Source organism: Oreochromis niloticus, linkage group LG9 (assembly GCF_001858045.2).
Source record: "Oreochromis niloticus isolate F11D_XX linkage group LG9, O_niloticus_UMD_NMBU, whole genome shotgun sequence".
Lineage (NCBI taxonomy): Eukaryota > Metazoa > Chordata > Actinopteri > Cichliformes > Cichlidae > Oreochromis > Oreochromis niloticus.
In genome coordinates this window covers 31,959,433-32,103,611 of record NC_031974.2, presented here as the reverse complement: position 1 = coordinate 32,103,611, position 144,179 = coordinate 31,959,433, and the positions used below count along the sequence as shown (strand labels likewise).

Here is a 144,179-nt window from a genome sequence, read left to right as displayed (position 1 = left end):
TTTTTCACTGCAACATTCTGTCATTGTCCTCAGCTGTTTTAAGGTGAGTCACTGACTGTTGTCATGAATCATCCCTGCTTGCCCACACAGAGAACACACACACACATACAGTATGCACTCATCAACACTGGATGTTGAAGTTTCAGGGCCAGTTGTTTTAAAGTCAGCACTGTTCTCTGTGTGCTTATTATTGTGCTATCTTGTTAGGCTGTCCTCCCTCTAGTTTTGCCAGCATTCAATCAGAAAGTAAGGTCCCAATCTTCAGTCTTGCAGGGCATAATTATCATAGCCACTGTAACAATCAGTTCCAGATACAGTTGCTGAGAATATGTTAGGCAGTGTGTCAGTGTGTGTGGGTGTGAGGTGATCACACTGAAGAAGCGAATGATGCTTTTGTGGTACAATTTTCATTTTTTAAAATTATTTATTTTATCTTGCATTAAAAATGACCCCATAGTACGGTATATTTGACTTTCATTTCATTAAGAAGCCTCTAATTGACATGTGTAGATAATCATTCACTTCTCAAAACAACATATTCATTTTTAAGTGACCATAGTAATACCAAAAGGAGGAAATCACTTGTTACGAGCCACAAAGGTGTTAACATTTTATTCATGTTTGTGCCATCTTGGGTCGTGATGAGCGAGGGCTGGCTTTTACAGTGAAACTGCATGCAGCATATCCCAAATGATCCATCTTTCTGACACCCAGTTCACAATCCCTGCACACTTGAACATGCACACTGTCTTGTTTACTGACAGTACATTTATTAAAATGCAGTCACCTTCGGTGGGTACCTGATGAAGGTCAACAGAACCAGAATGTTATCATTTAATAAATGCATAAGCAGTGGTGATTTGTGTGGAAATTGCATTTAATTGTTTTTGTGAAATCTTTCTGACACGTAAAAGGACCAAAATGTACAAAATGGGCTGAATGCTTAATTCAGTATGACATGAAATGAGTGACTGAGCCCATGAACTCTTCATTACAGAGTCAAGGCCAAGGGCTGTTGTTGATATTTTCCTTTGATAGGCATTTAAAAGAATAGATATTTAGGACACTACAGTGTTTGTGTTTGCATTATCTTGGATTTTAATTATAAAAATTCATATCAAAAGATCATAATCATAAGCAAAATGTGTTTCATATAAGACATGCACCTGACTTGCTTAAGTTTAAGGTGATTTTGAAAGTGGCATAGTTGCTGGTGCCGGACAGGCTGTGCTGTATTTCAGAAACTGCTGATTTACTGGAAATTTCCAACATAACCATCTTTAGGATTTTCATAAAAAAGTCAGAAAATCAGAAAATATATAGTGAGAGATCAGTGGATGATGATGGTGGTTTAATTGTGTGAGGAATATTTTCTCAGCCTGCTTTGTATCAGTTGTGCATCATTTAAACAACACAGACTACCTGAGTATTGTTACTGGTACCCATCTTCTGATCACTGCTTTTAGCAGGATAACGCACCGTGTCACAAAGCTGACGTCACTAGAACATGTCAGTATAGACCACAGCAAGAATGTTCTGTGTTCATATCCACCATCAGGTCTTGTTGAGTTTGCATGTTTTCTGAGTGCCTGTGTGGATTCTCTGTGTGTTCTCTGTAAAGCCTAACCTCTGGGTTCCACTGTAATCACAACATCAACAATTTTTCTTTCATCTCATGTTTTGTTTTGTCATCTCTTTCTTAGATAAGTCTTACACTGGATGGATGAAAATGATGTGCACTAGCTTGTTTCACTAAAGTGAAAGTGAGCAGAAATTATGAACATAATTTGTGAAAGACACGTTATAGTCATACAAATGATTATTGGGTGTCACTCGTGGGATTTAGCCGTAAAACAACAATTTTACCAACGACTGAACAATGGTAGTGCACAACGATTGTGCAGAAGTTGGTTGGGCATCCTGTGTTGATTTGACATGTAACATAGTTGTAGTAGTTTAAGTCATAATTAACCTTTAATCTTTTTGTGATTAAACTGCTTCTCACTGGAGGTCATTAGCAGATATTTTTCTTCTGTTTCCAAATTGTCTATTTTTGTTTCTCATTTGCTACGACTGCAATTTTTTTAATTTGTCAATAACTTGAAAGGCGCATGCCTGTGGCGAAGGCTGTTCAGCAACTCATACTGCATACCCTAACAAAACCAAGACCATAAACTAATAAAAACAAAGTTATTCACTAATTAGTTATCTTTGAATAAATTAAAATATTATACAGTACTTGTTAATTACAAAGGCTAATTGTGTTAGGTTATGGTGGTGGATAGCAGAGTTGGCTGGTCAGTGCAGGCATTAGCTAACAAATCAAGTGAGAGCTATTTATATTTAAGAAAAAATGTTTTTCTGTGTTGAACGTATGTGTTAGTTGTTAGCTAGCAACCTTGGCTGCTGGATCTGTAGGTCCCTGTTGCTAGGCTTAGATTAGAGCAATGATATGAATCTATTTCCATCTTTTTAAAAATGAATTAATGAATTCAAAAATTGGTGCCGCTCTAGTCAGATTAGTGACAAGAGATCAAAGGCTGCAAAGTTGAGGTAAGGGCTATCACTGAAAAGAACTTTTCTTACCACTGCTTGATACATGGTTGCATCATTTTATCCTTTTTTTCCCTTTTGTTGGGAAGGTGGATTAAATATATAATAAGATACAGGAGAGTCTTGCTATCATACATAAGTTTAAACCTTAATGGAGGAGCCCTTATTTTGCCCTGTCTGTCCCCATGGATACCATGATGAAAGTCTGTACTGGAATGGGAGTTTAATCTATGACATTGCGATGATTGTTATAGGTCGTGTAGTTCTTTTATTTTGAGTGATTAAGTTATTATTTTTTTAACATTAAAGCGAATCTTGCCTGGAGTGCATCTTTAACTTTTTGCCTCATCTGCTGAATCCTTGTCTTTAATGGACAGCAGGGGAGGCTGTGTGCTTATCCTGTACAAACGACAGTCTTCCATCTGTTTATCTGAAGCTGTGATAGATGGGCTGTGGAAATTTCCTCCCCCTTGTGTAGCTGCAATCAGTCTCCCCATCACTACTGATAACACAGCTTGCCAAAAACACAAGCTCACAGTGGCAGCAGGTCTTCACAACAAACTGGGTTAATGATTCAGGAGGACTGCCTGTCACCCTCTGGACTCACAGAGGTCCAGCCTTGTATTTGTCTGTCTATCACAAGAATTTTATTCTCTACCCCATTAGTGTGCTGGCCAAAAAGAAGAGAAATGGAAGTTTGTTAACACTGTGCTGGAACATGGACACGTGCTTAATGGCTTCTAAAACTGGGAGGAATAAAAGTCAGCCTGAACTGTATAATGGTGAATTAAGATCTCCTCTCTTACACTGGTAGAGTTAAATGTGATGGAACGTTTGTCTGGGTAAAAGCCAAGTTCAAAACCCAGGAACAGACGGATCAAAATGTGGCAGAAAGATTGTTTTCTGTGCTTTTTATGCAATGCAGTGGCAGTTAGACTGCAGTCTTTCCTTTGCCCCTAGAGGTATTTAGATTTAAACAGTTGCAGTTGTCATAGTTAGATCAGTACAGTTATACATACATGTATAAATACAGTAGCACTGAATCATGAGACTCGTCTTCTGCGGCAAGCATCCATCTCCTATATCAAGTCATAGGTTAAAATTGTTGTGAACATGCTGCATGTACAGAAGTCAACAAACGGCAGTGGTCATTTTTAGAATTTACATTGAAAAGTGTAAGGTTACATTTTTGGCTTCATGAATTTTGTCTGTTTGATATATTCACTAAGTTTGCATTTTCTTTCTTGTATATGGTGAAACCTATCCGACTTTTGTTGTCTGGATTCATTATTTTATTTCATTTCTCTTATTTTACTTAACCAGTGTTGGCCTGATTAATCATACAGTGGATGGATGGATTATATAGACAAAAGCTGATTTTGCTGAATACTGCCAATGTACTATTTTGTTTTATTTTTCAGTGTAACTTTATCTACTGTTCCATTTCAGACTTAACTTCTTCAGATGAGCCCAACAAGACAGTTTTTCTCCCCCGTGGGCCCCAAAAAACATTTGGTTAATAAACGTTCTTGTTTTCTTCTACATGCTGCTTCATATTATTTCATTAAGCACACACCAAGCCAAAAGCCTTAAGCTTACAACCCAAAACTAACAAAAAATATAGCGGGCTTGCTGAAATTTACCACAGTGAGACAGGTAATTAGTATTAACTATGCAATTGTGTCACAATTTTCACGCTGCTATTAATTACCTCATCACTTTCATTGGCTGGGAGAAACATAATGCCTAAATTTGTCCCCCTAACTTTGCTGAGGAGATTATTTATCATCATGGGTTGTAATTATACCTGGGGCTCAGCGCATTCAAATGGATTTGCTGTGGTGCTGATAGCATAAATGTTTGATGAGATGTTCTCATTGATGTGTGACTGGCTCTGCACTATTGCCAGAGAGAGGCTAACAGGTTCCCTTCATCCCTGATAGTGTTTGCTTCAATCACATCTGATAAGATCACCGACTTGAGGAGAGGGTTTTCACAATGTACTGAGCTCACACAAATATCTCATTTGTCAAAGGTCAGTGGTGTGAAAGATGTCTCGAGCAGTTGCTGTCTGCAAACCTTCATTCATTTAAACAAGCCTCCACGGTCATTAATGTGCAATTCTAAAAACAAGGGACTGTGTCCTGGGGTTTGTCTCAAACAAGTCAATTTTATTTATAAAGTTTTAACCAAATTTTACTATGGGTACCACAAACAGGACAAATTTTTAAAAAAAGGAAAAAAAAGAGCATCATTGCCTGTTTCAGGGCCATGCTTCAAGTGTCTGCATCAAGCAGCGATAGTGAAATTGCTTATTAGCAGAACAGAGAGCCTTTAGATTTAATACGCAAGCCACTCTTCCAAATACACTGGCTTCCCTGCTATCAGACCCATAAACAGTTTTTGATGAGCATCTGTTCAGCCCAGCTAATTAACTGTTTAGGAAGCTTTTATTGTGCTTACAGAAGGCTAACATCAGGTTAAGTTGCTCTCTTTTGCTACTTGGAAAAGCGTGGAGTACCTCCCATCTTACACAACCACAGGCTGACTTGTAAATAAATATAAAGTGCAGTATACTGCAAAAACTAAATAAACGAATTAGCTAAGACGAAAAAAAAAACATGTTAGATGTGGTTTTTTTAAGCTTAGACAGGACTGGAGATTTGTGTAAAAGAAAATTAGACAAACTCAAAGTCTTGTCTAGACTTTGAGTTTCAAGAACTGGGTGCATAATTTGACTGAAATTCTCAGCTGCCCACATGGAAAAGCCAGATGTTTCTGCAGAAAAAAATTTGTTTGAGTTATCTGTTAACAACAACAAGTGTATGTTTGGATGAGTAAAGGTGAGGCTTTTAAACCCAAGAACAGGCACCAACTGTCAAGCAGGGTGTTAGCATTATGTTCTGGGGCTGTTTTGGTGCCAGTGGTGTTGGTATATTGCACAAAGTGGATGCAGAATGTACTGTACAAGTTATTACAGAGAAATCTGACACCGGTGTTCTCATAATCTCATGTTATTGAAATTAAATTATTAGGTATTATTTCTGAAAGTGAAAAGTGAAGAGGCAAAACAGAACAGACTGCATGGTGGTGAGTACTGGGCCCGATGACCAGGGTGGGACAACGTGGAAATTGGTTTGGGGTGTTTCCACCCACCCCTCCCCCAGCATCGTCCCCCCTGCTGCAATCTCCCTCATCTTCAGGGACTGCCTGTCTTTCATCTCAGGACTTCACATCTCTCAGCTCCCAGCCATCACACCCACCCCGGCTTCTGTGGACTCCAACATACATCCCCCTCCCCCAAAATCCCCTCTCTCCATCTCAGCACTTCAAGTGAGGAATGAGCTTCGCAAGATCAAGGTGCGGAAGGCTGCAGGTCCAGATGGCATCAGCTCTAGACCTCCTGTGTGGTACCGGTACCAAAGACCTCCCATCCCAAGGACCTCAGCAGCTACAGGCCAGTAGCCCTGACATCACATCTGATGAAGACCCTCGAGAGGTTGGTTCTAAACCGCTGCAGTTTGCTTACCAGCCTGGCATCGGGGTGGAGGATGCCATCATCTACCTCCTGCATCGAGCTCTGACTCACCTGGAGAAGCCTGGAAGCACTGTGAGGATCATGTTCTTTGACTTCTCCGGTGCTTTCAACTAGAGATGGACCGATCCGATATTACGTATCGGTATCGGTCCGATACTGACGTAAATTACTGGATCGGATATCGGAGAGAAATAAAAAATTTAATCCGATCCATTAAATATCAAAAAAGCACCTCAAAAAACTTGCGACATGGCGTAACTCGGCTCATAACCGTAACACGTCAGAGCAGTATGCGTCACGTGATAGAGCAGCTGTGTGTATTTGTAGCCTTGCTAGCAATCCGGTGTTCTGGGAATTCATCCTACCTGACAAACCATCCTACCCGTTGTTTCTACGCATGCGCACAACACGAAATTAAGTGCCAAACCATCCTACCTTTGTGAATGTGACCTACAAGCATACTTTAACTGCTAAAATTAAGTGGCAAATCATCTTACCTTTGTTAATAAGAGCTAGAAACATACTCTAATGGGCAAAGTTAAGTGGCAAACCGTCATACCTATTTACGTTTTGCTGGAATTACTCTGTGACAGCAGAAATGTGGATAAACTACTTACGGTAGGACATTTTGCCAAAGTAGGATGGTTTGTTAGAACACCGGCATTTCATCTCCGAGGAAGTTATCCCAGAGAGAAGTAAAGCAAGTGTGTAAGTTCATCTCTGAATGTTTGTAAAGCATTCCCACGTTAAGCTTAACAACCGATATATGGAGCGACTGCCTCTCTCTCCCTCCCTCTCCTGCTGCTACTTTAATCATGAAACTTATTAATGATCAGCTGATCGGCTTTTCTGTCGCGAGTCCATCTCTCTTCTTTGTTTTTGGCCCACTTTGCACCAGAAAGAGGAAACCAGCGGCTGGACAACAGCAGCACGTTTAAGCTTGATAAGCTGTTGTTAGAATTTATTTAATATTACTTTCTGCACCAGGATCCTTTTCTACGTAGCTGACGGCTGGTAACTGTGCAGGGGCGGATCTAGCAAGGTTTAGCCAGGGGGGCCGATAGGGCATTAACAGGGAAAAGGGGGCACAAAGACATACTTTTCTTTCTTATTCTCATTTAAAATGTCCAGCTTTAATAAATAATTATCCAAATGTTACACCCAAAGTTTTTTAATCTGATGTAAAATGTATAGAAGTCCATTACTGTATATAGTAACTATTAAGTCTAATATACCCTAGTAAGCTATAGTACTTTTTCCTTTGGGAAGGTACCATCTGTGCAGTCTGCAATTCTGTTGAAGAAAGATGTTGAATCTATTTAATTATCCTTGTAAAATAATTTATTTCTGTGCATTTTTTTTCACACTGCATCAAATTAAAGTTGATTAGGTCGATTAAGCATCACGAGGTGGAGGGTGGGGGGTGGTTCCCTATATTTTTTGGTACCACTTTACAATAAGACTCCCCTTATAGATGCTAATATATAGTTTATAGCTATATTATTAATTAGTCTGTAAATGCTTTATAAACCATTATTAATGGTTTATTATGCATTAGTTAAGGGTGAGAAAGAGAAAAATCTGACCGGTTTCTTGCCAAATAGTGAGCCAAATGTGTTCACCTATATATTTCATCTAGAGTTGCTATATTAAACATTTCAGACTAAGTTACTATCCTGTAAGCACAATCAGCATTTGTAAACATATTTTTTATCATATAAAATTGAACTTTATAAATGCATTATAAATATCCACAACTACCAATCAGAGCTTTGTTGTAAAGTGTAAAGCATAGCACCATTTATTAATGACTACTAAACATTTATAAATGACAAAAGAGAGCCTTGTTGTAAAGTTTAAAGCATGTCAACATTTATTTATGATCAACAAACATTGCTAAGTATTACTGGGTATTACTATAATAGTATAATACCTATATACTTCAGTGTGTCTGTTTGTGCCCCTTTGGCTTGACCTTCCAGAGCGCTCCACTGGCTGATAGGAGGGGCTTTCCTTAATAAAGTTAACTGTGATTGGATGTTTGTATAAGCTCCTCTGCGTTTAAATTAAATTTGTTTTCCCTCCCTTTGGCAGCAGAAAATATTTTTTTTAGCATGAATCCAGCGGGTAGATCTACATAACAAAGTCGGAGATACATTATAACAGGTGAGACAATCCTCTTTTTTGCGTGGGACTATTTTTGATTATAGGGCTTGTTTTATATAGCATGTGAAGTTCTTTAACTCTGAACCGATTTGCACTAGAGGTGATAATAAAATAAATTACTCCTTTTTTCCACCAGAATGTCTTTGGGAATGAGATTGCGCGCCAGAATAGAAGGAAAACAAACTAAATATAAGGCACTAAGGCTCATTAAATGGCTGCAGAAGAAACACCTGCTAAAAAAGAAGCTTAGATGTCCTGTTTGTCACCATGAGATGAAAATGATTTCCGTGGTGAAGAAAGACCAATATATGTGGTATGTATAATGCATGATAATGTAGTGCATGTAGTAAATATAACAAAATATTTCTTTTCAATTAATTATCTTTTCAATTAATGTTCTTGGTTAAGGGTCCATTTCTTTACTTAACTCAGTGGTTCCCAAAGTGTGGGGCCCGCCCCCTAGGGGGGGCGCAGAGCCATTGCAGGGGGGCGCGGGATGAAAAGAAAAAAAAAAAGAAAAGAAAGCTTGGACACTGCTAGCATAATGGACAGGTTTTTGACGGGGCTCCCACACAAACGCAAAGCAGGAGATGAAGCATCGCCAAATATGTTTCCAAACCAACTTCCTTCCAAGCCAAAGACTAGAAAATATGGTGAAGCATATCTTCCCTTTGGCTTCACCTGCACAAGTGCCAAGGTAGGTCTCCCCTGCAAAATTAGTTTCCCTGCGTCGGGAGCAGCGCTGGGCTCTCCAAATCACGGACAAACAGGATCCCACATTCTTGATTTTTAGTTCACAAACACTTCTTGTAATAACTAACTACTCCTGACATTTTGGACATGTTAGCTCTTTATGCAGTAAAGTTACAGCGGGATACAAATAATATCAGGCTGATCCTGCCGTAATTTGTCCCCCCGGTTCAAATCACGGACAAACAGTATCCCACAGCTGTTTATGTGTTTAAACCCATTTTGCACAGAGAGGCATTTTTTGAAAAATGTATTGACAGCAATGTTGAAAATTATTACACAGGAAAAAATAACTACACGTAAAATAATCACACCGTGACGCCTCTGCCTTTCTAAATGGAGGGACAGTAACTGCGTGTGTGTATGTAAGTATGTAAAACCTGCAGATAGTCAGATTAACAGTAACAGTATTTTGTCTCTATCTGCCATTCTGCAATTCATCTCATGTAAACAATAACGTGGCGCACAGCGTGACGTGAAAAGAGGCACATACCTTTGACGTTGCGTGACGAACTCTGTAATCCTCGTCCACACGTAAACGCAAAAAAGGAGTTTTAAATAATCTCCGTTTTCGGTGAATCGCAACGCCGTTTACGTGTTGACGAAAAGCCCAAACGCATAGAAACAGCTGAGTTTTCAAAAATACCCGTGTAGGTGTGGACGTAGCGTAAAAGAGTTAGTAGTATATTTTATTACTACCTGTAATTTATTGCCGTTTACTTGTATTTGCTTAATTGTTTACTAAATGTTTGAGGTGTGAAATAAACCGCAATGGAGTTTGTGCGGGGGGGGGGGCGCGAACATTTTTCTTGTGAAAAAGGGGGGGCCTGGCAAAAAAAGTTTGGGAACCACTGACTTAATTCATTGGTACGTTCTCAGGTGCTGCAAAAGAGCAAGTCATAGGAAAGTTTCCAGAACAATTAGAACTGGCTCCCTCTTTGAGAAATCAAAAACATCTCTTTTCAGTTGGATGAAGTTCATTTACAGGTATATGTAGATGTAGACATTAATAGCAATGCACCTTTCATAATTGAACACCAATACAAGACTCATGAAATAAAATTAGGGCCTCAGTAAGTAATAATTGTCTCAATTTCTATCACAGATTTTCACAAGGGCTCAGGCTCAGACAAATAGATATGATCGATGATGAAGTGGCTGGCAGCTCCAGAACACTAAGTAGCATGGCAAGACACATTCGACATGTTTGTATACGTGCAATTAAAAGACAGAATAAACAATGGACACCATCTTGGTGGTGACAGAGAGTTTGTGGTTATAGATGAAAGCTGTCTCCGTCATCAGCGAAAGGTTGGTAAACTCTCAGACAGGTTTGTTAGAATCAATGCAGATCTGAATGTGTCCTCTAAACATGGAAACCTTTACCATAAGTAAAAAAAAAATAGTTTTCAATGTAGTAACTATATTATTAGTGCAACAAATAAAAAAAAAAAACAGTTAATAAATATATATTTACTATAATACTTACTTGAATATTTTAACATTTGAGTAAGAATTAAAATATTTAAACAAAAACATACTTTTAATCCCAAAAGGAAATTAAAATACAGAAAACAGGTATTCAACCAACATCTTTGCCATCCTGTTAGGTAGTGAAGTTAAAATCCAATTTACTTTAATAACAGGATTATGACTAAAATTTTAAGAAGCAACCATCTTTTTGAATGTTTCTTTGTAGATATTCTGTTTAATTTTATTCTTTTTGTTTTCAGTATGCACGTGGACGCTTTGGAAATGCATGGAAAAGGAAGAAATGGGTATTTGGACTGATGGGAATTAAAGACAAAAGGTGAAGGCTTGTGTTAAAACTTGTTGAAAAACGATCAAGGCGCCACCTTGTTCCTCTGATCAGACAGCATGTTAAGTTGGGTAGTGCCATTATCAGTGATGAGTGGAGAGCCTACAAGAATGTTTTGACAAACATAGGTTACAGACATTACACTGTAAATCACAGCAGGTGGTTTGTAGATCCTCAATCTGGCAGTCATACACAGCATATCGAAAGGGCTTGGATGACCATCAAAGGACATGTCCGTAGACTAAGAGGAAATCGCACTGAGAAGTTGCTGGAGGAACACCTGATGGTTCTTGAGTGGTCATCTTGGCTTGGTTCGCGACACCCTGATGGACTGCTGGGACGCTTATTTAAGGACATACAAAAAATATATCCAGTTTGAACCAGTCTGGCATGAACTTTTTTTGGAGTGGGTGACTGTTTGGTGTTTTAAAAAACACATTTAATGTTACATGTGTTACTCTTACAATACATTGCCATTTTTGACAGTAGTTAAATGTTATTTCAAGCACTGATTGTAATTTAGGTCTAAGTGTTATAAATGGTGAGATTATACATTTAAGACTCACTTTTGGCATTTATAAATGTTTATTAGTCCTTAATAAATGTTGACATGCTTTAAACTTTACAACAAGGCTCTCTTTTGTCATTTTTTTAAATGTTTAGTAGTGTATAATAAATGGTGTCATGCTTTACACTTTACAATAAGGCTCCCATTGATAGTTGTGGATATTTATAATGCATTTATGAAGTACAATTTTGTATGATAAAAAATATGTTTACAAATGCTGATTGTGCTTACAGGATAGTAACTTAGTCTGAAATGTTTAATATAGCAACTCTAGATGAAATATATAGGTGAACACATTTGGCTCACTATTTGGCAAGAAACCAGTCAGGTTTTTCTCTTTCTCACCCTTAACTAATGCATAATAAACCATTAATAATCATTTATAAAGCATTTACAGACTAATTAATAATATAGCTATAAACTATTTATTAGCCATCTATAAGGGGAGTCTTATTGTAAAGTGGTACCTTTTTTTTGCTGAGAGTTTTAGAACCCTATTAGTTAGGTTGCTTATTCTTTAAAATACCAGAATAGGGAGGATGGAGCAGGTTTAAGTTTATTAAATTGATCAGTGTTGCTGAACTATGGAATATTTTGGGTGCAGTGTATTTTTTGCATACAGGTATAACAGAATACCTTTAGTGTTTGTTTGTTTTTTTAACTTGAGTATGAACTTATACAAAAAGCAGCAAGATATTAAAAAAAACAGTTTTATTGATTAAAAAACACACTATATCGGATTCATATCGGTATCGGCAGATATCCAAATTTATGATATCAGTATCGGTATCGGACATAAAGAAGTGGTATCGTGCCATCTCTACTTTCAACACCATCCAGCCACGACTTCTGAGGGACAAGCTGGAGCTATCGGGAGTGGACCACCACATGTCCCAGTGGATACTGGACTACCCCACAGAACGCCCACAGTATGTGAGGTCACAGGGCTGTGTCTCTGATACACTGGTCTGCAGTACGGGGGCCCCACAGGGAACTGTGCTGGCACCGTTCCTCTTCACCCTCTACACTGCAGACTTCTCCATCAACTCCCCACGCTGCCACCTACAGAAGTTCTCTGACGACTCTGCCATAGTCGGCCTCATCACAGGTGAGGATGACTCAGAGTACAGACAGTGGACTCTGGACTTTGTGGACTGGTGCCAGCAGAACCACCTGCTGATCAACGCCGGGAAAATCATGGAGTTGGTGGTGGACTTCTGGAGACGCAGACCCACCACACTGACACCGGTGAACATCCAGGGAGTGGACATTGAGATAGTGGACTCTTATAGGTACCTGGGTGTTCACCTGAATAATAAACTGGACTGGAGCCACAACACTGATGCTCTTTACAGGAAGGGTCAGAGCAGACTCTACCTGCTGAGGCGGCTGAGGTCATTTGGAGTACAGGGAGCACTTTTAAAGACCTTCTATGACTCTGTGGTGGCATCTGTCATTTTTTACAGTGTTGTATGTTGGAGCAGCAGTTTATCGGCAGCTGAGAGGAAGAGGTTGGATAAACTCATCAGGAAGGCCAGCTCTGTTCTGGGATGCACCCTGGACCCAGTGCAGGTGGTGGGAGACAGAAGGACTCTGGCCAAAGTAACATCTCTGATGGACAGAGTCTCCCACCCCATGCATGGAAATGTTGCTGAACTGCAGAGCTCCTTCAGTGACAGACTGCTGCATCCTAGATGCATGAAGGACCGTTTCTGCAGGTCCTTCCTCCCTGCAGCTGTCAGACTGTACAATCAGAACTGCTCCCAACAAACATAGATGTTTACATCAGCGCTGTAACTTGCACTATTTTATCAACCGATTCACACTACAACCAGGGTTTGCCTCTTAACTTCATTTAATTTTATTTAATTTAATAACGGTACAGTACTCTGTTTTGGTAACCATTTGAAGTGATCTGGTGTCCCATGTTTATTGTGTTTAGTTTCACTTCCCATGTGGCATCAATATGTTTATTCTAATCAGCTGTTTCCCCATGTAAAAGTGCATGTAAAAGTTCACTGATGTATGCTGGTGCTTGTCCACAAAGAGCTCTAAAAGTCAGAACTACAATCAAGAGCAACTGCAGCTGGATCACAGTAACAGTGTGAAATGTAAGTATTTGGAAGACTGGAAGTTTTGCTGTGACACAATGAAAATGAACTTGGCAGTATTTCTTAAGTGATAAAAACAAGAGCAAACCAGAGATTTGACATTAATATTCAGTCAAGTGTTACCCCAAAGTACCTGGTAGAAGATCTGACACAAATCTGTAGGAGATAGATTGGGGCTTAAGACATATGCAACTGAAAATCATTTGCATAGCAGTGATAGCAAATGTATTTAAAGGGGCTCAAAATGTGCTGCAGAGGAAGCACCATAAAAAGAGAAGTGGAAGAGGACCTACACTTGGAAGCAGCCACAGAAAAGGATTATTCAGATAAATATGATGTGAACCATTTCAAAGCAGACCCAGATACACCCACCAAGCATTTCAGCCTACTGAGCATCATGCGATGGTCAACAGCATCAAAAACAGAGGTAAGGTCCTACAAAGGTCAGCAGAACAAAACATTCTCCTGCATCACTTTGCATCAAAATGTCACTGGAGACTCTGAGAAGAGCTGCTTCCTGTGCTCTGTGAAAGCCAGATTTAAATTGATCAAGAACGCTGTATTTGTCCAAGACAGCATGGAACTGCTTAGCCACAACCTTTCTAAAATCTTGGCGAAAAACAATAGTTCTGAGATTGAGATGGCTGCTAAAAAGAGAAGGGTCAAGCTTTTTTCTTTGGGTGGATGACAGCATTAAACCATGCAGGGACTTGACCAGAGACCACCAAGGTGTTTATTATAGCGACCAATAGACTGAAAGACATCTTTGAACAGAGATGCAGGTAAATTTTAGAGAGAGCAAGGGGTGGCTTTCATTTCATTTTCATTTAAAATTAAGATAATTAACTAATTTGACCTGCTCAGATAAATAACTGCAAAAGCTTCTAAAGTAACAGAGTTGGATCAGGAAAAGATATTTCCTGATCAGTGCTGGTGAAGAAATATTATTTCTCACATTAGTGATTTTGTCTACCAAGAAAGAAAGAAAAAAGGAAAAGGATCACTGTCATGGTGAACAAATAAGCCCAGCCACTACCAATCAGATGCTTTCCAGATGATACTGCATGGTGGATAAAAACCTGATCATATTTTTGCTTCAATTTTCAGAAGATCCCCAACACAGCTGTCAGAAATGCAGCCAGAAATCATGACAGAGCCTACACCGTATTTATAGATGGTTGTAAAAACTCAATCTTGTACCTTTCTTCTGATCGTGAATATGGACGAAAGCTTGAAAAGAAATGTCAAATTTAGACTGCTCAATCTATAAGACTGCTTGCCAGTGACTTTCAGTCCAGTTAATGTGTAATTTGGCACAGCTCGGCCTTTTCAGTCCTTTTCTCTTTCTTATAAATGGCTTATTGATAGCCCCCCTTCTCTTAAGCAGGGGACCTTTGAGATGCTGCAAGATTTCAATCATCGTGTCATAGTGTGTTACCAGTGGTGTTCTTGGTGACTGTGGTCCCAACTGCCTTCAGATCACTGCAAAGCTCCTCCCATGTAGTTCTGGCTGATTGTCCACCTTTTCCATGATCGTCCTCACTCCATGAGGCCATACACTGTTACTTCAGACTGCAGTTGTTCAGCAGCATTACTTGAAGGAAGTGAAAGATACCTAAAAATAGGGCTGTAAACAGGTAGTCCTTTAATAGCAATGTCTGCGACTGTCACTTGAACTGAGAATACAAAGATTCGTTCCTGTAACTTATGCAAGAACCGCCATTCTTAGCTAAATACGACAGAAACTCTTTTACAATGAAGACTTGAAAGATGAACAAACACATAAATGAGATTTAAGGATGCCCTTCACATTGAAGAAGAATAGGGAAAAGAGAATCTCGACATTTTCCTCAGACAGCATGTAATGTGAGAACAGTTATGAACACATACAGGCTAAATTTGAGGCTAACAGTCTGCTTCTATTGGCTACAATATTAGCCCACCTGTGCACTGCACAGATGATGATGAAAACTAGGAAAACAATTATTTCTGACAGGGACAGATAGGAAAGCAGGAGTAGTTAGTCAAGTTAAACAAGCATGGCAAATAGTAAAGATTCAGTTAGTTTATATAACCTGGCAGTTACTGCCCATGAAAACTGTTTTTGTGTGTGCTGATAGGTCAAGGCAGAAGATTTATCAGAAATATGTGAGAGATGTTTTCATAGGATATGCACTGGGGTCTTTACTATGAAGTATCTTCAACATACTCGGGATATAGGCAGTCACAAACATGGACAGCTCTACTAATTATATTTATAATTGCACATTCTACTATAACTTAACTGCTTAACATCCTCCAGCTTGCTAGTGAGGCACTTGCTGTAGTCCTATGAATAGGTTGCCGTTTAGCCACATGTTAAACAAGAAAGCTTTAAGAAAGCAGAAGATGACGCTTTTTACAAATCATGTCTCTCGCATACATTTTTGCCCTCCAGATTCCAAATAGGTGAAAATTCCATTTAAAGGGAAAAAGGCTGCCTAGCAACATGATTGTTTACACACAATTTGACATGAAGGCTGCTGTAACATGAGTCAGAGCTAGTTAGATGTGATTTATAAATAAATACAGAGTCAGAGTGTGTGACTGAACGCAGAGAGAACCAGCAAGTGGAGTTGCTGGCAGAGCAGCGGGAGAAACAAAGCTGGACTGAACAGAGGCTGCAGAATGTGGAGACGTAATCTGAGCAAAAAAAGAGTGAAATCCAGAGTAGAAGGACATTAAACCCTGAGAGCTCTAAGTCATCATCAGCGATGAACCCAAACCTCACATTTCAGAGACTAGCTGTGACAAAGTGGGTGAGAACTCCATTTGCCCAGAGTTAAAGCTTGCTATTCTTAGTTAACATTCTTGTTTTGATTTAGCCATACCTCATTTTTATTCTGCAGTTTGCAAACATTTATTATCCTGGGTTTGTTTACGTATTGAACTTTTACAGATTAATATAAAATCTTGGTTTAAATCAACTTTCAAAAGTTTGTTAGGTTAACATTTTGTTTATTCCAACTGGGAGTTTGTCTAGTTTACTTGGTTTGAACTCACCTGACTTACCTCTGTTCAAGGAGCAAAAGGAGGAAGTGCTGCTTTCCTTCCTGTATTTATAGCTTCCTGTTTAATTCTGATGTCACAGGAAGGGACCAGGTGAAGAGGGGCGAGAATTGGTGTAATTTAATAAAGTCAATTTTAGGACTGAATTTGTTTGAGAGATAAGTACTGATGTAACATGTATTGTGTACACCTTAGTGTGTTTTATTGCTAGTAAAGAGTAGCACCATAAATTTATGAGAATGGTAATGTTTGTCTTATCTCCTCTGGATAAAATAATAATAATGTCCTCCTATATTGTTTGGATAGCTTGAGTATTTAAGCAGAAGAACTCAGGTGTTCAAGAGGAGAGGACCGGGTCAGTGTAGCAGAGTGCACTTGACATTAATTTTTATTGGCTTGAGTTCAATTATGTTAATTTGTACCAGGTTAACTTTGGAGATGAGTTTTTTTTAATTTTTGTAAATATTTTTGGTCACAGTGATGGTAAATGGTGCTACACTGGACAGCATCTGTCTCCTGCCCTTCTTTAGGCCACCTTTGGCCAAGCTGTCCCACTAGCAAAAAGTATTTTTAGTACAAGAAATGTAAAAAAATTAAAATGTGTTTACAAATACAGCAAAGTAATGATTCTGGTTTTGGGGGTTAGTTTAAAAAAAAAAAATCTCAAAAGTAACATGTTAAGAGCAGGTTATGCGTGTCTTGATAAACCTGAAAAACTCAGCACTAAGTCTGCAGTTAACTTACGAAGCCCTAAATCCTGCTTCACAGCATGAAACATGAAGCTTTTCCAGCTTCTCTAACTGGCTTACTTGTCCTGTAGAATCAAGTATTAGTGCAATGTGCATGGTGAACACAGCAGGTATCGCTGTAGTAATGTTGGCAACAAATAGCCAGTATTCAAAAACATTGTATTGAGAAGAAAGATGGACTGGAATAGATCAGGTTTGCAAAACCTTTTCCTGCTGTGTTCATTTTATATATAGATGTATTGCTTCAAACACACATGAGCTTGTTTCCTTTATAATTATGAAGACCCAGATGATCACTTATCAGTGACTGCTTTGTATCATTACAACATATCTGAGGAAACCTTCACTAAATAAAAGCTTCCTGTTGCTAAGCTCAACTCATGTTTGTCACATGCTGCTGATTCCTTATGTGATCTGAGCAGTTTTGTAATCCAATAGCAGAGCCTTTTTAAATTTCCACAAACATGCTCTGGCACTACAGTAGTCATTCACAGTACATGGTAATGCCAGGAACTTTTAATCTGTCTCTGTCGACTCACTGCTATGAGTCAGTGGTGTTACTGGGTGGAATGACAGGTGTGGAGTTGCTCAGTTAAAGACGAGTTAGCTAATCCAGCAGTGAAGGTGGTAAGGTGGAAGACTTTAAATCAAAACCTGAATGTCAGATTGTAGTCTGGGTATCTGTGAAACACAGTTCAAAAAGAAGCAGCTACGAGGAGGACAACATAAAGCTGCTGTAATTTTAGATTAAAAATGAGTCGTATGCATTTTTCCTTTTTCAGTGGAAAATGAAAATATCCAAAGGCTTGTATTGCAGTGTTGTCAAATAGCATTTGCCCTCTTCACAATTTCTCATGTTTTTTGCATATTTGTCACACTTATGTTTCACATCATCATCATCCTTTAATTTAATATTAGACAACAATAACTGAGTTGAATACAAAATCCAATTTTCATTATTTCATTATATCTTTAGTCATTCAGAGGGAGATTTGTTTGTCATGGTTCCGTCAGTTATGATAAGTTGTCTAGCTCCTGAAGCAGCAAAGCAGCCTCAGCCCATCTCACTGCCAGCGCCATGTTTGACTCTTGGTAAAATCTTCTTTTTATGAAACGATGTGTTAGTGTTACGCCAGATACAACAGGGCACTCATCTGTTTTATTGGCAAATGTGAGACTTTGTATTGTTTTTGGTCAGCAGTGGTTCCCTGCCTTGGAACTCTCCCATGGATGCCATTTTTGCCCACTTTTTTCTTATGACTTTTTGTAATTACCTTTTCACAAAGTTGGTTTGGATATTTTTTCCCTTTAATAAATGAAATCATCAATTAAAAACTGCATATTGTGTGCACTCAATAATCTTATTTTATGTCTCTAACAAAAAGAAAGAAATAAAGAAAAAGTGTTTGAGTTAAAGTTACATAGCTTTGATAGACTTTAGAGCAAATCTTAATTATTGTCTATCATTATTATCTTAATAATCATTTTTGGCTCAAACGTAAAACTAAATTTAAAAAAAAAAGGTTATCAGTATTCCTCTTACCTAAATCAGCAAGAAAGTGGTAAAATGAACTGATGTTGACCCTTGTTGATGATGATTTTGACTGAAACCAAAGAGAGAATAAATAAACTAATCAGTGAGTTATACTAACTTACTTTACTTTCATATTCAATTCAATTCAATTCAATCCATCCATCTTCTTCTGCTTATCCGGGGCCAGGTCAGCTTAGGCAGCAGCCTAAGCAGAGAAGCCTGGACCTCCCTCTCCCCGACCACCTCCTCCAGCTTGTCCGGGGAACACCAAGGCGTTCCCAGGCCAGCCGAGAAATATAATCTCTCCAGCGTGTCCTGGGTCTGCCCCGGGGCCTCCTCCCGGTGGGACATGCCCGGAACACCTCACCCAGGAGGCGTCCTTGTCAGATGCCCGAACCACCTCAACTGGCTCCTTTCGATGTGGAGGAGCAGCGGCTCTACTCTGAGCCCCTCAATTCAATTCAATTCAATTCAGTTTTATTTATACAGCGCCAAATTACAACAGCAGTCGCCTCAAGGTGCTTTATATTGTAAGGAAGACCCTGCAATTCATATGTTTGTTTTAAAGGTTTTTTTAATATTTCATCTTTCAATATCAGCATTACTGTTAACTCCAATATATGCACAACGCAACACTTAACTAAAAACTACAGTGTGATGAAAATGGCTGACACTCAAGGACATTTGGGTGTGTCAAAAATAATTATTTACTACATCATGGGGTGTAGTATCCCAGTTTCAACTGTAAAACTTCACAGATTTCATGCCAGTAATTTAGAGTAAAATACAAACAAACCATCAAATTATTATTTGCTCATACTAAGACTGAAAAGGCTTGAAAAGGTACATTTTAGATAGAATTTCAATGGTCATATGACCATGTGATATTAATACCTGTCAAAATGAATTATACTACATGAAAGGTCTCCTTTTAACCTACATGTTGGTACCAGACTAATGACAGTTATGGAGAGTCTGGTGTATAGTGGTGTGTCTGTTTGAAACTACCAAGTGTTCCTTGAAAAACAAGTTTTAACTTCCTGGTTAAGCAAAGGTTTAATGAATACATACAAGTGTTAAATTTGTGATTCTTTTTACTCATGGTACATGAAAATACATCTTCTCTGTTTGAAAAAGCTAACATACGCTTTGATTACATGTTAAAAGTGTGTTTTGTGGTTTTCAGTTTGATTGGACGGTGTGACCTGGCACTGCTGCCATGAGGGATTTTCATCTCAAACAGATTTCCCCCGGCCTCGAGCAGCCAACAAAATAACAGCAAACGCGGGTGTCAAAACAACATGGGGAATTACAGTTTTACAGTTTAAGGTTTCACATGATGACTAAAGCCAATCACAAGTCAAATCCCTTGTTCCTTGCTGGCTGTAACATTGCTTTTGCAGCTTACCCTGACCTTTGACCTGCTTTTAGAGCAGAACAAGAAATATTTTTTTGTATTCTCCCACAGGGACACATAAAATACATTAAATTTGTTGGCTTTCATCTTGTATTACACACACAGAGTCTCAGCTCAAGTATCCAGTTCTTTCATGAATGACATTCTTCCTGCATCAAAGCTAAAGACACAATAAAGGCCCATGTCATAGACCCCTTAAGTACTGAAGCTGCGTCATTACTCTCTCATCATGCTGTTTCAGGAAGAATGTTGCACTTTGGTTGTAAGTGTAAGGTTGATGATGATAAGGAGTGAGAATCATCCCGCTTGAAAAAAGATTAGCATAATGAAGCACAAAATAAGCACCAAAGGTAAATGTATTCCCACCTTAATACACTGAGTCCTAAAAATGAAATTCTAAAGAAGCTAAACTGCTTTTTAGTTATACGTTTGGGGAAACACATTTGATCATCAACATGAGGTGTTAGAACTCAACATACTGACAAAGTACAATCACTTCATCACTGGGCCTTATAAAGTGATGAAAAGGGCCAAAACATATTGTTTATGCACACAAATATACCTACATATACATGTACTCAGTGGTTAAAATGGATGGGAGTGACATTTGTAGCCTCCATTTACAAACTGTACAGCATTTGTGGTGCAGATTTCCAGTTGTTCTCAGGGAACTTCAGCATCTGGCTAGCTCAACAGAAAAAAAAGAAAACAAAAGGATTAATGCTTTTTTAATTGTCAGGTAATTTTAAATGCAACTTTCAAATGTCTTAACAAATATCAGCAAACACACAAACTTATTAGGCAAGTGCAGTTTATCACACAGTGTGTTGCTGCTTTATTTCCCAAGGAGAGAAAAGAGATAACTTCACTGTCAGAAAGACAGGACAGGAGGGAGAAGAGAGATTATCAGTGACATCTGATAAACCTGAGATAAAAAGCTTACATGTAATGTCCTATTTTTTTTTTTAAAAATCAGCTATCGAATCTGTATATGATGTGAAATTATGTTTTTTCATATTATGAAATGTCCTGCAAAAAAGAGTGAGGAATTTTCACACTAAACAGGTGTGCAGTAAAGCGCTGTGTCCGACTGGTGCACAGTGGCTGTGCTGTTCATGGTCAGAGTTAGGTTACATAAAATGTAGCACATTATTCTATTATTATATTAATATATCAGGAGATCCTTTGCACACAAAAAAATGTTCTTACAAAGAACAACTTTGTTCTTTCCTATTTTAATTTACTGTTTAAATAATGAATGCCTGAACCTTTGCCACATCTGACCAGCAGACAGATCTGTATGGCTTTCATCCTGAACACTCGAGTTCAACTTTTAGGTAGAATGTTTATTAAAGTTAGGATACAACAGCAATGGACTTGGATGGTATCAAGTACCAGTCTGGTATCAGTGTTTTCACTGTGAGGAAACAACTTTGAATCATTCTTTTACGTGTGGTGCAAGACCAGGTCTGAATTAAACGTCGTATCATGGATCCAAGAATAAAAACTAACTGGATTGATTCATTTACTTATTTAAGTAAACAATAAGTGTTATAAACCTGGCAGCTTTGCCCAAGGGATGGACTCAAACGCAGACTCACCGGTAACTATTTTATTCGACTGGGAAACTAAACACACACGCAAGGAAGGAATTAGGGGATTAGGGGAAGGAAATAACTGATGTGACAAGACGGCGACTGGTACTGGATTTGCGGAGAGGAGTGTGGTGATAAGGAACGAAGGAACAAGGGAGGGTCTGCAAGGAGACGGAGAAACTGTTATTGTCACATGGTAGGAGCAACTGACTGAAGGGAGTTTGCTGGTGAGTTTTGCTGTCCTTACTTTGCAGGTCCAGTTTTAGAGAGTCCTGAGGAGGGGAGGTACATGGGAGTCAGCTCACAGCCAGAGAATGTGAGGTGCAGTGGCAGGCCGGAGGGCAGGCAACCAGGTAGGAGAAGCAGCCACAGATCACCAGGGCGGAGGAAGATAAGTTCACTCCTGATGGTTCAATTTATGGAAACATCAGCCTCTGCACACAGGGAGAAAAGGGTTACTCAAGGAAAAGGCAATTAGTTTAGCTACATGAAAGAGTGGCCTAGTTACCGGTGGATGGCACACAACGGACTGGCAAGGCATGGCAGACTGCTCTGGGTTTAAGAAGCCCCCCTGCTGATTGCATGTACACGAGGCCCGGGTGAGGTGTAGGAGGCCCCACCCAAAAAGGGTGGACAGGACATCGACAGCCACAGATGGCAAACAGCCCGGACACTCCCACCGACCATGACAATAAGTGGCTATAGGACCTTATGTAGATTAAAAAAAGAAAATTAATTTCACCTCAGTGTCAGACTCTGGACAGCACACTGCTGTCCTCTGGATTCACCAGGTTCCTCATTCTCTGCTTTCAGCATACAGTAAGTAAATGTCCTCACAGCTTGCATTTAGAGAGGAGCAAAGAGAGTGAAGAATATTGATGGTGTTGACGATAACATATGATGACACTGTAAGTGTAGTAAAAACTTCTCAACAAATGTTAAATTGCATAATGAGAGGGAGAGCCATAGAGAAGGAGGCTGACAGAGAAAGTGTCACTATGGGGAATTTGAATCATGTAAACTCTTGACCACGGTTTGTTGTTAGGTCAAAAACTATTGGAAAACATACAAAAGTAAAACTGTTGACATCGCAGCAGTGCTAGCAACTGCTGTAGTAAAACTGAATTACACAGGTTGACCCACAGATGAGTTTGTTATCACAATGACCTGCTAATTGGCTAGCATGAAGAATCATGAAGAATTATTTGATTTCAGAGTCAGATCTTCCACTCGGTCTTGTGCAAAAGCTCCTCTTGAGGCTTCAGATCTGTCCATCACAAATGAATGTGTAATGTGATGGTACATAGGTGTTTCTTTCATGCGTTCATGCTATTAACTTAGTGAGTGAGCCTACCCTGGATAAATGTAAAACTTCAAATGGCCATCATTGACAAAATGCACTTAATGTGTTACCAAACATGACGTTAACCTCCTGGGACCTGGCGTCCAAATATGGGGACATCGCATTTTGGGTCATCTAGACCACAATACTAAATTTTGCTCTTTCAAATGAGCCGTATCGCTCAAGGGGCACAATTGTTGTTTCTCATTTTGTTTTTGTGCGGCTGTGTTCAGACACCAAAGAAAGAGTTTTGCACATCATTACTCAATTCCCAAATAGCAAAGAGAAATTAAAAATGCCATGAAAGAGTTTGGGACTTAGGACTTAAAGACGTGACTGAGCCTATACAGCTGAGGATAGTCACTTCACCAGTGCACTGTATTAAGGGACTGTTGTCCATGCAAGTTCAAGTTGATAATGGATTATCTGGAGGAAGCTGCTTTTGAGTTTGAATATTAAATTGTGGACGTCATCAGAATGGTGAGCTGCTGTGTTGTAAAATGACAAAACTATAATCTTTATGCAATTTTTTTACACAGTAAATGGATGGTTCTTATTTAGTGCTTTTCTACTCTGTCTGAGCACTTAAAGCACTTTACATACATTCACACAAACAGTGTCTATCTAACCTAATGTTTAAATGAAGAACCATTGTTTTTTATACATTTTACTACATTGCAAATATCAGAAAAATTGTACCACATTAGGTAAAAGTGATTAAAACCTCATTAGGAAGAGACATATCCTACTCAAACTCATCTGGCATCTGGTGTTGTCTTTGATATTAACCTGTGTGGTGTTTAAAGAGCATTATAAGGGCTTCACAATAAAGGTTGTGTGAGTCTAGTTGGGGGAATTGTGCTTTCTGTCTAACATTCACACACATTCATACTCTGATGGATGCATCGCAGAGGAACTTGGGGTTAGTATCTTTACCAAAGATAGTTTTGCATGCAGACTGGAGCAGACGGGGATTGAACCACCAACCTTCTTAGTAGGTGACCTGCTCTTCCACCTGAGCTACAGCCCCCCCATACATGAGCACATACACACTGATTCTGAACACAGATTTAGAGAGTGCTTTAAGAATGAACAAGTCAGATTACACACAGACTGAGACATAAATTAGTACAGTTGTAGCGTCTTGATTTACAACTAATTCTGCTGCTGTTTCACTCAATGCATGGTGTTAAAAGGTTACTGGGAGCTTTTGGGTCTTATTGGTATGCTCACAGTTCTCCACAATCAGATATTATTACCATGAAACCTTGGGAGGCAAGATCACAAGAGATGAGACAGTTTGGTAGAAAGCATTATTATTGTGGCAGTCACATTAATGAACATTGCTGAATGCAAAGGCAATTAATTACTGCTTGCATCATCACCCTGGAAAAAGTGTTTAATTATTTTTTGATGCACTCTGTTGCACTCAGTGAGCCTTGTGGAGTGTGCTCAGGCTGCAAAATGGATCCTGGCAGGGAACCAGCTAAACTGTGGTTTCACTGCCTAATGGCTATTGTACTGGCAGTGCAGATGGCGTTTCTTGACAGAGGAGATGCACTGAGGACTGCTACAGCAGAGGTGACACCTCTTCATTTTAAAGTTGCTGTTTTTTTCATGTTAATAATGAATATCTACACAGCAGTTCAATGTCAAGCCACAAGAAAATGGTACACTGTCTACACTGCTGAAAGTGAAAAAACAAAAGTCCTTTAAATAATAAAGTATAATAAAGTACAGTGTATTTTATGCAGAATAGGGTCATTCATCCGAGTCCCCTTTACTACCCAGAGGATACAAAATCACAGCCTGTGAATGGCTTTATTTATTGCTTTAATTGTTGTGGTATTGTGTCTGCGTATTTTATTCTGTTTCAATTCCTGTGTGCAGGTGTATGCAAGGGCACAGCTCTCCCAACTACTGTGCACATTTTTGTGTTGTTTTTCTTTATGCTTTTTCACTCCCTCGTCCTGCAATGCACTGATCACTTTCAGTCCCCAGGAACTGATAGAATGGTTTAGGACCAAAATACATCAGTGACCTCCTGACCCAGTATGAACCTTCCAGATCCCTCAGGTCATCTGGATTCGGTCTTTTATCAGTTCCCAGAGTCAGAACCAGACACGGAGAAGCTGCATTCAGCTTTTATGCTCCATATCTCTGGAACAAACTCCCAGAAAGCCTCAGATCAGCTGAAACTCTCAGTTTATTGAAATCCAGGTTGAAGACTCACCTAATCTCAGCTGCATTTGAATAAAGCACCAAATCTGCACTTTTAAGCTTAAATTTCAAAACTTACATTTTAACTACTGATTTTATCTACTGTTCTAATTTTTGATTTTATATACTGTTTTGTTTGTTTGAATCAATTTTAAATCATGCTTTTTATTTGTTTTTGTTTTTAATGTCTCTGTAAAGCACTTTGAATCACCTTGCTGTTGAATTGCGCTATATACATAAACTTGCCTTGCCTAGACACTGGCCTCAGCATGAACCTGGACTTTAATTTGGATCGGACAGTATCCCAACTGAGATTGCAAGACCACCGGCCGCTCCGTGAGTTAAAGTCGGGAACGACAAGTGACGTAGGCGTCACAGGGAGAGGAAACAAAAGCGGGACGCAGAGCTGGCTATCGCGCCCAGTTATGAAAACAACAACACAAACCCTGCTTCCATCCATCTTGCTCACCAACGCCAGAGCCCTTGCAAAAAAAAAAAAAAGAAGAAGAAAACAGAGGAGCTACAATCAGAGATTTACTACAAATGTCTAGTCGGGAGATTTGTCTACCAATTGTAGACATGCCTCAGTGGAGTTACCGGGCCAGGATGCATCACTATTTTCCTCCTCTGACAGGTGAACTGAAAGGAATTGGACTACTGGGAAGCGGTTTTCTACAAGACTCAGTTCTCGATTCCCATCCCTACCAGCAATTGATGTCATTCTCACACCTGCAGCCAATTTGGAATCACCAATTAACCCTGGGAAGGGGGAAAACATGCTGGTTCCACACTGCACCACTGTGCTGCCCCCAGTGGTCCATTTAGGATTTAAAACATGGGGTTTTTTGTTGCATTTTTGGTTTCTTTTTGTTGGGTTTTTGGGGAATATATATATCCACAGACACACCAGCAAGCGGTTGGCTATAACATTTCAAGCACTGTTGATCTTTTTCTGGTGACTAACATACTGCAGATTTAGACTTTTGATGAAACAACTGCTACTCTTTCTTTAATTTAGTAAGAAATGATGCAAAACCATGAAAAGGGAAACACAAGGACTGAAAAAGATAACTAAGATCGTGTGCTTTGTGTTAAACCCTTTGAATCTAGTGTGGTGTTATGATTAGTTTGCTCATAACCCAACAAAAAATTTGATCAAACATTCTATATCAAAGCAGAGGGTCACAAATGCAGATTTCCACGTGACTGTTTGGAAGAGGCTTCCCTGTTTTCACAGCAGGGCTCCCAGATTTTTATCTGGAAAGAATTTCTTAGATCTTATTTCATGAAATATATTTTCTATTACATGGTTGTAAATGATTTTCCTGGAGGAGTTTTACAGCACAGTTAATGAACTGTCACGCTATGAACTGAAAATGGAATGAGTGGAACTTTTTCCCCCTTGTTTTAATTAAATTTAAATTAAGTAATTTCCTAAACAATGACTCAAAAAGCTCAAGAAAATAGGCAGCCAAAAAGACAGCAGCAAACTATAACCCAGTATCATTTATTAGAGCGTACTCTGCATTATACTTTACTTTGTTGCTTTTATTACACTGAACATCAAATGTTTTGAAACTTGAACTTTGTTCTGAAAGTCTTATCAAGTGAACTAACTGTGAGCTGCATTAGAAACTTTGCCCTCAAAAAGCAGATGTCGAGTTTCTTCTCTGTTCACTCGGTGATACAGCGGACTTCTCAGCCATAGCTGGAAATCAGATAACATTGTGAGCTCTCTCTGCTTAGATGACTTTGGCATGACAGACAGCAGAATCCTTGAGTGGTAACTAGTTGTTGCTTCACACTGGGGAGAGTGGTGGAGTACAGCCGACCACTGCATTGACTTCGCTGCTGTATACTCACTCTCAGCTTAAAAAAAGAACCAATTTTCTGACGGTTCAAACTATTTGAAATAGAACCGGCGATGCATCCCAGACACGAGATGTTTATTTCATGTCCGGACCTTCATTTCCTCAAAAACCTCTGCCACACAACCCAAACAAAGCAAATCATTATTTTGATATCATTAATGTATTATTTTTTATTAAATAATAAGTAATGGATTTTTGCATATTTTTGTTTTGTTAAGAAATCAGAGCTTAGCGTGTAGTATGTAAGCTGATACTGTGTACTTTGCACATTTTCTATTTTTACACATAATTCTGCCTCACTCTGCTTCTGTACTGATTTAAGTAGCCTTTGAGTCAGCAAAACATAGATCAAGAGGTGCTGTACATCACAGCGTACAGTGATAAAAGTGCCTTCAGTATATTGAGGCTATTTAACAGAATTTTTTTTACAAACCTTTTTGCAAATTGCACTCTAATAATATACTTAGGTGGTGGATTTGATAAAAAAAACAATCAAAATTACAAAATGTTTATTTATTTAAAATTTAAAAAACTGTTTAATATATAACAGTGGTTTGTGCCTTATTAATAAATGCATGGTTTGTATGTTTTCTGTTTCTAACACAATAAATGGTTACAGAATTGCTTGTAATCTTTTCCATTTAGTTTCCTTTAAGACACTCAAACTTTTAGAAAAACCGACATACCTGCCTCAGTTATTAATAATTTTACTTTTGATATTCAAACACAGTAGCCCTGTTAGTAGCTGTGGCTATTCATCATTATTTTGGTGTCATTTCAGACCTTACATGAGACAAAATCAAATTAATCTAAGAGTAACAACAGATATTCAAGTGCTTAATCGACACAAAGAGTGTTGGAGCTGTGTAGTTAAGGATATATGACTTCCACACCAAACACCAAGGTTTCCATGATGAGCTTTGATAAAGACTAATTGAGTCTGAGAGTGGGAGACCTCGAATTCATGGCAAATCCAGTGGGTTCAGTTTTGTAATGATGATGTTAGCACATTGTGTTGCTTTAATAGAACACCTGTTATGAGCTTTTTTTTCTGACAGTAAACAAACGTGAATTATAATCTCTGTAGCATGGAGTCTCAACAGGTGTATACTAATGTATTGTCTCGCACACAGTGAGTAAACACACCAGCAAAGCAGATGGGAGTAGAAACATTTTAGCCAAAGCAACAAACAACCTGTGTGCTGAAGTGCTGCTAATCAGGCTTCCCCATATACTACACTGCCAACAGAATCTTTACACTACATTTAAACACAAATAAGCTTGGAAACAGAGTGTTTTCAATTTTACAAATGAATCTGAGGTTTTTTCATCATTTCATGTTTTTTTCAACATCATGTGTCTGATTTAGATGAATAAAATTTTTCTGTTAGTAGGTCTAATTTTACAGATACAATTATGTGACATAGTTTTTACAGGACTGCAGAGCTGTGAAAACTAAGCAATCAAATGCAGCAAGTGTAACCACATTTATAAAAGCTGATGTGTGGCCAGTTTGCAGATCTGTAGCATTTAGGTGTCTTAACAGAAAGCCACAATCTTCCCAGGATTGGACATTTCAGCAAATTCCACTTAAGCGCAGACTGTGCAATGTTTAGAGAAACTAAACTAAAAGACACAGCAGCTCTACAGAGATTGAAGAGTGAAAAAGTAGGCTTGTTTGGAAAGGTTGCCAGAAGAAAACTTCTTCACTCTAAAAAAATCATGGGAGCATGCCTTAGATTTGCAAAGTTCCAGCAAGTCACAATACAGTGTTCTTTTTTCAGACAAGATCAAAATGGAGATGTCTGGCCCTGATGCACAATGCCAGTATTGGCAAAAACCAAACACAGCATAGCACAAACACCTCATAACAACTGCAAAGCACAGAGGTGGAGGGGTGAGGATTTGAGTGTGTTTTGGAGCCAAATGACCTGGACATCTTGCAGTCACAGAGTTAAATGTGAATTCTTCTGTACACCAAAGATTTCTAAAGCCAAATGTGGGGCCATCTGTCCAATAGCCAAAGGCTGGCTGCAATTGGGTCATGCAACAGGACAATGATCCAAAGCACCAGAGCAAATCTACAAGACACTGGGAATAAAAGGAAATGAATAAAAGGAAAATGGGCTAGTCAAAGGCCAGACCTCAACCTAATGATTACCTGCAAACCTCAATAAACTGAGGCAATACTGTAAAGAAGAACGGGCCAAAATACCTCCACAAAGATGTGATGGACTGATAATGTCAAACAGAAAAAATATTAATTACTGCTGCTAAAGGTACTGAACCACGAGCTGTACTTAACATGCCTGTATCTGTTTATTTGTTTTGGTCTGCTGTTGTTTCAAGCATTTTCTGTCACATCAGAATAACGTGGTCAGACAAACCTCTAAAAATAAGTCTAAAAAATGTACCCAGCGTTTTACAGTGAATTGCCATGAAGGATTTTGCCCTGTGACCTCTTACAGATGATCCATTAAAAACAGCACTGAGTTTAACCATCAGCAATCTCTCTGTTAATTATAAAAACATTTAACATTAATGAATAATTTTATCAATGATTTGTGACAAAGGCTCATAATCAGCACAGGATAAAATAACTTACAAAGCTGGATGAGTAATACCTGATTTCATAACATTTTTCTGATGTTTTCATATTAACATCTCTGCTGAATAACTCAGAAATCTCCAGTGATTGTAGATATTATCTGAAGATACTTATTAATAATATCTTTTTTGGCTTTGTATGTATGTTCTGTAGCTAAGAAAATCATTTCTGGCCTTTAGCTGGACTTGGTAATATTGTTGTTGTTGCTTTATTTTTGCTGCTTTCTGCTATTTTATAGTTTTTCTATAACCTTGCAATGATTAACTTTCTTGGTGAGGTACTCTGAAAATGCAATTTAAAATATAAAGGACCCTCCAAGTCAAATGAATGTTGTATAAATATAATTAAAATAAAAATGTTAAAATTATAGAATTGAATATATATATATATATATATATACATATATATATATATATATATATATATATATATATATATATATACATATATATATATATATGTATATATATATATATATTAGGTAGAAACTTGAGCACAGTTATAAAACCATGATAAATGTTCTTGATTGCTTCATAGGGCATCTAAACACACAGTGCATATATGAAACATACAGTACAGAATGTAATCAACTAGATTTTCTAAATTCAACTTTTCACTATAACAGTATAAACACTCACCTCAGCTCCGGGTTATGAATCGCTAAATGGGAGAAAAAAATCCAACACAACACCAACAACTGAAAAGAAATACATGAGTAAATATTCCTCTGAGACATTTTGTGTAAAATAAATCTTCGTAGTTAATCGTCTAACAACATATAACAAAACATATTGTGTACTATGTTATGAGAATGAATTGACTGGCATTTATATAACAGCACTCTGCTGTGTACAATAGTATACTTAAGGAGCAAAACATTGCTGGAATCACTGGACGACCCGAATCTGTGGCCAATAAATGGAACGCCATATCCAGAAAGAACTTGTATTTCATTTGGTTCAGGAAGTTTAGCAGGTCATCTACTAATGGAAGGATCGGCTGTTCAATCACTGCCTCCTGCAGTCCAGGTGCATCCATTAGAGGTGACTGTGTGAGCGTAATTGTTATAAAAATCACTTAAAGGCACAGAACAAGAATTGTGTGATTTGTTTAATGTGAACTTCAAGTTGAGCTTCGAGTATGTCTTGCATGCCCCGTGTCACAAGCTGAAAAAGAAATATTATCTGCGTTCAAATTGTAGACCAGAAACATTCAACATGCTGCCCTGGGATCTGGGATCTTTTAATAAAGCATGTTGCTGTTCCTGATGAGAAGATGTTGGAAACAACACTGTGAGTTATACAAATCCACTGAAAATATTTCTAGAAGTGTAAAATGTAAAAGTAAATATTATATACCATTTGATAAACGAAGAGGTGTTTATGAGGGTTATAGAGCTAGTTATGCACCCATTTGGTGGTTACATGTTTACATATCTGAATGTTTACACGTGCACTTTCAAAACAGTAACAAGTATGTGTTAAATCTACCTAGTTAGATTCCCTGCATTTATCCGAGTATAGAATTTCCTGGCTTCTGATTGGCCAGTGAAGTATCATGAGGGCTGTACAGGAAGTGTTTTGTTGTTGTTGAGGTGTGCAGAGAGTAAAGGTAACATCCACATAGCGAACCTTCACGTTACGTAAGTAAAGTGTAAGATTTTAAATACAATAATTTAAATCATTGTCCGTGTTTCATAGTTGTTTTGTGCTCTGTTCAGTAATCTCATTACTTTTTAGTAAGACAGCAATGTAATGTGTTATTGTATTATATTCTGTAATAACATTGCAGTTACAGTTATGTTGTTACTTGCATTACAAAGATTCTTCAGTTACCTGCAGAACAAAATAATTCATGCAGCACCAAATCACAACAACAATTGCCTCAAGGCGCTTTATATTGTAAGGTAGACCCTACAACAATATGTACAGAGAAAAACCCAACAATCATATGACCCCCTATAATCAAGCACTTTGGCGACAGTGGAAAGGAAAAACTCCCTTTTAACAGGACGAAACCTCCGGCAGAACCAGGCTCAGGGAGGGGCGGGGCCATCTGCAGCAACCGGTTGAGGTGAGAGAAGGAAGACAGGATAAAGACATGCTGTGGAAGAAGAATAAAATAAAATAAATTAAAATAAAATAAAATAAATAAAGATCAAACATACTTTTTTTTTCTTTTCCTGCACTAAAAACTGCTTATTTCACATGTGCAGGGATGAGGAATATGGCAGAACAGTCTATACAACTTTTGCGGAGTGGAAATGCGGGCGTTTCTTTTTTCATTGCACGAAAGAATAAGATCAGGATGGTAAAGTGCAACCTGGGCCCATGACAGAAACAATGGCATTATACTGTTAACACTGCATCAGGTCTTTTCAAGCATCTGCACAGACAGCATGATACAAAGCTAGAGAAGAACCCAGAGTGATGTTATAACTGAGTGCATGCTGAGCCCAGCAGCCTGATCTTCAACAGGTAACAAAGGCAGTGATGAGCAGTGAGGCTTACAGCACTGTACCCTCCATTTCTACTTTGAAGTCTGTGAAGTCTTTTTGGGGCTGCTTTTTTTTAACGTTTCTTTCTGTTGTTGGTTTTGTGTTCATACCCAAGAGTACAAAAAAGATCATGTGTGTATCCTGATTACGATATGGATTTGTGTAGGCTAATTGTGTGGGACTATAGCCTCAGCTTTATATGTTTTAAGGCATTATTTTCGCGTCACAAGGGCAACACAGTTAGTTTCAAATGTACTACATGTAAAGGTTTGATGTTTTTGTAGTTCTGCAGCAATCTGTAACGCACATGTAATGTGTCTATTTTTTTGCTGCTTCCGCACGCTCCATATCAAGCGGCAACAAGTCGTTCTTGTTCTGCAGTGATACATGGACATGTTTGTGCTCTTCGTCTTTACAAAGGAAGGAATTCCGTGTAAATGTGAGTGAAAATAATCAGGCCTCACTGTTAAGACTGTTTCAAACAAATGGCCAAACATCTGTATTGCTGTGATTGTCAGGATGTCGGAGGAACATTGGGAGAGCAGCAGCCTTTGACGTATCATCTGTAATGTCTTGATTCATTTTTAACTAATATAAGAAACAGGTTTTACCGATTGAGAATTTCGACTCGTGGGAAAAATACCAAGGTGACTGAGAAAAAACTGTAGCACACTGTGAATAGGCAACTATTGCTTACTGAATTCTGACTTTATGCCAGTCGACCTATAGACACCTGTCCTCCTCCCCAAAGGATGACTGATCTCCATTCGCGTTATGAGCAGACATTAGTGGTGCCACGATATGTACGCACTGCATCAAAGGCCAAAATGTTCTCACTCTGTCCGGGAGACTAATAGCATATTCCAGCAGAATCTCTTTTAGCTTAATGACTCGGGACATGTTATGCTTGCCCTGCCCTGACCCACCTCCAAACTGTCATCTTTCTTATTTGCTCATTTGTGAAGCTACAATATTTAGACGAACTCCTGACTGCGTAAGCGCACCAGATTTGGACACACCCACATTAAATACGCACTCTTGTGCATGTTAGACAAACTTTAAGGTTCTCTTTCACAAAACTGAAGTTTTGTGAATAAGTAGGACATTTAAAAATCTGTATTCGCATCATTTGGGCATCATTTGCAAAAATGTCCAAATAAAATAAGCTCGTTAAGAAGTAGTAACTGTAAAGCAAACGCTCGGTGCTGCTTTTGTTTAAATTAAGCGGTCAAGGTGACAGGAAAAAGGGCCGGATGAGGACTAGATTTGCAGAGGTGTGGGGAGAGTGTGGATGCCACAGTGATCCACTAGACTGACGTCTCTCCGGTAGCGCAGAAGAAGACCGCAACACGGTTATTTCACAGACTTCAGTGCAACCAGGCAGTCGACAGTCTCTCCCGCAGAGAGGCATAGAGAGAGAGAAGGAAGGAGAAAAAAAAGAACTTCGGCAACGACAAGCTGTAGCTTTCCAGCATGTTCAGCCTTCTGAAATCTCCGTTTAAACACACTCGCCCAGCAACTGTTTGATTTTGCTGGTGTGCAGGATTTTTCCCCCCTCTTCGCCCCCTTGGAAAGATTCGTCTTTTTTCTTTCCTCCTCCGGCTGATGTAAAAAGAAAAACGAGCCCCTTGATCTTGGAATGATGTGGACCTCACACGATACTGTTGGATTTGTTTTCTTAACCGGATTTTGCGTTCAATTCGGATTTTCTTTTGAAGGTAAGGACGGCATATTTTCTTAACCAAAAGGGGGAAAAACAATGTTGGCGTGCGAGCGCGATCGTGTCTGGCTTTGCTGCCCTGCACTGGTGGGAGAAAGTGTTAAAAGTGCGCAGCTTTGCTGGCGGAAAACGGGAAAAAGAGGCTGTTGTGAAGGGATTTTTTAAGTGACTGGGGGAAAAAGAAAGGGAAAGCGATCTCAGAATGAATGTTTCTCCTGAAGCCGATGACGAAAAAAAAATGCAACTGGTGATTGTTTCAGATCAAGTCGTTTCACGTCGCGTTCAGAAGAGAAGGGGGGGCTCCTTCCCCCTCTTCGCCCCCTTGCATTTCTTTCACGGCGACGCTTGATGGGGAGATAAAACTTGTCTTAAAGGCTGCCTTTCATGAGAAGCTTTCAGCACCGCGGACAGCTGCAGCTGCCTGCGTCTGTCCGCGCTCCTGAAAAGCCGACGCTCCGGATTCCGTGTGGCTGCTTCGTGTCGCTCGCCACTTTCAAACTGCATCGGTGCGGGCTCTCTCACGCTCGCCTTTGGCCACATCGGCGCTACAAAGCTCTAAACAGTTTAAACGGGAGTTTGTCGGAAAGGACGTAACGACGGTTTGGTTTAAAAGTTTACAAATGTCATGTCGTCACCGCTCCACAGAAGGCTGCAGCCCCTCCAAACCAAACTCTTTTATCAATCTGTGCTTTTAAAAAACCAAAAAAACAAACAAACAAAAAAAAAAAAACCGTGGACTGAATCACACTCAGGCAAACACCACGAAGCTTAGCTGGAATTTTTAACGCGTTTTCAATCAGCTCCACTGAGGCTACAAAGATACACGCATGTATAATAGGAAAGGTTTTTTTTGGAGGGGGGGGTATGGATGCTCCAATTTAGTTTGTGAATAATGTAGCAGGCGTGCGTTACGTAAATTCCAGATGAAGACGGGTCATTATATGTGACGGTGGTGATGGTGGTGGTGGTGCTGGGGAGTAGGGGGGCCTCTCTAATTAAAAACAAGAAGGCACCTTTCGTCAAACGTGTGCTTCAGTAACGCAGCTGCTGCAGCCATCAGCGAGCAGGAGACTCGAGTGATTCTGTGCGTGCAGACGACGCACAAACTAGCCTCATCATTATTACCCCCGCCTCACCCCCCTCCTCCCCTCCTTCTCTCCTCCGCAGGTCGGTTCACGGACCTGCCCTCCAACATGACCGTCAAAGAGGGTCAAAACATAGAAATGGCGTGCGCGTTCCAAAGCGGAACCGCCTCCGTGTATTTGGAGATCCAGTGGTGGTTCGTGAAAGCGCCGGAGCCGAGTGACAGCGAGGAGGACATCGATGCTCAAGAGGTACAAGGGAATCTCTCCCTCTCTCTCTACAGCTCTCTCGGCGTGTGCCCTTTCCCTATCAAGAGCTGTGCGAGGTTTGCTTGGAGCACACCCACTCATGAAGGAAATAAGGGCATCCGGTTTGTATCCCTAGCTATTCCGCACAAGCACCTTATGTTATCAAACCTCGTGCCTCTGTAGCCGCCAGAACATTAATGCCAGAACTTTTGGGGTATTTTTTTTCTTTTCTGGAACTTTTTGTTACCTTCAACCCCCCACCCCCAGCTGCTTCCCCGAAGTGGTCAAAACTTTATTGATAGCTGAATGCCAGCTGAGATTCGATCTAAACTTTTCTCATTTCCATAACTTTTCAATCCGTAGCTCTAAGTTTAGTTTGACTTTCCCCTGAAACAGTTAAAAAAAAAAGCCCTCCACACTCCAAGCAGGAAGCAGCCCCATCAAGAAGAAAAATAAGAGCATTAATCAAAGAAAAGTGTGGAGGGTGGGAAAGGGAAAAAATTAGCTCGTTCTGGATATTAATTACATGATAAATGAAGTAAATGAGCCCGACTATTCATGGATGGATAAAAAGTGGCTGAATCAATACAGCCAAAGCATATTCCTGCACGCTGCCTCATTTAACAGTGCATTGGAGGCACTTTGGCATTTTGTTATGTATTGCTGCTGCATTACTGCTGGTTATGACAGCAAATAATGATCAGCTGCTTAGTGGATGAGAGTGTTTACTGCATTCAAATGGATGGAAATGACTTGCTTCCATATTGTGTGGCGAGGAGCTGCGTTTCGTGAAGTGCAAGGGCTGTTGTATTGTCATGACAGACATCAAACGGTGATCTGTACATTTCTGTGACAAAGGGGAAGCAAGAGATGTGTGTGACAGGAGGTAGCTGGATATCCATGTGGCTTTAATTATTGTTCCATTGTTGCCCGGCTCTCATAACAGCGTCGGCCAGGCTTTGATGTGGGTTTGATCCCACATGACTCTTGGATGTTGGGTTGAAGTGGCCTATTGATGCAGACATCACATTGTTACCCATATTTCTTATCAGGGATGGCTGTTTGAATGAAAGCTGCTGCGTGTGTGTGTTTGGCCTGCAGTGTTTCACTTTGAATGGTAGTGTGTGTGTGTGAGAGAGAGAGTAATAGAGAAAGAAGTCACTTGGTCTCCTGGAAATTTAGAGGAAATGAACACAATGTCTTAGAATGCAAATGTTTATGGAAATCCAAGCTGCATGCATGAAAAGTAAGACTCGGATGTTTGAAAGGATGATATGAAAAGACTTGAGAAGACAGACAGCAGCTCAGTGCTGAAATAGTGCAGAGGAAGCATAGGTGGGCGGACACTTTATTTTCAACTCTTAACGACCCAGGTTTAATTCTTATCCGCACAATTATTCTACTGTGAGGTTTTATTTTTTTAATGCAAATATGCAGTTATTGCCTGTGGCTTTTATTGTGTGACAAGTTTTACAATAGTGGTAAAGAATGGAAAGAAATTGGAAATAAAAGAAGCATGGACATATACACAGAAACACACTATATGAACTACACTTCTTGTTTTTTGAACTAAGGTGTCTTCAGTCTGTTTGTAAATGTAGACTGCATTTTGAGGTGCTGGATTATACAGACCTGTGTATAGGCACTGAATTTGAGGCTGGGGCTGTAGTAGATTGCCACCATTGTAACAATTCAGTTTGTAAAATTTCTTCCATCCTAAAGGATTCACAATTGAGGGTATTGTTGCAAAGTGGAAGTGTTTCCGAACCACCGCAGTTCAGCCACAAAGTGTCAGGCCACGTAACTTAGAAGAACGTATGTGGTTCCAGGCAGGAAACCGGCATCCTAAATACATTAGTTTAAAACATGTGCAGAATGTAACAAATGCACTGCTTCTTAGTGATTGTTTTACATGTTAACATATGAGACTGGGCTGGTTATTGTTCCACCATGGTCCAATGCTGTTTGAATGTCATTTTCTATCATTGTAACATTGTGGAGCTTCCTGTAGGATCAGTGTTGGGTTCCTTCATAGAAAAAATAAATAATGCATTTTTTAACTTAGATATTGGATAGGTAACTCATTACACTGTTAGTTACATTACTTTAGCATTACTCTGCAACAGTCTGTCATGTCGTACCATTACAACCGTCTTCAAAAGAGTGACTCATATTTTAGTGTTTGAGCTTTTATGCTATATTTAAATGTGTGGTTTCAGTTAGCAGATGCATCTCTTCCTAGATACTCTATCATGTAAAACAACTAACATTATTAACAATTTTATAATACTTCAGTCATTCTAGAGATAAAAGAAAAAAATTGTATGACTTTGTGTGTGTGAAAGTAGGTGTGTTACCCAGAGGCAACACTGCAGAGGGATAGTATCGACTATTCCTACAAATATACATTCAGTGAATAAGTAGAAAGTGGATTCCGGCTGACATGTAGACACTGAAAAATGTAACACACATCCACAAATTTATTTAATATTTAATAGTAAAACTCAGTTCTTCTGAAGCATTCCCAGGTCCGGTCAAGTCAGTAAGGAAAGGAGTTTTTAGCCTGCATCAGATCTAACGTTTGCCATATGCAGCAGGATTTGGTAATGGGTATTTATTGTAAAGCACTAGAATTAACTTCTAACAAAATGCTAAATCAGATCATTTGCGTACCCACATAAGCACAGTTTTCTCTATTTTTGCTGTTGTTGTTGTTGAAATATAAGTTAAACTTAAACATGTCAGCAGCATTAAATTAAGTGCCATCTATAACCAACACATTATTCAGTTCAATTCTATTTTATTTTAGCACCAAAATCATAACAACAGTTGACTCAAGGTGCTATATATTGCACTTGTGGATACAGAGATTCTATATGCACAAGTTCTGTCTAAGTGGTGCATTGCTCCACCGATCGCCAGACCTCGTTTTTTTCAGCAGTGCTCACAATAGTGGCTCCTCTGCACTGCAGTATGAGTCCAAGAAACTGGACAGTTCGATTGAATGAGTGACTAGCGGCAGGATCTCCAACCATTGCACCATGTCTGGTGGTGATTTTGAGGAGCTTTTTCTCAGGCCGACTGGACAGGGAGCACATGTGGCCCTAGCAGCTCTGAAACACCACCAAGGACAAACTGTCTACTGTGGTCTGGGATGAAGCAAGACACATGAAGGAAAAACCTTTATTAGAATTCTGCAGTCTAATGAAGAGTCACTGGTGACCCATCTAAGGTCAGGTTTTGACTAATGCCCACCTCTTTTTGATGCAATTTTCAGCCCATTATCACCCACAGTGTTTAGCACTTGGTTTTAAATGGATAAATAACTTTTGTTTTATTAAAATTCATTCATCCATTTTCCTTCCCACTGTCGCCAAAGTGCTTGCTCATAGGGGGTCATATGATTGTTGGGTTTTTCTCTGTATTTATTATTGTGCGATCTACTGTACAATATAAAGCGCCTTGAGGCGTCTTTTGTTGTGATTTGGCGCTATATAAATAAAATTGAATTGAATTGAATTGAATTGAATATGCCAAACCCAACCCTAATCACAGAATGGTCACTGTTGAGGTGGTTATTAAATAATGTACCAAAAGCACTGAACTCCAAGGCGCCCTGAGAATATTTGGTCTTCTTGAGATACCTGTACCAAGGCCAGCCTGTGTCTGTTAATAGAACCCACCCAGCTGCCATTTTAAAAGGTGGTAGAGTGATGCACTCAGTGAAGAGGCCACCTAGTACTACTAGGACTAAAGTGCATCATTTGTGTAACATCATATTTTGCAGAGTTGCAGGCTGAGAATTTTTAGAACACATTCACAAACCGAGTGACTCATCTTTATTAGGATGTTATTCATTGGCTCGTGTATATTTTTGATATGCAGTAAAAATATCTGTTTGTGCTTTGACTTTTTCTGATCTTTCTCTGACCCTGTGATGGGGACCTGGGGTCTTATTGTATTTCAAATTTTCCCAAGTGTCGCGGAAGCACAGAGCCCACGGTTGTTCATTTTGGCCTCGCAGTTGCTGAGCTGTGACAGAGTGCAGCTGCTTTTTCAGGTGAAAATTTAAAGAAAAATAGCCCAGGGGTTTTGATGGTTTATTATTGGGAAAAAATGGTTTATAAGCTGTGAGCTCTGATTGCGCTGAAGACTAAACTTGTTTGGAGTTTTACATGTTTTAAAACTGGTCTTTCGCTTGATTTTGTTGGTGAGAAAGTGGCAGTATGGAGATATTATTTTAATATTTTAAATGGATTCAAAACATTTCTGACTCTTAAAAATTGTATCCATGCACAGAGTCTCAGCTGATATACATGTAGCAAAAATCTACAATTGTGTCAACTGGACTCACATCACTGCAGATGAAATAATGATCTGTCACAGAGCTTCTTCCTGTCTTCTCTGTTTGTTAAACAGGGCATGTGCATTTTTTGGTGAGATAACCACTTCAAAGCTCTGGTTAAGGTTTGTTTAGATTCGTGTTTGACTAGGGTTTAGTAAAGACTATTACATACAGTTAACTGTTTGAAAAGCAAGGACAGATTGTGGTTTGGTTTAAAAGAGATCAGTGTTGACTGTCAGATGAAACAGGATGAAATGGTGCATTTGATGGGGACTATTTTCAGCATTAATCCGCATTTGCTGCTCCACTGGTTATTTCTGACAGAGACTTCTCAGTTAGAACATTTATCTACTTGCAGGTTTTTAGCACCGTGATTAAGATAAGAAAAAATAAACTATGCTCAATTTGTTGCCATTTTCACTTATCAGCTTTTGGAATAACAAAAAAATAATATTAATGAAGCGTCTGTGCTCAATGCTTTTCCAAAATTCCCCGAGCCTACCTTGGACATGGATTAGACTAAAGAAAGGAAAACAAACATGTCAATAGAGAGAGCTGTTTGGCTTCAGCTTCCACAACAAGTACTAAATGATTCTCCTCTCAGATTATAAATGACAAGCTGCCAGTTCATAATTATGCACAAACACAGACAGACAGAAACAAAATATTCACACCTCCATGACAAAGAGGAGTCGTGCTGCTGACGGGATTCGCTACACTTGTGATGTTGTTGATTCAACTCAGACAGTAAAGACACACAGAGAGGAGGAGAGCGATCGCAGAGCATGAGTGGGAGCTAAACATTTGCTGTTACGGAACAGGAGCAGATTGCTGTGGAAACACGGGGTCATCAGTCTATACGACACTTTGGCTGCAGTTCTCTAACTGCAGCTGTCTCGCCTGTCATTTTATCTATGATTATGCAGCATTGTTTTCGGAATGTTGGATTATAATCCAAAAGGACTAAAGTGTACCTCTCAAAGAATATAATATGCTGCACATTTATGTGAATGGATATGCGGATGCAAGCTTTTAAGCTAAGAGCAGAGGAAAGTAGTTTACTGGTGGTCTTGTGAAGCACTTCTGCCATTTAAAAAGACCAAAGTGCCGCACCAGTGAATTTTTTATTTCAATTTCCAATGCAGGGTACATTTTCCAAATCAGCTCTCCAAGATGGCCATAATGAGCTGGAGAGGACTGGCGTGAGAGTTGTAGTGCATCATGCAGATTTGTCTTCATAGTTCCATTGCTGTGCTTTTCATGAATCCAGCTGAACAACTGCTTTATTTGTAGAGTCTGAGGCTGTTCTTGAGTTCCCACCAGTTAGTCTCATTAAGACATTAAAACTACATCGCTTTGTTCTACAGGTGCCATTAAAATGCCCCTGACCTGGAGGATAAAGGAACACTGTTCCACTGTGTTTGGCAGTATTGAAAGATTGAAACGTTTTAGGAAGAAGTCACTGTGGCGTGAAAGCATACACTATATGGACAAAAGTACTGGACTTTGTTTCTCATCCATTTTTAATCCATTATCACTGGGACCACTTTAGAGTTTTTTGCTCTTCACTGGGATTTCCACATCTGCTGTCTTCTGTTTTTTATTAATTATCGGTACATTTGGTTGGCTGACCATTTATTAGTGTGTAATCATACATTGCCATTAAACCTAATTGTGTTTTACATATGTAGACCCTACAATAATAGGGAGAAGCCCCCAACAATCACACGACCCCATTTGAGCAAGCACTTGGTGACAGTGAGAAGGAAAAACTCCCTTTAAGCAGGAAGAAGCAGCAGAATAGAGAGAGAGGCAGCCATCTACCACGACCTGAGCGATGACAGGACAAAAACATGCTGTCAAAGGGAGCCAGAGTTTAATAATATCTAATGATTAAATGCAGAGGGGTGTGTAACCACACAGGGTTAGTGCTAGAAACAATCAGTGCATCATGGGAAGCCCCCAGCAGCCTAACTAAAGGAGGATTCAGGATCACCTGATCCAGCCCTAACTATATGCTTTATCAAAAAGGAACGTTTGAAGCCTAATCTTGAAAGTAGACAGGATGTCTGTCCTCTGAATCCAAACTGAGAGCTCGTTCCACAGAAGACGAGACATGTACGCTGACGGCTCTGCCTAAGAGCGAAGCGCTTTATTGAAGTACTATGAGGTCTTTAAGAAAAGATGGGGCCTGATTATTCAAGACCTTGTTTGTGAGGAGAAGAATTTTAAATTTGATACTGGATTTAATATGATGATGAGAAACCAGTATGGGAGAAGTATACGCTCTCTTTTTAGTCCCTGTCAGGACTCTTCCTGCAGCATTTTTGATCAACTGAAGGTTTTTAGGGAGCTTTTAGGACATCCTGATAACACATTACAGTGGTCCAGCCTGGAAGTAACAAATGCATCAAAATCACTCAGAGACAGGATGTTTCTAATTTTTTAGGTATTGTGGAAATGTAAGAAAAAGTCCTACATATTTGTTTAGTGCATGCACTGTAATAAAAAAAAATGACTCTCCTGTGACGGGTCCTTTTAGTTACAATTTTTTACAGCGTCTTGAGTTTGGCGAGATAGATCTGCTTCATTTGGTTCATTAAATTAAATGACCAATTGTGCTGTGCGATACTGCAGATGTTGGTATCAACACAGACTAACTAACACAGTTTAGTTAACACAGTTTTCTTATATGTAGATACTGTGGTTTTTTTAGAGACCTGGGATGTAAATGTGCCTCTCTTTATCGGACTTTTGGTCAGCTTCTGTTGTTTAAATGTGCTATAGGCTATAAAGAATTAACGAGGCAATATTTTTCAAAAAAAAGTATATAACACAGTTCAGTGGGATGCAGTGGAGTTAGGTTAACTGGTGATTCTCTGTTAGGTCTGCGATAGACTGTCCAGGGTATACCCACCCTAAGACAGCTGAGATAGGCTCCAACCCCCCAATACTATTTGCGCTAGTATCGATCCAATACTGATACCAGTGTTGATATCGATACTATTGATAATAGGATCAACTTGCACACCTCAAATGACCAAAATGTAGCATCATGGTATCAGTTCAACCTCTTTATATTCAAGAGGTTGTTAGTAATATGCAGCTAGGGTTTTTTTTTTTAATATCCACCACTTTATGTAGATTTTTTCACCCATCTGCCAATCTCTGTCACGGTCCTGAGTCTATTGACTCTGTGTTTTTGTTTTGATTAAGAGTGTCTTATGTTTCGGATTAATTCTTGCTAAGATTTGCTTGTTCTTAGGTTTTGGTTTCTGTTTAGTGTCTAGTCTGTGTCTCTGTGCCTGCCCTGGTCCCACGTCTCCTGTCTAAGTTATCCCTGTCCTTGTGTTCCCTCTGTACTGTGTCAGTATCACGATATGAGTCTGTGTCTGTAAGTTCAGTTAGTGTACTTCCTGTTTTACTTTGAAGGTCCATGTCTGTATTCTGTGTTGCTTCCCGTGTCTCGTCCTGCCCAATTAGTCCCAGCTGTGTTTCCTTTCTGTCTCCCATTTCCTGATTACCCCGCTGTGTATTTTAGTCCTCTGTCATCCCATGCTTGTTGTCGTGTCGTACCCTCTCCATGCTGTGTTTTCACCTCCGTGGTATGGTAGTTTTCTAGTTCTCTGTTCACAGCTTAGCTTTCTAGTTTCTCCAGTTTCCTTGGTAAAGCTGAGTGTTTTGGTTTCTCTGTATTCATGAAGAGTTCTTCCAGCAATAAAAGCTGCGTTTTAGTTTAACTTTCCTTTTCCGAGTCCTGCATTGGGTCCCATCTCCTGCCTGTCAAACAGCACACCTTGACAAGATCTGTAAGACCCAAAAGCTTGTTTAGTGTTTTCTAAATTACAACTAGCAATTTGATGAATGTCGATATTTCAATTAATATTTAATACCTAAATATAATTCATAACATTATAAAACAATCCAACAAATGTGAATAAGTGTGCAGGCTTTGTTTTACTTTTTCCAGATTTCTGACTTCAGGCAGTCATTGCTCACAGAGGATTTGAATTATCAAAATCAAATCAAATCAAATTAAATCACTTTTATTGTCACGTCACATGTGCAGGTACAGTGGTACAGTACATTTGAGTGAAATTCTTGTGTGCGAGCTTCACAAGCAACAGAGTTGTGCAAAAATACAATAACGTAAAACAAGCAAAATATAAAAATGGCTAATCTAAAAGTAATAAATATATGTACAATATATAAAGGTATATACATTACTGAACGTGTGTACTAAATATGTTTTTCTACGTGTGTGTGTGTGTGTATATAGTGTGTATATACATGTTTTACAAATGAAATAAAGTAAACAATAAAATAAGATATATAAAATATACAGAGGTTGGTATGTGCAAAACAGTGGTATTTATGTACAGTATGGAGTGCATAATGTTGAACTGTTAAACTACTGAAAACAATATTTGTATTTCTAATTATTTTGGTTTGACCAATTACTTTTGAGCCTCTGGAAATGGAAGCACTATGTATAAATGGTTAATGCAATATTTTGTTAAACCCCTTAAATTAAAGCTGAAGGTCTACACTTAAATTACATTTTGATTGCTTCATTTCAAGTCCATTGTTAAGGCGCAAATTTAGAATATTGGATCCTTGTCTGAAAACTGACTGGAAAGGCTGCTGCTTTGACCTTCCTCATAGATGTACAAAGCCTACCTGAAGGTTATGTCACGCATGATGGACAGGGCCTCATTTCCATGCATTTGAATGTAAAAAATACATTAGCGAATTTTTTTAGTTTTAAACCCTGAATCCCTCTTATTCTGAAGAGGTGGATATAAATCTTTTCAGGCTTTGATCTCTTCTTTTTATCCAGCTAATCCGCCCACTGTTGTTTGCCATAAGATCAATTTATTGAGTAAATCTTTACCACCCCGTCCACTGGTAATTCTATTTGGCGTGGGATTATGTTTGGATAAAAGAGAGGGAAAGGGAGAAAAGCTGAGTTTTATCTGTGGAGGTAACTGTTCCGATCATTTCAGCCACTGCTCTGCTCAGTTATGTATTATTCCCGCAGAGGTTGGGAATAAATGCATAAAAATAAAAGCAGCTTAGAATCAATGTAATTCTGTGTGTGTGGGGGGACAAACATCTTTGTATATCTGGAATATCAGAAAGGCCACACCTTGACAGTATGAATTTCAAAGCTGAAGTAAAGGTTTAGAGAAAAAATCGGAGATGATGCTGGAGACTTGGCGCAGATGTGTGCTGTTTAAAAATTTATACTGCATTTCATTACTCAAATACTGCCTGGAGTGCATGAATGGCAAGACCGCTCCTGGATTCAAACCTAGATCTACCTGAAACACATCACAGCACTGTGATGTGTTTCTAAAAGCAAGATGATTTTTTTTAAGAAAAAAAAAGGAGGTGGACATGATACGAGGTCACCCTCAGCCGCCAGAGAAAATAGAGATCAGCTGAAGCCTGGGGTAAGAATACAAACGACCGTTATATAAAGCATCCACCTGCGCACTTTGACCAAAATGCACTCAAACCACTGCGAGCTTTACCTCTCTTAACAAGTGAGTTTATAAATCCACTGGGTGTAACAGCAAGGAAGCATAAAATCCATTGGCAGCCATGCTCTTTGAGTGACCTTACTGTCTGCCTGCCCGCCTCTCCATCACAGCCTGACTGCAGCTTATGCAGCCTCCTCCTCCACTCAAGCTGAGATAACTGCACCCGGAGTCAATACCATGCACCAGGTATAGTCTGCTAACTGCTCTCCTCAGCCATTCTGGCCCCTGCCATTCCCGCACACGCCTGTAATGATCTGCAGTGGTTTGTAAACAGCGAACATGAGTTCTCCACAGGAGCCTGTTGTTTGTGTGTGAACATGCACGAACACATGAAAGAGCTCGCTGCTTTTTTATTCCACCTGTGGACTGTCAAGCAATCCACTGACAGGCTCAGCTGCAGCAGTGGAAGAAAACTGGGCTTTTGAAATCACTGGAATTCACTGCAGAAACGACCCAGGGCTGTTTCCAGTATTGATAAAGGGGGTGGCAGGAGGCAGTTGTAGGTGGGGTGAGTGTCTGTGTGTGTCTATTTGTGTACCGGTTTTTCCTATCTTTGTGGGGACCAACAGCCCAACGAGTTTGAAGCCTTTTTTCAGACTCAAAATGTGGTTTAGGGTAAGGATTGGGGGGGGGGGGGGTCGTACAGTATGAATGGGCATTTGGTGACAGTGGGAATGAAGAACACCCAAGACATTTATGTTCTGCTTCTACTTGCACAAATTTATACATTTCTGTGTGAATAAACTGCTTCAATCCACTTTATGGATGCAGTTTGCTAAGAAAGCTAGTGTTAGCTGATGACTTCATCTTGATGCATTCTCAATCATCCAGGTAAGTAAATCTCCAAAAGTTGATTCTGGTCATCTGGACGTAGCGTTTTCAGTGGGAGAAACGTTTCGTCACTCATCCAAGTGACTTCTTCAGTCTCAGCTGACTGCAGGTTTCCCCAACCTTATAAACAGTACATTTGCATAATGAATGAAACCAGCCCACTGAAGGGACTGAAGCTGATGACTTGTATTATTGTAGGGTCTACCTTACAATATAAAGCACCTTGAGGTGCTTGCTGTTGGGATTTGGCGTTATATAAATAAAAGTGAATTGACTTAATTGGTGTGTAAACCTCTTCTGATTTCTGGCTCCAGAAAAATTAACATGGTGTGAGCAAGAATGCTAATACTAAGGCTTCAAGATGTAAAGTCCAAAACCATTGGGCAAGTTTATAGTTTAAAGCATCAAATGTGAGGTAAGAGAGCCAACAAAATGAGATGAGCAAATAAATGTATTTCATTTTAGAATGATAGATGTATGATAAATCAAATCACTGAGGCTAATATAAAGCGTGAGAATGTATTTGTTTGCATCTATAATTGCCTCAAGAGCCTTCAGTCTATAATGTTACATTATTTAATATTATGCAGGGAGAAGAACAGTCTGCCCCCCCCCCCGACCACAAAATATTGTACATCATTAAACTAATAAGACAAAAATATTTTTCAGAAAATTTGTCCAAAACAATGCTAATCAATGAATGTTCATATTAAATTCAAGTGACTTAATACAATTGACATGTTTTCTTCAACTTTAACTTTGTTACTGTCAGGCCAATTTTAAGCATTTCTGCTTAGATATTATGAAATGAAAATTATGAAATGAAATAATTTGATTTCTCAAAAAAGACATAAATCATATACGATTTGTTTCATCCTCCTGAACGTCAGTTTTACTAAACAGATACATCTGAACATTTAACTGAAATGACAGTTGTCCTTTCTTCATGGAGTCAAAATTCATTTTTTTGAGTTTTTTTTATAATATTGAAAGGATGAAAAAAATAAGATCTAAAATGAGAGATTGATCCAAAATACTCCTTTAGGCTCTGAAGCTCAGGTGTATCTGTTTGACTGACAGCTGACAAGGGCATGGAGAGACAGTGTGAAGGATGCTACACTGAGAAATTCCACTCGCAAGGTAAGCAGCAGGGCTGAAGGATATGTGTGATAACTGGTTTAAGCTGTAAATAAACATTGTTACAACAGAGCAGCTAATTAGCCATGGTAACATGTTTGCTAATGTGGTATTTTTGCCAAGTCCCCTGAGAACTTGTTGTTAAAACTCTGTGACTGTTGTTCAGATTTGTGCTGATATCTGAAGGCAAGTGTGTCTGTCAGTCTTCCCACAACAGAACATGAATAAGTCCTGCTCTAGAGGTCTTTATGTACTGGCTCCTGCTCAGTTTATGCACCTAGAGCTCTTGGGTCCAGGGCTTATTATATTTGCTTATTTAAAAGCAAATTATTTTTTTCCCCAAAATACTGTGTGAGCTTTAATCCTGGTGTTTTTATGCAAATGTATTTGAAGCTCAATAAGCCTGTACTGCATGTGTGCTTTCAAATATGTACAAATCTGATTTAAATGGTTGTTACCATCTATGTGTAACAGACAAAAACCAAGTTAATTTGGAGGAATTCAGTAATATATTAAAAAACTGTTTAGTCAGAATTTGTGTGTATTGATCAAGTCCTTTATGTGAGTGTATGAAAGCATGTGCATGTGAGTGTGGGAGTACTTTTTATAGAGTGTGTGTTGCTATGGTTAGACTATATGTAATGATAATGGTTTCTTTCATGTTTACTTATCTCCAGTCAGTGCTTCTATAGACCTGGATACGTTTTTTTGGTACTGCTGTGAACTGGTTAATATATTTGTAGCATTACTCCAAACTTCAATATTTCTAAGTTGTTTTCTTAATATTTGTCTTTTATGAATTCTAGTGTAAAGGGAACAGACAGTGGACTTGAGTTAGCACACACTGAGTACACTGATGTACATGTAAGTCAGGGGCGACTCTATGTTCAGACCTTTAGGGGGGCTCAGCTCCCATCATAATGTCATGCATCCAGTGCCTTGTAATTAATATTAATGGAATATGCTGTTTGCAGATGTAATCAACGCTTTTCACATTTGCAATCCTCAATTCAACTGGATAAAAATGACAATGATACATTTAAAAGCAACCTAATTAATTTGATGACCTATTGTAGTGTCTGAGAATATTTCAGAGTGAATAATCAGAGATTTTAATCTAGTCCACCTGTTTTAGGGTGGAGCCTTTAGTTATCAAACCCGAGGCAAAGTGTCAGACATTAATTAAATCCAACTTATTTTCAATTCAGTTTTATTTATACAGCGCCAAATCAAAACAACAGTCGCCTCATGGCGCTGTATATTGTAAGGTAGACCCTACAATAATACATACAGAGAAAAACCCAACAATCATATGACCCCCTATGAGCAAGCACTTTGGCGACAGTGGGAAGGAAAAACTCCCTTTTAACAGGAAGAAACCTCCAGCAGAACCAGGCTCGGGGAGGGGCAGGGGCCATCTGCTGCGACCGGTTGGGGTGAGAGAAGGAAAACAGGATAAAGACATGCTGTGGAAGAGAGACAGAGATTAATAACAGATATGATTCGATGCAGAGAGGTCTATTAACACATAGTGAGTGAAGAAGGTGACTGAAAAGGAAAAACTCAATGCATCATGGGAATCCCCGGCAGCCTACGTCTATAGGGGCGATCGTGGCTCAAGAGTTGGGAGTTCGCCTTGTAATCGGAAGGTTGCCAGTTTGAGCACCGGCTTGGACAGTCTCGGTCGTTGTGTCCTTGGGCAAGACACTTCACCCGTTGCCTACTGGTGGTGGTCAGAGGGCCCGGTGGCGCCAGTGTCCGGCAGCCTCGCCTCTGTCAGTGCGCCCCAGGGTGGCTGTGGCTACAATGTAGCTTGCCATCACCAGTGTGTGAATGTGTGTGTGAATGGGTGAATGACTGGATATGTAAAGCGCTTTGGGGTCCTTAGGGACTAGTAAAAGCGCTATATAAATACAGGCCATTTACCATTTACCATTGCAGCATAACTAAGGGAGGATTCAGGGTCACCTGGTCCAGCCCTAACTATATGCTTTAGCAAAAAGGAAAGTTTTAAGCCTAATCTTGAAAGTAGAGATAGTGTCTGTCTCCCGAATCCAAACTGGAAGCTGGTTCCACAGAAGAGGGGCCTGAAAACTGAAGGCTCTGCCTCCCATTCTACTTTTAAATACTCTAGGAACAACAAGTAGGCCTGCAGTGTGAGAGCGAAGTGCTCTAATAGGGTGATATGGTACTACAAGGTCATTAAGATAAGATGGGGCCTGATTATTTAAGACCTTGTATGTGAGGAGCAGGATTTTGAATTCAATTCTGGATTTAACAGGAAGCCAATGAAGGGAAGCCAAAACAGGAGAAATCTGCTCTCTCTTTCTAGTCCCTGTCAGGACTCTTGCTGCAGCATTTTGGATCAGCTGAAGGCTTTTCAGGGAGTTTTTAGAACATCCTGATAATAAAGAATTACAGTAGTCCAGCCTGGAAGTAATAAATGCATGAACTAGTTTTTCAGCGTCACTCTGAGACAGGATATTTCTAACTTTAGAGATGTTGCACAAATGGAAGAAAGCAGTCTTACATATTTGTTTAATATGTGCGTTGAAGGACATGTCCTGGTCAAAAATGACTCCAAGGTTCCTCACAATGTTACTGGAGGCCAAGGTAATCCCATCCAGAGTAAGAATCTGCTTAGATACCATATTTCTAAGATTTTCAGGGCCGAGTACAATAACCTCAGTTTTATCTGAATTAAGAAGCAGAAAGTTAGCGGCCATCCAGATCTTTATGTCTTTAAGACATTCCTGCAGTTTAACTAATTGGTGTGTGTTACCTGGCTTCATGGACAGATAGAGTTGGGTGTCATCTGCATAGCAGGGAAAATGTATGCTATGTCTTCTAATGATACTGCCTAAGGGAAGCATGTATAATGTAAACAGAATTGGTCCTAGCACTGAACCCTGTGGAACACCATAGTTGACCTTAGTGTGTGAAGAGGACTCTCCATTTACATGTACAAATTGGAGTCTATTAGATAGATATGATACAAACCACTGCAGTGCAGTACCTGTAATACCTACAGCATGTTCTAATTGCTCTCCATAGACTTGTAAACGAAGCAAACAGGTAATCAATTTGTTTAATATTAAAGTTTTTGAATTCATACCAACCCTCCCTTTATTATGCAGACTAAGCACAGAGCATCATGTTAACCAGTTTCACAAGTGCAGAATAGATTTTTAGTCTGTCACATGAAGGTAGTGGCAGCCATCCTGTTTGAGCTGATTAGAGTGGTATGAACCCTGTAAAATGCTGCCATTGATATCAATATGCTCTATTTGGTCTACTGGCATTATTTAAGTTTGCTACTGGAAAGCATGCAAAGCATCTGTGAACTACATAAAAAATAACTTTTGTTTTTCCGGCTAACTTCACTATCTTCACTACTTGTACAATCTCTCTATTTCTCCATCTCTCTCCATCCTCCTCACTCAACTAGACACTAGAAAATGACTAAAGTATAATTTTAAAATAATTATTATAACAGCAAGTGGGGGATCCACAATTGACAACAGGACAACACTGCCTAATTATGTGAAATCATCATCAATCAATGTGGATAAAACAGAAGCTACAGTTTTATAATTTTTGATAAATGTAAATGTTACGCTGAATAAAAGGAATAAACTGATCCGTAGCAGTTTATAGCAATATTTCAACTGAATATAGGCTGCTGCTGGACATAGATGGGTAACATCATTTTGACTTCCTGTCACCTGGATCTGGACCTGTAATGCAAACAACAACTGAAGCCAAGTTTCATCAGAATACCAATAGAAATTTTTAACAAACTAAAATAATAAAGTACAACAGCTGCTTGGCTGACAACTCACAATGTATTTAGAGAACCAATAAAAATAAGGAGACACTTTATAAGTCACAGCAATGTCCCCGCATTATCGAAACAGTTTGAAACTCGAAACTTTTACTGTATTTCAGTTAAAGTGTGTTTTAAACCTGCATCAAAGATGTTTGTCATAAAATTACCTCCAAGTCTTCTTTCCACCGCAGCAGCAGGAGTCTATTATTGATGACAAGCCACGCCTCTGTGTGAGCACACTGTAACATCATGACATCAACAAGACTGGACATAAAACCTGTTTTCATCCTGTACTGTCACCAATAGAAAAGTTAGGAAAATATAACATTTGAAGATAATTCCAGGAAATTATGCTACAATTATTAATACTATTAATAGCTATTTTTAGGCGTGCTCTGATAAAATTTGGGGGCACTCGAGCACCCCCAAAAGGGTCTAAACTCGCCAAAGATGTAAGTATATGTGATTGTTACTGTTTATGTGAAGTTTTTCCATCATTTTTAATTCTAATAGACAACACAGAGTGACTCACATATCATACTTGTACAGTTTGGGATGGGGTAGAACTCCTCACAGTTTTTTTACTTTTATTAAAGGGTCCATTTTAACCCAAACTAATTAAGTTTTTTCCCTACTCTAACCAAATATTTTTGTGGCTAAATTTGAACAAAACACAGTGAAAATTCTTAATTAATTGACCTTAATTCTTAAAAGTAATTGGACAGAATAATCAAACATCTTATGTTTTTACCACAGCATCTGCCATCCTGCAAGAGCTCAGCTATTTTATACCAATCCTTACTAATATATTTCAGGGATGTATCCAATTCTACAGGGAGTGCAGAATTATTAGGCAAGTTGTATTTTTGAGGAATAATTTTATTATTGAACAACAACCATGTTCTCAATGAACCCAAAAAACTCATTAATATCAAAGCTGAATGTTTTTGGAAGTAGTTTTTAGTTTGTTTTTAGTTTTAGCTATTTTAGGGGGATATCTGTGTGTGCAGGTGACTATTACTGTGCATAATTATTAGGCAACTTAACAAAAAACAAATATATACCCATTTCAATGATTTATTTTTACCAGTGAAACCAATATAACATCTCCACATTCACAAATATACATTTCTGACATTCAAAAACAAAACAAAAACAAATCAGCGACCAATATAGCCACCTTTCTTTGCAAGGACACTCAAAAGCCTGCCATCCATGGATTCTCTCAGTGTTTTGATCTGTTCACCATCAACATTGCGTGCAGCAGCAACCACAGCCTCCCAGACACTGTTCAGAGAGGTGTACTGTTTTCCCTCCTTGTAAATCTCACATTTGATGATGGACCACAGGTTCTCAATGGGGTTCAGATCAGGTGAACAAGGAGGCCATGTCATTAGTTTTTCTTCTTTTATACCCTTTCTTGCCAGCCACGCTGTGGAGTACTTGGACGCGTGTGATGGAGCATTGTCCTGCATGAAAATCATGTTTTTCTTGAAGGATGCAGACTTCTTCCTGTACCACTGCTTGAAGAAGGTGTCTTCCAGAAACTGGCAGTAGGACTGGGAGTTGAGCTTGACTCCATCCTCAACCCGAAAAGGCCCCACAAGCTCATCTTTGATGATACCAGCCCAAACCAGTACTCCACCTCCACCTTGCTGGCGTCTGAGTGGGACTGGAGCTCTCTGCCCTTTACCAATCCAGCCACGGGCCCATCCATCTGGCCCATCAAGACTCACTCTCATTTCATCAGTCCATAAAACCTTAGAAAAATCAGTCTTGAGATATTTCTTGGCCCAGTCTTGACGTTTCAGCTTGTGTGTCTTGTTCAGTGGTGGTCGTCTTTCAGCCTTTCTTACCTTGGCCATGTCTCTGAGTATTGCACACCTTGTGCTTTTGGGCACTCCAGTGATGTTGCAGCTCTGAAATATGGCCAAACTGGTGGCAAGTGGCATCTTGGCAGCTGCACGCTTGACTTTTCTCAGTTCATGGGCAGTTATTTTGCGCCTTGGTTTTTCCACACGCTTCTTGCGACCCTGTTGACTATTTTGAATGAAACGCTTGATTGTTCGATGATCACGCTTCAGAAGCTTTGCAATTTTAAGACTGCTGCATCCCTCTGCAAGATATCTCACTATTTTTGACTTTTCTGAGCCTGTCAAGTTCTTCTTTTGACCCATTTTGCCAAAGGAAAGGAAGTTGCCTAATAATTATGCACACCTGATATAGGGTGTTGATGTCATTAGACCACACCCCTTCTCATTACAGAGATGCACATCACCTCCATCCATCCATTCGCTTCCGCTTATCCTTTTCAGGGTCACGGGGGGCGCTGGAGCCTATCCCAGCTGTCATAGGGCGAGAGGCGGGGTACACCCTGGACAGGTCGCCAGTCTGTCGCAGGGCCAACACACAGGGACAGACAACCATTCACACCTAGTGACAATTTCGATTATCCAATTAACCTATCCCCACAAGCTGCATGTCTTTGGACGGTGGGAGGAAGCCGGAGTACCCGGAGGGAACCCACGCATACACGGGGAGAACATGCAAACTCCACACAGAAAGCCTGATGGTGGAATTGAACTCAGGACCTTCTCGCTGTGCGGCAACAGTGCTGACCACCGTGCCACCGTGCTGCCCTGCACATCACCTAATATGCTTAATTGGTAGTAGGCTTTCGAGCCTATACAGCTTGGAGTAAGACAACATGCATGAAGAGGATGATGTGGACAAAATACTCATTTACCTAATAATTCTGCACTCCCTGTACAGCTGTGTCAATGCACATGTTAAAGTCAGATGGAAGTCATGCTGCAGTGATAATAAATATCTGTTGCTGCGTCATTTTATTTGTTTTTTCACCTGCAGGTTACCTTTGGCTCCAAAGCACTAGTATTAAGGCCTTTTGAAGAAGAGAATGATGCCAGTGGTACAGCTCCAAAACCGCTGGCTTTTACCTAAAACTGTTTCTCCAGTTTCAGATAAAAGCCAGGATTCTTACAAATTAACAATAACTGTACAGCACGCTACACAGCTTCTGGGCAATATGATTTATATGACTAAGCTAAGTGCAGAGTGGAGTTTATTTTTGGTTCTCTAACAAGCTGTTGCCCACATGACTCTATGTGTTACATTATATTATGGATTACATTTTAATGGCAGTAATCGTGTAATGGAACAAATGACTTTGAAAAGAAACATTATCCAACACATAATGTATACACTGCTGTTTTCTACACATAGACTTAACTTGAAGGGGTTACTCAGGTTCATGACCACCCACTGGGACTCATTTCAGCTGTCCTAGAAACAATGCCAATCTCAATACATTTAGTAGTAAACCATTCTCTCATTCTTATTTTGAAATCCCGGTCTCTGCTAACCAGAAAACCTGGGTCCTTCCTTACTGGCCAGCTGTTGAGATGTCTTGAAAGTGTCTTGCCTCACAGTTGGACAGGCTTCTGCTCTACTATCTTTGGCTGCAGCTGGTGACAGTTGTCTGACTGGTTATGAGCTGGAGGACCACTCTAACCAGAATACTTATTAGATGGTGAACTGGCTCATGTGCTCACTCGGGCTGCAGAGCAGCAGAATTACAACCAGCCGCAGTTAAAATTTATGATGTTCGAGTCCTTCCATTGGCCTTGCTGAAGATGGAGATGGCTATTGCATCATTACTTTTTGTCACAAAAATACATATTATTTATTTAAGAACGTGCTTGAGTATATAACTGTGGCAGAAACTGTGCTGTATCATGAAAACAAAGTACACATTCCAGAATTCATGAACGAGAGAAAAAAATGTTCAAAGCAGAAGCTTTGAAATATGGGAAAAGGCATTTGCTGCAGGGTGTATGCATTATAGTAAGTTCAGCAAACTTAAGTATTCAAGTCCTAAATCACACCGGTTTAAGAAATAGTGTAATTCTCTGCCTTTGAAATGAAAACCACGGTGGCTGTTGCAGTTTTATGATGTACAATTCTGAAAACACACAGACTTGTGTACATTCAGCAGAGCCCCAAACTAAGCTTAATATACACTGTTAGCTCCTCTTCCTACATCACGGTGGTGAAGCAGCAACAGCTTGCATCAGTGAAGCATTAAGTCCCAGCTTTGCAAGTCTACGCTGTTCATGTCATACAATCTGGCCAATATACAGGGCCGTTCAGAGACACACGGGACAGTAAATGAGGATTTGTTTTGCATGCACGTATGAATCTCGCCCAGATATTTCCCCAGAGGCTTCCTGTATCCTTATTGCATCACACCTCCCATATGTTTTTTCCATCTGCCCATCCCTTTTATCCCTCCCTCCATCATCTCACTGCCGCGCAGCAAATGAATAGACTCAACATGGCTGAAGCCACCCTGGCTGTAACAACAGAGCCATTTAAAGTTCCACATCAGGGTTTTCCTGTCACGTTGGAAAGTAGAATTTTAAGGAGAGTGACACAGCTGGCAGAAGCAGAAAAACCCTACTTTACTGGTTAACCTTATTTACTGGTTCAAATGTGCATCTGTGATATGTCTGCATTTTCTGAATAGTTATCACTCATTTTGCCATTCCTAAGCAAAGACAATCACATCTTCATGAGAGACCAGGGCCTAATAAGACAACTGCAGGGCTGGAGAAATGCCAAAATAATTCAAACGGCCAAATTATAAGGGACAGCCGTTAAAATCTTTAAAAGAGCAAAAAATCTGCTCTGTCACCTTCACATTTCAAAACGCATCATGTTTATACTCCGACAGTCCAATGAGTCACTCCATCCCTTTGATTTTCCAAGAAGAGAAAAGCAGACAGGTATCTGAATCTGATTTATCGATATGGAGGAGTAGAGCTGTGGATTTTTTTCCCTTTGAGATATTGCTGAGTTGCTGACAGAGCTCCTATCATTCTCTTTGACACCAGAACAGTCAGTCATATTCCCTATCACTCACTCACAATCCCATCATGAAAGAATAAATGCCCACTAAGGAGAAAACCTTGGCCTAGCTTTTATTCTGTATTTGCTTTGCATGGTATTCATCATTTATCAAATTTTAATGTGATTTTAATTGTTTGATTATTCTCCATGTAATGAAAGAGCCTGAATGTTCAGTCATTCATTTTTGCAGTGTTCCACTGCAGTATGGCACATGTACAGGTCCATACATGTTTGGACAATGACACAGTTTTGTTATTTTGCCTCTGATGTTTTTTTAAAAACTGCTGTGGTGATGTAAAAGCAAACTGGCACACTTGAAGCTTAAGCTAGTGTAATAGCTTTAGTATGCCATTTAACATATTGTTGCTACCAATTTCTGACACTCACCGGTCCACAGCCCCCTTCCGTCCACTGAATTTGTCTTAGAGTCCTCTTTATGGTTCCCATTTGCCTGTGGGATTCCCAGGTAGCTGAACTTAGTGCCTGCAATTTTGCCCTCTGTAGTTAGTCAATTCTAACTACATTCCCTCTCTTTTTTACCACCTGACTGCACTTCTGCGGTCCAAATGATGTTGTTCCTGTAGATCCTAGGTGTGTGGATCAGTGAGTTGCTGTCTCATTGACTGTACCTATACAACAAGGTGGCTAACGATTGTGCCATTCCGTAGGTGGTACCCATACCCAGTCTTGTCAATGATCTTACTGATGGGGCCTAAGCAGAACAGCAGTGGGACCAAAGCATATCCTTGGCAAATCTGCACTTGATGGTGACCTGTGCTAATGGCCTCTAGTGTTGTTTGCCAGATCCCCAATGAATTCTTGATGAAGGAGTCCCTTTGACCTTCTATGGTTGTAGACATTCCAGGATCCATGTATAAGGATCCTGGAATGCCATAGGCTTTGTTGTAGTCAATCCAGGTGGTGCACAGGTTAGTCAGCCTGGTTTTACAATCTCAAGCAACTGCTCTCTGGCCCTCTGGTGTTCCTTACAATTCGTGTGCCCTGCTCATGTATTGAGCCACGTGCCTGTTCATCTTAGTTTCTATGATCGGGAGTTGGATGGGTCAGGACTGTCCACTCTTTGGTTAGCCATTCTGGGTGCATCTCATCAATTAGCAGCTGGTTCATTTGTCCACAAATTACCATCATGTAAAACTGTGTAAATCATGGTAAATTAGATCCTGATTTTTATGCATTTTATTTTCCAAATGTACTGATAGGCACTAATAATGTCCAATGACCCAGTGGATCTTTTGTCTGTCTCACCTACATTAGCAATACAAATGCATAACTTCCTGGGGAAGATTTGCTAGATAACAGTTTCGGACATCCCCCCCCCCAAAAAAAAAGAAAAAAGAAAGAGCTTCTTGGATAAAAGTGAGGCTGCTGCACTAATTAGTGGCTAGGAAAGGAAACGACAATGATGATTCTTTGGGTTAGAAGTGTTCTGTTGTTGTTGGTTTTGTTTTTATTGTTGTTATTTATGTCTTCAAAACAACAACAACTCTTAATTCCAACCACTTAGCCTTTGGTTTAGCTACTTCTTATTGATTCACAAACAAAAAGTAAAAGTCTATGCAATGCACATCAATCACCACTCCCCTGTCTGTACATTCGCTGCAGCTAATACAGAGTATTTACCAACAGCTTCCCCTTAATCCACCATATTCCTTTTGGTGCTTTAATCAGCAGCAGATAATGACCAGTGATGACAGAAAAAAGGGCTTATCTACATCACAGTGGGACCGGAAATTAAACATGGATTAGGTAGATGGTTTATCCTTGCTGTTTGATAGGAGAGGCAGATTATAATACATGCCTAATGATGGAGGTTTTAAGGTTGGCTGTAACTTTAACATCATGGAAATCAGCTTTTATACACTGACGTTTTTTTAGTGTTGATCTGAATGCATGAGCTCCGCTTTCTGTCTTTTATTGCCAATATGGGAGTCATGATTATATTGAAAATAGGACCTGCTCCTGCTACTTGATCACATGCACATATTCATTCCAAAAGTTCATTGCTTCTCTTTTACATTGGTTTTAGCTCCACCTTAACAACCTTTAGATCTTTTTCCTTTTCAATAGCAATAATTATGAAGAATGTTTGAAAAATACTTGTCCCGTGTTGCAAGTGTGTAATCAGAACATCCAGAGCTACACACATTCTGTTCTTTTTGATCTGACACAGACTTGTTATTTCCCATCTGAAGGGTGACATTACATTTGTTCTTATCGTACACAAGGGTGGAGAATCCAGAGTCAGACACATGGTCGTCAACAGCAATCAGACTTTATTGCTTTTTGTGTCAGGGGGGATATGGGGATGGTGGGAGATGGCATGTGCCGTTTTCTAACAGCAGCCACTGATAATTCAATCAGGCGATCCTTTGCTGTCACTGGTCTTCTTGACCTCTCTGTTCCACTGTCACCAAAAGGATACTGAATTCATTTGGTGTCACAACAGCAGTTGTCAGACACAGAGAAGTACTTTTTCCAATTGAATCTGACGTTTTTCTAAATGCCGTCAGATGATGCCTTTGATGTCAGCCCTATTGGAGTGCTGTGCTGGAAACATTGCCAGATTGCAGGCCTTTATTTGCTCTGGCTCCCCATTTTTGCTATATAACAGAAAATGTTTATATGCAGAATGTGTTCTTCAACATGGCCACAGTCAATTTGGTTAAGAATATGACCTATTAATAATAATGCAGTCTTATGGTGAAGATTTTTTTTTAGTATGTATTTTATTGACAGCGAAATTCCAGCTGTACATAGTGGGAAAGCTTAGCTGCAGCCATTTTTCCACAAATATACACAGCGTCAAATATACACTAAGTAATTAATTACTTTTGAAAATAAGTAATCAGTAAAGTAATGGTATTAGTTTTTTGGGGAAGTAATCAGTAATTAGTTACTGATTACTTTTTTCAAGTAACTTGACCAACACTGGTTACTACTTCAAAAAAGTAACTCAGTTAAGCAAACAACAAAGATTTTTGCAGCTATTTATTTTTTTTAAATGCAGCCAAGGCGTTTTTAAATAAACATTTCAAACTATTTACAGAACAATCAGCTGTTCTGCATCAAATCTGATGCCACACAAATTATTTGTGCCACTCCAAAAAATAATTTCTGTCCACTATGAGATAAAGGAGAACAACAGCCTGATACCTGCAGGCCTGACAACAGGAGATGTATCACTGCTGTAACACCTGTAACATTCAGCAGCCGCCTCATTGTTCTGACACACCAACAAAACTATTGACTACACTACACACTAACTACACATTAACTACACAAGATTTGCGCTAAACGTTTCAAATCTCACATCTCAGAACACCGCCGTCACTCCTAAAACTTCCCCCCGTTTCTTAACAACTAGATGCCACGTTGCCATATCATTTTTTGATTGGTCGACACGGTACTTTTTTCGACCAATAGGAAAGGGTGGGGGTTTTTGGTTTTGTTTTTGCTCACAGGCGGAGAGTGCTTTCAAGCGTTTTCCTTATAAAACGCAGTTTTTACCGTTTCTTCCCGCAGTAAATATAAACAACGATAGTATTCAGGAAGAAAACCAAACATTGCAGATATTTTTATCATAACTCTGGTTTTACGTGGCCGATCAACACAATTTAAAAACTGGTATAAAGTCCACACTTTGTCCGTCAATTGTTCCGTCTGTCCTGCTCACATCTCCAGTGGTTGTACACGTTGTCATTAATGTGGCTTCACTGCACATCAGCCACGCCGCTTTGCCAGCTAAAACACCGGTGTCGGCACATAAGGACGCTGTCATAGCCTGTCAGCGACGTTGATTGGCTGCGTATATACGAATGTGAATCGCATTATTGGCTGGACTATAGGATAAGGTGGCATCGTTCTAATCCCACACAGGAGCAGCCAGTCACTCACTGACTAACACTGCAAAACAGAATTGTTAAAGTTTTAATTTAATTTCAATTCAGGTTAGATTTTTTTTGTGCACAACGCAGATTTTCTGCGCTCAGAGACCGTGCCAGCAGTGCGCAATTGCGCACGTGCGCAGCTTAGAGGGAACATTGGTTTCCACACCACTGAAGTCGTTTTACCTCTCTTTTCAACCAACGGCATTCTTTCTTCAGCAGCCATTATCCTCTCCTCTCCAAATAACTTCTGCTTAGCTTTCCAAGCTTTCCGAGCTTCCCTCGGGTCCTCTTAATTGTTGTGACGCGTGTTTGAAACGCAGAGAGGGGCGCTCGATTTGCCACACGGAGCAGCGCGAGAGTAAAGCACGAGGGAGGTGCTAATAATCGGCTCAGTCATTTTTAATGATCGTTGAAAACCCAGATCGTAATCGAGATTAAAATTCGATTAATTGAGCAGCCCTAATTTAAATAAACTAAAGATTCACATTAGCAACACAGCCTTGCAACACTGCCATCCGTTCCTCCTGACACAGATGCTGTCTTGCCAAAAGTATTCACTCACCTATCCAAATCATTGAATTCAGGTGTTCCAAACACTTCCATGGCCACATGTGCGTTTTAATCGAGCATCTAAGGCATGCACACTGCTTCTACAAACAGTAAATTCAAGTGTGGTACTGCGATAGGATGAAACCTGTCCAGCAGGTCGAGTTGAAAGTGGAAACAGTGGACACACCCACACACACATGTATATATATATATATATATATGTATGAGGAAGACAGTATTGCTTTACGTTTTACTCTAGATCATAATGGTAGCAGCTTATTGCCAAAGGAAAAGAGGAGGATGATTTGTTTCAGCTTACAGGACTCATGGCCCATAATGCTTTCCCCGAGGAGCTTAGATCTAATGTAGTGGACATTTATTGGCCATCATGATTAATTTCTCTAATGGCTCAGAGTCCCCTTATTCACCTACCTTCACTGAGATTTAGATAATTACATGCCAACTGCCAGATTTTAGATTTCCTACTCTATTGTTCCTTATTTAGTAGAAAGATTACTTTTAACCCTTTACATTCCACCTATACCTTTTGAACATAAGGGGAAATGATATATCTTAACTAAAATGGCTATGTCATCTGAATTACAATGAGTAGACAGGTATAAACAAAGTCTTGGCAGTAAGCCTGCTGTTAAAGGTTTTAGGATAAAGATTTAAATTTTTTCCCAAATCCAAGCTAACATTTACATAATTATCTTTGGCTTTATCTAGACAAGTTTGAGACAGTGGAGCCATAGAAAGTATCTAACAATACCCACCACAAAGACGTTTTTTTTTTCTTCACATGTGCCTCAGTGACTCAGTGGAACCTTTAGAGATACCATAAATAGTGCAAAGTCATTTCTAATGACTAACAGAAGTAGAGCTGGATTAACCCAATGGGGGGGCTGGGACTCTTGGCCTCAATTGATCATCTGGTTTTCTTCCCCTCTGTGTGAATTGTAGGAGTGTAACTGAACAGGAATACATTACTGAGATAATGTGCTCTGAAAAGTATTCAGTTTTCTGCCCGATTCACATTCTTCTTCTTCTTCTTCTTCTTCTTATTATTATTATTATTATTATTATTATTATTATTTTTATTGTTGTTGTTGTTGTTGTTGTTATTTTTATCATAATCTCCCACTCATGCCCTTGGGGGTGGCATGTGTGTGTTCTTGGGTCCTTAAGGAGAGGCCTGGGAGTTCTGCACAGTATCGTAGCTGTTCCTAGGACTGCACTATTAAACACAGAGGTGTCTGATGTTGTGCCTGGATTCTGCTGGAGCAACTCTCCTTGTTTTGGGATTGCTGCTTCTATTCCCATTGGAGCCACTTTGGACTTTACGTTCTACACTTTACTATTTTCTTGTGCTAATTCTTCACGAAGCTGTCGGCTGGGATTTCCAGATCTTTCACTGTTCCAGTTTTCTGTTTCTTGTCAGGCGCCACGATGTTTAGTTGATAGTGGTTGGTGGGTGTGTAATCATATATCGCTGATTCACCTAACTGTTCCTATTTCAGGTGTAAGTTCCCAGGTGGAAATGTTATGACAGAAAAACAGAAAAAAAAACTTTGTGGGCAAAACTTGTTTCGTGAGTTAAAATCTTCCAGTTTCTGAAACTATGAGTATCCCTTAGCATAATTTTTTACAAAACACAAACCTGAACGTTATGTAAAAACAGAACAAAGTGAAGTGAAAAACACAAAGCTCCCCACATGAATATGAACTGCAGGCTGGTGATTGGCATGTCTGCAACCTACAGTACCTCCTTATCCATGCTTTGTCACTCTTTCAAGTAAGAGAATTTGCAATTCAATATTGTGTCTAATATTTCCAAGTCTGGTACCTCACAGCTCCAGAGTACACCTTTCGCAATATGTCAGTGACATCAGTGGATTTGGAAAATTTCTGCCAGGAAGGAAAACACGATTTACAAGCCACATGTAAACTGCAAGGATAAAGCCATATCTTTGATCAAAAACGTGCACAGAGTCACTGGTTTAATCCAATTAGTTATGTTTATGTGGTGCACGTAGTTTTCCAACATTTCTGTGCATGTGTCATTGAACTTAACTAAATAATTTGATATGTTCTGGCCTCAAATCAAAAGCAGAAAGAAGAAATCTAATCACGACCACTTTACAACCAAATAAAATGTCAATCAAATGTTTTAATAAAAAAAAAACAAAGACACAATTCTTTTTTTTTCATGCGTCACAGTTTTTTAAACAACAGCTGGTCAACTTAAACCAATGATTTTAGACATCTTTTAGACATTTAGGCAATTGTAAATTTGCTCAGTTGGTAAATGGGAATAACTAAGTAATTGAAATTAGATTGTATTCATGTCTTTGTAATTGGCTGAAAAAACCTTCAACCTTTCACATTTCAGCCAAATTATACTTGCTTATGAGATGTAACCCAGAAATCATGGACATCTGGCTTCCAGGTGTCCATGTAAATTACAGGTTTAACCTTAGAACTGTAATTAAAATGCAGCTTTAAGATTACACAAATAACTGTGACAAATTTCACATTTTAAAATATTGCCATGTGGACCAAAGCTGTGAACTCTGTCATCCCTGGAGCCGCTATATGAACCTTTCCACAATACTTCTCATTCTCTGCCAAAGGATAAACTAAACCTTTCAAAATGTATCCAAATGTAGTTGGAACCGTCAGATTCAATGTGTCTTAAAAATGTTCCTATGAAATTTCTGCTCATTCTCATGGCATAATTAAATGATCTCATCTTCCTCAAGCTTTGAATGGCATGAGGACTAAAACAAAATTGGTTCTTAGGATTGCACATCAGTAAACACTCAACATCACTCTGTATTGTCACTTGTGTGAGGTGTCTCTTGAAGAAAGGAGACAATAGACCATCATGCTATCAATGTGGCAGGATGGAACGTTTTGCATGTCAAGCAGGGCGTAACTGGAGCTTTCATCAGGGATGCTTTTTAAGCTCACAATGCTCACGTGTGCGGTGATGCTGGCAGCTGCAGGACCTGATACACTTCATTAGAGCAACCAAGTGACAGCTGAGTGACAAAAACATGTAGGAACTCTGCATTAAGTATTGCTTCCTGAGGCAGCATCCTCATCAGTCATTCCTGTCGATCTGCAAGCATTAGGCTTACCGACAGCTCTGACGCCTTACTGTGTTGATGGACTGCTGAGACAAAGCAGCACAGGTGAGGCGAGATGAACATGTGTGCCTGGTATTCGTAATTTTACATTTGATACACTTGTTCACATGTCTGAGAAAGCTATTTTCCCATCAACAAGCATGAATTTATGCATATTGTTTCCCAGTGGGTGAAGTGATACTGGATTTTGTCCTTCATTTCAGTGAATAAATAGTGTAGAACTTGCAGAGGGATTCGATGGGATATTCTTACAACATTTACATAAAATACCTCTTAAAATAGATACGACAGGAGATATTAACAATTTAGGAAAGTAACTGCAGAAAAAAAAATGCCCAGACTTAGTATGTCAAATTTGACCATCTCTACGACATATTCAGGCACTGCTGGGCCTTTGTCGAGCATCTGCGGCTGATTGCCGCCTTCGGCTTTGGCAGCATGTTTGGAATTGTCTGTTGGCTGTAGTCACCCCTCATCAGTGGTCATTTTGGCAACCCATCATGTTGAATCAGCAACAGCTGTCCTACTGGCTTTTCAGCACAGACAATTTACAGATTTGTGTAATTTCAGAGGAAAAATGTGAGCAACATGTTACACAGAGCTCTGTTTAATCACCGTCAACAGCACTGAGCTTTTTTTTACTTCAATTTAAGTTTTTTTTTAGCTGTGCCAGACCTACATAGTGAGGTGTGAGGCAAAGCCACTTTGGTTCAGGTATAAAAACTGGATAGATTGAATCCTAATGACTTCTTGATTCCCTTTACAATGTGGCTGACATTTTCAGCATGAAATATGTCAGGGGCTTATCACTCTTCTTTAAGAGATCATTTTAATTTGAATAGGATGCCACGTATGCTGATAAACTATAGTCAACATTAAATTTTATAACCTGTACTTACATTTGAGGTGGAAGGTGGCGTTTCCTGTTTGTGTCAATTACTTATGGTGATGTCTTGTCAAATAAATGTTAGCCTTTTCTTAATAATGCCCTGGTTAACTGTAACGTTTGATTCAAGCTTTAGGATAAACTTTGGCCCATATCCCGACAACATATGACAACTACAAATGGAACACATCTCACCACCATGATTACATCCTGCATGTGGGTCAAACAAAAGTAGTAGATGTGGGCCAGTGCAGGACAAGAATAACTTTGCTATCTTGGGACTAATGTGTGAAGGTATTCTTCTCTGGTAGCATACAGGGCCAAAAAACCTCACCAAAAAAGGTGAGAGACAAATGGATAATCTATTTGCTTTAAGTTATCTCACATGTATGTATCGTCATGTATCTATGAGTAAAATGAGCTCACATCATTTCAGTTGTGGCTGTGCACAGCCACTTCAGTTAGTTACTTTTTAAGTCACTATAAAAGAAATAATGCCCTCAAGACAAGGAGTTACTTTTTTAGGCATAGTGTAGATTGCTTTATCTCCACTCAGGTTCAGACAAAAAAACTGTTCTTGTAGCATGTTCCAGTGGAACTTCTAAGAAAAGACACAACAATGTTGGTTCCAAGGCTGCAGTTAAAGGTGGTTTGTGCCTGCAGTGCCTTTAGTGGTGACTCAAACAAAATTTGATTCTGGATGCTAATTTTGGTGACTGCTGAATGTGGTATGTGAAACAAATGCAAATGAATAACATAACATCACATTCGGAGGAGGATGATGAATATGAAAATCAAAATAAATGGGATTTATAATAAAATAAAATAAAAATATAGCTGTTTTGTTGCTGTATGTGTGACGATGTTTGTGCAAAGGCAGAGACTGTATACACTACAGTCATAGTAGTAGAGAGAGAGGAGTAAGTTTTATTGATTTTCCTGTATTTCTTTGAGTTAAACCCTCACTATATTCCAAAACACCAAAATTAAAATTGCAGTCCTGAAATATTTAATTGCATTACTTTACAGGTATCAAGGGTATCCATCCATCTTCTTCCCCTTATCCAGTTCAGTCACAGAGGCGGGGCTAACACAGAGAGAAGTTAGAATCACCAATAAACCTAACTCCTCTAAGGGAATGTCTTTGGACTGTTAAAGCAAGCCGGAGAACCCAGAGAGAACTGGACAGAGCACGTAGACTCTGTGCAGAAAGCTGGTGGATTTGAATGCAGGACCTATGACACAACAGTCCTAACCACAATGCCACCATGCTACCCGGTATCATAGGTAATATTTATTTATTAAAATGGTGTCACTGAAGTTTTGTAAAGGGAAAAACTTCAGATATAGTATATATGTATATATAGAAAGAGTATAAGGTTTGAGACCATAGTATAGAAATATAGAATATAGAAAACATCAAGAAAACTATATTTAGTAGCTTTTTACATTAAGATTATTGCATTAATATTAACATTGTCTTTTTTTTTTTGTCCTACCAGTGCACAGACCATTTTCCCTATATATACAGCAATTGCCTGGCTTTCACAATGCGACCCATTCTAAATGAATGTGCAGCTGTTAAAATAAAATAAGGATTCATTAGTCCTTTGATGACCATGTCAAATGTCCCAATTAAAAATCTTTTTAGTGATTCTCTTTTCAGACATCTTCACAAGTCTGTTCCAGAGCTGAGAGACGTGACATTTATATCTGATTTATGTCTCCACTAATGGCCAAAACCGAAGTCAATTTATGGACTTGTGAAAAAGATCAATAATGCAGAGTGTAACAACTTAACTTGGTCACAGTACTCCGAGTCACAAGAGGCACAGTGAGACACAGGACACACTTAACATACAATATGTTCATCACAGATCTCAGGGCTCTAACATAAGATTTATGCAAAACTCTGACAGTTGTCGTGTGCTTGAGCATCATCGAGCCCAGAGATATACTCTTCAGTATATGCTTGTGGTATTAAAGCAATACACCCTTTTTTAAAAACGAGGTTTCTCGTTTGTGTTTGTCATGATTCTCTGATGATCTCCATCACAGCACCTTACTGCTGCAGTGTTTAGTATTCAGATGATTTTTTTTTCAGCAAAATAAAATAATAAAAAATAGTAAAATGTGAGAGCTTAGTGATATCTTGTTAGGAAAACTAATTATTAAGAATTAATGATGTAATAAAACAGCTTATACCAAAATTTGTTTGACTTATACTCAATGACTGAAGGGTTCTTTTAGTCTTATTTAAAAACACACTATAGATGGAAGTAATTTAATAAAAGATATGACAAATACAACCCTTATATGCTGTATTGTCATGTATTTCTCTCTCTCTCTCTCTCTCTCTCTCTCTCACACACACACGCACACACACACACACACACTTGTCACCTCTCTCAGCAAGAAGGTCCTGGGTGGACTTTGCATATTATCCCCATGTCTCTGTGGGTTTTCTCTTCATCCCACAGTCCAGAGACATTCATAGGGTTTCAAGTAACTGGTGACTCTAAATTCCTCATGAGTTTGAATGGTTGTGTGTCTCTATATCAGGGATGTCCAACTCCAGGCCTCGAGGGCCGGTGTCCTGCAGGTTTTAGATGTGTCCTTGATCCATCACAGCTGATTGAAATGGCTAAATGACCTCCTCAACATGTCCTGAAGTTCTCCAGAGGCCTGGCAATGAACTAATCATGTGATTCAGGTGTGCTGACCCAGGGTGAGATCTAAAACCTGCAGGACACCGGCCCTCAAGGCCTGGAGTTGCCTGCCCTGCTCTATATTTTAACCCTGTGACAGATTAGCGACCTGTAAACTGCATTACACGCTGAGGCAGCTGGAGTAAGCTCCAGGGCATCTTTGACCCTGAACTGGATAAGTGGAAGAAAATGGACATTTATGTTTGCGTGTGGTGATATATACTGTTCACTGTTAGATGATTCTGATTATCCGGGGAAGATTTTCAAAGAAAATTTCTTTGAATTTCTAAGCAGCACTGGAACAGCTGCTTAGAAATTCAACACAATGAACTAAAAGTTTGAACTTTCCTACATTAGTACCAGAATACATGAAATCTCTAAGGAAATTAGTAGGAAATGATGAGTCTTCAAAAAAAGGGTTTTCATATTGTTTTCTAACAACCCCTCTCCCTCTGCTAGAAACAACATCTTGGTGGAAAAAACTGAGACCTATAAACTGGTAATTAGCCTAAAAATGAGACAGATTTTAACTGTGGAAAGTAGAATATGCGAAACCACCACATCCTCAGAAAGAATGACCTGAATGTCCTAAATAGAGGTTAGTTCTTTGGTTGGTTGGCTGAGTGTATCATAGCCCCAAGTGCTGCAAAAAAGGGAGAGAATGCAATTTCAAAAGATTTATTTGGGATAATTTTAATCTCGCTGTAGCTACACTGGTCAATGAAGCAAAGTATTATGTGTCAAAAAGAACAAATGCAGCCAAAAATCATTTTACCTGGGATACCTTGGAGGATTAAAAGAGCCCGAGAACATTAAAGAGTGTGATTAGATGAAAGCACTGTCAGTCCTGATGTTCGGCTGACATTGATGGGGTGAATTCCAGCAGCAGACGACTGCTGCTGACAGACAGGGAGACAGAACAAGAAGAGGCAGGTAATGATGGAAAAAGTAAGAAAATACGAGACGGGATTATTTCAGACGGAAAGAATTTTGGAAAAAAGAAGAGTAAAATGGCTGAATATGGGAAAGGTCTGTGTATTATGTGTGATAGTGCGCTACTGTACCCACTCCACTGCAGATAGTTAAAGATGGATGCGAGAGAAAATGTCTGTGTGGGTGTGTTTGTGCACCATGCCACAGGAAGAGGGAGAAGCGGAGAAATGGGACTCGACTAGGCCTCCTATATCCAGGGATAATAGAGCTGTCACAGTGTTTTGACTCAGGGCATTGATTCTGCCTTTAATTGCTTTAGGCCTCCACTGGCTGGATAGCAGTCTGAGGATATTAAATGCAATGTATTGTTGCACTAGAACAGTTATGACACTGATCACACACTGATATGTACTCATGTGTTGTCAGTGCCAATAATCCTTTTATCGATTGGGGCTGCCACCAAACAATTACAGCGATTGTGTTGTGGCATAACTCAGGCGGGGTAGCGCTCTGTTTCCATCCAGCATGGGTATTTTATTGAGTTAGATTAATGATTTCCTCAGTTTTTTATTTATTTTTTTAAAGAAGTGTTCCACAGTTTCAAATCATTTTTGTTCAGGCTTCTCTTAGGAAGAGAAACGCCAAGAACTTCACTCTGTTTTGACACGGCATGTTTAACCCCAGACCTTTGACTGGTAAAGGGAGAGAGTTGGCTGATACAATGGCAAGGAGGAAGGTAGATGTATTGTATGTGCAGGAGACACGATGGAAGGGAAGCAGGGCATTGGGAGTGGATTAAAGTTGTTCTACCATCATGTAGATAGGAATAGCAATGGAGTAGGGGTGATCTTAAAGGAAGAGAATATGACAACATTGTGAAATGAACAGAGTATAACACAGGATTATGAGTTTGAAGCTGGAAATCGAAGGGGCGATGTTGAATGTTGTGAGTGTGTGCGCCTCACGTGTTGTCAGTTTAAAGGAAAAGAGGAATCCTGAAGTAAGTTGGATGAACTGGTAGAGAGTGTCCACAGGGGAAAAGAGACTTAAGTGGACATGTAGGTGAAGGTGATCAGGAAGTGTTGGGTAGGTGTTATGGAAAGAAATACAGGAAGACATACTTTAAGGAGAGTGTAATGGGAGGCTGTAGCTAAGCTGCATGGGGCTCTGTAGGAGGACTTTGGGCATCGAGAAGAGGAAGCGAGTGAGGGCAGTGGCATTTATTAAGTGGCGAAGTTGAAGAAGGGAGAATGTTGCACAAAGCTGGAAAAGGAGTTCAGATTAGACGTTGATTTGTAGAGACAGGCTGACAGGTGACATCAGGCAGAAGTCTCCATGGACCACGATGTTTGCAAATAACACTGTGCCTGGAGAGGCTGGAGCCTGGAGAGGTGGAGATACGCACTGGAGAGACGAGGAATGAAAGTCAGTGTAAGCAAGATTGAATACAGGAGTATTAATTAGAGGGAAAAGATAGTGGTGACACTAGTGAGCTGGGGTCAACCATCCAAAGCAACAGATGCACAAGGTGAAGGAGTGTGAAGGTCCAGTAGGGTTGAGTGGAGACAAGTGTCAGGAGGTGATTTCTGACAGAAGGATGGCAGCAAGAGTGAAAGGGAAAGACATTAATTTGTGGACATAAGTAATTGTGACAATATAAAAAATTAATAATGTTTCGTGTTTTCACATTTTCCTGCATAAAGAGTCCAGAATCAGTTCAGGAGATGAGGCTTTAAGCTGAGGAGGATGAGGTGGGTCACTGTAGTTAAGATGTCGGGCCAACACAGCGCCCGATCCTGTGTTTTTTTTAATAGATTAATTCTAAGGTTACGAGAATGCATCATTTTTCTGCAGGATATAATTACACACTAATTGATGTATATTTATGAGTACAGCACGTTTTTTAAATTAAATAACCTTATTAAGCTAATGTCTTTCTCTCACCCTAACTTTCCTTTTTATCACGGGCAAACCCAGGCAATTATTAACTATGACAGTGACATATAACAAAATTGTCAAATAAAACAATTTCTATAATATCATCTCTGTTAGTTTGAAAGATTTGCTGCAATAACCCTATACAATCACCACCGTTGTGGGAAAACCTAGCAGCAGGACATGCTGTAGCTGGTGTAGATGTTAAGTTAGAATTTTCTGATAAAAGATGTTAAAAGAAGAAAAAAGAGACAATTTTCTCCCTGATTCCATGCTTAGACATCTCTGTAGAGGATGCACAGAGATGAAAATGATATTGATCGTCTCATCTGACTCTGGGTAAGATGGAAATCAATGCACATTTCCCAAAATGTCAGACTGTTTATTTTAAAGCTGCAGTATAGCCATGCCTCATTTTAGTGGCCCCAAATGACAGCAGGAGATAGCAGCTGGTGTTTTAAAAGTTCTGATGGATTTTATTTCCCAGAACCGCTGTGAGGTTATTAAGTGTCCTTTTCTCATATAGTGTCCGCCGGCACCAGAGTTTATTTTATCTATTCCTGATAAATCCATTGTGTGCTAGCTGGTGGGCTAGAACACTTTAGGTTTTAAAAACTAGCCCTTTCTTCTGTGTTGTTGTCGTTCTTTTCAGGACCAAAATGAAGAGATAAATGCTCTTTTTGATTTTCACAGTGGTCTTGATTGTTGCCAGATGTATAAATAATGATGTAAATGCAATGAGTAACGACATCATCTTTCTTTTTTTGCTCAGCATCTGACTTCATTGCGATATATTTGTAATAGCAGCTTTCTTTCTTGGTTGCTTTCTTATGTTGACTGCACAAGATGGAAGCAGCTGTTTATTATGATGATGATTTTCTGTTACCTATGTTTACCTGAATCCAGTGATAGGCTGGAGGCCTTTTTGTAATTGCTCTCTTTAATCAGATTATTAGATTAAACTGCTCTATATACCTTTCATTGTACAATGTGTTTTAGCTATTTGTTAGTTTATATTTTAGGGGTGCCACAAAATTACACAGTGATACTTCAAGAAAATGTGTGATAATGATATTTCTGATAATATAGAAAAAATCACACTTAAGAATATTTTATTGAGGCTTAAAAATTGCAGCATTTATGAGTGTAAGTAAATAAAGTGCATTTTCATTTTCTTTTACAGTGACGTACTACCTAATTTTGAGAATGACTGCATGGAGGTGCCAGCCACAGTGTAATGCAATAGTAATGACACAGCATAAGGCAAATAGTCACAAATATAACCTAAGTAATGTTTTTCTCTGGAAATTTTACAATATAATAACTAAAATAACTTCACCGTATAACTCTTCAGGAGCCTGCACAATATTGTAATGTAGTAAAAGTGAAAAATATGTTTTACCTGTGATGTTATATCTTCAATTGAGCTTTTTAATCAGCTGCTTAAATCCCTGTTTTTCCACTTTGTGGCTGCATGAGTATTTTTCCATCCACTGTTTGCTCTTCCTGTCACATTTAATGCAGCTAGCAAATGCAGCTGGTGAATGCTCCAGCTATGCATGGTTGGTAGCAGCACATCACCAGCTGCTAGTATCTCTTCCTTCAGAGATGAGTTGTGCTTGGCCTGAGCCATGAAACACTGCCAGACTGGAAGAAGGTATTATGGACTGATGGATCAAAATTTGAACTCTCCAGTTCATCACGCAGGATCTTTGTACGCCGTCAAGTAGGCGGAAGGATGGTTCCACAGTGTGTGGCATCAACTGTCAAACATGGAGGAGGAACTGTGATGGTCTGGGGCTGTTTGCTGGATCCAGGTTCGGTGACTTGTACAGAGTGAGAGGCTCCCTGAACCAAAACGGCTACCACAGCATTCTGCAGCACCATGCAATACCCTCTGATATGTGTCTAGTTGGTCAGGGGTTCATCCTACAGCAAGATAATGACCCAAAACACAAGTCCAAGCTATGTCAGGACTACCTCAGAAAAAAGAACAAGATGGTAAGCTTGAAAACATGGAGTGTCCAGCACAGTCTCCAGATAATAAACCCCATCGAGCTGGTTTGGACAGAAGAGTGAAAGCAAAGCAACCTACAGGTGCCACATTTATGGGAACTTCTGCAACAGATATGGGAAGAACTTTATGAAGAATATTTGATTTCCATTGTAGAAAGAATGCAACGGGTGTGTTCAGCTGTTATGCCTGCCAAAGGTGGCTACTTTGATGAGTCAAAAGCGTAGAATACATTTTGGGTTATAAAATGATTCCATGATTTCTTTTTTAACTCCAATTGCTTATGTGTAGTATGCTTTAACTCTAATTGCAATGAGACATTAAACTACATAATTTTCAGTTTTAAAAAGATGGAAAAATTGGGGAGTTCTGAAACTTTTGACCTGTGGTGTAAACTATATTACCAGAATGTTGTTTGCAATGGACAAAATGACAGATAGGCCTGGCTGTGGACTGTGACATTTGCAGATGACATTATGATCTATAGTGAGAGTAGGGAGCAGGTGGAACAACGGCTGGAGGAGGTATATACTGGAGAGAAGAAGTGAAAGTAAGACAGGATACATGTGTGAATGAGAGGGAGGCAGGTGTAATAGTGAGGAGGAGAGGAAGTAAAGGTAGATGAGTTTAAGTACCTGGGCTTGACCATCCAAAGCAATGAACAGTGCACAATAGAGGTGAAGAAGAGAGTGCAGGAAGAGTGGAGTGGGCGGAGATGAGTGTCAGGTGATTTGTGCTGGAAGGATAAAGGCAAGAGTGAAAGGGAAGGTTTACAAGATGGCAGACGATACCTACTATGATGTATGGTTTGGAGACAGTGACAGTGACAAAAAGGCGGGAGGATGAGCTGGAGGTGGGGGAGTTGAAAATGTTCCGATTTCCTTTGGGAATGCTCTGAATGGAGAAGATACATCAGAGAGGAAGCTTGTTGAGGAGTTTGAAGACAAAGTTAAAAGGCAACAATGAGATGGTTTGCAGATGTGCAGAGGTGGTAGTGGATATATCAAAAGACTCATGGAGGTAGTGAAGAAGGACATGCAGAGCATTAGTACAGCCAGGGAGGATGCTACAGACAGGGTGAGATGGAAGCAGCTGAAAGAAGATGTTTTTCACTATATCACAGAAATGTAAAAAAACAGAAAGGGAAAAGTGCATGAAAAACAAAGTTTATCCCCCTGCCAAAACTGAGGCAGAGAGCTGGGCTCAACAATATATTGTCTGGTTCCCAGGTTTGCACGAGGCCTCAATATACCTCAAACGCATCAAAACTAAGCTTTTAGTCAAAAGAAATTCTGGGTTTATTTCTTTCTTTAAAGTACTGTTCAAGTTTGTTTTCTTATCTCTGACCTCAGGAATGAAGAATATGGTTTATATTGGCATGAAATTCCAGACAATGAACCAAAACTAAGTATAAGCTGCACAGAGCTGCAGAGCCAGCTGGCTGTTGAATTCAAAATATCACCAGTCCATTTCTTTAAAGCCAGAATTAAAGATTTCCATTAATGAATCTTTAATTTAAAATAAACAAACGTTTCTCAGTGGGTCAAAGTTACCTCAAGTTCTCTTGTTAAAATGCCATCATTTCTATATCTGTTTTAATTCCAGCTCACAGGAATGTGCTCATTTAAAACCCACCTCATCCTGTGGAGCTGCTTCATCACCTGAGACTTCACATTCATTCCACTCTAACTCCTTACAGCTAATTTAAAATGGCCACTTTAATCTTGAGTCATCCTGTGGGTTTTTGTGTGAATTACTTCCGAAGTCTGATTTCTTTTTTCTTTTTCCCTTTTGTCCTTGTTGTCCTTTTTGTTTTGTCTGAAACTGTAATGTTACAATGGCACCTGGAATAACTGCCTGCAGACACGGAGAGAATAGAAAGAACAGGCTTGCCCTCGGTGTGGACACGTATAGTGGAGTTGTCACAAGCTTGTACAACAGTTGGATTAACATTTAGGCAATTTTCCACAGAGTGCTCGAGATGATTAAGCAGCTGCACTTTTACATTCGGGGCCCAAAAATTACATTTCCAATGATGCTTTAAGTATTATCTGTGTTCTTGACTCACACAACCGTGGATGTGATGCCACAATACCGACATGTGTGTTTCCAAGGTGCTGCTGCAGAGCGGGATGTGATGGCAAATTACCCAAACTACATGACACTGCTTTCTGCATCTACGCAGAGAAAATTGAAGGAATAATTCAGCACAATAAGTTAATGCAATCATGTCCTCCAGACCTTGTTTATTCAAAATGAATGAATCGTGGCTTGCTTATAGAAATTGAATCCTCCCACACTGCAGATATTCTATTGAGAGGGTTCTATCAGTCTTGGGTCAATGACAGTCTGAAGGCCAGTACAGAGTTTGAAGTCAGAAAGGAAGACATTCTTTACATCACAAATCGTGTGTGTGTTTGTGTATGTGTGCTTGGAGTGGAAAGGGGCTGCTGCAGGAAAGACTGATTCAATATTCTCAGGTAGAAGCAGACAGAAAGCACTTTGGGAGAGTAAAGAAAGTCATTTCGAACTGTCAATCAAAGAGAATCACTGACATCTGCCTGAAGATGGAGGTATCAATCATGGAGAGTGCACCACCGTTTATTTTGGTAATGCAGTGACATTAGACCCAAACCAAGGACTGGTTAGAGCAGATAACTTATAGGAACGGTGACTGAGGCTCGTTGCAGACTGTGAACCAAATCGCTCTAAAATTTTCAGACTGGAACTGATGCTACATCTACGAGCTTAACTGGTTCCTGCTTTTTGTTATCCAGACGTTGCCATCAAGACTGAGAAAAAACAACAAACACTAAATTATTTATTGCTCTTAGACAGTTCTATTGCATTGCAGTGTGCCCTCAGCTTCTCCAGATTTGATGTCTGGCATTTTATATTAACACGCATGTCTTACTGCTTTTAATCATATTTGATGAGGCAATCATCTATGAAAATCATGGTCAAACACAGGCCCATGTCCTAAAAACGAAGCTCCTGTACAGGCGATTGGAGAGATATTTTCTAGAGCTCTGGCAGAATATTAAGATATTTGTTTGGAAGCGTTTGCCCCTGTTTGCCTTTCTCTCTTGCAGCAACTGTATGCCATCTATCACTTCTAACCATTTTGCTCAGACTCTAGCTTAGAGTGAAAAATACTAAGGTTTTAAGTACTAAGTTTTTGCACTATGCATCTTTTTCTCAGAGTCATCGTATCACAGCAGTTATGTTTAACTTAATGCCACAGCCATAAAATCTGAGCCTAGGTATGTGTGTTGTCTGTGGATTAACATCAAATCTCTAAGAAGGTTATGAGAGCCTTAGTATTTTCTCCCAAATTACACATAAATGCGAGTCCATTCCTCCATCCATCTCTTTCACATTTATTCTCTCACAGTTGGTTTTAATGCTTTTTCTTTTCAATGAACCAGTTTAACAGTGGGACTGGTTGAAATCTGAACAGAAGCTTTTAATGTCATAAACTTTGTGAAAGTGTCAGGGTTTAGTGATGCAAATGGGAAAAAAAGCTTTATTGAGTATAAAAAATAATAACAGAGGTTCTGCACAAAACTGGCAGGAGAACCTGGGAACCATGCACGGAAGGAAACTCACCCAAACTGAAGAAACTAAACTGACTCAAGGACAGAAACAGGAGAGGAGAGGGAAAATGAAGCAGAATATGAGCTACAGGAAAACATGTAGACATGTGACCGTGAACAACAGACAGTCTGACAAAGAAACTGATGAAGAAATTACTATAAATTCATTGGGAATTGATTACAAGATCAGACAGGGCAGGGAGTCGAACACAGATGAGAAAAGGTAAAGACAGTTAGGGTGGGGAAAATGATAGAGAGTAAAATTAGAATAAAACACAACAGAAAACTAAATTGCAAAGTAAAACAGAAAATAACCCAAAAAAATACAAATAACACTGAGATATCAGGCCACACAAAACACAAAGACAGAGAGAAGAAGACACGGGAGAGAAAAAAGGCACAACATAGAAACCACTATTGGTCACTTTAGACCAGGATGTCCTGCAGGTTTTAGATGTGTCCTTGATCCAACACAGCTAATTTAAATGGCTAAATTACCTCCTCAACATGTCCTGAAGTCCTCCGGAGACCTGGTAATGACCTAATTGTTTGAGTCAGGTGTGCAGACCCTGGGTGAGATCTAAAACCTGCAGGACACCGGCCCTCGAGGCCTGGAGTTGTACACCCCTGCTTTAGACCAATAAAGCATTATATAAATTTCTGTCTATTTCCATATTTGATAATCCATTTTAAATCAGATATAAAGGAATGGATTTTTTCACTGGCAGACTTGTGAAAGAATCAAATGTTGATCATAGGTGAATTTTTCTTTTTAGGCAACCAAGAATTTCAAGTTGCCAAGAACACATATTTTTCCATATGTGCATCCTCTGAGAACAAGCATAGTCTGCATTTTCTAAAAAACAAAAAGCAAAAAACATAACCATAAATTAAATAAACATAATGTAGTGTACAGTATCCAGGGGAATGGTGTGGTCTGATTCTTCATGTAGAGGCTGTGAAAATCCACAGCACATTCATGGAGCTCTGGCCTGTCTTTGTTGAGATAATGAGCTTGATGAAATGTTGGACAGGCCAACAAAAATGAAAAATGGAGCTATCAGATTAGTTTAAAAAAAGTTTCTTGTTAATTTAATTGAGAAATTAAGAAAAAATGAATTGTTTAACAGTGTTTAACATACGCCTCTCGGTAAGTCATGGATAAATGATTACGGCATAATGCAGGACCCCATGGATATTGTGGTTCCCAATTCCCAAACAAATTAACAACTAATAAAATTAGCAGAAAACAACTGGCACGCGATGAGTGTAGTCTGCGTTCTTGATCAGCGTCTCCTCCAATCGGCTCCTGAGAGCACCTTAACCCAGTGAGAAAAGAGGCAAATGTGGTTTTTGTCACACGATTTCATTACAGCGGGGTCGAAGCCTGAGCCCGGACAGTTGAGTAACTTTGGGGTTTCATTGAAAAAAAGAAAGAGAAGAGACATACTGTCACTTATGTGCAAAGCTGCTCCAAGTGGAGTAATCAACTCACTACACTCAAGGACAGTTAGACCACTGTGAGTGCAGAATTTCCTTCTTCACATGTGTGTTTGTTTTGGATGTTTTGAGTGAGATCATTCTTTAAAGCTGGCTGCTCAACCTGATGGATGACCTCCTCCTCCATTAAAGAGCTTTAATTTTTTTGGCAGTATAGTCACATTTGAACAAAATTATTTTCTTCAACGACACAATCTACAGTGGAAGAGATAAATGAAACGTATATAACAATTTGCATCAGTCTTATGGCATTTATCTAATACCTTTATTAGAACAGAAGGGAAATGTGCTTATGTGAAGCTTCGCTCTGCTGCATTTAAGGAATTACGTGCTTCCAGAAGCCCAATATTTACCTCATTATTTCTCACATTTTCCACATTTGTTCTACTTCACATCAGCAGTCCCGACAACAGCAGACACTGCCTTCACATACTGGTACCAAATGAGTAATTAGCCACATAATTATGTGTGTATGTGCTTGAGAAGTCCAATATAATGGTAAATAAGTTCCATTTTATAATTCTCAAGATATCAGTGCACAACATCAGCCAGCTAATAAACATAAATCAGCATTATTTCTTTAATAAAATAGATCATTTTCGATGCGTCTGTTTGGATTCATTGTATTTTGAGAATAAAGGTCACTTTAAATCGATTTATTAATCCATTAAAAACTCAGAAGTACAGCTGAGGCGCAAAAGAAAATCAGTAAAATAGTCTGAAAATTGAAGGCACACTGTATACAATAGAAATGACTATGACTGTCAAAGTTTTAAAAGACGATTGAGATTAAAATCTGCTGCCACTGTCTTTTTTCACTTGAGTGTTAATTATCAGGTTATCAAGTTAAGAACATTTCCATCACTCATAATATTTAATTTTTTAATCCAAAGGGGAAGTGGTGTGAGGGGTATATTTTAACCGAAACCTAGACCTAGTAGTTGGTTAACCTAACCAATCACTGAATTAGACACTAAAAATTGAGTGCAACCCAGGGATAGTAAAAAGGCAGAGATACAAACATTGCTCTGCTAGATTACAACTCACAACCTATGCTACTGCCACTCCTCCTTTTTGTTTAAAAGGGTAACTTTATATTTCTGTTACAACCATTGGCATGAAAAGACGCCCTTTGCGTAAGATGAGATGACAGTGGATTTTGGAAATGCTCATTATGCGTCGATAAGCACTGCACCTACAGTACATGCAGCCAATGGTGACTTCCTAATCACAAAGTAACTATGTTTTAAAGCATCCTTCTGCTTTGTAATTTACCTCACTCTGTGAAACCACAATTTACTGATTATTTTTATTCAGTAGGACCTTAAAAATTTAGCCCACAAACTTATCAGGAAATACCAGAGAGTATACCGATATATATCTATGCAATCAAACTTATTTTTATACCCAGTGAGTAGCCAGTTGCTGGCTACTAAAAAAAAGTACAATTTTCAGACACTTCCAAACTGTCAAAGTCCTTGGTTAAAGAAAGGGGCTACAAATGTAAAGTATATTAGAGGTACATAGGAGACCATACACTATAGACACAGATGGCCTCAGTGTGAATGTAAAGCTTTGGCCCATGGGCCCAAACTGCAACATACAATGGTAAATTTGTATTTTTCTTGCATACATTTTGATTGATTGATGGCACTGACCAGAAATCCCTACAGCAGATTCTGTAGTAATCAGATGTTCATGTTCATTTTACCTCAGCAGAGGCAAAAAAGTTAAGAGGAAAATTCAGGTTGATTGTGGTGTCAAAAGGATTCCTAGGGGAGGTCGCTAAAATGATTATGATTTATCTTCTGGGGTCTATAAAAAGCCACAGCACTTGAATTTACTGAGATGTAAGATGAGAGAATAGATGGAAAGATTTTTTGCTCTGGACCAAATTTTGTACAAGCCACTAATTGAAGCCTTTTCACACTCAGTACGGGGCATTGTCATATTCCGGCTACAGTTGCATCATTAAAATCACACATTTCCAATCATAACTGCAAACATCTGCAATCCAGTCATTTATCTCTCGCCGTCAGTGCCCACAAGGCTCAGCTGGCTGCTTAGTGCGCTTACCTCAAGAAACAGATGAAGATACTAATGCCTGCTGCTGAGAGAATTGAAGAAATTGTCAAAGGTTGCTCCTCAGATTAAAACCCCATCCATTAACCATGAGTAACATGCAATTAAACCTCACAGATTGAATGGCCGTATGTCAGCTTGATGGCTGTGTGATTTGTGGGTCTAGAGTGGAAAGGCAGGACTGAGTGAAAGCTTTAATACTGGCGGTATGACTGTGTCCTCTGATTTATGAAAATGTTTTACAAATAATGTCTTAATATTGTAATATAAGCTTGATATACTTTATCCCGGGAGTTAATTTCTTGCATGAGAAGTCAAGCCCAGTTTTTGCTGTTTCACGCTTTTAAAGGAACATGACATCTAAGTGAAACTTCTCCCCTTCTGTGCCTTCATTTCTTCCTTTTAACTTTTGGGAAATTTTTTGATAACTATTTCATTACTTACTGAAGCCAGGCATCTGAACTTCAAAGCTGATATGGATTCATGGCAAAGTATTCTGAAGAGAGTCTCTCTTGCAAACTTTTTTATCTGCGTAAAGAGGTCTATTGCTTATAAAATCAAAGCACCGGTGAAGCCCAGCATCTCAATAATGCAGGACTCACATTTTCCATGACTGTTTTACTGGGGGAAAAGTGAAACAGTTTGATTTCAAACTTGAGGCCAGTTGTTAAATAACGCTGATTTAAAACACAGTTGGTGTTATCAATTCACATCTGCTGTGACTGACAAAAACACCACCCCTCTATCCACTTCCCCATCCCCCTGTGTTTATCGTCACTCTGTTTTGCATCATAATTAACCTTGTCACTGTATAGAGAATCCATTAATACTCCTGATGGGGAAATAACAGCATGTATGATTGATGGGTTAATTCATTTCTGTGAAGTAAGATCATATCTTACATGCTTATTATACTCTGCATGAGTTACAGCTATTTAATCATTATAACAATTTTTCATGATAAAAATGTGAACTGTCTACCAAAATATTATTATTTTACAGAAATGGAATGACACAAAACAACATACTGATGTTCAGGATGTCTGAAGGTTTGGGATCAGTTTGTAGCTTGCATTTACCCGCCAGACCCCTTAGACTAGAAGATAGAATAATCCTTTAATCGTCCCACAAGGGGAAATTTGGTTGTAACAGCAGCAAACAAAGCACATATATACAAACAGAACTGGACACAGAACAGAAACACACACAATTTTTATAGAAAAAAGAAATAGCACTTTAGTCTAAGACGGCTCACTTCTAATTCCAGAGGGTGGAGTGCTAATGCTAGGAAGCTGCATTCATAACACAAGCACAAACTCAAATACAAATAAAAAGATTCGATTCCCCAAATTTGGCTGACTTTGGCTGTCAACTATGTTGACAATGACACAACCAGTGGTTTTGATCTTATGGCCACAGAGGAACCACAGAGGACATCATTTTGACGCCCTGGCAATGAGTGCAGCCGTGTGGGGGAATCATAGCTGAAGGTTTGAAGTCCAGGAGAACAAATCCGAGCAAATAATCACAATAGGGTTGCACTATTCCAGTAACTCTCAGATCTACCCTGGCTCATCACAACCAAAAACCTTTAGCCTCTCATAAACATCTACGTATCTGTCTTGCTGAATCTGACTTTATTATATATAATTTTTTTAATTAATTTGGCTGTTTGTTTACACTCTGGAGTACTGATTCTTCACAGCTACAGTTCTGTGATGTTAACACATTGGTGAAGCTATGTACTCCATTAATAGTGGATGGTTGCTGTTAGGTAAAACTGAAGATGTAGACTATTTTGTGAGGTGCAAAAATGTGTTTGCATGGATTTTTGGGGTGCACTTAAACACAGATTTTCAGACTTTTATTTTTTTTTTCAATGCTAAGCTCAAGGCTTGAGGAGAAAATCAAAACTCAGTACCAAAAGAAATGAAACAAAATAAAACCCCCTTCAGACGCCTCTGTGTTCCTCATAATGAGCAACTATGCAGTTAACACCAGAGAGCCATCCTCAGATTTAAAGCCGACACTTTAATCACAGCTCTGGTCCTCACACAAACCCATGATGAAGTGTGTCCTTCTTTGTGTTTTTATTGATTTTGTTTTTTATTTTTCCATGATTTTCTTGATTTGCTGCTCCATTTCAGTTCTTCTACATGCTGTTAAGAGGTTAGTATGGGAAAGAGGTTCTTTATTCTAAATATCTTCTTGTGCCAACAGTACTACTATGGTTCATCAGGGGACCTGCAGAACAATTATTATGTCAATTTTAAAGAAGTGACAACATGAAACAATAAATGGGGAACCTATGAGACCGGTCTGTACAGCTGACAAGTTTAAGCAGGCCAGAATCAAAAAGGAACCTAAGATAATCTGAACAGCTCCAAAATGTCTAGCCTGACACAACCGATGGTTTGTTACACAGAACTGTCAGAGAACTTATTTTTGGAAACTGATAAAAGAGAAGGCACTTTTAGAATTTTTTTGACAGGTGACTGGATCAACCATCTGTCTGTCATCATCATCACAGGCTGAAACATGTCCATAGCTGCCGACCATGGGCATGGGCCTCATGGGACACTGACTGGTCTGACAAACTGTTTGACCGAAGGCGCAGAGCTTGAAGCCTCCAAAGGTTAAAAAAAAAACAGAGAAAAAAAAGACAGTAATTCTGTCATTATAACATTAGATGTTGACATGCAGACAGGATGTCTGCAACAATACTGTCAGATCCACCTGATCTGATTAGACCAATATGACCTAGTCTGAGTTAGATCTCAGGTCAGGTACATTAAGTATAAGATTAAAATTCACATGGTCATTCAGCGGTCTATTAAATAAGTTTATTTTCCCAAAAGGAGAGTGGGTCATGTCTGCATATGCAAAAACAAGCTGAATTATCTTCAAATAGTGTCTAGTAAATTATGTTTTAATACCTTCAGCTAAGATGCTGCAGTTAAAACACTGACAACAGACCATACAAGACCTGTGTCCGTCCACTGTTGGAAAGCTTCCTCAGAGAACAGGAAGTATTTGAATGAATACAGATGAACGAATAGAAACAAATACAGAAAAGCAGGATGAATGTGAGAAACTACCTTTTCCAGATTTTTTATGTAAATGATACACGCTTTCACTCTCTTTTCCCTTTGAAATCTTTTTGCTATGAAGCACCAGACTTCGGGCTGGCTGCTACACATGGGCATGCTGTGTGTGCTGTGCTGTGGTTTTGAATGAATAGTGAAACGCTTAGCTCTTTTGGGCACTGAAAACTGCCTTTTGCAGCTTACGTTGTGAAGTTGTGGTGAATGGTTTGGTTTTACTTTTCAGAGACATAAATATTTGGATTAAAATGTGCCAGCAGTTGATCCTCATTTCTCTCTGGTTACTGTCAGACATCAGGTGTTTCATCAGGGATGTTGACCCTAAACTACTTTGTGAACAGCAGTTTTGAAGGGGTGTAGAAAGATTGCTTGCCTGAAATAAAAATGGCTTACTCATACCTCTCAAAAATATTGGAATAAAGTCTGCTGCGATGTGTCAAGCAGTGCTTAAGTTAGAAGTCAATTCAGTTTACATATTGAACAGAATATGTTTTGAACTGTCTTTAATCTACACATTTACTGTACTCAGACCACACAGACACCTTTAATCTTCCACTTGTTATATTCTTTTTCATATTTTGCCTCTAGTTTATTTTCAGTGTGACCCAAACAATCGTCTGCTCTGCCCATATAAGGATTAGCAATTTTCTCACCCACATAAATATAGTGAACTAGTTCACTATTCATGGTTTTGAGATGTTTTCATTGAAGTTAATTTTTGAGATGCTTGTTGTATTTAGTAAGAAATCTGTGAGAAACAGAATAATCCAGGTCCTACTGCTATGAAAATGACCTTGGTAGATTGCAAGTGCTAGTATATTGGTTTTCTGGGCCAAAACTCATAAAATGGACCGTGACAAAGTGGAAAACTGTTCTGTGGTCAGACAAATAAAAAAAAAAGCAAAATTACCTATTGCATTGCGTTAAAATACTTTTCTCTGTTTTATTGTGAGTAAAACGTGGGTTTATGAGATGTGCAAATCACTGAGTTTTTTCAAATTGGGGTTATACTTATTGTAAAGCTGGTATGTAAGCAGCCAAGCAACACAGTTAAAAACATGTATGAAGCTGATTGTCAGGTCAGACTCAGCAGAACTCTGATTTAGTCTTGACCACTGCTCACTGCTGTGAAAAAATATTTGATGTTCTGAAACTGTGACAAATATACAAGAAAATTAGAAACCAGGACATTTTTATTTTAGACAAAGATGACCCCAGTATCTTTGTCTAAAAACTCGTTCCACATAGCTGGCAAAAAGTCGGACTTGTTTCCGGTGGGTTTTGGAGTCCTCCAAGGCTGCCATATGTCACCGATTCCGCTTATAATTTTTATGGACAGAATCTAGCCATAGCCAAGTGGTGAAAGCTTTCCGTTTGGGTGATCTGAGAATCTCATCTGCTTTTTGCAGACGATGTGGTTCGGTTGGCTTCACCAGGTGACAGCCTGATGAGTCCATGGCCCTCAGTCGGAAAAGGGTGGAGTGCCCACTCCAGGTCAGGGAGGGTCAGTTTAAGTATCTCCAGGTCTTGTTCACAAGTGAGGGGAGAAGGGAGAAGGAGATGGACAGAGGGATTGGTGCTGAGCACTGGATACTGTACTGGTCCGCTGTGGTGAAGAAAGAGCTCAGCGTAAAAGCTCTTAATTTACCAGTCGGTCTACATCCCCACCCTCACCTATGGTCACGAGGTGATCACGAGATCACGGATACAAGCTGCGGAAATTAGCTTTCTCCGAAGGGTGGCGGGCCTCTTCCTTGGAGATAGCATGAGGAGCCTGGCCATCCGGGAGGGGCTCAGAGTAGAACTGCTGTTCCTCCACATTGAAAGGAGGCATTTGAGGTGGTTCACAGATTTGGCTAGGATGTCTCTTGATAGCCTTGTGGGTGAGGTGTTCTGGGCACGTCCCACCGGCAGGAGGCCACGGGACAGACTCAGGACATGCTGGGGAGATTATATCTCTTGGCTGGCCTGGGAAGAATTCACTGTTCCATCAGTTACCGCATCCAGGACCTGAAGTAGCAAAGCAACCTGAGGCCATCACATTACCTCCACCATGTTTGACTGTTGGTATGATGTTCTATTTATCAAATGCTGTGTTAGTTTAATGCTAGACATAGTGGGAATAAAATCTTTCTTTGACTCATGTCCTTGCACACATGATTACAATTCATGGAAACTAGGGAATTTTTCTCATTTAAATATGCTCCTTTGTTAGCCTATCGCAACCATTAAGCAATAAACAGCAAAGAATTCAGCGTGGTTTTCATTAATTAATCTGCCATTAAATTTTGCAGTAGTATCCAAACTGCTAAAACATGGGAGCATTTTCAGAAACTGTATTTGTTGCGATGCAGGCAACAATAAGAGGCTAAATAAATAAATAAATGATTGTGCTACTTGCCCTTAGTAATGGTACACAGGTACACTGCTGTTCAAGCTCATGAAGAAAAAGATCTTTCCATGTGTGCTATTTATTTATCCATTTTTTTAATTCTCATCATATTTTTTCCATAGACCGTTTTCCCATCAGTAAGGCAAATTTCAACTTCCAGTGAGAGTCATAATAACATATAAGAAGCCAAAAAGGGTTTAATCTGTCAATGTGTTTTTCTCTCTCCATGGTACTGAGAATAATTTGCCATTCACAAAGCTTTTTTGATAATCTGGCTTTACATGTTTTAACTTGCTCACTGTAAAAGTAGTGACTGCCAAATTTTGCCACATTTGTTCTCTGCTGACACAGTGTGCTGCTTATTGTCATTCATTTTGATACAACTTGGCTTGCGGGGCTGCGCCTATAATTGTGATCTAGTTTATTTCAAAGACCTTTTTCATGTTCTGCCTCCATTATTGTACCAACCTCATGGCGCTTCTTTAACAGTCTCGCACCATTACTGTAAGCAGACTACAGTCATCTCTAGTGCTTTGAAGCCAGACTGCCGTTCTCCTGAAGTCTTATGGGGTGCACATCAAATCTTTTCAATGTTTTTTGCACTGATTATGAATCTACCCTGAACACATCAATACATTTTGACCATATTGTGTTACCGTCACCTGTAGGTCTGAAATAAAACGAGTCTTTAAAAGTATTTTTTTTCCAAGACTGTTAACATATTATAATGTATCTGTCAAAGACAAAAGAGAAGTTGATTGCATTGCTATTGGCATCAAGCTTTAATGAGTTAAACCAAGGGTGTCAAACATAAGCCCCTCCCCACACACACCCATTGCCATTCATGCAAAATTAAGGTAATTAAATAAAATATAAACAATTAAATTACAAAAATTTCCAGTTTTTCAGCTACCTACTCTAGAAATAACAGTTTTTTTTCCTGTGAATCAACAAAAACTTTCAGGCCCATATAAGATCAAAGTAGCCGGTATTTGGCTTACGATGTAAAATGACTGACATCTCTGGGTTAAACACTGGTGGGCTGGACCTGGAACAAGATGGGGTTGCCTATTAGTTGAGGCTATATAGACTGACTGTTTTTTTCAAGGTTAAATGTGATTCTCAGTGTGGACACAGATAAATATAAATGTCCAAAGGCATTGCTCGTTGTTGTAGCTGAGCTTTAAAAATTACAATTAAGGGATGTCCTGAAATGTCACCTCTCGGCTCTCATTAGGATTCCCATTGGGGGTGGTAAGTACTTTGTCATTCTGTTAGCCGTCAACTTGAATTGGCATTTCACTCAGTGTCTCTTACTCCATTCAGTATGCTTCAGAAGCTGCCTTTGCCTTGGTCCCCTCATTCCCAGCTGTGCCATTTCACCTTTTTGTCTCTCTGGAAATGGATTAGCCAGCCACTACAAAAATTAAACTGCCAAATCAATTAGCGCTGCTCGAAGGTGCCGATTCATTTTCATGCTTGTTCATCACGCCCTTTTCTATGCTTGTCTGTTTACATCCTTGGATTATTGGTTTCCATGTGCCAGCCTACAAAGGTAAGCATTTAGAACAGGGGTCCCCAATCTCAGTCCACGAGGGCCGGTGTCCCTGCAGGTTTTAGATCTCACCCTGGGTCAACACACCTGAATCACATGATTAGCTCATTACCAGGCCTCTGGAGAACTTCAAGACATGTTGAGAAGGTAATTTATCCATTTAAATCAGCTGTGATGGATCAAGGACACATCTAAAACCTGCAGGGACACCGGCCCTCGTGGACTGAGATTGGGGACCCCTGATTTAGAAGAAGGGGAATGAGATTTTGAATAGGAAGAGAATTTCCCTGCAGGTTTACAAAAAATAAATGAAAGACTCCAGAGGGACACTAAATGAAAAGTAGAAGTACAAATTTTTTATGCAGTATAACAAATTAAAACTTCTACAATCCACTCATAGGAAACGATGAAAAAATAAACATGTACACAGAGAACATGTGCAGTATAAGCTGTTAAACACACATCTGTATAAATATGCACAATTCCCCTCTCATTAGCTGAAATTCAAATACATTAGTGTGAACTGCAGTTTTGTTTTTTCAGGCATCTTATTCTTTTAGTTAGTATTAATGTTTGCTTTTGTGGTTGATTTATTTAAATTTTACCTTTCCTTTTTGCCCTTAGAGTCAGTTTTTTGTTACTAATTATTCTTCTGTTTGTGATTTCAGAACAACAAACCTGAGTTTTATTTTTCTCCCTTTTCAGGTCCAAGTTAAATAGACGGTCTTCTCTCAGTCTATCCATTTATTTTCTGCCAAAACCTCAATAAGAGGAGCATGCTTACCCAAAGCTTTATAAATATGACAAAACGATTGTGTGCACACTTTCCTACACAGTTTTAGTCCTAAATCTACATGCAGATGTGCAGACAGTTAAAGGAGAAAAAACATAAAATGGTCACCATTTCATGCACATTTTGCAACTCGTTATGTTTAAGCGATGCCAAGATATCTGGACTTCCATGAAAATGTCTGCAAACATTACTGGTCCCCCGAGGATAGAGCAAGTGTGGGCTTTGATGATCATCTTGCATGACAGAAAGTTGACATTTTTAGCTTTTAGTGAAATGACTTGACAGCTATTGGATGGATTGGCAATAAATTTTGGTACATTCACTCAAGCTTCTCTGATTACCCCCTTTAGTGATCTCCTTATAGCTGACATTTGTTTTTCTATGACTACTTAATTTATTGCAACAAATATTTCATCTAGCATCTTCTTTTGGTCAAAAGTAGCCCATTACTTTGATTTTTGAACGAATATCTACAAAGCTTATGCCAACTTGTCACTCTCAGCTGTATAGATGTTAGTAAGGAGTGTAGAGAACTTATTCACATGGAAGTCAATTGCAAAGTCAGTTTTTCTTTGCAACTATATGGACCCAATAAAAAGAACTCTCCATCATATGATAGCCAGTAGTTTTAAGAAATGACCTGAAATGCAGATTGAAAGTGAGACAGAGGTCAATAGAAAAGAACCCTTTATTATGGTCAATGAGAAGTCCAGAGTAAAAAAAAGCTCATGAGCACAAACAACAAAGTAAATTCAAACTGGCAGCAAGATCACAAGGAACATTAACCGATGCCAAAACAGAGACTGACAGGAAGACAGACCTATAAATACACAGGAGCGTAACTGGGGAAGTGGACAGAGCTGTGGGAAACAAAACACAGGTGACAATTATCAAAGACAATGTAAGAGGACGGGAAAGTAATGCTAAACACAAGATGCAAAGGTCAAGTAACTATCAAAGTAGAACAGAAGGTAAGAAACATAACTAAATGGGAGTTTAAAGGAGAGTTGACACAATAAGATCGGACAGGGAGACATTACTATATGGCATATATTAGTATACTTCATTTAATGCCTGTGGAATCATGCCTGACTGTCAAACAGTGGAGTATATACGCCCACACCATAATTAATGTTCTGTCCCCACCACTCATTCATGCCTCCATTGTAACAAAAAGGAGATACTGATCTTTCTGGCATGGTGGTAGACATGTACAAGGCACCAACAAGGTCAAGGCGATGAGAGTTTAACCTGTTTGGATATATCTTTGACCTATTCATCTCAGACTGCTGTGTTGTCTGTAAGAGAGACTTTACCCTGGTGAACAAAAGAAAAAATCTTAAAATGTTTTGCTTGCAGTTGCCTACAGTTTGAAGCAAGTCAACATGCCAGGTTTTGCGATGTTTCAGAAAGAAACATGCCAAGACCCTCAGATGAGACGAGAGTTAGCACAAGTCCAGACATCTGACATTTCAGTGAGACAGGTTGGAATAGTGCTACCTCTGTCCAAAGCATTGGTGATTAGGAATCCTAATCTGGTGGTAAAGATGAAGACGCCTCAATCCAGAGATACCAGATTTGGGTGAAGATGACAGTGTGAGAGGGAGAATGACAGAAGAGCACAGAGATTTAAAGTATGCAAAGTGAAGGCTGATTCGCTTGGAGAAGTTGGGCGAGAAGATTACTGGACTAGAGCAATGATGTCAGAACTGAGTTTGACAGTGTGGGAAAGTGGAAGTGATGTAAAGAACAGACTAACAGTCAAACACCCAGGAACGCAGCCAGAGGAGTGATTACCGATCTTCCATACTGAGCTTGCTCATAAGCGTCATTAAGTCTAATATATGCATTATTCAGCTGACAGATGATCTTCAGCCATTGCACATCACAGGCCTTTATGCCTACATATCTGTTTGGTCCCCAAGTAATCACTGCACGAGTTTGTACAAAGAAAACACCTTTGTAACAGTTTCTGAAAAAGAGAACAAACATATTTCATGTTTCTGCCTTTTTTCTGACTGTTAATATTTTATTTTAATTGTTTTTATCAGACACTATACAATGAAGGGAAGCAATCAGTTGGTGTGAGCAGAAGGGTAAATAACATGCTGCAAACCCCTCATCAGGGTCCAGATGTTTCCATTACAAGCACTGTGTTTTAAACATTGAGCTATGGTGATGCGACTTCCCTGTGCTTTCTGTTAGCAGTATGGGGGCCAGACTACTTAATGCATGCACATCCAATGCTAAAAGCTGCACAGACCACTGAGTCATTATTTATTAATATATTTTTGACCTGTTATTGTGTGATTGTTGCCATGTTGATAATGAAAGAATGCAGTTTAGGATGAGCAAAAAGCACCTCATCGCTTTCAGTCTTGTACTATTTTAATTTTCAAAAGACAAACAGACAAAGAACATGTTAAAGTATTGCTGGATAAAGTAGGTTAGGAAAGATGAAATATCATAAACTAGAATAAAATATGCAAAAATAAATAAGCCAAATTAATTACATCAAATAAAAAAAATGGAGGAAAACGTCATAAAACAATAAGAAGAAGAAAACCAAAGCATATGTTATACATAGGTGTAAAAGCAAAATATGACCGTATGACTACAGTAAAATTTATAGGACAATAACCTAAATGTAAAAACTGAATTCCTACTTTGGTCACTGCTCAACCTCTTTAGTCAAAAAGGTTACACTTACATGAATTATGTAAATCATTTTTATGTTGGAAATTGTTACTTTTAGGGTAATTTTATTAATTAAAAACAATTACAATACCATATACAGTGGTGTGAGAAAGTTTCCCATTACTGATTTCCTACTATTTTGCACATTTGTCACACTTCGAAGTTTCAGCTCATCCGACAAATTTTAATATTAGACAAAGATAACCCGAGTAAATACAAAATGCTGTTTTTAAATGATGATTTAATTGATTGAGGATGATCATTTATCCAAACCTAACTGGTCATGTGTGAAAAAGTCATTACCACTATTTTTAAATTATTAATTAGCTGTGATTAACCCCATTTTTTTGGAATGCTGAGTTCAGTTTCACTATATGCACTCAGGCCTGAACACTGGCAGACCTGTTGAATCAAGAAATCACTTAAATGAAACTTGTCTGACATAGTGAAGTAGGCTAAAAGATCTCAAAAAGAAACCCATCATGCTACAATCTAAAGAAGCACCTGAGAAGTTTCTGCTCTCTGGCAGTCTGGAAAGGGTTACAAAGCCATTTCTAAGGCTTGGGACTCCAACAAACCACAGCCATTATCCACAAATGGAGAAAAGTTGAAACAGTGGTGAACCTTCCCAGGAGTGGCTGGTCGACCAAAATTACTAGTATTTCAACGATTTATCCAAGAGATTACAAGAGAACCCAGATCAACATTAAAGGACTGCAGGACTCAGTTAAGGTCAGTATTCCTGACTTCACCAGAAAAAATCTTGATGAGCTCAGAGACATTTGGGCAAATACTCAGTGGAATGACGAGACAAAAGTTTACATTTTGGACAGTGTGTGTCCCATTAGATGGTGTAAAAGTAACACAGCATTTCAGAAAAGGAGTTCATACCAACAGTAAAATATGGTGGTGGTAGTGTGATGTCTGGGCTGTTTTGCTGCCTCAAGATCTGGAAGACTTGCTTTGGTAAATGGAACCATGAATTCTGATGTCTACCAAAACATCCTGAAGGAGAATGTTTGGCCATCTGTTCGTGACCTCAAGCTGAAGCGCACTTAGGTTCTATAACAGGACAACGATCCAAAACACATCACCAAGTCCACCTCTGAATGGCTTAAGAAAAACAAAATGAGGACTTTGGAGTGGCCAAATCAAAGTTCTGACCTGATTCTGATTGAGATGCTGTGGCACGACCTTAAAAAGGCGGCTGATGTTCGAAAACCCTCCAATGTGGCTGAATTACAACAATTCTGCAAAGATGAGCTGTGGCTCACTTATTGCAAACGCTTGAGTTCAGCTGTTGCTGGTGAGGGTGGCCCAACCAGTTATTAGGTTTCTGGGGAAATCACTTTTTCACACAGGCCCATGTAGGTTTGATTTTTTTTCCCCTTAAAAATAAATGCCTTCATTTAGAAACTGTTTACTTGTGCAATCTTTATATAATATTTCAATTTGTTTGATGTTCTGAAACACAAGTGTGACAAACATCCAAAAAAACAGGAAATCAGGGAGGGGGCAAACACGTTTCACACCACTGTATGTTTAAGTAAAACAATCGCCTGCTTGTATTTTACATTGCTGAATTGAATGTTTTTTAAACAAACTAAGAATCACAGAGAATTGGTTAAATGAAAACTGATCCCAGCAAGCTTAGCAAAATAGAAAATGTCTGAAGAATATTTAGTTCTTTCTTTCTTCTCTTTTATGTATGTATGCCATATTGGTCTACAAGCATAAAACTGATAGTTTGTTTGTGTCAGGGATTTTGAAATCTGAACAAAAAAGCCGAAAGTAATCCAGCAGCCTCTCTGGCCCGCCCTACTAATTGTAATTCATTGAAGATGTCAGCGCTGCTGGATTCTGACGCTCTGATACGGAAAGAGTCGAGTGTGTGTCTGAGAATGTCTGCACGGGCACTCTCGAGAAGATGAATCTCTGATTTTTGACCTTGCTGTTGTACAGAGGAACTGTGTCCTCATTCCAATAGCTGTGACAAAAGTCATGAAGAGAGCTGAAAGCGATGATAGTAAAGCATGTCGCTGCAATGACACTTTTAATTTCAGCTTAGTGAAGCATAGTGTATCTTTTTTATGCTGTATTTGTGCTTTGAAACTATTTTGCAGTTCTTCAGTTCCTTCCTTCATTGGATAAAGTAATCGAAAAATTGTAGACAATTTGAGCACTTTCATGTTTTCTACACGCACAATTGCAGACTTTACATGTTATTAACATAGCTCTTGTCATAAACCAATGGACCGTGAAGGGGATTAGTGTTTGCATCTGAATGGGACCCCTGTCAGCTGTGGGATGTAATTAGAGTTAACAACTAAGCTTAGAACCAAAACATCTTCAAGTGGGAGTCAGTGAGCTTTGTAATTAGGAAACACTTTATAGGGTGCACTACTGTGCTTTATGTATTTTACACCCACTGTGGCCTCACTTTGTTCTTCACGAGGAGCCATATTGCTCCCAAGGGCCCCGGCTAGAGGAGACATTGGATTGGAAATGCGTGCAACATTCAAAAGTCATTATCAGATATGATTAAGTTGTCTTGGCTGTAATGCATCTTGAAGAGGACAAACAAACACATCCATCATAATTGGAGATATGTCATTGAGTATCAATACACCGTCAGTTTGTAAGGGCCTTACACATGCAGCGTTTATTTCTCAATTGCATTGCCCTGAGGGTTTGTTGATATGTATTTAACAAGATGAACAATCTTATTTTAAAGTGATTAAACAAACGTGTGAGATTCTGGCTGAACTGAAAGTGTTTAAAGAGAAGCTGCCACATGGTTTTGAACTGCAGAAAACGCACAGTAAATACAACCTCTATACTTTCAAGCTATTTTACATGAAAGGTGTCCTTGTTATTTTGAAGAGATTATGGAGGTTCAGTTTTTCAATGACAGAACACGTGTAGCAAACATAAATCTTCTCTGTATACTGAAGCTTCAGAATCGAGGAAACATTCACTCGCCATGAACCCTTTGATGGTTTCTCAACCATCTGTCATCACGAGCACAGAGCTGAAGAAGTAGTTTTTAATTACCACTTATTTTTGTCAGATCATTTAAAACAGACAAACATATGATAAAAACTTTAATCACGTAGATTGCTGTGCAGCTCAATACAAGAGAATAAAATATGACCAAACAAAAATGGCAATGTTTGAAAAATCTAATCAGAAATCTAAATAAATGGTGTAAAGTAAAAAAAAGTATCAAACTAAATACATGTATTTAAGTAATAAATCTGGCATATACCAAAATAACAAAGAAAAGACAATTTGAAATGGATTACTACAGTAAATGAAGTGACTCATTATGTGTGTAAAGTGCCTTAGTGTGTGTTCAGAGCTGTGATAGTGCAGGGTTGAAATATATTAATAATATGACGTGAGATTTGATGATGCATTAAGAGAACACATGATGGATGAAGGAAATTCTTGACTGGTTGGTCAAAGATCGAGAAATAAAAAAGCAAAAATACAGGAATAATAGACAAAGACAAAGTGATAGGTCAAAGGTCAATGAATGGTCTTCACTCACCTGAAACCTTTTCGCGGGTCCCATCCACTTTGCCAGCAGGTTTTTCACCCGTAGTCACCAAATATCCTTCCCTCTCTATGCTCTGAATTGAATTGAATGACTTCCAGTGTTTATGCGGCTTAAGCTCTAAGGTAATCTTCAGACAATTTGTTTTTTACAGTGTTATCCTGCTACATGGTCGAAATCTGAAATAAATAAATATATTGTGTGAATGCAGATGATAAATACAAAGACAGTCTTTAAGTCGTTCGCTTGCTTTCACAATAAAATGATCATCGCAGCACCTAAGTCACAGATTTGGTGCAGAGGATCATTTCCCTCATACTGGAAGGGGGTTCATGACAGCAGCTCTACAGCTGAACACATACACAAAGGTTACTTTACTTTACTGTATATTACTGTATACTACTATTCTTATTGTATATATTGTACATCTTATATTTCATTCATCTGTTCTTCTGTCTCCTGCTGCTTTGAGCATGTACATGACAAAAGAATTTCCCTCGGGATAAATAAAGTTATTCTTATTCTTATTCTTATTCTTAAATAAGGAAATAGCTGCATTGGATCCATGAATCAGATCCTTTCTTCATTCAGAGCACGAGGATGATGGAGCGTGTTCAAACGAAATGAGCGCCGAATGAGACAAGGGTCAAGACAAATGTCAAGAAGACAGCAGTGTCAAGAGAAGAATTCAAGGCTTTCTCATTTTAATCTTGAAGCATTAAATATGACATCCATCCTTTGTATCAGTGACCAAGCTACAATCACTAGTTAACCTAACATGTATGTCTGTGGGAGGAAAGCATAGGAAACTCAGAGAACATGCCAATTCAGGGAACTGAAATAGAAATATAATTGCAGTTAAAATTAGAACCACATTTGTAACCTTTGCACAAATACAGTACAAAAGCTTTGCAATTGTATCACACAATCTTCTTCAGCAGATGGAGTTTACCCAGTGGTTGAGGTCATTGCTATTTATTTTTTATGTGAAATATTATAATATAATATAATCTGTGTTATGTTTTAAACATTACTCCCCCCTGAAAAATATAAATTCAAAAACAAAAGAACTTACTCCAGATATATCTTACCAACATTTTGTAGGAATGAAATGTTACGTTGTACATGGAGACTGTAGCTACAGGGGTGGTCTCTTCAAGCAAAAATAAGAAATATATAGGTCTTTTAATGACTTTTTTAATGACTATTCAGATGCCAGAAATCCGATCATACCTACTACAACACGCCTCTTTCCTGAGTTTGAAAAAATCCAGATGCATTGTAAACAAATGATCATTTGTTCAACTTTTTACACAACGTTTTCTGTGTGAATTCAGTTATACAAATGATGTCATCTAATCCATCCAACACAACGATCACAAGGTGTCATACATATTCAAGACTCCTTTGTATCCTTTTGTCAAATGAATTGTATTTTTAGACAGGCATTTACTTTCAAGACAATCACATACCTTGCAGTTCAAGCTTGACTTTGGATATTTGTAATGTGTTGTGCAGATTTGAGTCCATTCGCATCTTTAATTTATCTCTCTTTCTGTAGCAAGTCTGCTTGTCTTGTTAGTTACTATCTCTTTAAAGAGACAAAAAGAAAAAGAATCATCGAGTCAAAAAGCCCCTTACTATATTCTCGCTACATTTTGCAAACATACAACCCCAGACATGCTACTGATACTCTTACATTGTTAAACATCATTTTTTGTTGTGCAATGCTTTAGAGGTTGTCGCATCTGCTTCAGTTGAGATGCCCTGCATTCCTCATCAACAGCCTTCAGAGAAAAGCCAAGAACTCATTGCTTTTGATAACAGTAGGTGCAAGGGCATATTATTAGTTCCAAAGTGTGAATTCTGTTTGTGTTACACAAAACATATCCTCATGTTGCTCCATTGCATGGTTGTGTATTTCCTGTCACTGTCAGTGAAGAAACGTTTCTATCATCTCCATTCCATGATGGATTTCTCCCTGTATCATTATTGAACATCAGTGCAAATGGCGGCTTTACAAAGAAAGCCTTGCTCTCTGATTGCAGGAGACAAGGTTTCAGGTCTTTGATATATTTTCTATCCTTCTCCAGTGGTGCAGCATAGGAAATACCCTGACATTATGTCACATTGTGCACATTAAGTCAGTCATATTACAAAAGACGCATTTAACACAAACAGAATGGATCAAACTCAGTAAGAGAGTGTTATTATAGCTTTTAAAGTATGAGGATATTTGAAGTACAGCAAACATGTTTGAGAATTCTTCCATCATTATATATTTTTTGGTTTGTTTTTTGGGAGGGGGGGGGGCAGTATTTACAGATGTACAAAAGACCAGATAAATCAAATCCAGATCATCGTATCTTCTTCCAGGAAGAAAAGCAAAATGTGCTTATTGCTGACACCAATCAATAGATCAGAAATGCTGAGCTTATGAGTCATATGCACCCCTTTTTATTTTACATACAGTTGACCACTAGTCACTTTGCAAGGCACTTGTAATTAGCACAAAACAGCAAAAAGAACGTAAGATACAATGACACAATGGTGGGCCAGGATTTTCAGTCCTACCTTGGTGGGAATATGGCTCAAATGCCAGAGAGTTGATTTGGTTCATCTGAATGTCGTGTTTTCCATGGGTGAAATGTTTTGTGTCACTAATCTGCAGGTTTCCTCGAGGTTATAAACGCTACATTTGCATGTTGAATGCCGTGAGGTTGGTTTTATGATCATTTAATGATCATTGATGTACAAATTATCATCACCGTTGATCAATATCCATGAAGACTATTCACAAAGAGTTGTGCAGTGGCTCCAGTCACAGTATTATGGTGAACAATATATCCTTGGGACCCTTCCACAGTTCAGATATTCCTCTTCCAAGTAAATTGCTTCCTTTAACATGATTCCTTGCTCAAACCAGTGTTGCTTACTGTCCAGGATTTGCGTATCCTCATCACTGTTAGTGTGGCTACGAGACTGTAGATGCACAGTCCTGGACTGGTGAGGTAACTCTTCTGTGTTGTGCCATCCACTTAATCAGAGGATGTTTTCTCTGATGTATAATTCACAGCAGTCACCTTAGCACTTCCATATATACTATATTACTGTGTTTGTGGCAGGGACCCAATCATTAGTGTGGACCAATTTCAATGTAGCATGTTTTGGGGTTTAAAAGCCACAGAGTCACAGTGTTTAGAGAGCCTCAACCTCAGTTGTTCCAATACTCCTGACACATAAGGGATCGTTAAAGATGTTCGCTTAGGCGTCGGAAGAAGTTAGTTGTATGCAGTAGTGAAGCTGTGGCTCGAAAGTAGATCGGGTCCTCTACTAGTCCAGTCCACATGTGTACTGATGCATCCACCGGTGTAACAGTAAAATGTCTTTGTGAATACATGAATGCAACTTGTGTTGTGAAAATGCTTTGTGACAAAGAAAATGCTATATTAATATTTATTTACCATTTTCAAATGTTTGCTGATGAAGAAGGTGGCATTTACCAGCAAGCAGGAAAAATGAAGTTCGTAAGCTGCATCAATAAACTGTAAAGGTGCTTTCGAGCACACACAACATCCATCCTAGAAAAAAACAAAATACCAGCATTATACTTACTAAAACTGAAGCATCACTTTCTTGGAATAGCTATACCACAAATTATTTATTACCTAATCCAATAAAAGTGCAAAAGGCACCAACAGCACACACACTGTGTCGATTTAGCTAAGGCTAGGTATGTCAGAGAGCTAGCATCTACAGATGCTTTCAAATAAAACAGAAACAGACCAAAAAGTCTGTGAACATATTTAGTTTCACTTTTTGTTGATTTTCACTTACAGTGGTGACAAGTTCTGCCTATTCAGAACTTATCACCAGTGCACATTTATTAACAAGCCTGCTAAATGTTGCTTAACTTTAAAATGGGACTGTAGTTCAGCTTGCACCAACAGCATACTTGACTACTTTTTCACGTGGGGAGAGCTGTTGTTTTACATGAAGCTTAACTATTTTTGAACAGTCTTGAAGTAATTATGAGGTCATTATTAGCATAATGACTTAGTAAGAGTGACATTCCCTGTTGATTAAAAAAAAGTGGCTTTACTCATAAGAGTGACTGGATATACATCACAGAAGCATTAAGGTGATATGTTGTACTTTAATGTCGTATATAAAGCTCAGTTTAGGGCTATTTTTCTGTGTATTTCAATACTACTTCTAAGCTGTGGTTATAAATGGCAAACTGGTTATGAGAGGCTTTTCCCCACAGCGTGTGGTATAGCCTGAGATTAAAGGGTTTAATATGTCATATGAAGTCCACGACCTGAGTTTAACCTTCTTAGATTGTTTGTGTTTGTAAAGCTTATGATTGCTGGGCAAACTCGTTTAATATTTTGTTGCCTGAATATGTTTTCTTTGTGGGTGCATGTCTATCATGCAGGGTCAGGACTCTAAAATGAGATATTGTCCCATCATAGTAAGAGGTGCAATGCAATCACAGCCACAGCGATGGGTGGGCTAGTCTGTATTTCGGTTTAAATGATGACCATTTTTCTTCATGTGACATTAATTTAGTTTCAGAAAGTCAATGAAGCTTCTTTGATGCACAATAATTGCAGAGCACATTTTACAAGAAGTCAATTTGAGATTTGCATGAAGAATGGCAGAGTGTCATGGTGGAAGGGTTTTGCAATAAAAAGACAAGCGATTGAAATTGAGATACTCGTGAATGGCCGCGGCTTTGGCTCAGAAGGCACCCATGCGAAAGAAATGAAATATAAATGGGAAAATAATTGAGGTTTATCCCGACAGTGTCAGGGAAAACTTTTGCATTGCTGTCAGAGGCTGGAAACTTACTTCAGAGAGCATCTGTCAGGTAGACATTCAGATAAGAAAAAGACCCTGATGAGTTGAAACAGTTAAAGGCAGCACAGGTAGTTAATCTCTACGAAAGGTTTCCTTGTTATTTGACATGCACAGCAACATCTTAGTGGCAGATAAATGTCTTTTTACAGCAGGTGATAAAGGCAGGGATTCTGAATTGATATTGGACATTAATTATGTCACAATTACTTAATTGCACTTGTACAGCGCTGGGTGACTAATGGGTTCACGCTCATAAAGTAAGTCAGCTTGGATAAAATATTTCAAAATATTTGAAAGATGGGGTGAACCCAGACATATATTTTTCTTAATATGTGAATAAGGACAGCACATTCAGTTGACCAAGAGTCAGTGCAGAGACGTATTGTCCTGAAAACAAATTAAAAAAGATTCTTGTCATTTCTTTTATCCTCCCAAACAAAGTCAAAGAAGTTGGTTCTGTTTTCTGTGATCAGTCTTTGGATTGTGATGCTGTCTTGTTACGATGTTACACAGTTTATGTAAAGTCAAACATGCATGCAATTCTCTAATCCTGATGAAATTCTGTAGCAGTGCATGTTCACATCTGTGGCTTTGTTCAAAGTGTTTTTGTACATTTAAAAAAAGAATCCTTTGAAATGCATTATTGGTTCTACATAAATATGATATATGAGCTCATATTTATAATACCAGAGACCATGGGATCTTGTATTCTGCAAGAAGTAGCAGTGAAAGCCAAAATAACCATTAGTGACACAAATTTATGTCTATATAGTCAGAATGTTTACTATATGAGATTTTAAGACTTGTTAATACCTTATTACAACGTTTTCAGCACGGTTTTACATATCTTTTTAAAGTGGCTGTTTGCACATTATTAAAACTGCAGACATTAAGGTGCTATTCATCATATCTCAATATGTGCCAAGAACACAATATCTGAACTCCTTTTAAAATTATTTATTTAATTTTACATAGTTCATTGTGGAGGGAAAGGTGTCTGTAAGAACTGGTATTAGCAATCAAGCTAGACTGAGTCATGTACAGATGAGGACAAAATTATTAGGCCCACTCTTAAATTTTAAGTTTTTGTCAAAATGTCTCCATTTGCAAGCGATTTTCAACATAACATTTCTAAACATACTAGTTTTCTTAACATAACAATAACAGAATTGTTTAAAAAATTACATGGTTCAGTATTATTAGTTCTCTGAAACACTGGCCTTTTTAATTTCGCCATAGCAGAAACCCCATAATTATGTGCTTTCACTGTGTAATACTTCAAGCTTGTAAAGTCAGGTTAAAACTGAGAGTTATCTTTCAATTTAAAATGTTGGCAAGGTTTTGACATGTCAAGTGACAAAACATCGTGCCAGAAACCAAACAAATCAGTTTAGACTTGAGAAAAAGAATCGTTGTTCTTCACTAAGGAGGAGATGGATATACAAAGTTATCACAGCATTTCCAAGTGTCAAGAATGTCATGGACAAATTCAAAGAATGCCACAGATCGCTACCGACTGGCCTCAGTTCGCTTACTGTGAACTGAAGGCAAAGATTAATACCAAAGACCCATCAAATTTGGAGTTTGGAAGATTCACCAAAGATGTATGGGTGGAACTGCTCAGCAGACCTGTGAAACCTTTTGAAAATGACAACAACTGACTGAAGAATGAAGCAAAAAGGGTCCACCATTGACTATTAGCATCAGAAGGGCTAATAAGTTTGACCTTGGTAGTTTTCGGTTTTTTGGGAAATAACTTTGTTTGTGTGTGCAAAGTACAGTAATGTAGATATAAAACTAGGATGTTTGGAAAAGCTGTGTTTAAAAAAAAAAATCCTCTGTTTAAAAACACTTGTGGCTCCGCTATCTGTGATTAGTCTTCGGACTTGTTATACATGATGATGCAGAATTGAACTGGTCTGATTTGACCAGATGTCTAAACTAGATAGACTGGTGCTTCAGTGGTGCTTTTCTATTCCAACTGAGCACTCACGGCACATTATTCTATCCTGTTAAGGACTTTCTGTCAAGCTTATTCTTTAACAGATGCCGGCAATTTGGTTTCAATATCCTACTCAAACCAAGATGCTCAAGGTCTAGTCAGCAAACAGACTGGGGGAGCTGGGAGTTAAATCACCAGCCTTCCAATTGGTCAACCCAATGAGCCACAGCCACCCCAAGTTTACAGCACCTTGTAGTCCCAGACAACCTCCCAATCAGGCAGTAATGAGCTCCAACCTTGGCAACACTGACATATAGGTGTGCTGTGTAGTATGGCTGTAAGGCATATTAAACTCATGAAGGATGCTGGTGGCTTCTGATCAGAAATTGAGCATTCAGTCTGTTGCTTGTGGCTTGTCACACATGCTGTAGATGTCTTACATCCACAAGCAGGGGAGTGCTTTCAATAGATCATCACCAGAGAGTGATAAGACGAACCCAAACACTGTCTGCCAGCAAACAGGGAGACTCTAAGACTGCACTTAAGATAAGAGGAGACTACACAGAATTAACTGTGGATAGACTCAAAGTAAATTATAATGTTTCCATTGAACTACTGATTAACAACACCTGAAGAAGAAGAAGGTTATAATGTGAACAGAAGGAACCTTATGTAAAGCTCTATTCAGGACTGTGATTAAATGGTTAACTCAGTTCTGTGGCTATATAATAGGTAACTTTAGCTGTTGCCTTGACAGCTGAAGCTAATTTTGCTAGCATGCGGGTGTGTAACGTATTTTACCATGCTTGTGTTACGTGTGGGCTGTGCCTGGGAAGTCAGCTGCATAGTTTCTTATCATTTCAAGTATTTTTTCCACTATCAAAGTTATTACACCATTATTGACACCAGTAATTTACGCCATGTTTAGGTCAAATAAAATATTATAATTTTTGTTTTCACAAATATTTTAAATGCTGCCATAGGAGTCTCGTTATCGTTATCGTTAACCAGACAAATCACTCCACCAACTAAGAACGGCCATGCACCACCACCTACAGAATCGAGAAAGAGCTATCACTCTGTCAATCCTTTCCGTGAGGTTTCCCGCACTGCTGCCTCACAGCAAGAGGGTCCTGAGTTCAATTCCACCATGAGGGATTCAGTTCCACAGGTCTTTCTGTGTGGAGTTTGGTTCTTCTCCCTGTGTTTGTGTGGGTTCTCCCTGGGTCCTCCATCTTCGTCCCACAGTCCAAAGACATGCAGTTAGTGGGGATAGGTTAATTGGAAACACTAAATTGCCCATAGGTGTGAATGTGGGAGTGAATGTGAGTGCAAATCGTTGTCTCTGTCTATGTGTTAGCCCTGCGACAGACTGGCGACCTGTCCAGTGTGTACCCTGCCTCTCGCCCAAAGACAGCTGGGATAGGCTCTAGCGCTCCCCGCAACCCTGAAAAAGGATAACTGGAAGCGAATGGATGGATGGATGGGCTGCCATAGGGCAAGAGGCAGAGCACACCCTCAAAAGTTTGCCAGTCTGTTAGTTGGGCTAAGATAGTGAGACTTACAGCTTATCAAACTCACATTCAAACCTATGGGCAATGTAGAATAACCAGAGTGGCGGAGGTGTGGTCCTGGGCTCGGCTGCAGGGGAGGAGTGGTGCAGTGAGCTCAACGGGGCGGTGCTGGAGAGGCAGGTGAGAACACAGCTCATGGCGTTTGGTCTGATGACGGTTTCCTTCCCCTTTTTAGTGAGACGGGAGAGGAGCGGAGGGGAAGCTGGGAACAGCTGAGACCGGAGCTGTCCAGACTGTGGACTGTCACAACAGATGAAAACTCAAAATAAACGTGGCATCTGGCAATAACGAACTGCGTGTGTGTGTGTGTGTGTGTGTGTGTGTGTGTGTGTGTGTGTGTGTGTGAAGTGCATTTCACAACCAGTTAACCTAACAAGACTAACTGCATGTCTTTGGACTGTGGGAGGAAGCTGGAGTACATGTAGAGAATCCAAGCAGACATGGGGAATTGAATTGGGTAAGTGTTAACCCAGGACCTGGCCTCAGTGTAGAAATGGTTACAAAGCTATTTCTAATACTTTAGAACTCCAACAAAACAAAGTGAGAGCCATTAACCACGAAGACTTGAACAGTAGTGAAACTTCCTAGGAGTGGCCAACCTATCAAAATTACATCACTGCACACGGACGACTCATTCGGGGGGTTACAAAAGAACCCAAAACAACATCTAAATGACTGCAGGCCTCATTTGCTAAATGACAAATGTTAAATGGACTGGTCCTTATATACTGCTTTTCTACTCTCCCAGTGCACTCTTTATACAACATGCCTCATTCACCCACTTACACCCATTCATACAAGCACTTTTTCTATGCTTTCTAACTAACATTCACACTCCAATGGATTCATGGGAGAGCAACTTGGGTAGGTTTAGTATCCTTCCCAAGGATATTTGGCATCCATACTGGAGCAGGCAGAAATCCAACCACCAAACTTCCTATTAGTAGATGACCTGCCTCAGTTAAGGTTCATTCATGACTCAACAATAAAAAGAGACACTGGAAAAATGGCACCCATGGGAGAGTTCAAAGACTGGTGATCAAAAATAACATAAGGCTTATCTCACTTTTGCTTAAAAACCCTAAAACAAAACATGTTTATGACAAGTCTGTACAAGTCTTAAAGAAGTTTGGGAAAAATATGAAATTTAAAGAACTGTTCAGTATGTGTAAATTTACAGTTAGTTTGGATTATAAAGTGCTTCACCCTTGGTGGTTTTCATCAGTTAGCCAAAGAAGAATAAAGATTGATAAAGATGATGTCAAAATCAAAAAAGTGAAGTAGGCTGATGACACTTCATTATCAGTAGTTAAAGATGTTATTGCAGAAAGACTTTGATCAATCAGAACAGAATATTGCAAATGATGATAAAGATACTAATTTTCAGGTCTTCCTAATGTTGGTGCTGCATTTGAATTCTGCAAAGCTTGAGCTCCAAAAAAAATGTTTCATATATTATGTCTTTTCAACTCCTGCGCCTGGGTAAAAACCTTACAGTTGTCAAAATCTACTCACCCTAATCTGTGGCATTCCTATTTACAGAGGATAAGACTGATCACACTGTCAGACTTATTACTAATTTATGTCTGATGATTATACTGTGTGTGGATGTTCAACAGTTCATTTGAGGCAAGAGGAATGAAGGCAGTCAGGAACAGTTTATTAACTTTAACTTTAGAAACCATCAGAAGAAAAGCCGCACAAGACGCTGAGCGAATGTTTATCCTTTGATTTTTTGTTCCATCATTACTGTTTGGTTTGGTTTAAACAAAAAAACAACTGAGCACCAAAGAGGTGAGGTTTCAAAAAAGACTGTGGCTTGAGTTAAAATTTTACATTTAGCTTTTGTTTGAAAACTCTGGGTTGGTGTTTAACGCCTGGCCCTGCTACATGCCAGGATGTCCTCGGCAGTGAATTTCAAGTGTCTCTGGATGGCTGGTAACAACCTGCCATGATTTATCTACTGTTGTATGAGAACAGGTGAATATGAAATGCATTGTAAACATTTTTTTAGAAGTGTGTAAAGCTTAAAAGTCACTTTATATATAGTCCTGCTAGAAGCAAGTAGTGTTTCAGTGTGTGAAAAATGAAAAATGATTTTAAAGTGGGTCAACAGACCATTTTTCAAAAAATATATGTTTTGAAAATTATTTGAAGTATATGAAGCTAAAATTTCATAGCAATCGTTTTATGTGTCCACACTTTGTACCATGCATTTTTATGCAGAGATGGCTGAGCCAAAGGGCCCCTGTATATTTGAAATGGTATGAACCTAGTGTTTCAGCATTGGTACGTTTCCGGTTGTACAAGTTGCTAATTCCATAGGCGCTAACTCTTGAACGAACCCCTGATAAAAAGTTGGGTGATCACTGTACTCATTAGTTCGAAGAATGCAGGATCCATGTGATCAGCAATAGAACAGTTTTCCACCATCTCAGGCCCTGTTAACTGAGCTTTGCCATTTATTGAAGTATCCATATGTGATGCAACTCTCTTCTCTGGGGCAGAGCTTTAACCTGCATTTGTGGATGGCACAGTTCATTGTGTTTACAATGACCGTTACTTCTGATAACCTGTGCTGCTGTAAGATTTTCTTTTTCTGCCATCAAATTCAAAACCTAATTTTTTTTCTTAAATTGGTACATTATCTCTGTTTAAATATTTGATGTTTTCTGTGTTCTATTATAAATAAAATATGAATTTATGAGAATTGAAAATCATTGCATTCTATTTTGGTTTACATTTTACACACCATCCCTTTTTTTAGAACTGGGTATACTGGTGTAGAGACAAATATACTTCCTGATACAATACATTAATCTCAATATCACAGGCTACTGCTTTTGATAAAAACGGATAATCCATGTGCACATCTACAAACAAATTTTAAAAACCTTGATGCTCTGCTGCTGTGTGTTGTGAGATGTCTGGGAAATAAGCAAAATGGAGAATAAGAGATAGTTTTGGGAGATGGGACAAAGAGAAGGAAGGAATTTTGAACACAGTTGGCAGGTGGGAGGTGAGTGGAAGACAGGCAGAATGATCAAAAACAGGGCTGAGACAAGACAGCAAGACAGACAGGACAGGAAAGTTTCCTGACGAGTGGTTAGACTGGTATCTAATATTGGACATTCAGTAATAATTCTAGATAGCAGAACAATGAGAATATGGATATCCCCAACAAGGAAAAAAATTAAAACAAGGAATCATCACAAGAAGTGATTTTATATTACATAGTAATAGAATTCAACTGTGAGTTGATTATGCCTACAGGAGATTCCACGATCAAATATTCGAGAAGTCATTGAATCATTCTTCATCCGCCATGTTTCCTGAACACAGCAGCCTCTCTGGTACGGTAGAGCAGAGCGTTTTTCTTCTGCTCACAGTCTGACTTGATCTTCCTCAGGTGACATATATAGACTGCACACGAAGCCCATATAACCACCGTTATAGTGGTTTGTAAAAAGCAGGGGCTGAAATTGATGACTTGAACCAGTCCCAACATTGAGGCTGAGGACAATTAATCGTGCCTCGTCGTTAAAGACATCTTCTTGTTACAATAGAGCATGCCAAGTCTATCTGTGAAGTCACAATGTAGGAGCCGTGCATACATGCAGGCAGAGAAAGCTATGGCTCCTAATTCTTCTCATTAATCACCTGTCTACTGAACATCCTCTAGAGAAAAGCGCCCTGGTTCCTCTGAGGTAATTACAGCACTTGAAGGAACACTCTCTGCAGCAAATGCTTATAAGTAGCCATCTTATCCCTCACTTGTCCTGCCCTTCATTTTTTGTCTGAACCGTGCAGCCAATAGCTTCTATGTCCTCTGGAGAAACTTCCTTTTGTATTGTGCAGCTCTTGCTCCTCCTCAGGTTTGTAGTCAGCAGGCTTTTCTTTTTTTATTTGCTTCTTTTTTTTTCCAGGCACACATCCATTTGGCATCCGATGTGGGATAAATAAATTATAGCCTCTAAAATCAATGCTCAGTCCATGATGTAGGCTGTAGGCTTAGTGCTTGCCACCATGCTAGAATTATGCTCAAACAGAGGCATTTTGTAAGCCCAGGAGCCACGCTGCTGTTCACTGTTTTTTGTGCCATTGTGAAAAGCTATTCTCGGCTGTCTGACATTTTATTATTCGTCATAAGTTTTCCTAGCCGATATTACTTTTCACTGCAGAAGCTGATAGAGGTTTTGAGGTGCGATTTGTCTCAGGAAGCTGTTCATTTGTTACACAGCATCCTCGTTTGAACCGCTTTTGTTTTCTTTTCCCACTAAATTCACAGCAGCATCTGGAAGCTGTCTTTAATTTCTCCACAGAAGCACTCAGAAAATCTAAAAATAAATCAGAAACAGTGGCAAGAGTGGCATTTACTTTTAAAGTCAGAACAGTAGCAATGCAGTCACTCAGTCCATACGCTGAGTGTTGATGTCGTTTTGAAAGATTTATAGCCTTCGGTGGATAGATCATGCCGCCTCTCAAGGTTGTCGTAGGACTATCAGAGTTGGTTTTAGGGTTTCTGACACTGGACTCGCATAAAATGTATCTCTAAATATGTCCTGAAAGTGGCAGGTTTCTATACTTTGCTCATGCTCTCTTTCTCTTTCTCTGCTTTTCCAGATGGAGATGATACAAGAGCCCGATCCTGATGACGAGGGGACGAAAATAAGTGTAAGTACAAGAACACGTCACATAGGCCATGCTTCCCGGCCATGTGCCGTCGTGACCAAAGTTGGCAGTGTTTCATTCCGAGCAAACACAACAGCAGCTGATTTTCTCGAATAATACACCTTCAACCAGAGAAAGGAGCTAATCAGTGAAATCAGTGGCAGTGTATTATTACTGTCAAAGTGGTTCCCTCCCCTCGCTCATGCTCCACCAACTATTCCGCCCCTTTTCCTGCCACTCTGTATGCGCCTTCTGTGCCCAGTGCACCACACAGCCTTCCTCTAAATGACCTCATTGGAGCCCTCAGACACTCAGGCAGGCATGTGTAATGGAAAGTGACAGATTTACGATCAAGCTAAGTTTGTAGATGCTGGTTTCTTAGAAATTGGGTCAGTGATTTTCTGTGTTATACACGGTCCTTGCCTGTATGACAGTCTTCTAGCAGAAGACAAGTATTTAAATATTCTTACATTTCAGTAATTAATGGATTCTGTGTTATTATTAAAGGGAACTTATTCTGGCTGTTTTTACTTTCTGTCATATACATACTCTGACGTATGTGTGTGCTCTTATGTATAATGGTTGATGCTTATGGTAGAAGTTGGCAAAGTGTCAAATAATGGGGTCATTTGATGTGAAAGAGAGTCAAAAGCTCAGGCATCCAAGTGTTCTGTTCAAGAAGCAGCCAATCAGAGAAAAAGTTACCTGAAAAGGAAGGTGGCCTTAAAGGAAAAGGAGCTAAAATTATGAGTCTCAAATTAAGAAGTGGAATAATGGGAAACACCTCAGTGTGTTCTTCAAATATTTTTCAACTTCTTGAAATACAAAAGGACAAAAAAAGAGTCTCAAACAAGAAAGTTGAGCTAGTATAACTACACAGAGAATCTGTGACCCGAACATGTTATATTTCCCCATAGAGTGTCAGTATTAGTAAGTATATTTGAAGTTTTGTTAATGTCTGCTGACTGCATGCAAGTATACATTTGTGTCCTGTGAAAAGGTGTCATGGCCGACAATTTTGATTGTTAATATTTAGCGCAGGCACAGCTTCTGAAGCAAAACTGCCACAATAACATTTCTAAAATACCCAATTAAGCTGATTGTAGCATGAGACTGAGTTTGTGTCGTTCTTAAAATAAAACATAGCAACACAAAAACAGCGATACCGTTCTGTTCAGCTGCAGTTTTCTATGAACTTGATGTTCATCCCTATACTGGGACTGAAGCACAGAGATGTAGCAACAGATGTAGCAATGTTGTCCTTTTTTCTGTTGCAGTTCTTTCAGAACAGATTCGCTGTTTCTGACTCTTGGTTATAGGGATGGCATTTAGTCTTTGATTTACCTTTTTGTTAGCACTGAAGTAAAAATGTCATTTTTTTCCCAGAGGCTATTTTCCATTGTGAAGTGCTCCCTAAAGCCAACAAAAAAACATACTCTATCCCATCTATACAAATGATGTCCAGTCCCATAATGAACTTTGACAGTGTTTTTTTTTTCTTTGTGATAATCTGAATCAGAAGATGGAAAATTTACATGTGCCTGCACAAACCTCTTGACTCTACGCTTTTACCAGCATATAAAACCGCTTCTGTTTAAATGCCACCAAAATTGTTTTTCATCAACATAAAAATGTTTTTCATTAAACTCAGTCTGCAAAATCACAAAATGTTCATTCTGAATGTGTGTGTACTCGTCCAAGTTAACCATGAATTGAAACATGGACCAGGGTATACTGATGTTTTCAATATTTAACCAAGAAAAAAGCTTTTACCTTAATCCTAAACTGAAGTGCTTTTTTGTCTTGATTGAGAGAACATAGCGATATGTCAGTCCTTTCAAAGTATATAAAAATTATACGTCAGTGAGGGAGAAAGAGGGTTGAAATGAGCCGAGCAAAAATCTGCCTGTCATGTGTGACACCCATACGACTAGTTGAACTGCCGTGATTAACACGCTCGGCTGACTTTGCTGCCCTGCTCTCAGAGCCGTACAGAATCACTCCTTCACCCCTTATTAACAAATGCACATTTGTGGGTTTTAGAGTGGTTCGTAAACTTGACAGATGTTTTCGTCCTTGACGCTTAATTATTTACCATCAACCTTAGGAAAATGGATGGTCGTGAAACAAAGCGTACTGTCAAACAAATCTTAAAGTACAGTTTATTAGAATAAATGACAGTGAATTTGTGATTTTACTTCTTTTTTATTTTATTATTTCCACACTTTAAAAGTAAAATTAAGATATGTTTATGTCACATTTTTGGGAAAACCCCAGAGTGTGAGAGTTATGTGTTGTGCAAGCAACTTGTGGTATTTATCATTCCATGGAATGTTGTGACAGTCTGTCCTCTTTTAATTACTCTAACAGACAGTGAAAGTCCAGGGCAATGATATCTCACACAAGCTGCAGATCTCCAGAGTCAGCAAGAATGATGAAGGACTATACGAGTGCCGGGTGACACGAGCTAACTACGGAGAGATTGTGGAGTACAAGGCCCAAGCCTGGTTGAAGGTCAACGCCACGTCCAGGCCCCAACGACCACTGCCACCTCCTGAGAAGAACTCCCTACGGCACCTGAAAAACAAGAAGCCAAGAAAGTCCAGCTCACCACTGGGGCAGGACATGAGTTCAGACCAGAGGGTGGTCTCAACTTCCACCTCTCATACATCCTCCAATACAGCTAAACACAACCCTGGCTCAGGTAAGGCCCTTAGGGAGAGTTACATAAAAAACTGTGGAACACACACAAAAAAAACTCCCATGACTTATGTTTTCACTACCACCATGAAATCCTGATTTGCAACGCTCTTGACACATTTGTGAGTCACCTACTTTGCTTAAAAGGACTGCTTGGTTAAAATTCAAGATTACCAAGAATAGAACTTAGAATGAGGTTATATAGCAACTGAGCTTACAATAGAACTTTAGTTTTAAGAACTAACGTGCTCTCAGTGCAGTAGGAAAAACACCAGCACAGCTGTAATAACCATACTCAACATGGCTACTGAAACTACATGATTTAAAATTGGAGAAAAAACTTAAATCACTGTATATGTGCCAACTAAAAATACACCATTGATTACTATGAGCCTTTTCACAAAGCTGCTAGCTTCCCCTGAAGGCTAAATACTGACAACATTTGCAGCATTAATGCCTGCTTGAGAAATCCAAATTCATCTAAGCAAATATTTAGCATTATGTGTCTACTTTGGTGAATTCAGAGGAAGCAATTAAAGCTTCTCTTTTGCTCCACAAAAGTGACATGATTGGTTTGAATAAACTGAATTGGTAGCAACTAAGCTAATGAATTGACTAGCATAATAGCTAATTATTAGCAAAACTTTGTTAGCAGTCAGTTATGAGGGGCCGTACAAGCCAAAATTCATTCTTTCACTCTCACACACATACATTCTTCTCTCACACACATATATTTTCACTCTCACATACATACATTTTCACTCTCACACACATACATTCTTCTTTCACACACATATATTTTCACTCTCACATACATACATTTTCACTCTCACACACATACATTCTTCTTTCACATACATATATTTTCACTCTCACATACATATATTTTCACTCTCACATACATACATTTTCATTTATGCATTCCTACATTTTGCTCTCATTTACATGCATTCAATATGCATTTAATCTCACAAATAATATATGTATGTAAGCAGAGAATGCATACATGTCAGAAGAAAATATATGTATGTGAATGAAAGAGTATAGTGGAAACGGAAGGAGTTTAATGGAAACGGAAGGCTGGGTGTCTGTACCGCTGTGATTGGCTGAGAAGCACGCGCGGGTCACTTTCAAGTGTCTGACAGTATGGAGGGGGGAGAAGAAACTCGAGTTCTTCAGCAAGCTATCGGGGTGTTAAGAAATATTTTATCATCTCCTGAAACGGTCGCATCGTTGTCCTCGTCACTTGATCGAGATGGGACGGGCTCAACTTTTTTTTTTACGTGCGCTCAGAATAGTGGCACAAAAATAACGCCACAGTAACCAGAAAGAGTAATATTTCAAACCCCGCCACTCTGTGCTTCTCTGCCACTGCCTCGTTTGAGTTTTGGACGAAATGGATTCTGAGATATTGCATTTCGTCATTTCGAGCTGATTGGAGACCAGAACAGCCAATCAGATATTTTTGCATCCAAGTCTGTGATTGGCTGGTTTTGTGGCACAAAAATAACGCCATAGGTCACAAAATAAACTTTTAAGATATTTTCATGCGAGAATGGTGCTGTGTAAACTTCAAATATCTGCTTGATTCATCAAGACATCACATATTTCCATAAGTGCTCTAACATTTTCGGAGATGCCTGTTACCTATGGCCTTATTTTTGTCCCACTATTCTGAGCGCACCTAAAAAAAATTTGAGCGCACGTAAAAAAAAAAGTTGAGCCCGTCCCATCTCGATCAAGTGACGAGGACAACGATGTGACCGTTTCAGGAGATGATAAAATATTTCTTAACACCCCGATAGCTTGCTGAAGAACTCGAGTTTCTTCTCCCCCCTCCATACTGTCAGACACTTGAAAGTGACCCGCGCGTGCTTCTCAGCCAATCACAGCGGTACAGACACCCAGCCTTCCGTTTCCATTAAACTCCTTCCGTTTCCACTATACTCTTTCATTCACATACATATATTTTCTTCTGACATGTATGCATTCTCTTCTTACATACATATATTATTTGTGAGATTAAATGCATATTGAATGCATGTAAATGAGAGCAAAATGTAGGAATGCATAAATGAAAATGTATGTATGTGAGAGTGAAAATGTATGTATGTGAGAGTGAAAATATATATGTGTGTGAAAGAAGAATGTATGTGTGTGAGAGTGAAAATATATGTGTGTGAGAGTGAAAATATATGTGTGTGAAAGAAGAATGTATGTGTGTGAGAGTGAAAATATATGTGTGTGAGAGTGAAAATATATGTGTGTGAAAGAAGAATGTATGTGTGTGAGAGTGAAAATATATGTATGTGAGAGTGAAAATATATGTGTGTGAAAGAAGAATGTATGTGTGTGAGAGTGAAAATGTATGTATGTGAGAGTGAAAATATATGTGTGTGAAAGAAGAATATATGTGTGTGAGAGTGAAAATATATGTGTGTGAAAGAAGAATATATGTGTGTGAGAGTGAAAATATATGTATGTGAGAGTGAAAATATATGTGTGTGAAAGAAGAATGTATGTGTGTGAGAGTGAAAGAATGAATTTTGGCTTGTACGGCCCCTCATAAATGAATTTTGGCTTGTACGGCCCCTCATAGTCAGTCGTCTAGCTTTATCTATCCACTCCAATAATGTTTTTAATGTACAAAATTGTGTAAAATGCCATGGTGAAGTAAAAAGAAGAAGAAAAAAACCTTACACAAACTCACTGCCCTGCAGCAGACCAGTGTTTTAAATTTTCATATTTTTAGTAAACACGTATTGAAGAAGAGTGTGATTTATTTAATCTCATGTAGCATGTCTTTTCTCAGCAGCCAGCTACAAGTCAGTTACCTCCCTCTCCCTCTTATGTTGCTTTAGGCTTTTAACTAACTCTAGGAGATAAGAACACTCTCTGCTCTTTCATTCTTTTCAGTGAACACCTGTAAGTTTTAAAAATCATTTTTAGACTTTACTGTTAATGTCTAAGGCACTACATGACCCAGCCCCCAGCTGTGTTTTAGAAATGTTCATAAGCAGCCTAAAGTCTCCAGGCAGGACTCCTCGGGTGTCCCCGAACCCCCCCCACACACACACACCTTCTTACAGAGTGTCTCCTCGCTGTAGGCTTCAAGCTGCAGGCTCTGTGACTACACAGCTTAGTGTCACAGGGCAGCCAAAGTTGTATTGAATTCTTTTACAGATTTATTATAGTCACTGCAACATCAATTGTTATAATCGCTTCAACATATAGCATTTCATGTTTTTTTTACATCCTCACCAGCCCATAGCGATATAAAACACAAACACAGGGACAACGTTAGGGCTAATCACAACATATAGTTTCACCATAATTAATTTTTAACTCACAAAAAGATTCGCCATTGAACTGAATAATGCTGAATATTTTAAAAGATGCTTAAATTTTATTATAATGCTACATAAACCAGCTTGAAATTACAATTACTTTCATTTAGGTGTAATATAATATCATGGCTAAGAATATCAACTATACCTTTATTCTTTTTAGTATAGTGAGGCTGAAAATCTTTGTGTACCATGTCATGCCTAAACATCTCCATTGAGCTCCCTGAGAATAGTGATGTTGAGGTCAGCTGAGTTTCCGCTGAAGCAGTTAGACAAAAGTGAAGAAAACCCAAGTGAGAGTAAGAGGTAACACACCGCAGCCAACACAGCCAATAGAATTTCTCTTCAGTCACCTCTGTTGCTGAAATTTTATAGATTGTAAATAATTTACACTTCTGAGTAAAGGTTGATCAAAGTCAGCCAGATATTTCATCCAGCATATCCCCCTTACACATGCCAACCACGGGGGAGCCTAAACAAAAAGAAGATTTCTGGCTCTGTAGATCAGCTGGACACCATGACATGTTAGTGATCCAGAGGCGATCTCACTATATATACCCACCTATTAACCCTGCCTCTTTGTTGCTGACCAAAAGAGGATGGTTACCTGAGCAAACCTACCTGTGAAGTTGCTTTGAGTGTCTTGTTAGGGTTTTTTCTGGTAGAGTATACTTAAAAAAGGCTTTAACAAAATGACTGTGTTATTAAAACAGCATATTTTGCAGAGGTCTTGATTTATCATTTTCACTTCAGTGTTTACAATCGAGGAAATTCATACGTCACCACTGGAACCACAGGTGCCTCTGTAGTAACCTCCTCTCATTTTTCCCTCATATGGCTTTATATAAATTTTCTCCCTTTTTTTTTGACTATCCGACTATGTTATAATTGCGCTGCTCCTCATCTCTAAATGCCAATCATTTCTCCACTGGGCAGACATTTCAAACACAAAGTGGACCCTGCTCTGGGCTCAGATAGCCCTCTGCACCGTGTAGTGAAACACAGAAAGATATTACTTGCCACTGAATAGAGGTAAAAAGTTGAATAATCCCCAGGGCTGCAGAGCCTGAGATTATGAGGCAGCCAAATTATGCTGACAACTGTGTTGCAGTGAGTCCTCTGTGTGGTGTGTCTGACACTGATAAATGCCTCTCTGTGGCTGCTCAGGCAGCCTTAGCCCCCTTCTCTGAGCGGCAGAGAGGTGTTACAGCTGAGGGCGACAGAGTTCTATTACAGCCATGCTCAGGTTTGAGGCAGATGAGCCACAATAGGCAAATGGGCTGAGATGAAATTAAACCTGGGAGAGTGCAGATATTTTCCTTTTCCGCATTGCTGCATCTGTAAACAATGAGGCACTTTCCAGATGGGAGAATGGGACTGAGGCTGGTGGAGCGGCTGCAGTAGCAGAGTGGTTTGTTCACAGCTACTCCCCACCAGTGTGTCAGCTGTTGTTAGATCACAGCTCGGCCTCCATCGTTCCTGGCAGTGTTGTTCTGTCAAAGCTCAGAGGTGACCGGAGCTGGGGAAAAAAGGAAAGAAAAATGTCCCCCAAGCCAGACTTGTCCCTCTGCCCCTGAGGCCAGCCTTGTTCCCGCATGAAGGTAAAAACAAATATGGACTCAGTTTGATTGCATAAGCATTCATCCAAAAAAAGAGAAAAAAAAATCACTGACCTTGTTTTAAAGAACTACCGTATTTTTTTAAACTGCCTCAACTGCGTATGTCTAAGGAAAGAACACCAATGAGTCATCATTCCAGTAGGTGGAACAGCACGACTGCTGTTCGTGGCTGCATTTCTATTGCTCAGGCACTCACATGCAATGGCAGCGTGTCGCTTCAGGTTCATTAACCTAATGTGGGTTCTTCCTTACTTGTCTTGTGGGTGCATGTAAATCTGTCTGCTATCTGTGAATGCTCAGCAGGAGGCAAAGCCCGGTCTTGAGCACCACTGAAAATTCACGGTGGATGAATGTAAACATATTTGTTTTAAATGATACTTCAGCTGTGGCATTTTCAATTTTCAGGATTTCAGATAAATTGACTTTGACTCTGCTACAACTTTGTTATTTTCTGCATTCAAAGGGCATCTACTGACATCTACTGATTTGTTAAAAAAACAAAGTAAGGGTGCTGGGTGGGATGTGATCGTACATGACTACATTAGGACTTCAAGTGGTCCATAAAGGACAGCTATACTGGCCTCAGTCTGGATCAAATCTGATCGACTACACACAGCCCAGTTTTCTAGTTAAAGCCGTCGCTTCAGTCCAGAAATGTTTCTTGCAGTGTGCGTTCCTCAATACCAAGTTGTTCCCACATACTTGCTGGTTCCTACTTGACAAGTACAATTGGGAGCCCAGACGTCTGAGGATGGACTTATATCTGAAGTTGAAATGAAGAATTTTCAACTGGAGCACTTGTTCCTGTTTGAGGTAAATTGTCGCCTCACCTTTCCGGTAATTTTCATCTTCATTTCTGTTTACAATTAAAAGCTTTTACATTCTATCATTTCTTTGAAGTTACACGTTCTTAAGGCATTTCTTATGGTATCAAATTGTTAGTAATAAATAAGCGTATCTGTGCTTTCTTTGAAACTCCAAAGTATAACTGTACAAGTTTGATCCGGGCCTGGGTGTTGTTGCCAGTTTTTTTTTTCTTTTTTTAATAATAAAAAGCACATAATACACCTAATAGTCTACGTTCCTTTAAAATTCTCTGGCAAGATGCTCAGCTATAAAAGGCCCATTAATGTCAAATTATTTTCAAAGGTTATACAACCTGTATTGATTTGGAAAAAGGTGGTGAAGAACTGTACACCAGTATATTAACTTAAATATCACTGATTAAGCAACAGACTGTTCAGCAGATCTTTCTTAAAGACATTATAGATGTATACATAAGTCTTACTGCTCACAAAGGAAAACCCCCACATAGATTGTGTTATTTATTCATTAATTGAATTTTAGTAGATTTCCAGAACATGCTACATAAAACTGGTATTTGTATTGCAGTTAAATTAATAATAAATTGAATCTGTTATTTCTTTCTGTATCACTGCCTGGTTTGGTAACATGACTCCGAAGAACAAGAATCAGTTGGGACTTTTGGTAAAAACTGCCAGCAAAATCTCGTTGGTGTTGGCAAGACGGACTTTGGTCCATTTATAACAAACATGTGCTGAGGAAGGCTCGTGTTATTGTTAATTGTTTTAACCATCCACTTCGCAGTGAGTCTGACATGTTGCCCTCTGGTCGTCATTTTAGAGTACCTGTGAGGAAGACCAAAAGGTTTCCTTTATCCCTACTGCAACCCGTGTCCTTAATGGCGAATAACTGTCTTGTGGCTTTTTATTATTGTTTTGTTTACTCTTATTGTTGCCTTGCTGCTAAACTGATTTCCCTTTGTGGGACAATAAAGTATTTGAATTGAATTGAGATGAGATGAGAGAGATGAGATAGCCTTTATTTGTCAGTTGCAGATCTTTTGCCCGCAACCGAGATGACAGACCTTGCCGACCGTACATACATTACACAACATCACATTGGGGAGACAGGTCAGGCTAGGTAGCGAGGAAAAAACATCGAAATGTGTAACACAAAAGGATAATACAGGAATGGACAGATATCAACACACCATAGCACAATAAAACACAGACGAGCAACATGGGAAAGAGTTCCAGTGTGTACATCTGATCTGGGACCGCTGCAATCGTTCGACTGCGCCTCCAGCTGACCCGATGTCCACATCAGAGGGGAGGTAAGCGTTGGAGGTGGCGTTGGATCCGGGGTAGGGAGGGTGATGCGTCGGTGAGTGCTTATCAGTATCAGTATATGTATGTGTGTGCGTGTCCAGAGTTCAGCTGAGACAGTGTCCTTCGCCCTGCCAGGCTAAGTAAACAGTCTACCAGCCAACCCAGGTGGCCTTGCATGGGATGGGAAGGAACAGTCTCAACATAGTCGTTATCAGGGATTGTTTTGATCGGCTCCAGCCTTGAGCCCGCAGCTGGCGCCGGAGGGGTAGCCAGATTATGATAGCAATTGTCTTCCAACCAACTCATGAGAATTTCGAGCTGTTTCTTTTAGCACTCCGACACTGGTCCCTCCATCATCCGTTGGATAGCTGCGAGTTTTTCCATGATGTTATTTACCTTCGAATCCGAGATCTTGTCACTCTTTTGCTCACAGAGCAGATTCTGAGACCTCGCGACCACAGCCAACTGATCCGTGTAAACTGATAATTTTAAATATTTCTAGAGCAGGCTTAACATCATTCTTCATGATGTCCAAGAACAACATTGAAATGCTGGTCCAGAGGTTGTAATTGGGACCAGACATCTCCAAAAATGTTGGAGTAGTTTTGCCATTAGGCTCTTGACAACCAGATATTTGAAGATTACGCCACTACATTCATGCCTTAAAGAAAAAGGTGTGTTTGGTGACACTGAAACAGTAGGATTTCAAAATGTTACTTACAGGTTGGGGTGCTTTGCTTCATCATTTCTGCACGAGATTTTATTCGGAATACATTCAGGTCGACACCACTATGCTTGATGTACTGAAGCACAGGAACCATGAAAATAAATAAATATGCTTTTTTAAACAAGTTAATTATGAGTTAATGATACATGTTATTTAATTATGCATTTATTAAATTATTTCCACTTTTATTTAATTAATGACACATTTAATTCATAAATTATTTGATGATGTATTTATTCATTTCATTTTGTACTTTTAGCCCTACATAAACCAATCAACTGTTTGAATTTATTTAAAAGATTACAAGATTTCAAAAAATTCAGAATAATTGTAAAGACACAATTTGAACAAATATCATATTACGGTTAAGAGAAAACATCAATTTTTTAGAAAATTAAAGTACTTTGTAATACAAGTATCATTTGTAAAACCACGGTGTTTGATGAACTAAGTCAATCATTAGCAAACTGTCTTAAATGAATCTGGAGGTTCTTCATCCACTGACTGAGCGGCTACATCAAGGCCCAGAATAAATAATAAAACATTTGATAAACTGGATGTAAGGAATGTCACTACTGTCAGCAAATTCCACACTTTTTGAATGAAAAATACTTTGTAAGTATTTATTTGTATTGATTAACACTGACAAATACTGTGAAAGGTGTCAAATTTAGATGGGCATCAGATTTGCATTAGTCATTTCCACATGGCATATAACAGGAACAATGCTGATAGAAGCTGAGACCATGTATGTTTGGGTAAGAACCCAATAGAGGAAAATATCCCTAAGCCCTCATTAGCTGTTTATTCCCCTTTTCAGTGGCTAAATGGTACTTGTAGTGTGTGGTCATCCTGGTGTGGTCGTTTTAGATGTTGTGGATGGTCATTTAGAAGCTTTATTCCTTAGACTGTGTTATCACATTTAGACTCATCACAGCTGAACAATCAAGCTGCATTTTAATGGCATCTAATTGTATTTACACAGTCATATTAGCTAAGAATCCAACTATGGCTTGGGCAGTCTATGAGTCAGTTAGACAGTCTATCAGTCAACAAGCAAATCAGAAAGCAAGTTATATACCGGAGCCCCCGGACAAATAAGCAAGCAAGTCAAAGAGACGGTCAGCCAGCAAGGGATCAGCAGCAATAGATAGAACTGGCATCAAGCCAGTTTGAGCTCCCTGTGGAGGTGCTGTGGTGAATCACCTCCCTGCCTCACTGAACCTGGCTGCCTCACTGGCCTGGAATCAATATTTCACATCACCGTTTCACCGAGCCAAAAACATTTTGGCAAAATGAGAAGTGTTGTGTTAGGTTAAGTAGGACAAAATGAAAAGTATTCAATATGGGTCTATTGTATCTCAGCATGCACCAAGAAACCAGTAAAAAGGTCTCTGCAACCTTAGATACTCTCGCTCATTATATTTCCACATGATTCATTCTGCAGTTACTTTGGAGGATGGAAAAAGGGAAAACTCAAAGTGGCATCATGTACTGCCTTAAACACTATGTACAGAAGTCAGACGACTCAAAATCTCCCTTGGAAACCCTTTTTCTCCACAGCTTCCCTCTTAGATAGATAATTCCAAATGACATGTAAAGACACAGTGACCTTGTCAAGCAAATGATCATAGGAAGTGGATGAAAGTGCTTTTAGCTACAGCGATGGTGAAATGAAATAATAAACTAAAGTTGTTTTTGTGTATACACGTTATATTGCGTATGTTCAGTTGTGTTATTGGAGCCTTCTTACATTTTCCCCTTTTGCTCATCAATTAAAATGCACAGCAGAACACAAAACAACAACAATAATAATTCGCAAATGTTCTTCCTTTGTTGTTTTCTAAAAATAGCACAGGAGCACAGACTTTACCTTTAGTAGGCTTGCTGGCAAGGTTAGTTTGAAAGTGAAAAACAGCTCACAAAAAAGCTGAAGGAATCTGTGAGGTTATGAGAATAATTGCTGCAGACAGTGTTGTTTTCCTGTACTATGTGGATTGCTTACATCATTTCAGGGTTAGGAATGGAACAAATGGAAACAATCCAGCACCCAGTGCATGCAAGAAGGTGACAGACTCTTATGCAAGTACTGCAGATTTATACAGTCTTTCAAAGTGACTGGCACTGTTGGGAGGAGATAACTGTTGTACTTTAGATACAATTCCCACACATATTGCTGTTATCTGTGGATACAATGCCATTATGAAATGGAGGACAAGAGGGTGAGAAAAAAAATCATCAAAAGCACATTAACAAGGCATGTCAACGCAAGTTCATTTGTATAGCGTCTTTGAACCATAAAACCCATGTAAAGATAAATGCAATAACGTTATGTCACTTGGTTAGTAGATCCCAGTGTAAAGGCTCAAAGTGCAAGTGAATAACGGACGGACAGTACATCCTCATATGATAGCAAGTGTCCTTGGCAAGGTATGCCCACATAATTTTTGACTCTGATCCGCATCATCATTTAGAAAACAAGAATCATGTTCTGAAAGTACAGTTAAGATTTTACCTAATTCACTGTAATTTTATAAAAGTGGTCTCACACATCTGATGTGTCCAGACACCAGTGAACACATCAGAGAGCAACTTTCAGTTGGTTGCAGACTGGAACAGTGAGGGATTTAACTATCAACCTTCCAAATACTAGATAACTTGCTCTATCTAATGAGCTACAGCCAGCCACATTTGTACCTTTGTGGCCCTCAAAGGATGACATGATTACATTTAGCTCTAATAATTTGGTCCCTGTCTACCAACAGAGACAAAAATAGACTTTTACTATGGGTTCTCAGTCATCTGGTGGTAATCTAAGGAGCTTGTTTTCGTTGCACTGGAAAAATCAAACAGACACTCCATAAACACATATAAGAGCCACCTGAAGAGGACAAGACTCAGCTATAAATCTGCACCTAAAGGATAAAGATTAGTCTTTTCGAAGATGCCAGTGTTCACATTTTTGGAGTGAAGGAAGCCATCTACAGTATGTCCACTGTGAACGACCATCTTTGAACAGAAGGGGTGGTTTACAACACCAACTGTCTGCCACTTGCAATGCAGTTTTGAGATCCCTTCCCATGAGCCTCAACCCCCACTCACATCTTGTGTCAGGTGACCTCAATAGATCACATGGTGTACAGTGTGCTCGAACTATGAGGGGATTGCACTTGCTCAGCCTGGGAAATTTATGCCAAGGTGCTGGAAAAGAGAGTCCCTCCGTTAGTCAAACCTTGTGTACAGGAGGAACAATGTGGTTTTCGTCTCGTCATGGAACACTGGACCAGCTCTTTAACCTCTCGAGGATACCCGAGGGGGCATGGGAGTTTGCCCAGCCAGTCTCCATGTGTTTTGTGGACTTGGAGAAGGCATTCAACCATGTTCCTCGGGGTGTCCTGTGGGAGATGCTTCGGTAGTATGGGGTGTTTGGCCCATTGTTACGGGCCGTTCAATCCTTATACAACTGTTCCAAGAGCTTGGTCCCCATAGCCAGCAATAAGTCGGACTCATTTCCGGTGGGTTTTGGACTCCACCAGGGCTGCCCTTTGTCACCAATTCTGTTCATAATTTTTATGGAAAGAATTTCTAGGCACAGCCAATTGGCCGAAGGCTTCTGCTTTGGTGGTCTCAGAATCTCATCTCTGCTTTCTGCAGATGATGTGGTTCTGCTGGCTTCATCAGGTGACAGTCTCCAGCTCACACTGGAGCGGTTTGCAGCCGAGTGTGAAGTGGCAGGAATGAGAATCGGCACCTCCAAATCCGAGACCACGGCCCTCAGCCGCCAAAGGGTAGAGTGTCCACTCGGCATGAGTTCTGCCCCATTAGGAGGAGTATAAGGCCTCTCCCTTAGAGATAGGGTGAGGAGTTCAGCCATCATGCAGGGGCTCAGAGTAGAGCCACTGCTCCTCCACATCAAAAGGAGCAAGTTGAGATGGTTCGGATATCTTACTAGGATCCCCCCTGGGTGCCTCCTGGTTGAGGTGTTCAGACAGTTTGGAAACCCAAGGACACACTGGAGAGATAATATCTCTCGCCTGGCCAGGGAACGCCTTGGTGTTCCCCTGGAAAGGCTGGAGGAGGTGGCTGGGGAGAGTGAGGTCTGAGTTTCTCTGCTTAGGCTGCTGTCCCCGTGACACAGCCACAGATAAGTGGAAAAAGAGGATGGATGGATATTTGCGTAGGTGTTATTATGGGTTTTCCTTTGACTTTTCTATGTAAATCCCAATCCATTCCACCCATTTCTTATGGTTCTGTCACAAAAAATGACTTATTTATATCTGCGTGTTGTGTATTTTTTTACTGTTAAGCCATATTTCTCTGAGTTTTCTGTCCTGATGCTTGATTTATTCAGTCTACCCATACACAGTGTTTTTCTTTTATAAGTTTCCTATTTTACTTGTACTTGCTCTAGATTTTAGACACAGCTAACTAGGAGTACCATCATCTTTTGCTACACTATTTAGATCTTACTTACAAAAAAATAAATAAATACATGAATGAACATCCTCCAAGTAAAGTAAAACATAATTTAAGCTTAGTGTTGCAGACAATCAAGTACTCTCACATCAACACTTGTGCACATATACTGGAGCATGGGTAGAGAACCAGCACAAACACCAGGAGAACATCGACTCAGTCGGTACTTTTTCTGCCTATAATGTGACAGTTTAGGACTGCACCACTTTGCTATGTTAGAAGTTTTGACATTTTGTTATTTAAATATACACGTGAACTGTCTAATTAAATTTGCACTAATTTTCATAAGGTGTGGAAAAGCCATGAATATGTATTTTGGTATTTTTTTCTTTTTGCCAGACTCTCCAAATTGACCAGCGGATAAAAAAAGGCTTTGGTTTTTTTCTTCTTGTATTGTGGCTTCCATGTAAAAGAAAAAAAAAAGATTCCATCATACCCAAGAAAAAATGATGGCCTCAACAATGAAATTAGACTGAAATTAGCTTTTGGGCAAACCTCAGATTTACTGGACACAACTGGGAGTCTTTATAACTTATGAAGGGCTGTGATGACTACAAGATGTTGCTTCAGAGATTTGATATGAACATGGTTCAGTGCTGATAGTGTGGCTGATCTTTTCCTTTACCTGATAGAATCATATCTATGGTACATGTGCCTTCCCTTATTGTTTGTGTTCTCTCAGATAAGCAAACTGAAAAATGGCTTTGGAAATCCCACACAAAACAACAGAAAGCAGCACAACAGCAAATCAATAATGTATGAATAACAATGTCTATGCTGTTTTGTACAAGTGTGGCTTGATCATCAGATTCTGGGGGGACTAGAGCATAATTCAGAGTTGGTTCAGCAGATTTTAAAGTGCATCTGGAAGAAGTCACAACTAACACTAAAGAAATGACCCTACACAGCTGCGCAGGGTGGTGTGCAGTGACCCATCATTGTTGGGTTATATCCAGAAGGAGGTCATTATGACCTAATCAAGCAGCCCTGCCTCACTGCTTTATATTGCTGCTGTATTTGGTTGTAAAAATAGCAGGCTGCCTTTTATCAATGCTTCTTGGATCTTCAATAGTGAGTTCAGCCAAAAACTACTTTTGATTTGATTGTTATGAATTCTATTATTGCTACTTTTCCTTTCATGTCCCTTTAGGTTGTGTATATGATGCAGGTTGTGAGTTACATATAAAGGCTGTATTGCACACATGAGATATGTTAGATATCCTCAGAGTTTTTCAGTTTTGTTCGGTTTAGGTTGTGCAATTTTCCCTACTCTATGAACTGAAACACAATCCCAAAACACAATATTTTTTTCTGGACAGATGGCAAGTGTTTTTTTTTTTAATCAATTGTTGCTCCATTTTAATCTGAAAAAACAAAACAAAACAACTTCTCCTATAAAACTACTTTTGCTTTGCAAACTTCAAGTGTTATAATTTTGCACTCATTGAGCCATAAATACTGCACAGGGAAATGGGGAATTGCATCTCACCTGTCAGCTAAACCTTCCTTTAGCTAAACTCTGCTTAAGCTAAACTCCTGTTAACAGTCATAGTCATAGTCACAGTATAAAGAGTTCTAAAGGGGTAGATATCAAGTGACTTTGTTTCAGACCCTTAGTTGCCCTGCTGAAATTAGGAGTTAAAAGATACATGCAACTAAAACATGACAACACACTCTGCAAGATAGTCAGTGTTTTGTGGTACTTAAGAGGGAAGTGTTAGAGCTACAGCAAGATTTTTAATGAGGATGTCTTACTTCCACAGCAGAACACAGGTGCTTTCTGCAGCCCTTTTCAGACGTGACATGCTCAGAATAGTTTACTAATTATTGGATTCTACTAGAGTGGCTATGCATCATTCATAGTTTAAAATATTTTCTTTTCTTACACAGGATCTTGGCACAGCCTCTCATCCTGTATTTGAAACAATCTACCTTCCCTTCCCTTTAAGCCAGCTTTCAGATGGAGCTTTTGTGATCGCAGTCAGAGCTGAGTGTCCGTGAGAGGTCCATATAATGATGGCAGTTTCTTAGTGACATCATACAGAGTCAAGAACAGATAAAAATTAGAGCAGTCTGAAGACTTTGGCTCATCAGGATTATTTGTGCATACCTGTAGCACATTTACAATGAGTATATGATAAAATATGGAAAATAATATTACAGAACCAGTACATTGACAGATTGGTGTCATTTAAAGACGTGTGATGAACATTTACATTTTGTATTGATCTATTTAGACATTAAAGGCCAAAAAAAGAAAAAAAATCCTCAAAACAGCAAAACAGCATAGATGTAGGATGGACACAGTGGTGCAGCATGGCAACTCAAAGCCCTGAGAAAAAAAACAAAAAAACCAATCTTTCATGGTTTTACTTTTGTTGACAAAAAATGGTGAAAAATAGAAAATGGAGTCAAAGGCGCATCCTCCATCCTGAGGTAATTAACAGTTTGCAACAGTGAAACCTCAGTTAAAGCTGCACACTTTTATATACAGAGTAGATTATTGTAAAATAGTTCAGTAGATATGCAGATTTTTTTGTCCTGTATCACTGCATCTGTGCCTTTCTGTGACTCCTAGCTGGAAGCTGATTAATTATTCTCTGTGTGAAGGATGTTTTGGCCTAGAGTGATTGCTGCTCCTCTGTGGCACTCCTGTTCTCTAGATCACCTCGAGCCAAATGAGATGTGGTGGGGAGGAATAAAGGGTCAAAGCCCTCCATCTCTGCAGCACCATCCCTCCCTTCCTAACCCTCAGCAGCCTTGACAATCCACAGCTGCGAGGAACAGTGTGCTCCCCTGGTACAGTTTCTTCTTAGAACCACTGTCCAGTATGACACAGGAATCTAGGAAATGTTAATATAGTTTATTGAAAAATGTAATTTTTTTATGAATATTACTGTAATCATGCTTTATTTCATGGTATTGCATTTTTGTACACAGTTAGCTCTCCTTTCTTTCCCTATCTAAGCATTCAATGCTAAATGTTTCCTATTATTATGTCCACAGAAATCTGCTGGGCAGATTGTACAGTTGTTATTTGTTACTTTGCTCTCATCAGTTCTGGCTCAATGTTTCCAAGATGCAAGCGGATCAAACTGTAGGCTGAGGAGGTTGTGTTGTAGTTTACAGTTGTTAGTCATGTCAGATGCTCAGTAAACAGTCAGAGTTGCCCGCAGTGGTGATAGCAGCTTGTCAGGGCTCAGGCAATTGCTAACTGCCCATGCAAAATGTTTTCAGAGCAGTCCAAAAGCCTTTATTTACAGTTTTCCAGGGATTTCAGTAAAGGTGCTGGAATTAAATGAATGTATTTATAAGGTCAATCATACATAGACTACCATTCCCCGTTTATATAGGAAAAAGCACATAAAATGACTTTGTTTGCATCTCTTTGCAGACAGTTTATATGTCTCTTTTCTCTTTGTCTCTGTTTATGTGTTTCATTTGCATTTCTTTTAACACATTTCTGTCTCTGGTTTAGTCTAAGTGACACCTTTCTTCTGACTCTTTCCAATCGCTTTTTGGGCTAATTTGCATTTTTTTTTTTTTGCCTTTTAGTGTTTGGTTTTAGTCTCTTTCTGGTCATTTTCACTTTCTTTGTAGTTGTCTGCCTCTCCTGGTTTAATCACAGCACTTTGTGCTTCTTTGTAGACAATTTCAAGTCTATTTTTGGTCGTTTGAATTTCTTTCTAAAATTCACATGTTTAGAAACACGTTTTCTGGGATCAGGTGTGTGGGGTATTTGAAACCCTGAGCCTGTGCAGCAGACACTTTATTTTCCTTCAACCATTACAAGCTGCATCTCTACAATTTTGCTTCATTTTTGTCAATCTCATATTTCAAGTATAGTGGTCCCTCGCTGTAACGTGGTTCACCTTTCACGGCCTCACTGTTTCGCTGATTTTTTTTTTGCAATTTTGCATGGTTTTTTTTGGTTGGTTGGTTGGTTTTTTTACAGTGCATTGTGTTCTGCCTCCTGATTGGCTGTAGACCATTGTCAATCACTCTCCTCCGTGCCATGTTTCCTGTCCAGTACAGAATGCGTTCAGCTTGTCACATTTACATAAATCTTCGATCGCTAGCAGTGTCACTCTGAAGTGCTGTACTGTATGTTTGTACACAACAATGTCAAAACGTTTTGCACCGTCAAAGGCAGCTGCAGTAGCACCCAAAAGACAGAGGAAGATGCTAACCATCGCACAAAAAGTTGGACTTCTGGACATGCTAAAGTAAGGTAGAAGTTACCGTATTATAAGGCACATTAAGTGAAACAAAACAGTCAGATAAGTCAAACTTTACTCAACTCATTCTTCTTGCTTCGTCCACTTCCGTACCATTGATTCATTAATGTTGAATTCTCTGGCAGTTGCTCTATTCCCATGTTCTGGACCTGAAAACAGGGTTTGATCTTTGGTTTCATTCTATAATACTGGACTTATTTTAGGTTTGAACTTTGAGAGTCTTTAAACAAGAGAGAAAAGTGTGAAAATGTTTATACCTGTCTGAGAAAAGTGTATAAAGTGTGTAGTGAGGGGTTTTACAGCCTTAAAAAATCTATAATAATTGTAAAAAATAAAGTTCGCTGCTTTGCGGATTTCACCTATTGCGCGATAAACGAGGGACCACTGTATTCCTATTCTTAACTGTAAAGTCACAAGAATGATCACTTGTGAATGTGACAGCATTGCCCAGGTATTTTCTTCTTATTTGGAACACCAACATGTACATTGGTATATGCTGCTATCAGGAGCGTTTTAATGCCAAATTTTCTGAAACTTCCCTTGAGGTGGATCTTTATTTTTTTTTTATTTGTCTTTTTAGCTTGACTAAATAAAAACATAAAAGCTTTTAAAACCTACTCAACTGTCTATATACTGTACCTAGCAGGAGCTGTATGGGCTACATGTGGACTGTACTCCATCTAGACCATATGTTGTACAGAAATTGAAGTGCAGATGTGGGTGTAAAACAACAAGAAACCACATCTCGTGCAAAATATACCAATTGTGTATATATGTCATTCAATTTGAACACGCTCGCACAAAATAAATGAACAGAAAGAGCTAGCAGGATGACATAGTGTCATAGTTCTTGAGTAAAGCTAACTCGAGGATTTCATTCAAATAGAAAAAACAAGATCATAAGTTAAATTGCTTCTGAGAGTATTTGCAATAATCAGAATCTTTCTTCTAAAAAGTATCTTGAAGTAGCACTTTCATTTACCACCCTCAACCCACAAGCACCTGCTGTTGCTGCAGAGATCGTATTGTTTTTCCTTTTTCAAATGCCCAACGGTGTTGGACTTGTATGTAGGCAGCTATAGTCACACACTATATATACCCAAGTGCGCCTCAGTTTAATGGCACACACTAATGACTGGACATCAGCCCACATTTACTAAAAATGTACGTACAGATTTGCAACAGTAACTAATTTTACAACTTTACTTTACAACTATTTTGTAGTTACCAAGTTGATACTGTAGAGATTTGAAAAAAATGAAATCCTCACCTTAAGCTAAGGTTTAGCATTATCTTATCCAAGTCAGGCACCAAATATTGTAATTAGGTGCCTTAAAGTAATAATAATAATAATAATAATAATAATAATAATAATAATAATAATGATAATACATTTTATTTGAGGGCGCCTTTCAGAAACCCAAGGTCCCCTTACAAGAAAACAAAATAAAAGGAGCAATAGTCATAAAATACATAAAATAAGTTAAAATTGCAAAACAGAACTTGACAACAGATAAAATCAACACTAAAGCAAATAAGCCAGTTTGAACAGATGTGTTCTGAGCTGTGACTTAAATACGGGAAGAGAGTCTATATTTCTTATGGTTGGAGGAAGAGAGTTCCAGAGCCGCAAATATTGGGAAAACAAGTCAAAACAGGGTTGCGGCTTAGATACTCGATTCAAACTGTTGTCAGCAACTGAAAATTATAATAAAGCGTTCACTCAACCGGAACCAGACTGGAACCGGAAGTAAAACTACAACATTTTTTTCTTTCTCTATTGAGAAATACCTCAAATAAAAAAATGTATTTGATCTGTGATATGTCTAAGGAGCTTGGAAAGAAAAGCGTCTGGACTTCTTTAAATTTCTTGAAGACGTTTCATCCGAGAAGCTTCTTCAGTTCTGAGAGCAATTGGCGGAGAGAAAACAGATGTTTTGAAAGAGGAATGAAAGAAGCCATCTATGTCCACTGTGAGCGACCATCTTTGAACAGAGGCGGTGGTTTACGACAACAACTGTCTGCCATCTATAATCCAGTTTTGAGATCCCTTCTCAGATACCTTAACACCCACTCATACCCTGGGCCATCTCGTGTGATTAGGTAGAGGATCAGTAGGGGGTCCATGACCCCCTTGGGGGACACTCCCATAGGGCTTAAAATCTGGGACTCTCCACCAGTTGCTCTTAGAACTGAAGAAGCTTCTCAGATGAAACATCTTCAAGGAAACTTAAAGAAGTCCTGATGCTTTTCTTTCCAAGCACCTTAGACTACGATGACCTGGATGACTGAGAACCTTCATAGACATCTGTGATATGGTAAAAACAAAAAGTGTTTAGCTCAAGGAAAGAGGAGAGAATATATTAGCCACCATTACTTGATAGTATACGTGAGCTTCATTGATGTCAGATTCAACTTTAAGAGGAAGAACATGCTGATTATTTGATTTGATTTGTTATTACACATTTATGGACAAACTCTTTCTTGTGAACAACCTTTTTTTAACATTCCAGTTCTTGTACTTCCAAGCATAAAAAGTCATTTTGTCATATGTGCTGTAGGCCTCGAACAAGCTCACAGGAAAGGCTTTGTGTTCCTGAGAATTTTGCTCACAGTGTTTTTGTCCTTCTTTTTGTTATCTTACAGGTACAAGAATATCATCCAGCTATGGACTGGCTGTCCTCCTCGTGGCGTGTGGTTTGGTGAGGAATGCCTTGTTATAATTTGAGGAACTGACATGGTTTGCACCCAGGTCTTTCTCTCTCTCTCTCTCACTCACTCTCTCTCTCTTTCTGTTTGCTCTCAAAGCGAATGAGAAAAAAAAATGCCTGTTTTACTCCCTGCCCCTCTCCCCGGCCCTGCCCCCCTCTTACCCCACACACATCTCTCTACCATATTGCGGACAGCACAGTTGCCCCCCCCTCGTGTCCTAGCCACTACTGCTCTTGCACCCAGCACATTGTTATTAGCCGATGTAAACACCAGTCACATTTAAAGCTGTCGGATTACCTTTTGTACAGACGTCATCCTGACACCACCTGAGGTGCAACGCTCCTATGTGACAACTGGACTCTGTATCTTGTTGGATAAATCTCATGGAAGAATGACTTTCTTATGGTTTCTCTGTTCCAGTTCATGCGTTCATTGCTCAAAAGCGAACAAAAAAAGGAGAGTCTATATTTGTGTAATATATATAATTCTAGATCTGTATCTATATCTGTTTTATTTGAAGCACTTAGAATTACTGTATGTGCTGTATACATAGCTACCACTCACCATATTGACCATGGAACTTCAATGTGAATAGGCACTCTTAGCCCTCTCGAAGAGATAATTTATATTCAAGTATGTGTTAATTTAGACTGTTACCATTAACCAACAGGTTAACGAAAGGTTAAATTTTCCAATTCTTCTTTCAGCTGTATCAGCCACCCAGCTTTCCATTGTGCATAATTTTACATCTTGTTAGTGATCCATCCGGGGATATGCATGCTTATCAGTCTGAAGGCTTAGAAGAGAGGATAACACATTAGTTGACCTACATGAGTCAAACATTTGGAGTTCAGTGTTACAACATTTTGAATTTAGCTTTATTTTAATGTGCTAACTTTGATGTGAAAAAACTGTCCCTATGTCATTTTAATTTGTATCGCATCCTTGGTAGGAATAAAAAAGGATGTCACAAGTTATGAGTCATTCAAAATTGTAATATGTGACCATTGGATGATTGATTTTAACTGACCTGGGCCTTTGCTAAATGACATGCTTCAGATGCTGTGCACCTCCCTGCTATAATTACAGAGGATGAATGAGGATTTACCCACTTTGGATGATGAGGATAGCTAGCATTTATTCGTTTTGATTCCTACTGCATACAGTGACACACATCTCCAGGTACAAGTCTGAGTGGCAGGGTGGTGACATGAGATCCAGTGACACAGAGAGTATACTCATTATGTGAAATACGTTTATTTTTTTCTCTCTTAATCTCACATTAATATATTTTTAGCTTTATCTTCAGATGATATATCACAGAGATTTTTATTCATGCAGAGCATTTATTAAAAATATACCGCTTTGACAATCTGACACAAACAGAGGCAAAGGCGTGGTGGGTTTCATAGTGCACATAGCTTAGATCATTAGCATGACTGAGGATAACCTCCAAAAGAAAAACGGATTCTTTCCTTGTTGTTAACTTTTGAGCTGAAAGGACATTGCGCGCCAATGTTCCAATTTAAAGTGAAATATTTATGAACAAGTGAATAGCTGACAGATGTCTCAAGAAGGATACTGTAAATGAATGTTATCGACCATAAAATTCGGTGCCAGAGAGCGCCAATCATCCTGCAACGAGATCAGTGCTTTATTTCCCATCTTTCTTCTTGCTTAGCCCAACTTTTAAGGTGGTCAAAGATAAAGCTTGATAATAGAAGTCATAATTTGTTATATGGTGTAAGCTGGCATTCATGCATAATATATAAGGAGTGATCAAAAAATTCTGGGAATCCACCCCACACCCCCTAAAAAAATCACCTGTTTTACTCCTTGGCCATATCATTTAAAATTGGTCGACCTCTTGTTCAAGATCATCTTCTTGTGCACAGGTGGTATTTTTAGATCACCCTGTACATTTATCCCTGGCTTGCCTCTGCAATATGTGCTGATGTCCTTCAGTTTTATTACAACTGGATTTTCAGTTTCAGGAAAAAGATGAAGTTACAGGGAGGCAGATAAGGCACGTGTTGATGTGGGTGAAAAACTGGCACGTAATAGCATTTCCCTGAGGCACCTCGTACCAATGCATGAACAGTTGGTTTCAGCAGACTCGAACTGACACACAAAGTCATGGTGCACAACCTCATGAATGTCAAAAAAATGATGAGCATCCTTCTTATTTCCCACCTCATCTGATCTGCTGCCTTCAAACTATTGGATCACAGCTGGAAACCCAGATCCCATCACCAGCGACGACTGAGTCAAGTTGATGTTTGGTCACCGTGCAAGTTTGAGGTCCACGGTGAAATCACAGAACGTACACGTCATGTGGTAAAAGAAAAATTTCCAGGGAGTGATCTAAAAATAGCAGCTATGCTGGAAGCTGTCTGGACATTCCTGAGAAGGTGATATTGAATGAGAGATCAGACATGTTTAAATCAGGCAGGGTTTTTAATTATTATGAACCTGATCTCAGGGCGTTTTGATCACACGTCATACAGATGCAATGATTACTGTGTATGTCCCAAAAAAGATAAATGTTCACTTCACTTTGAGCTTTCATTCTGCTTTGCAGTCAAAGCTAAATCAAATTCTCCCTTGTATAGATGCATTTCCAAATAACAGTTGTGTGAAAACTTGTTGATCCAGCTCGGCGCTTCAAAGGCTGACAGAATGTGTCGTGCTTTGGGATAAGAGCAGAGACATCTTCTGATCAGAAGCATCAAGGCTGGGTACAAGATGTGCGGGCGATGGAGGGCGACCCTGTCTAATGCCTCAAGTTTCAAATAGCTTCAATGCACATTTAGACAGTTAATCTAACATCACTGTCACATATATGCCACTCGACGGATTGTTTTGAAAAGAAACATGCTATGTAATATGATTTAGTTTACAAGAAGAAAACAATCTTTTCCAGTGTATTGAGAATGAGATTTGAATGTGTGCCAGAGAGTGGACGGTGTGTCCAACCCTCATGTAAAAAGATGCAGAATTGTACAACTTGTAAATGAAATAATCAGCATGAGAACATTTTTTAAATCCATTTAAAAAGGCAGAGGCCAGTGATGTTCTGTACTTGTAACAATGGTGTCATGTACTCATATTCAAGTGTAAACAAGTCCAAAGTGGGTTTTCATTTCTTCAAAATGAAAATGGGTAAAATGTATTTGACAAAAAAAAGTATCTATCTATCTATATATATTAGAAATATCTCCTTTATAAAGCCTTCATCTTAATCTAGGGGACTCACTTTATTGTGGGTCCTTGCAACATACTGAATAACAAAGAAAGAGAGATGGGAGCAATGATTGATTGGTGTGGTTAAAAAAAAAAAAATAACTAATACTTGGTATGAGTGTTGGGAGAGGCTGAATTGCTTACAAGCAGCATGGTCTCTATTACCAAAGAGGAGAACAGTTCACAGTGATGGTTACAGCAGCAGTTCCTACATCCAGGGATGTTATTTCAGAAACATCACACAGCCATTTTTGTTCTGTTTTATATGCCAACTCTTCACCCACTCTAGATGTATTTGTTTCTTCTAATGTATTTCATTTCAATGCGGTCCTGTCTGTTTGTTGAGCTGTCAAAGTTCTGATGAATTATAATTCTCTTTTCTTTGCTATTGTGTGAGGCTTCTGTACTGCAACATTGCAACAGTTTGTATTATAATGACAATACCAGAATAATATTTAAATAAACCATTTTCACAGATGAAATTCAAACACTGAGGAATCCCATCTGTTTGGTTGGTAAAATACTGAGCTTTTTAGTGAGTGAGCTAGAGAGCGCTGACAGTGCTAAACACTGGCCCAGTTTCCAACTTGGAATAAAGTTACTTTTGTTGGAATTATTAATAGCTTTTTGTTTGATAGCACCGTAGAATCTTGCTTTACATACCATCAAGAGACAGAGAAATGTGAAAAAAACTAAACAGAAAAAGAAACAAATGTCTGCGATTGGCATCCTTTATCCATCAATTACTTTATAATCATAAAAAAGTGGCTGACCCAAGTATATAAGAAGGGATTAAAAGTTTTGATCTATTATGATATATCATTCAGAAATGATAAAGGTCATTGTGCTGATATATTCTGCTTACAATAATGAATAAAGGAGGTGAGTTGTCATCTATAGACTTAGAGTTAATTTAGAAACTTAAATAGCTGTTATAGTGGAAAGAAATGTTGATGTTGTTGATGCTCTGCTTCTTTGTCAAAGCCCTTATAGAGCTGAGAAATTAATAATGGTACCACTATACTTAAATCTAAAATTGAAATATCTAAATTAAGGTTCAACATGAAGAATACTGAAGGACATAAAGATTTGAACAATTTTTTAACAAGTAGTAATCGAGGCACTGTGATGCTGGTGCTGAGGAGGTAAAAAGAGTAACAAGTATTTAGGTAGTTTGCAATTTGGTCTCTTGCTTTTGGCAGCCTTCATCAGTGCAAAACTTAGTAACAGAAAACAACCTCCCAGCTGGTAAAAATGAGCCGTCAAATCTCATCATCCACTTGTCTGTTTGAAAGGTAAGAAAGAGCACTAGCAAATTAAGAGAGCGAGATCCTCTTTGGAATTGCGGAGTGAATTTGGCAGCAGCAGCTCAGCTAATCAGGTTTACTTAATCAGTGAATTCAGAATGCAAACCAGGCAAAGTAGCAAAAGAGCGCAAAAGCAAGAGAGCCACATGAGCAACAATGTGAAATTAACCCTCAGCCCGTGTTAGTTGTTTCAGCAAGCAATGACAGTTATTTATGTGGAGGCAAAGAAAGAGCAAACCACCGACCGGCCTCTGGCACTCGAATCAGGACACTGTTTGTACTGCTGCATAAAGAAGTAGGGGGAATAATTGTACGTGGAAATTACTGCCCTCTCTGCACCTTGCATATTCAAATATGTTGTGTTGCTGCAGTGGTGATGAATCACAGATGGGTAAGATCTGTTCATCTTTTTATGTGTTTCCATGGAGGAAAAAAATAATACTGTTAGAAAAACAGAGTTTACATTTTCATATGCTCATAAAATATACACGCATACATTGTAGAGACAAGGTCCGTGCTGAGAATGAGAGTGGCTCTGATTCCAGCTTCAATGTAAAGTACCCCACTGGTGGCACTGTGTGGTGTATGGCAATGTGCTGTCGGGAACTTCCTCACACCTCAAGAATGGCATAACCACGAACACTGTGTGGATGTAATTGTGTAAAGAAAATAGAAGAAAATAGAAAAAAGGAAACAAAGCATGCTGTCCCTTTCTTGAGAAATTGGTAGAGAGCTTCATATGTCTAAAAATGACTGTAATATTGATTCTGTCTGTTGTAAATGCTTAGAGTATATATTGCACTTTACAGCAAACGACTTCCCAACCATTTGTCATATTTTAAAAATTAGTCTGCTACAATTCGATACCTTCGGAACCAATTTTGAGGCAGGTCTCTCAAGTAAAAAGGTAAAAGTGCTCATGGTCTCCCAAGGTTTTGTTCACTAAAACTTCTTAGTTAGATAACGACCAAGGTCAGGGTGTATTTGTAAAAGTATGCCATCTGCTATTGAAGTCTTCCAAAAATAGTCACATGCTTTGCAAATTCATTAATCTTCTTTCATGCCCTCTCCAGTATAACAATCTCAGTACCAAATTCAAAGGTGGCCTGAGAGACGGTAATCAATATTCTTTTGATCAATAGTCACGACACTAAAGCCTTGAAGAATCTGAACAAAGAACCAATGTTATTCTTCCTTGTAGCATAGTCTCAAGTTAATACGATTCCTCTGGTGAGCATGAGTATAAATGTGTAAATATTGAGTAATTTACTCGTTATTTCCGCATGAGAAATTTATAGTAAAAGTGTTAAAGGCAGCAACCAAGGAATCTAACTAGTAATACAGTAATAACCACTTTGATGAACATAAAACTACAAATCAATACCAGAACCCAAGAAACATAAAGAAGTGTAGCAGCAGTTTTTAGGGACCCTGCAAATAAAGAGACGTTCAAGGGAAAATGTTAAACTGACCAGCAGAATGAAAGATGACGTATCTCCAAAATTATCACCAAAAATCCAATACAGAGAAAACACATTTGTTTTTTTGTGATGTAGTATCAAATCTCTGTCTTATTTTCTGGCACTTTCCTGAAGAAATCAAAGCCATAACAATACAATACTGAAAACTCATGGTCAGCCCCAACACGTTCTCATCCCAAAACGTAACATACCGACGCTATGTGACAAATCATCAGTATGTTACGCTTTTGGCCACACAACCCATCTGTATGTTACACGTTCGGAAACATGAGAGACAGAATTTTGGAATGAATCTAGACATCTACATTTATTTTAGTTTCTCATCATGAATTGCTTTGGAAAACACTATCTAATACAATTAGGTTTTGGTTAAGGTCAGAGATAAGGTTAGGGTTAGCGCTGGAATACATGGCTGGAATGTGTGTTACCACCGGGAGCATCATTCTATTGGATTCCATCTACAATCCAGCACGTATCATAGGGACTTGGAAGGCTACCTTTCACGCTACTATGAGACGCCTCGGGACGTGACAAATCGTCGGTATGTTACGCGTTAGGAATGAGAACGGTCTCTCAGCCCTCAACAATCCATGAAAAGGTTTTGCTCTTTGGTCTTATTTTGATATATCAAAAAGGAATACAGATCTCCTACATGTTTTCACAAATCCTGACTTAAAATAAAAGGTCCTCTGATATTTTAATGAGATCAGTTCTACTCAAAGACAATTTAACAAACTCAAAGTAATTGAAGGGCATTAAACTTTACGAAAGTTTCTGTTACCTGTCAGTGTGTGTGTGTGTGTGTGTGTAAGTGTGGACGAATGGTCTTGCATTATTTATTTGGACTCATTAAAAGTAATCAATTGAAACTGACATTGATGTAAGGGTCTTTATTGGGCTTTCAGGAATCTGTCACTGTAATGTACCGTATGACTTTCTAACCCCACTTGATTGTTCTGTTCCACGAGGGGCCAAAAGGAATGGAGATGTGTTTGTGCAGCGCCGTCAATACGAAGGATCCCTTGATGCCGAGGGATTTACCAACCCCAAAGGCTTTGGAAGAAACCCATACTGGCATATCGGCCAAAAATATACCATGTCAGGCTTAGAATGGCTGTCAATGACTAAATACAACAACAAAGGCCATGTCACCTTAGAGAGTGAAAATACAAAGCTATGAGTTTAACCCAACATGAGAGACAGAAAGAAGGGTTTTGAAGACAGTTGTGGAATTATTCTCCAGTGGGTGAGTGGGTGTGTTGATTATAAAAACAGAGCCCAGGAGAGTGGAATGTTGAATATGTGCTGACAGAATATGAAGCTTGCCTCATTAAACTATAGAAGTATGGACAGACAGCTACTATTGTACCAAGCATTTTCCTTATGTGTAAACAAACAAATTAGTTTCAGTTCATGATAAATCATAGCTGTTGAAAGGTGTGTGTGTGTGTGTGTGTGTGTGTGTGTGTAAGAGAAAAAGAGAGAATAAGTTAGGGTATAAAGCTTTGTCTACATCACACAGATGTGACGCAGTATTATTGTTCCAAAACCAATTGTTATGCTACGGAAGACTCTTCCTTGAGCTGTCATTTAAGGCTGGAGCTGGAGTGAGTCGTCTACTGATCAGACGTTTGGTTGGTTCAAATATCCCAAATATCCTAGGGCAAGATACTACCCTCAAGAGTGTGAATGTTAGGTATGAAGCATAGGGAAAAAGGGCTGGTATAAATGGATGAGTGATTCACGTTGTGTATATTGTACTGCTCTGGGAGAGTAGAAGAGTTCTTATGAGAATCAGTCCATTTGTGATTCATTTGTAAACAGATTAGGTCAGCGGTCCCCAACCTTTTTGTGCCATGGATCGGTTTAAAATCAGACAATATTTTCACGGACCGGCCTTTAAGGTGTCACGGATAAATACAACAAAATAAAATGATACGACTGAGACAAAAACTGTGGTATTTTGTAGATATAACAATAAACGCAAATTCGCTGTGTAACTTTATTAGCAGCGTCCTCCTGAAATGCACCAACAACATTGAGAGTAATCCTCCTCTCTGCCCCTTAATGCTTTCTGGTCGCTATGGAAACGCGTAAATATTTCTTTCAAAATAAGACACACAACTAAAACACGGGAAAAGACCCAGGGAAACCGAGTTAACGATAAAAACCCTGAAAACCATAAATTTCACACCCGAGCCTCAACTCTCGCGGCCCGCTACCAAACGACTCACGGACTGGTGGTTGGAGACCGCTGGATTAGGTTACTTTTTTAAGTCTTGTATCTGCATTGAAATTAAAATGTTTCTGTCCATCCAGTTTTTTTCTGCTTATCCGGGTGATTGGAGCATTAGCAAATGCTAGCCTAACTTTTTGTCTCAAATGTTTGTTTCATATGAGGTATGGTCAGACAGGCAGCTGAGGAGAACATGTTTCAGTCAACAATACAAGTTGCAAAGACGTCCTATAACAATTTTATGACTCATTTTAAACTCTTTTCTCATATAAAACTCCAACTGAAAGCAAACATGGAATGTTTTCCTGTTCCAAGTATAAGTAATATAAAGATATGCCCTCCTAAAAACAACAGAAATGTATAGTTGATGTTGTTCCACCAGTCAAGTGATTTCCCTCACATTTACATACCTTCATGGTCTTGGGAAAGGTTGCTCCTGACAGAGACTACTTATCTGGCTGATGGTGCTTAAGTGTTATTAATTTTTAGGCTTCAAGCTTAAAGACAGAAATGTCTGTCCTGCAAGAATGGTTCCCACAGTTCAAGGAAGACCCACTCAGTATAAATACCACATTTAAGGTAAGCACAACATATTTCCTTTAGTTTTATCAAAATCTTTTTTCTGAGGAATTCAAATTTTCTTTGAGACATTCTCTGTGATGTTCTGTGAAAGCTACAATTTAACAGATATTTTTACGGTAATTTAGAAAAATAAAAGACATTTTATAATTCTTCAGAAACTTCTACAGGTCAAAGTTAGTGCCAAACATGCTGCACTGTGATTAATCCAAAGGCCACCATATATTGAAAACTCCAAAGCAGAAAGAAGCAAAAGCAAATATTCTGAAATGAGAGGGAGCAAAACAGACAGGCAAAGGCTGAGAGGACAAACACCAACTACGAAGGAAAACTAAAAATCAGTGCAAAACTAACATGAAAAAAATAAAAGATGAGGTAACCTGAAAGGGGATCGAGACCAAACTCAGGCAACAGAGACCAGAGGAAAGACATGGAAAAGCAAAACACAGTGGAACAGAACAACAATATCCCAAACTGAGAATTACAAAGGCAAACCACCACAATAACAAAGACTATGGCAAGCATCCAAAGACTGAAAACCCAGGGTTACCTTGCTTAGCCTTCTTTGTACAGCCAAAGGTATGAAGTTTTTTCACTTCTTACTGGGTTGCATCTCCATAGTAACTTATTATGAGCTGCATGCATAGCGTGCTCCAGAGCAGGTTATGGTTGAGACAAGAGGTAAAAGCCATCATGTATAACCAATCAGTTCTCTGGAAATAGTGTCAGAACTTCTGAAAGAATCCTCAGACTGCAGTATGCATACATAAGAGGGTTTTGTTGTTTTTCTACCATGACTATCAATAAGAAATGTAGATTTTAAGGGAATTGTTCCTTGCTTTTTCCAAAATCTCCTAAAAAAGTAATTATATTTTATATAAGGGTTAATATAAAACTATTAATCTAATCTCTTGTTGACAATGTGAAAATGTGCAGATATACCTACTTAGGTTTGAGTTATGCTTTTATATTCGGTCTTCACTTTCTGTCGTACCATTTAATACCAATAACAGAATATGAGTAAAAGTGTCTTAAACAGAATGGACAGTCCACGTTCATTTATACTAAACCTTATGGAAATTGTAATTATAGTCAGAGCTTAGGGCACTGGAACAATGGTGCAATGATACCAATAAACAATAAACTGACACTGTCAGCCTTTTTTGTGCTGCCCTCTTTGCTGACAGGACAAATCTGACCATTCCAAGCATTTAAAATGTGGAAATCTCTCAGATTTGATTTAGGAGGGAACCCCTCTCTCTAGATCAAGCCTGACCCTGGCCTCTTAGATAATTTGGTATTTATTTTATAAGATAATCACTTAAAGCAGACAATAGCCTTATTTAGTGAACAGTGCATTATTGAGCTTAAGACACATTTTATTCCCCTGTATCTTCCAGTAAGCCTCATCTCTCAGTAGTTTAATCCTCCTCTGAAGCAATGTCGGTTCATGATGACGGTAGCACAGTTGGATCTCCAGCTAGCTGGTCTTTACTGCTGTGAAGCAGCTTCTTGTCTCTGAGTCTGCACAAATAATGTGATTGACTGCACAAACAGGGCAACAGAATGAAATTGTAATTGGCTGTGCGTGGTGTTTCTTAAATCAGCTGTTGTTTGGGCAGTTTCTCAGAGATTCACACATGAACACACCTGCTTTATGCAATCAAACCATCAATTAAAATAATTTAGTTTCTAAGTACACTTAACACTGTTAACCTGGAATGTTTGGCTTTTGGTGTGGCTATTCATCAAAACACTTTCAAACTTAGTACAATAATTATTGATTTTTGCTGATAAAGCTTATTATTCCAGGCTGAGAGGAATTATATTATAAATGTATAAAAAAACACTGCCAGTGTAGAACTATATTAGCATATATAAGATACCTACCTTTTAGTTTTTACCAAACCAACAGCACTGTCATTAAAGATAATCTTGTAATTATTTGTGCCTATATTTATTCCTTTTTCTTATCATTGTGTTGCGATTAATTAATCCGAATCTGACAGTCTAAAAACTGGCAGAGGAAATGAATGTGTTTATTGCACAGAAACAGACACAACAGAACAATAAGCAAAGATAAAATATTCTGGTCTGTTGGCTAATGAGATTATAAACACTCATCTGTATAACAATGATAAACAGTCACAGGAAAAATAGTCTAATATAAAAATGTAACTTAAAACCCTGCTGGGGGCTAGAAGTAATTTACCTCTTGTACCTGACGGTCTGTGAGCCAAGATGCATGCTAAAGGGGGGAAAAAAGCGATAAGAGACTTGAAAACAAGATTTTTTTTTTTCTGAAGAAAAAACTGAATTTTGTGACAAAGGGTTTTGCGGTTACCACACATCCAATCAATGTAATTAGTCTGATAGGAAATGGAACATAACATTTGAAAAAATAACAGGTTTAATCCTGAGTTGGTTTCATTTTTATAGGATAATATGTAAATGTCTGTCATGGTAAATGGTAAATGGCCTGTATTTATATAGCGCTTTAATAGTCCCTAAGGACCCCAAAGCGCTTTACATATCCAGTCATCCACCCATTCACACACACATTCATACACTGGTGATGGCAAGCCACATTGTAGCCACAGCCACCCTGGGGCGCACTGACAGAGGCGATGTTATTGCCCTTTGTAATAATAATAATAGTATAGTTTAAATGAGCTTACTTTACCAGGTTCCTTTAAGGGGCCATGTCACCAAGAAAGCTAACTGCCTTACAGCCTCACTGCACCTCTGTCGTGTTTTTTCTAGTCTCACTGACCCCTCACCACCTCTGTGTCTGACTACCTTCATCAAACAGGAACACATAAAATGGGAAATCCTTAATATCACATGTAGCAGTACAGTGTGGGGAAAAATTTATAATATTGGACTTTATAACATTATGTTTTAACAGTACATTGCATCATTCAGGCATTAATCTAACAAAGTAACACCATTAATTCCAGATTGAACAGGGAGATCGCTGGCTGTGTGCACAGTGCCAAGAAAAATAAGCGCATTTCAATTCAGGTCTGTATTCAATTCAATTTATTTATATAGCACCAAATCACAACAAAAGTCACCTCAAGGCGCTTCATAGGTACAGAGAAAAACGCAACAATCATATGACCCCCTATGAGCAAGCACTTTGGCGACAGTGGGAAGGAAAAACTCCCTTTTAACAGGAAGAAACCTCCGGCAGAACCAGGCTCAGGGAGGGGCGGGGCCATCTGCTGCGACCGGTTGGGGTGAAAGAAGGAAAACAGGATGAAAGACATGCTGTGGAAGAGAGACAGAGATTAATAACAGATATGATTCGATGCAGAGAGGTCTATTAACACATAGTGAGTGAGAAAGGTGACTGGAAAGGAAAAACTCAATGCATCATGGGAATCCCCGGCAGCCTACGTCTATTGCAGCATAACTAAGGGAGGATTCAGGGTCACCTGGTCCAGCCCTAACTATATGCTTTAGCAAAAAGGAAAGTTTGAAGCCTAATCTTGAAAGTAGAGATAGTGTCTGTCTCCCGAATCCAAACTGGAAGCTGGTTCCACAGAAGAGGGGCCTGAAAACTGAAGGCTCTGCCTCCCATTCTACTTTTAAATACTCTAGGACAGGGGTGGGCAATCTCAGTCCACGAGGGCCGGTGTCCCTGCAGGTTTTAGATGTGTCCTCGAACCAACACAGCTGATTTAAATGGCTAAATTAGCTCCTCATCATGTCCTGAAGTTCTCCAGAGGCCTGGTAACGAACTAATCATGTGATTCAGGTGTGTTGACCCAACAGGGCTCTAGACTAACTTTTTGCCATGGGCGCACAGGTGCGCCTAACTTTAATAATTTAGGCGTACCGGCACAAAAGTTAGGCGCACTCAAATTTTTCAACCCCATCGCTTAACACCGCAGTTTTACATGTGCACTTTCTTTGGGGGGGAAGTCCATACAGACAATATTCATTTCTAAATTATTAACTAACAATCTTGTGCTTAAAGTGCTTTGTCAATATTGTAGAAAATGTTAAACTTAATCATCATCTTGGCTCCTCTGACGACCTGTTTGCTGCTGCCTGCTGCTGAAAGGCAGTGGGGAGAGGGGACACGTGGGCAGTGCATTTATTGCAGCATATAATGTGTTTTCTGGATACACTGCTGCTTTTTCAGCATTCAAAGATTGATGGCACCGTGTCAGAGCTGGCTATGAATTTCAGACGGATCAGGCCTTAACTTAACACAAAAGTTATCAATAGTTCTTTTCATCTTTTCTTATTACCCACAGCTACATCCACTTCTGTCAGGCCTAGGCTGCTCACTAGGGCTGGGTATCATCACTGATTTCTATAATCCATTCGATTCCGGTTCTTAAAGTCCTGATTCGATTCAATTTAGCCTCAGACAGTCAGAAATATTATAATTCTGATCATTTATCAGCACTGATACATGTGAGACTTCATCAGAATTGTGAACATCACAGCAGATGCCTTTGTGTCAAAGTAACTGAGAATAAAACACAGAAAAACATGAAGGACATTTTCCTGGTCTGGCGTTTTATAGCAGATAACCTTAAAAATATTCTGCAATATTCTGCAATATTGCATAATTTTAAGAAGTTTAAATTTCTTCGGTATTGAACAGCAGAAATTAGGCTTTCTTGTCCGAGGTCATTTAAGTGAAAAAAAGAAAAAGAAAAGAAAAAGACAGCGGCCGACAGCGCTGTAAACAACGGTAGACTGATGGGTAATAAGCGAATAAATAATACAGAAAACAGAGATTTGAGACGGGAAACTGAACTTGAAGTACAGAGAGAGAGAGAGCTGTGCATGAAGTGTGATTTTTATCGTGGTGGAAGCAAAACAGCAAAAGTCAGAGGGAATTCATGACGACATCGATCAAATGTGAAGCGCAGTTTGCTGCTTCTTTTGCTGCTGGCTCGGCGAATTTTGGTTGGAGAGACAAAACCTGCAGCTCAGAATCAGCGCAAAAAGACGTAAACACAGAGCGGACCCGACGCATCAGAATCGGTGAGCTCCGACAGCGTGTCCGTGTTCGGGCCGTGAGGTGAGAAAGCCGAGAAAGACAAAGCTGATTCTGATGCGTGGGGTCCACTCTGTGTTTACGTCTTTGTGTGGAATCCGTTAATGAATTGATGTCGCTTTATTCAAGCTACTCACCTCTCTCTTCCACCTGCACTTTCAACTGGACCACGGCCAGTCAGAGAGGTCCCGCCCCGACTATCTCTGATTGGTTTAGTCCACGATAGGGGCATAATGTGTGTCTGTTGTTGACCACACGGAGAGTTGCAGAGATTTTTTTTTTTTTTGTTACCCGAAAATATTTGGTCGCACCAGTGCGACCAAATATTTTTTTTTAGTCGCACCAGTGAAAAATTTGGTCGCATTTGCGACCAAATTGGTCGCACTCTAGAGCCCTGCCCAAGGTGAGATCTAAAACCTGCAGGGACACCGGCCCTCATGGACTGAGATTGCCCACCCCTGCTCTAGGAACAACATGTAAGCCTGCAGTGCGAGAGTGAAGTGCTCTAATAGGGTGATATGGTACTACAAGGTCATTAAGATAAGATGGGGCCTGATTATTTAAGACCTTGTATGTGAGGAGCAGGATTTTGAATTCAATTCTGGATTTAACAGGAAGCCAATGAAGGGAAGCCAAAACAGGAGAAATCTGCTCTCTCTTTCTAGTCCCTGTCAGGACTCTTGCTGCAGCATTTTGGATCAGCTGAAGGCTTTTCAGCGAGTTTTTAGGACATCCTGATAATAAAGAATTACAGTAGTCCAGCCTGGAAGTAATAAATGCATGAACTAGTTTTTCAGCGTCACTCTGAGACAGGATATTTCTAATTTTAGAGATGTTGCGCAAATGGAAGAAAGCAGTCTTACATATTTGTTTAATATGTGCATTGAAGGACATGTCCTGGTCAAAAATGACTCCAAGGTTCCTCACAGCATTACTGGAGGCCAAGGTAATGCCATCCAGAGTAAGAATCTGCTTAGATACCATATTTCTAAGATTTTCAGGGCCGAGTACAATAACCTCAGTTTTATCTGAATTAAGAAGCAGAAAGTTAGCGGCCATCCAGGTCTTTATGTCTTTAAGACATTCCTGCAGTTTAACTAATTGGTGTGTGTTACCTGGCTTCATGGATAGATAGAGCTGCGTGTCATCTGCATAGCAGTGAAAATTTATGCTATGTCTTCTAATGATGCTGCCTTGGGGAAGCATGTATAATGTAAACAGAATTGGTCCTAGCACCGAACCCTGTGGAACTCCATAATTGACAAACCACTGCAGCGCAGTACCTGTAATACCTACAGCATGTTCTAATCGCTCTAATAGGATATTATGGTCAACAGTATCAAACGCTGCACTGAGCTCTAGCAGGACAAGCACAGAGATGAGTCCACTGTCAGAGGCCATAAGAAGATCATTTGTAACCTTCACTAAAGCTGTTTCTGTGCTGTGATGAGCTCTGAAACCTGACTGAAACTCTTCAGATAAGCCATTCCTCTGCAGATGATCTGTTAGCTGTTTGACAACTACTCTTTCAAGGATTTTTGATATGAAAGGAAGGTTGGAGATTGGCCTATAATTAGCTAAGACAGTTGGGTCTAGAGATGCACAGATGGTTGGCTGTGACATCAAACTAGGCAAGGTAAACTGTTTTTACCCCTCAGCCTTAAAAGACGGATAAGGTAGAGCTGGTCGAGTGGGCGACATGGACACCCAAGTTTGTGAATGACACAAGAACAAAGCAAAGTCAGAGTTTTAAATTGATACTACAGGTGTAAGTACTAAATCTTGGATGAGTTCAAATCTCAGTGATCTCGACCCACGTTTTCTGAAAGTCTAATAAATGTGATAACATGAGAACAATGTAGAATTTTGAAACTGATACCATAGGTGCATCT

The 144,179-nt window shown here is 39.1% G+C and overlaps 1 protein-coding gene across 1 annotated transcript; it reads left to right on the top strand.

Moving 5' to 3' along the window:
* The first annotated feature begins 33,495 nt into the window (after positions 1–33,495).
* On the top strand, positions 33,496–132,149 carry vstm2a (V-set and transmembrane domain containing 2A). Its single transcript, XM_003455554.4, has 5 exons — positions 33,496–34,104; positions 35,274–35,440; positions 106,420–106,470; positions 108,838–109,171; positions 128,353–132,149. The coding sequence occupies exons 1-5, from the start codon at positions 34,026–34,028 to the stop codon at positions 128,427–128,429; spliced, it is 708 nt and encodes a 235-aa protein (XP_003455602.1). The 5' UTR covers positions 33,496–34,025; the 3' UTR covers positions 128,430–132,149.
* The last annotated feature ends 12,030 nt before the right edge of the window (positions 132,150–144,179 follow it).

Bases quoted from the DNA above. Each gene is read 5' to 3' on its own strand.
- vstm2a (XM_003455554.4), top strand. From the start codon at position 34,026: ATGATGTGGACCTCACACGATACTGTTGGATTTGTTTTCTTAACCGGA. The intron at 106,471-108,837 runs GTAAGTACAAGA...TTACTCTAACAG, and splicing joins ACGAGGGGACGAAAATAAGT to ACAGTGAAAGTCCAGGGCAA. The intron at 109,172-128,352 runs GTAAGGCCCTTA...GTTATCTTACAG, and splicing joins TAAACACAACCCTGGCTCAG to GTACAAGAATATCATCCAGC.